Source organism: Mya arenaria, chromosome 11 (assembly GCF_026914265.1).
Source record: "Mya arenaria isolate MELC-2E11 chromosome 11, ASM2691426v1".
Lineage (NCBI taxonomy): Eukaryota > Metazoa > Mollusca > Bivalvia > Myida > Myidae > Mya > Mya arenaria.
The window spans coordinates 39897519-40041697 of record NC_069132.1 but is presented as its reverse complement, the minus strand read 5'-3'; the positions used below and the strand labels follow the sequence as shown (position 1 = coordinate 40041697).

The 144179-nt window shown below is 34.6% G+C and overlaps 3 protein-coding genes across 13 annotated transcripts; 1 reads left to right on the top strand and 2 right to left on the bottom strand.

The window, feature by feature from the left end:
• Positions 1-49973: 49973 nt before the first annotated feature.
• LOC128208257 (leucine-rich repeat-containing protein 9-like) lies at positions 49974-114893 on the bottom strand. 7 transcript variants are annotated; one of them, XR_008256876.1, is made up of 39 exons: positions 114793-114893; positions 111187-111450; positions 109682-109912; positions 106873-107013; positions 105583-105646; positions 104459-104529; positions 103766-103948; positions 103156-103311; positions 101355-101441; positions 100838-100867; positions 98262-98356; positions 96852-96983; positions 95793-95978; positions 94814-94937; positions 94170-94296; positions 93594-93654; positions 93370-93443; positions 91326-91444; positions 90400-90548; positions 89656-89842; positions 88826-88882; positions 88136-88267; positions 87302-87568; positions 85742-85852; positions 84428-84715; positions 82256-82378; positions 81061-81236; positions 80291-80354; positions 79448-79623; positions 78890-78963; positions 77786-78003; positions 76340-76408; positions 73431-73448; positions 68384-68509; positions 66670-66690; positions 63447-63487; positions 61226-61391; positions 59149-59371; positions 49974-54223 (listed from the first exon to the last, which is right to left on the bottom strand). XR_008256876.1 is itself a non-coding variant. In XM_052911748.1 (39 exons), the coding sequence occupies exons 2-38, from the start codon at positions 111379-111381 to the stop codon at positions 59213-59215; spliced, it is 4698 nt and encodes a 1565-aa protein (XP_052767708.1). In that variant the 5' UTR covers positions 111382-111450; positions 114793-114893; the 3' UTR covers positions 49974-54223; positions 59170-59212. The 7 variants fall into 7 exon arrangements, 6 of the variants coding, with proteins under 6 accessions (XP_052767708.1, XP_052767709.1, XP_052767704.1 ...); XM_052911748.1 differs by having other exon boundaries at positions 59170-59371; XM_052911749.1 differs by having other exon boundaries at positions 59266-59371.
• Positions 114894-115007: 114 nt separating this feature from the next.
• Positions 115008-123135, top strand: LOC128209149 (mitochondrial chaperone BCS1-like). 4 transcript variants are annotated; one of them, XM_052913049.1, is made up of 5 exons: positions 115008-115068; positions 117059-117804; positions 119725-119880; positions 120589-120706; positions 122780-123135. In XM_052913049.1, the coding sequence occupies exons 2-5, from the start codon at positions 117072-117074 to the stop codon at positions 123033-123035; spliced, it is 1263 nt and encodes a 420-aa protein (XP_052769009.1). In that variant the 5' UTR covers positions 115008-115068; positions 117059-117071; the 3' UTR covers positions 123036-123135. The 4 variants fall into 4 exon arrangements, with proteins under 4 accessions (XP_052769009.1, XP_052769007.1, XP_052769006.1 ...); XM_052913047.1 differs by having other exon boundaries at positions 115008-115092; XM_052913046.1 differs by having other exon boundaries at positions 115008-115119.
• Positions 123136-126258: 3123 nt separating this feature from the next.
• LOC128209577 (uncharacterized) lies at positions 126259-128410 on the bottom strand. Of its 2 annotated transcripts, XM_052913660.1 has the most exons (3): positions 128335-128410; positions 127457-127869; positions 126259-126393 (listed from the first exon to the last, which is right to left on the bottom strand). In XM_052913660.1, the coding sequence occupies exons 2-3, from the start codon at positions 127799-127801 to the stop codon at positions 126373-126375; spliced, it is 366 nt and encodes a 121-aa protein (XP_052769620.1). In that variant the 5' UTR covers positions 127802-127869; positions 128335-128410; the 3' UTR covers positions 126259-126372. The 2 variants fall into 2 exon arrangements, with proteins under 2 accessions (XP_052769620.1, XP_052769619.1); XM_052913659.1 differs by lacking the exon at positions 128335-128410 and having other exon boundaries at positions 126296-126393; positions 126581-127869.
• Between the last annotated feature and the right edge of the window lie 15769 nt (positions 128411-144179).

The window sequence follows — 144179 nt, the reverse complement described above, 5'->3', positions numbered from 1 at the left end:
GAGATCTTGGGAACAATGCCGGTGCCTTTTAGCATTTTCACTGTAAGATTTCAAAAACCAAGAGAAAGTGCCTATTCATTTCAGTGTATTTCATTTAAAAAAAAAAAAGATTAATAAGTAAAACAGAAATTCGGACTTTCAAAACAAACTCTTAAAAACGATCAAAAGGAAACATATCTTTGTTGATGTTTTTGTCCTCAAAGCAGACGAATCAAAATCGTCTCCAATTGGAGCTCCCTTCCATGCCTTCAACCTGAGTAAATTAAATAATTAGCGTTAAGTGGGCAGAACTTGGAAAATATTAACGAATCGATGCATCAGCTTTTTTGCAATGTGAATATATTTTATGGCCATGTAAGCAATAATCTTCTTCTTCTTCTTCTTCTTCTTCTTCTTCTTCTTCTTCTTCTTCTTCTTCTTCTTCTTCTTCTTCTTTTGCCATATTATTACCCGTCACCATCACCTTCTTCTTCTTCTTCTTCTTCGTCTTTTGCCATAATATTACTTTTCACCATCACATTCTCTTCTTCTTCTTCTTCTTCTTCTTCTTCTTCTTCTTCTTCTTCTTCTTCTTCTTCTTCTTCTTCTTCTTCTGTTTTTCTTCAACTTTTTCCTCATTATCATCCTCATCTGCCACCTCATCATCATCATTTAAATGCAAGACCATCAACACCACCCATTACATATTAAACTCTTGACAAACACTAACTTGACGCGTTTTTCTCATTATTATTATCATTGTTTATGTTTGACCAATATACATATGGCTTCTAGCACTAGTCTTACCAAAAACCTTTCCCGCTTCGAGCCATTACCTCAGTGGTGGGTTGACATCAAAACCGAGCTCCAATGCAAGCGGCATCTCTTTGGGTGGAACGCTGGACCCCCTTCCGGTACGGTGGACGCTGAAACAATTGTACAGAAGTATAATGACATGTTCTTATATAAAGTCTATATATTTATTAAATTAAGTACCATTATGCTACAAACGAGTATTCAACATATGAATAAGAGTGCTAATAAACTAGTTTTATCCAAAATAATATATCTATTGAAATACATGAAACCAAAATAAACATTTTCTACTACCCAGGTTTGGTTAAAGAGATCTTGGGAATAATGCCGGTGCCTTTTAGCATTTTCACTGTAAGATTTCAAAAACCAAGAGAAAGTGCCTATTCATTTCAGTGTATTTCATTTAAAAAAAAAAGATTAATAAGTAAGACAGAAATTCGGACTTTCAAAACAAACTCTTAAAAACGATCAAAAGGAAACATATCTTTGTGATGTTTTTGTCCTCAAACCAGACGAATCAAAATCGTCTCCAATTGGAGCTCCCTTCCATGCCTTCAACCTGAGTAAATTAAATAATTAGCGTTAAGTGGGCAGAACTTGGAAAATATTAACGAATCGATGCATCAGCTTTTTTGCAATGTAAATATATTTTATGGCCATGTAAGCAATAATCTTCTTCTTCTTCTTCTTCTTCTTCTTCTTCTTCTTCTTCTTCTTCTTCTTCTTCTTCTTCTTCTTCTGCCATATTATTACCCGTCACCATCACCTTCTTCTTCTTCATCTTCTTCTTCTTCGTCATTTGCCATAATATTACTTTTCACCATCACATTCTTTTCTTCTTCTTCTTCTTCTTCTTCTTCTTCTTCTTCTTCTTCTTCTTCTTTTGCCATATTATTACTCTTCACCATCACCTTCTTCTTCTTCTTCTTCTTCTTCGTCTTTTGCCATGATATTACTTTTCACCATCACATTCTTTTTTTTTTCTTCTTCTTCTTCTTCTTCTTCTTCTTCTTCTTCTTCTGTTTTTCTTCTTTTGCCATATTATTACCCTTCACCATCACCTTCTTCTTCTTCTTCTTCTTCTTCGTCTTTTGCCATAATATTACTTTTCACCATCACATTCTCTTCTTCTTCTTCTTCTTCTTCTTCTTCTTCTTCAACTTCTTCTTCTTCTTCTTCTTCTTCTTCTTCTTCTTCTTCTTCTTCTTCTTCTTCTTCTTCTTCTTCTTTAACTTCTTCTTCTTCTTCTTCTTCTTCTTCTTCTTCTTCTTCTTCTTCTTCTGTTTTTCTTCAACTTTTTCCTCATTATCATCCTCATCTGCCACCTCATCATCATCATTTAAATGCAAGACCATCAACACCACCCATTACATATTAAACTCTTGACAAACACTAACTTGACGCGTTTTTCTCATTATTATTATCATTGTTTGTGTTTTACCAATATACATATGGCTTCTAGCACTAGTCTTACCAAAAACCATTCCCGCTTCGAGCCATTACCTCAGTGGTGGGTTAACATCAAAACCGAGCTCCAATGCAAGCGGCATCTCTTTGGGTGGAACGCTGGACCCCCTTCCGGTACGGTGGACGCTGAAACAATTGTACAGAAGTATAATGACATGTTCTTATATAAAGTCTATATATTTATTAAATTAAGTACCATTATGCTACAAACGAGTATTCAACATATGAATAAGAGTGCTAATAAACTAGTTTTATCCAAAATAATATATCTATTGAAATACATGAAACCAAAATAAACATTTTCTACTACCCAGGTTTGGTTAAAGAGATCTTGGGAACAATGCCGGTGCCTTTTAGCATTTTCACTGTAAGATTTCAAAAACCAAGAGAAAGTGCCTATTCATTTCAGTGTATTTCATTTAAAAAAAAAGATTAATAAGTAAAACAGAAATTCGGACTTTCAAAACAAACTCTTAAAAACGATCAAAAGGAAACATATCTTTGTTGATGTTTTTGTCCTCAAAGCAGACGAATCAAAATCGTCTCCAATTGGAGCTCCCTTCCATGCCTTCAACCTGAGTAAATTAAATAATTAGCGTTAAGTGGGCAGAACTTGGAAAATATTAACGAATCGATGCATCAGCTTTTTTGCAATGTGAATATATTTTATGGCCATGTAAGCAATAATCTTCTTCTTCTTCTTCTTCTTCTTCTTCTTCTTCTTCTTCTTCTTCTTCTTCTTCTTCTGCCATATTATTACCCGTCACCATCACCTTCTTCTTCTTCTTCTTCTTCTTCTTCTTCTTCTTCTTCTTCTTCTTCGTCATTTGCCATAATATTACTTTTCACCATCACATTCTTTTCTTCTTCTTCTTCTTCTTCTTCTTCTTCTTCTTCTTCTTCTTCTTCTTCTTCTTCTTCTTCTTCTTTTGCCATATTATTACCCGTCACCATCACCTTCTTCTTCTTCTTCTTCGTCTTTTGCCATAATATTACTTTTCACCATCACATTCTTTTCTTCTTCTTCTTCTTCTTCTTCTTCTTCTTCTTCTTCTTCTTCTTCTGTTTTTCTTCAACTTTTTCCTCATTATCATCCTCATCTGCCACCTCATCATCATCATTTAAATGCAAGACCATCAACACCACCCATTACATATTAAACTCTTGACAAACACTAACTTGACGCGTTTTTCTCATTATTATTATCATTGTTTGTGTTTTACCAATATACATATGGCTTTTAGCACTAGTCTTACCAAAAACCTTTCCCGCTTCGAGCCATTACCTCAGTGGTGGGTTGACATCAAAACCGAGCTCCAATGCAAGCGGCATCTCTTTGGGTGGAACGCTGGACCCCCTTCCGGTACGGTGGACGCTGAAACAATTGTACAGAAGTATAATGACATGTTCTTATATAAAGTCTATATATTTATTAAATTAAGTACCATTATGCTACAAACGAGTATTCAACATATGAATAAGAGTGCTAATAAACTAGTTTTATCCAAAATAATATATCTATTGAAATACATGAAACCAAAATAAACATTTTCTACTACCCAGGTTTGGTTAAAGAGATCTTGGGAACAATGCCGGTGCCTTTTAGCATTTTCACTGTAAGATTTCAAAAACCAAGAGAAAGTGCCTATTCATTTCAGTGTATTTCATTTAAAAAAAAAAGATTAATAAGTAAAACAGAAATTCGGACTTTCAAAACAAACTCTTAAAAACGATCAAAAGGAAACATATCTTTGTTGATGTTTTTGTCCTCAAAGCAGACGAATCAAAATCGTCTCCAATTGGAGCTCCCTTCCATGCCTTCAACCTGAGTAAATTAAATAATTAGCGTTAAGTGGGCAGAACTTGGAAAATATTAACGAATCGATGCATCAGCTTTTTTGCAATGTGAATATATTTTATGGCCATGTAAGCAATAATCTTCTTCTTCTTCTTCTTCTTCTTCTTCTTCTTCTTCTTCTTCTTCTTCTTCTTCTTCTTCTTCTTCTTCTTCTTCTTCTTTTGCCATATTATTACCCTTCACCATCACCTTCTTCTTCTTCTTCTTCGTCTTTTGCCATAATATTACTTTTCACCATCACATTCTCTTCTTTTTCTTCTTCTTCTTCTTCTTCTTCTTCTTCTTCTTCTTCTTCTTCTTCTTCTTCTTCTTCTTCTTCTTCTGTTTTTCTTCAACTTTTTCCTCATTATCATCCTCATCTGCCACCTCATCATCATCATTTAAATGCAAGACCATCAACACCACCCATTACATATTAAACTCTTGACAAACACTAACTTGACGCGTTTTTCTCATTATTATTATCATTGTTTATGTTTTACCAATATACATATGGCTTCTAGCACTAGTCTTACCAAAAACCTTTCCCGCTTCGAGCCATTACCTCAGTGGTGGGTTGACATCAAAACCGAGCTCCAATGCAAGCGGCATCTCTTTGGGTGGAACGCTGGACCCCCTTCCGGTACGGTGGACGCTGAAACAATTGTACAGAAGTATAATGACATGTTCTTATATAAAGTCTATATATTTATTAAATTAAGTACCATTATGCTACAAACGAGTATTCAACATATGAATAAGAGTGCTAATAAACTAGTTTTATCCAAAATAATATATCTATTGAAATACATGAAACCAAAATAAACATTTTCTACTACCCAGGTTTGGTTAAAGAGATCTTGGGAACAATGCCGGTGCCTTTTAGCATTTTCACTGTAAGATTTCAAAAACCAAGAGAAAGTGCCTATTCATTTCAGTGTATTTCATTTAAAAAAAAAAGATTAATAAGTAAAACAGAAATTCGGACTTTCAAAACAAACTCTTAAAAACGATCAAAAGGAAACATATCTTTGTTGATGTTTTTGTCCTCAAAGCAGACGAATCAAAATCGTCTCCAATTGGAGCTCCCTTCCATGCCTTCAACCTGAGTAAATTAAATAATTAGCGTTAAGTGGGCAGAACTTGGAAAATATTAACGAATCGATGCATCAGCTTTTTTGCAATGTGAATATATTTTATGGCCATGTAAGCAATAATCTTCTTCTTCTTCTTCTTCTTCTTCTTCTTCTTCTTCTTCTTCTTCTTCTTCTGTTTTTCTTCAACTTTTTCCTCATTATCATCCTCAACTGCCACCTCATCATCATCATTCAAATGCAAGACCATCAACACCACCCATTACATATTAAACTCTTGACAAACACTAACTTGACGCGTTTTTCTCATTATTATTATCATTTTTTATGTTTTACCAATACACATATGGCTTCTAGCACTAGTCTTACCAAAAACCTTTCCCGCTTCGAGCCATTACCTCAGTGGTGGGTTGACATCAAAACCGAGCTCCAATGCAAGCGGCATCTCTTTGGGTGGAACGCTGGACCCCCTTCCGGTACGGTGGACGCTGAAACAATTGTACAGAAGTATAATGACATGTTCTTATATAAAGTCTATATATTTATTAAATTAAGTACCATTATGCTACAAACGAGTATTCAACATATGAATAAGAGTGCTAATAAACTAGTTTTATCCAAAATAATATATCTATTGAAATACATGAAACCAAAATAAACATTTTCTACTACCCAGGTTTGGTTAAAGAGATCTTGGGAACAATGCCGGTGCCTTTTAGCATTTTCACTGTAAGATTTCAAAAACCAAGAGAAAGTGCCTATTCATTTCAGTGTATTTCATTTAAAAAAAAAGATTAATAAGTAAAACAGAAATTCGGACTTTCAAAACAAACTCTTAAAAACGATCAAAAGGAAACATATCTTTGTTGATGTTTTTGTCCTCAAAGCAGACGAATCAAAATCGTCTCCAATTGGAGCTCCCTTCCATGCCTTCAACCTGAGTAAATTAAATAATTAGCGTTAAGTGGGCAGAACTTGGAAAATATTAACGAATCGATGCATCAGCTTATTTGCAATGTGAATATATTTTATGGCCATGTAAGCAATAATCTTCTTCTTCTTCTTCTTCTTCTTCTTCTTCTTCTTCTTCTTCTTCTTCTTCTTCTTCTTCTGTTTTTCTTCAACTTTTTCCTCATTATCATCCTCAACTGCCACCTCATCATCATCATTCAAATGCAAGACCATCAACACCACCCATTACATATTAAACTCTTGACAAACACTAACTTGACGCGTTTTTCTCATTATTATTATCATTTTTTATGTTTTACCAATACACATATGGCTTCTAGCACTAGTCTTACCAAAAACCTTTCCCGCTTCGAGCCATTACCTCAGTGGTGGGTTGACATCAAAACCGAGCTCCAATGCAAGCGGCATCTCTTTGGGTGGAACGCTGGACCCCCTTCCGGTACGGTGGACGCTGAAACAATTGTACAGAAGTATAATGACATGTTCTTATATAAAGTCTATATATTTATTAAATTAAGTACCATTATGCTACAAACGAGTATTCAACATATGAATAAGAGTGCTAATAAACTAGTTTTATCCAAAATAATATATCTATTGAAATACATGAAACCAAAATAAACATTTTCTACTACCCAGGTTTGGTTAAAGAGATCTTGGGAACAATGCCGGTGCCTTTTAGCATTTTCACTGTAAGATTTCAAAAACCAAGAGAAAGTGCCTATTCATTTCAGTGTATTTCATTTAAAAAAAAAGATTAATAAGTAAAACAGAAATTCGGACTTTCAAAACAAACTCTTAAAAACGATCAAAAGGAAACATATCTTTGTTGATGTTTTTGTCCTCAAAGCAGACGAATCAAAATCGTCTCCAATTGGAGCTCCCTTCCATGCCTTCAACCTGAGTAAATTAAATAATTAGCGTTAAGTGGGCAGAACTTGGAAAATATTAACGAATCGATGCATCAGCTTATTTGCAATGTGAATATATTTTATGGCCATGTAAGCAATAATCTTCTTCTTCTTCTTCTTCTTCTTCTTCTTCTTCTTCTTCTTCTTCTTCTTCTTCTTCTTCTTTTGCCATATTATTACCCTTCACCATCACCTTCTTCTTCTTCTTCTTCTTCTTCTTCTTCTTCTTCTTCTTCTTCTTCTTCTTCTTCGTCTTTTGCCATAATATTACTTTTCACCATCACATTCTCTTCTTCTTCTTCTTCTTCTTCTTCTTCAACTTCTTCTTCTTCTTCTTCTTCTTCTTCTTCTTCTTCTTCTTCTTCTTCTTCTTCTTCTTCTGTTTTTCTTCAACTTTTTCCTCATTATCATCCTCATCTGCCACCTCATCATCATCATTTAAATGCAAGACCATCAACACTACCCATTACATATTAAACTCTTGACAAACACTAACTTGACGCGTTTTTCTCATTATTATTATCATTGTTTATGTTTTACCAATATACATATGGCTTCTAGCACTAGTCTTACCAAAAACCTTTCCCGCTTCGAGCCATTACCTCAGTGGTGGGTTGACATCAAAACCGAGCTCCAATGCAAGTGGCATCTCTTTGGGTGGAACGCTGGACCCCCTTCCGGTACGGTGGACGCTGAAACAATTGTACAGAAGTATAATGACATGTTCTTATATAAAGTCTATATATTTATTAAATTAAGTACCATTATGCTACAAACGAGTATTCAACATATGAATAAGAGTGCTAATAAACTAGTTTTATCCAAAATAATATATCTATTGAAATACATGAAACCAAAATAAACATTTTCTACTACCCAGGTTTGGTTAAAGAGATCTTGGGAACAATGCCGGTGCCTTTTAGCATTTTCACTGTAAGATTTCAAAAACCAAGAGAAAGTGCCTATTCATTTCAGTGTATTTCATTTAAAAAAAAAGATTAATAAGTAAAACAGAAATTCGGACTTTCAAAACAAACTCTTAAAAACGATCAAAAGGAAACATATCTTTGTTGATGTTTTTGTCCTCAAAGCAGACGAATCAAAATCGTCTCCAATTGGAGCTCCCTTCCATGCCTTCAACCTGAGTAAATTAAATAATTAGCGTTAAGTGGGCAGAACTTGGAAAATATTAACGAATCGATGCATCAGCTTTTTTGCAATGTGAATATATTTTATGGCCATGTAAGCAATAATCTTCTTCTTCTTCTTCTTCTTCTTCTTCTTCTTCTTCTTCTTCTTCTTCTTCTTCTTCTGCCATATTATTACCCGTCACCATCACCTTCTTCTTCTTCTTCTTCTTCTTCTTCTTCTTCTTCTTCTTCTTCTTCTTCTTCTTCTTCGTCATTTGCCATAATATTACTTTTCACCATCACATTCTTTTCTTCTTCTTCTTCTTCTTCTTCTTCTTCTTCTTCTTCTTCTTCTTCTTTTGCCATATTATTACCCGTCACCATCACCTTCTTCTTCTTCTTCTTCGTCTTTTGCCATAATATTACTTTTCACCATCACATTCTTTTCTTCTTCTTCTTCTTCTTCTTCTTCTTCTTCTTCTTCTTCTTCTTCTTCTGTTTTTCTTCAACTTTTTCCTCATTATCATCCTCATCTGCCACCTCATCATCATCATTTAAATGCAAGACCATCAACACCACCCATTACATATTAAACTCTTGACAAACACTAACTTGACGCGTTTTTCTCATTATTATTATCATTGTTTATGTTTTACCAATATACATATGGCTTCTAGCACTAGTCTTACCAAAAACCTTTCCCGCTTCGAGCCATTACCTCAGTGGTGGGTTGACATCAAAACCGAGCTCCAATGCAAGCGGCATCTCTTTGGGTGGAACGCTAGACCCCCTTCCGGTACGGTGGACGCTGAAACAATTGTACAGAAGTATAATGACATGTTCTTATATAAAGTCTATATATTTATTAAATTAAGTACCATTATGCTACAAACGAGTATTCAACATATGAATAAGAGTGCTAATAAACTAGTTTTATCCAAAATAATATATCTATTGAAATACATGAAACCAAAATAAACATTTTCTACTACCCAGGTTTGGTTAAAGAGATCTTGGGAACAATGCCGGTGCCTTTTAGCATTTTCACTGTAAGATTTCAAAAACCAAGAGAAAGTGCCTATTCATTTCAGTGTATTTCATTTAAAAAAAAAAGATTAATAAGTAAAACAGAAATTCGGACTTTCAAAACAAACTCTTAAAAACGATCAAAAGGAAACATATCTTTGTTGATGTTTTTGTCCTCAAAGCAGACGAATCAAAATCGTCTCCAATTGGAGCTCCCTTCCATGCCTTCAACCTGAGTAAATTAAATAATTAGCGTTAAGTGGGCAGAACTTGGAAAATATTAACGAATCGATGCATCAGCTTTTTTGCAATGTGAATATATTTTATGGCCATGTAAGCAATAATCTTCTTCTTCTTCTTCTTCTTCTTCTTCTTCTTCTTCTTCTTCTTCTTCTTCTTCTTCTTCTTCTTCTTCTTTTGCCATATTATTACCCTTCACCATCACCTTCTTCTTCTTCTTCTTCGTCTTTTGCCATAATATTACTTTTCACCATCACATTCTCTTCTTTTTCTTTTTCTTCTTCTTCTTCTTCTTCTTCTTCTTCTTCTTCTTCTTCTTCTTCTTCTTCTTCTGTTTTTCTTCAACTTTTTCCTCATTATCATCCTCATCTGCCACCTCATCATCATCATTTAAATGCAAGACCATCAACACCACCCATTACATATTAAACTCTTGACAAACACTAACTTGACGCGTTTTTCTCATTATTATTATCATTGTTTATGTTTTACCAATATACATATGGCTTCTAGCACTAGTCTTACCAAAAACCTTTCCCGCTTCGAGCCATTACCTCAGTGGTGGGTTGACATCAAAACCGAGCTCCAATGCAAGCGGCATCTCTTTGGGTGGAACGCTGGACCCCCTTCCGGTACGGTGGACGCTGAAACAATTGTACAGAAGTATAATGACATGTTCTTATATAAAGTCTATATATTTATTAAATTAAGTACCATTATGCTACAAACGAGTATTCAACATATGAATAAGAGTGCTAATAAACTAGTTTTATCCAAAATAATATATCTATTGAAATACATGAAACCAAAATAAACATTTTCTACTACCCAGGTTTGGTTAAAGAGATCTTGGGAACAATGCCGGTGCCTTTTAGCATTTTCACTGTAAGATTTCAAAAACCAAGAGAAAGTGCCTATTCATTTCAGTGTATTTCATTTAAAAAAAAAAAGATTAATAAGTAAAACAGAAATTCGGACTTTCAAAACAAACTCTTAAAAACGATCAAAAGGAAACATATCTTTGTTGATGTTTTTGTCCTCAAAGCAGACGAATCAAAATCGTCTCCAATTGGAGCTCCCTTCCATGCCTTCAACCTGAGTAAATTAAATAATTAGCGTTAAGTGGGCAGAACTTGGAAAATATTAACGAATCGATGCATCAGCTTTTTTGCAATGTGAATATATTTTATGGCCATGTAAGCAATAATCTTCTTCTTCTTCTTCTTCTTCTTCTTCTTCTTCTTCTTCTTCTTCTTCTGCCATATTATTACCCTTCACCATCACCTTCTTCTTCTTCTTCGTCTTTTGCCATAATATTACTTTTCACCATCACATTCTCTTCTTCTTCTTCTTCTTCTTCTTCTTCTTCTTCTTCTTCTTCTTCTTCTTCTTCTGCCATATTATTACCCGTCACCATCACCTTCTTCTTCTTCTTCTTCTTCTTCGTCATTTGCCATAATATTACTTTTCACCATCACATTCTTTTCTTCTTCTTCTTCTTCTTCTTCTTCTTCTTCTTCTTCTTCTTCTTCTTCTTCTTCTTGTGCCATATTATTACCCGTCACCATCACCTTCTTCTTCTTCTTCTTCTTCGTCTTTTGCCATAATATTACTTTTCACCATCACATTCTTTTTTTCTTCTTCTTCTTCTTCTTCTTCTTCTTCTTCTTCTTCTTCTTCTTCTTCATCTTCTGTTTTTCTTCTTCTTCTTCTTCTTCTTCTTCTTCTTCTTCTTCTTCTTCTTCTTCTTCTTCTTCTTCTTCTTCTTCTTCTTCTTTTGCCATATTATTACCCGTCACCATCACCTTCTTCTTTTTCTTCTTCGTCTTTTGCCATAATATTACTTTTCACCATCACATTCTTTTCTTCTTCTTCTTCTTCTTCTTCTTCTTCTTCTTCTTCTTCTTCTTCTTCTTCTTCTGTTTTTCTTCAACTTTTTCCTCATTATCATCCTCAACTGCCACCTCATCATCATCATTCAAATGCAAGACCATCAACACCACCCATTACATATTAAACTCTTGACAAACACTAACTTGACGCGTTTTTCTCATTATTATTATCATTTTTTATGTTTTACCAATACACATATGGCTTCTAGCACTAGTCTTACCAAAAACCTTTCCCGCTTCGAGCCATTACCTCAGTGGTGGGTTGACATCAAAACCGAGCTCCAATGCAAGCGGCATCTCTTTGGGTGGAACGCTGGACCCCCTTCCGGTACGGTGGACTCTGAAACAATTGTACAGAAGTATAATGACATGTTCTTATATAAAGTCTATATATTTATTAAATTAAGTACCATTATGCTACAAACGAGTATTCAACATATGAATAAGAGTGCTAATAAACTAGTTTTATCCAAAATAATATATCTATTGAAATACATGAAACCAAAATAAACATTTTCTACTACCCAGGTTTGGTTAAAGAGATCTTGGGAACAATGCCGGTGCCTTTTAGCATTTTCACTGTAAGATTTCAAAAACCAAGAGAAAGTGCCTATTCATTTCAGTGTATTTCATTTAAAAAAAAAAGATTAATAAGTAAAACAGAAATTCGGACTTTCAAAACAAACTCTTAAAAACGATCAAAAGGAAACATATCTTTGTTGATGTTTTTGTCCTCAAAGCAGACGAATCAAAATCGTCTCCAATTGGAGCTCCCTTCCATGCCTTCAACCTGAGTAAATTAAATAATTAGCGTTAAGTGGGCAGAACTTGGAAAATATTAACGAATCGATGCATCAGCTTTTTTGCAATGTGAATATATTTTATGGCCATGTAAGCAATAATCTTCTTCTTCTTCTTCTTCTTCTTCTTCTTCTTCTTCTTCTTCTTTTGCCATATTATTACCCGTCACCATCACCTTCTTCTTCTTCTTCTTCTTCTTCGTCATTTGCCATAATATTACTTTTCACCATCACATTCTTTTCTTCTTCTTCTTCTTCTTCTTCTTCTTCTTCTTCTTCTTTTGCCATATTATTACCCGTCACCGTCACCTTCTTCTTCTTCTTCTTCTTCTTCGTCTTTTGCCATAATATTACTTTTCACAATCACATTCTTTTCTTCTTCTTCTTCTTCTTCTTCTTCTTCTTCTTCTTCTTCTTCTTCTTCTGTTTTTCTTCAACTTTTTCCTCATTATCATCCTCATCTGCCACCTCATCATCATCATTTAAATGCAAGACCATCAACACTACCCATTGCATATTAAACTCTTGACAAACACTAACTTGACGCGTTTTTCTCATTATTATTATCATTGTTTATGTTTTACCAATATACATATGGCTTCTAGCACTAGTCTTACCAAAAACCTTTCCCGCTTCGAGCCATTACCTCAGTGGTGGGTTGACATCAAAACCGAGCTCCAATGCAAGCGGCATCTCTTTGGGTGGAACGCTGGACCCCCTTCCGGTACGGTGGACGCTGAAACAATTGTACAGAAGTATAATGACATGTTCTTATATAAAGTCTATATATTTATTAAATTAAGTACCATTATGCTACAAACGAGTATTCAACATATGAATAAGAGTGCTAATAAACTAGTTTTATCCAAAATAATATATCTATTGAAATACATGAAACCAAAATAAACATTTTCTACTACCCAGGTTTGGTTAAAGAGATCTTGGGAACAATGCCGGTGCCTTTTAGCATTTTCACTGTAAGATTTCAAAAACCAAGAGAAAGTGCCTATTCATTTCAGTGTATTTCATTTAAAAAAAAAGATTAATAAGTAAAACAGAAATTCGGACTTTCAAAACAAACTCTTAAAAACGATCAAAAGGAACCATATCTTTGTTGATGTTTTTGTCCTCAAAGCAGACGAATCAAAATCGTCTCCAATTGGAGCTCCCTTCCATGCCTTCAACCTGAGTAAATTAAATAATTAGCGTTAAGTGGGCAGAACTTGGAAAATATTAACGAATCGATGCATCAGCTTTTTTGCAATGTGAATATATTTTATGGCCATGTAAGCAATAATCTTTTTCTTCTTCTTCTTCTTCTTCTTCTTCTTCTTCTTCTTCTTCTTCTTCTTCTTCTTCTTCTTTTGCCATATTATTACCCGTCACAATCACCTTCTTCTTCTTCTTCTTCGTCTTTTGCCATAATATTACTTTTCACAATCACATTCTTTTCTTCTTCTTCTTCTTCTTTTTCTTCTTCTTCTTCTTCTTCTTCTTCTTCTTCTTCTTCTTCTTCTTCTTCTTCTTCTTCTTCTTCTTCTTCTTTTTCTTCTGTTTTTCTTCAACTTTTTCCTCATTATCATCCTCATCTGCCACCTCATCATCATCATTTAAATGCAAGACCATCAACACCACCCATTACATATTAAACTCTTGACAAACACTAACTTGACGCGTTTTTCTCATTATTATTATCATTGTTTATGTTTGACCAATATACATATGGCTTCTAGCACTAGTCTTACCAAAAACCTTTCCCGCTTCGAGCCATTACCTCAGTGGTGGGTTGACATCAAAACCGAGCTCCAATGCAAGCGGCATCTCTTTGGGTGGAACGCTGGACCCCCTTCCGGTACGGTGGACGCTGAAACAATTGTACAGAAGTATAATGACATGTTCTTATATAAAGTCTATATATTTATTAAATTAAGTACCATTATGCTACAAACGAGTATTCAACATATGAATAAGAGTGCTAATAAACTAGTTTTATCCAAAATAATATATCTATTGAAATACATGAAACCAAAATAAACATTTTCTACTACCCAGGTTTGGTTAAAGAGATCTTGGGAATAATGCCGGTGCCTGTTAGCATTTTCACTGTAAGATTTCAAAAACCAAGAGAAAGTGCCTATTCATTTCAGTGTATTTCATTTAAAAAAAAAGATTAATAAGTAAAACAGAAATTCGGACTTTCAAAACAAACTCTTAAAAACGATCAAAAGGAAACATATCTTTGTTGATGTTTTTGTCCTCAAAGCAGACGAATCAAAATCGTCTCCAATTGGAGCTCCCTTCCATGCCTTCAACCTGAGTAAATTAAATAATTAGCGTTAAGTGGGCAGAACTTGGAAAATATTAACGAATCGATGCATCAGCTTTTTTGCAATGTGAATATATTTTATGGCCATGTAAGCAATAACCTTCTTCTTCTTCTTCTTCTTCTTCTTCTTCTTCTTCTTCTTCTTCTTCTTCTTCTTTTGCCATATTATTACCCGTCACCATCACCTTCTTCTTCTTCTTCTTCTTCGTCATTTGCCATAATATTACTTTTCACCATCACATTCTTTTCTTCTTCTTCTTCTTCTTCTTCTTCTTCTTCTTCTTCTTCTTCTTCTTCTTCTTCTTCTTCTTCTTCTTTTGCCATATTATTACCCGTCACCATCACCTTCTTCTTCTTCTTCTTCTTCTTCTTCTTCTTCTTCTTCTTCTTCTTCGTCATTTGCCATAATATTACTTTTCACCATCACATTCTTTTCTTCTTCTTCTTCTTCTTCTTCTTCTTCTTCTTCTTCTTCTTCTTCTTCTTCTTCTTTTGCCATATTATTACCCGTCACCATCACCTTCTTCTTCTTCTTCTTCGTCTTTTGCCATAATATTACTTTTCACCATCACATTCTTTTCTTCTTCTTTTTCTTCTTCTTCTTCTTCTTCTTCTTCTTCTTCTTCTTCTTCTTCTGTTTTTCTTCAACTTTTTCCTCATTATCATCCTCATCTGCCACCTCATCATCATCATTTAAATGCAAGACCATCAACACCACCCATTACATATTAAACTCTTGACAAACACTAACTTGACGCGTTTTTCTCATTATTATTATCATTGTTTATGTTTTACCAATATACATATGGCTTCTAGCACTAGTCTTACCAAAAACCATTCCCGCTTCGAGCCATTACCTCAGTGGTGGGTTAACATCAAAACCGAGCTCCAATGCAAGCGGCATCTCTTTGGGTGGAACGCTGGACCCCCTTCCGGTACGGTGGACGCTGAAACAATTGTACAGAGGTATAATGACATGTTCTTATATAAAGTCTATATATTTATTAAATTAAGTACCATTATGCTACAAACGAGTATTCAACATATGAATAAGAGTGCTAATAAACTAGTTTTATCCAAAATAATATATCTATTGAAATACATGAAACCAAAATAAACATTTTCTACTACCCAGGTTTGGTTAAAGAGATCTTGGGAACAATGCCGGTGCCTTTTAGCATTTTCACTGTAAGATTTCAAAAACCAAGAGAAAGTGCCTATTCATTTCAGTGTATTTCATTTAAAAAAAAAAAAGATTAATAAGTAAAACAGAAATTCGGACTTTCAAAACAAACTCTTAAAAACGATCAAAAGGAAACATATCTTTGTTGATGTTTTTGTCCTCAAAGCAGACGAATCAAAATCGTCTCCAATTGGAGCTCCCTTCCATGCCTTCAACCTGAGTAAATTAAATAATTAGCGTTAAGTGGGCAGAACTTGGAAAATATTAACGAATCGATGCATCAGCTTTTTTGCAATGTGAATATATTTTATGGCCATGTAAGCAATAATCTTCTTCTTCTTCTTCTTCTTCTTCTTCTTCTTCTTCTTCTTCTTCTTCTTCTTTTTCTTTTTCTTCTTCTTCTTTTGCCATATTATTACCCTTCACCATCACCTTCTTCTTCTTCTTCTTCTTCGTCTTTTGCCATAATATTACTTTTCACCATCACATTCTCTTCTTCTTCTTCTTCTTCTTCTTCTTCTTCTTCTTCTTCTTCTTCTTCTTCTTCAACTTCTTCTTCTTCTTCTTCTTCTTCTTCTTCTTCTTCTTCTTCTTCTTCTTCTTCTTCTTCTTCTGTTTTTCTTCAACTTTTTCCTCATTATCATCCTCATCTGCCACCTCATCATCATCATTTAAATGCATACCATCAACACCACCCATTACATATTAAACTCTTGACAAACACTAACTTGACGCGTTTTTCTCATTATTATTATCATTGTTTATGTTTTACCAATATACATATGGCTTCTAGCACTAGTCTTACCAAAAACCTTTCCCGCTTCGAGCCATTACCTCAGTGGTGGGTTGACATCAAAACCGAGCTCCAATGCAAGCGGCATCTCTTTGGGTGGAACGCTGGACCCCCTTCCGGTACGGTGGACGCTGAAACAATTGTACAGAAGTATAATGACATGTTCTTATATAAAGTCTATATATTTATTAAATTAAGTACCATTATGCTACAAACGAGTATTCAACATATGAATACGAGTGCTAATAAACTAGTTTTATCCAAAATAATATATCTATTGAAATACATGAAACCAAAATAAACATTTTCTACTACCCAGGTTTGGTTAAAGAGATCTTTGGAACAATGCCGGTGCCTTTTAGCATTTTCACTGTAAGATTTCAAAAACCAAGAGCAAGTGCTTATTCATTTCAGTGTATTTCATTTAAAAAAAAAGATTAATAAGTAAAACAGAAATTCGGACTTTCAAAACAAACTCTTAAAAACGATCAAAAGGAAACATATCTTTGTTGATGTTTTTGTCCTCAAAGCAGACGAATCAAAATCGTCTCCAATTGGAGCTCCCTTCCATGCCTTCAACCTGAGTAAATTAAATAATTAGCGTTAAGTGGGCAGAACTTGGAAAATATTAACGAATCGATGCATCAGCTTTTTTGCAATGTGAATATATTTTATGGCCATGTAAGGAATAATCTTCTTCTTCTTCTTCTTCTTCTTCTTCTTCTTCTTCTTCTTCTTCTTCTTCTTCTTCTTCTTCTTCTGTTTTTCTTCAACTTTTTCCTCATTATCATCCTCATCTGCCACCTCATCATCATCATTTAAATGCAAGACCATCAACACCACCCATTACATATTAAACTCTTGACAAACACTAACTTGACGCGTTTTTCTCATTATTATTATCATTGTTTATGTTTGACCAATATACATATGGCTTCTAGCACTAGTCTTACCAAAAACCTTTCCCGCTTCGAGCCATTACCTCAGTGGTGGGTTGACATCAAAACCGAGCTCCAATGCAAGCGGCATCTCTTTGGGTGGAACGCTGGACCCCCTTCCGGTACGGTGGACGCTGAAACAATTGTACAGAAGTATAATGACATGTTCTTATATAAAGTCTATATATTTATTAAATTAAGTACCATTATGCTACAAACGAGTATTCAACATATGAATAAGAGTGCTAATAAACTAGTTTTATCCAAAATAATATATCTATTGAAATACATGAAACCAAAATAAACATTTTCTACTACCCAGGTTTGGTTAAAGAGATCTTGGGAATAATGCCGGTGCCTGTTAGCATTTTCACTGTAAGATTTCAAAAACCAAGAGAAAGTGCCTATTCATTTCAGTGTATTTCATTTAAAAAAAAAGATTAATAAGTAAAACAGAAATTCGGACTTTCAAAACAAACTCTTAAAAACGATCAAAAGGAAACATATCTTTGTTGATGTTTTTGTCCTCAAAGCAGACGAATCAAAATCGTCTCCAATTGGAGCTCCCTTCCATGCCTTCAACCTGAGTAAATTAAATAATTAGCGTTAAGTGGGCAGAACTTGGAAAATATTAACGAATCGATGCATCAGCTTTTTTGCAATGTGAATATATTTTATGGCCATGTAAGCAATAATCTTCTTCTTCTTCTTCTTCTTCTTCTTCTTCTTCTTCTTCTTCTTCTTCTTCTTCTTCTTCTTCTTCTTCTTTTGCCATATTATTACCCGTCACCATCACCTTCTTCTTCTTCTTCTTCTTCGTCATTTGCCATAATATTACTTTTCACCATCACATTCTTTTCTTCTTCTTCTTCTTCTTCTTCTTCTTCTTCTTCTTCTTCTTCTTCTTCTTCTTCTTCTTCTTCTTCTTCTTTTGCCATATTATTACCCGTCACCATCACCTTCTTCTTCTTCTTCTTCTTCTTCTTCTTCTTCTTCTTCTTCTTCTTCTTCTTCGTCATTTGCCATAATATTACTTTTCACCATCACATTCTTTTCTTCTTCTTCTTCTTCTTCTTCTTCTTCTTCTTCTTCTTCTTCTTCTTCTTCTTCTTTTGCCATATTATTACCCGTCACCATCACCTTCTTCTTCTTCTTCGTCTTTTGCCATAATATTACTTTTCACCATCACATTCTTTTCTTCTTCTTCTTCTTCTTCTTCTTCTTCTTCTTCTTCTTCTTCTTCTTCTTCTGTTTTTCTTCAACTTTTTCCTCATTATCATCCTCATCTGCCACCTCATCATCATCATTTAAATGCAAGACCATCAACACCACCCATTACATATTAAACTCTTGACAAACACTAACTTGACGCGTTTTTCTCATTATTTTTATCATTGTTTATGTTTTACCAATATACATATGGCTTCTAGCACTAGTCTTACCAAAAACCATTCCCGCTTCGAGCCATTACCTCAGTGGTGGGTTAACATCAAAACCGAGCTCCAATGCAAGCGGCATCTCTTTGGGTGGAACGCTGGACCCCCTTCCGGTACGGTGGACGCTGAAACAATTGTACAGAGGTATAATGACATGTTCTTATATAAAGTCTATATATTTATTAAATTAAGTACCATTATGCTACGAACGAGTATTCAACATATGAATAAGAGTGCTAATAAACTAGTTTTATCCAAAATAATATATCTATTGAAATACATGAAACCAAAATAAACATTTTCTACTACCCAGGTTTGGTTAAAGAGATCTTGGGAACAATGCCGGTGCCTTTTAGCATTTTCACTGTAAGATTTCAAAAACCAAGAGAAAGTGCCTATTCATTTCAGTGTATTTCATTTAAAAAAAAAAAGATTAATAAGTAAAACAGAAATTCGGACTTTCAAAACAAACTCTTAAAAACGATCAAAAGGAAACATATCTTTGTTGATGTTTTTGTCCTCAAAGCAGACGAATCAAAATCGTCTCCAATTGGAGCTCCCTTCCATGCCTTCAACCTGAGTAAATTAAATAATTAGCGTTAAGTGGGCAGAACTTGGAAAATATTAACGAATCGATGCATCAGCTTTTTTGCAATGTGAATATATTTTATGGCCAGGTAAGCAATAATCTTCTTCTTCTTCTTCTTCTTCTTCTTCTTCTTCTTCTTCTTCTTCTTCTTCTTCTTTTGCCATATTATTACCCTTCACCATCACCTTCTTCTTCTTCTTCTTCTTCTTCTTCTTCTTCTTCTTCTTCGTCTTTTGCCATAATATTACTTTTCACCATCACATTCTCTTCTTCTTCTTCTTCTTCTTCTTCTTCTTCTTCTTCTTCTTCTTCTTCTTCTTCTTCTTCTTCTTCTTCTTCTTCTTCTTCTTCTTCTTCTTCTTCTTCTTCTTCTTCTTCTTCTTCTGTTTTTCTTCAACTTTTTCCTCATTATCATCCTCATCTGCCACCTCATCATCATCATTTAAATGCAAGACCATCAACACCACCCATTACATATTAAACTCTTGACAAACACTAACTTGACGCGTTTTTCTCATTATTGTTATCATTGTTTATGTTTTACCAATATACATATGGCTTCTAGCACTAGTCTTACCAAAAACCTTTCCCGCTTCGAGCCATTACCTCAGTGGTGGGTTGACATCAAAACCGAGCTCCAATGCAAGCGGCATCTCTTTGGGTGGAACGCTGGACCCCCTTCCGGTACGGTGGACTCTGAAACAATTGTACAGAAGTATAATGACATGTTCTTATATAAAGTCTATATATTTATTAAATTAAGTACCATTATGCTACAAACGAGTATTCAACATATGAATAAGAGTGCTAATAAACTAGTTTTATCCAAAATAATATATCTATTGAAATACATGAAACCAAAATAAACATTTTCTACTACCCAGGTTTGGTTAAAGAGATCTTGGGAACAATGCCGGTGCCTTTTAGCATTTTCACTGTAAGATTTCAAAAACCAAGAGAAAGTGCCTATTCATTTCAGTGTATTTCATTTAAAAAAAAGATTAATAAGTAAAACAGAAATTCGGACTTTCAAAACAAACTCTTAAAAACGATCAAAAGGAACCATATCTTTGTTGATGTTTTTGTCCTCAAAGCAGACGAATCAAAATCGTCTCCAATTGGAGCTCCCTTCCATGCCTTCAACCTGAGTAAATTAAATAATTAGCGTTAAGTGGGCAGAACTTGGAAAATATTAACGAATCGATGCATCAGCTTTTTTGCAATGTGAATATATTTTATGGCCATGTAAGCAATAATCTTTTTCTTCTTCTTCTTCTTCTTCTTCTTCTTCTTCTTCTTCTTCTTCTTCTTCTTCTTTTGCCATATTATTACCCGTCACAATCACCTTCTTCTTCTTCTTCTTCGTCTTTTGCCATAATATTACTTTTCACAATCACATTCTTTTCTTCTTCTTCTTCTTCTTCTTCTTCTTCTTCTTCTTCTTCTTCTTCTTCTTCTTCTTTTTCTTCTGTTTTTCTTCAACTTTTTCCTCATTATCATCCTCATCTGCCACCTCATCATCATCATTTAAATGCAAGACCATCAACACCACCCATTACATATTAAACTCTTGACAAACACTAACTTGACGCGTTTTTCTCATTATTATTATCATTGTTTATGTTTGACCAATATACATATGGCTTCTAGCACTAGTCTTACCAAAAACCTTTCCCGCTTCGAGCCATTACCTCAGTGGTGGGTTGACATCAAAACCGAGCTCCAATGCAAGCGGCATCTCTTTGGGTGGAACGCTGGACCCCCTTCCGGTACGGTGGACGCTGAAACAATTGTACAGAAGTATAATGACATGTTCTTATATAAAGTCTATATATTTATTAAATTAAGTACCATTATGCTACAAACGAGTATTCAACATATGAATAAGAGTGCTAATAAACTAGTTTTATCCAAAATAATATATCTATTGAAATACATGAAACCAAAATAAACATTTTCTACTACCCAGGTTTGGTTAAAGAGATCTTGGGAATAATGCCGGTGCCTGTTAGCATTTTCACTGTAAGATTTCAAAAACCAAGAGAAAGTGCCTATTCATTTCAGTGTATTTCATTTAAAAAAAAAGATTAATAAGTAAAACAGAAATTCGGACTTTCAAAACAAACTCTTAAAAACGATCAAAAGGAAACATATCTTTGTTGATGTTTTTGTCCTCAAAGCAGACGAATCAAAATCGTCTCCAATTGGAGCTCCCTTCCATGCCTTCAACCTGAGTAAATTAAATAATTAGCGTTAAGTGGGCAGAACTTGGAAAATATTAACGAATCGATGCATCAGCTTTTTTGCAATGTGAATATATTTTATGGCCATGTAAGCAATAATCTTCTTCTTCTTCTTCTTCTTCTTCTTCTTCTTCTTCTTCTTCTTCTTTTGCCATATTATTACCCGTCACCATCACCTTCTTCTTCTTCTTCTTCTTCGTCATTTGCCATAATATTACTTTTCACCATCACATTCTTTTCTTCTTCTTCTTCTTCTTCTTCTTCTTCTTCTTCTTCTTCTTCTTCTTTTGCCATATTATTACCCGTCACCATCACCTTCTTCTTCTTCTTCTTCTTCTTCTTCTTCTTCTTCTTCTTCGTCATTTGCCATAATATTACTTTTCACCATCACATTCTTTTCTTCTTCTTCTTCTTCTTCTTCTTCTTCTTCTTCTTCTTCTTCTTCTTTTGCCATATTATTACCCGTCACCATCACCTTCTTCTTCTTCTTCTTCGTCTTTTGCCATAATATTACTTTTCACCATCACATTCTTTTCTTCTTCTTCTTCTTCTTCTTCTTCTTCTTCTTCTTCTTCTTCTTCTTCTTCTGTTTTTCTTCAACTTTTTCCTCATTATCATCCTCATCTGCCACCTCATCATCATCATTTAAATGCAAGACCATCAACACCACCCATTACATATTAAACTCTTGACAAACACTAACTTGACGCGTTTTTCTCATTATTATTATCATTGTTTATGTTTTACCAATATACATATGGCTTCTAGCACTAGTCTTACCAAAAACCATTCCCGCTTCGAGCCATTACCTCAGTGGTGGGTTAACATCAAAACCGAGCTCCAATGCAAGCGGCATCTCTTTGGGTGGAACGCTGGACCCCCTTCCGGTACGGTGGACGCTGAAACAATTGTACAGAGGTATAATGACATGTTCTTATATAAAGTCTATATATTTATTAAATTAAGTACCATTATGCTACGAACGAGTATTCAACATATGAATAAGAGTGCTAATAAACTAGTTTTATCCAAAATAATATATCTATTGAAATACATGAAACCAAAATAAACATTTTCTACTACCCAGGTTTGGTTAAAGAGATCTTGGGAACAATGCCGGTGCCTTTTAGCATTTTCACTGTAAGATTTCAAAAACCAAGAGAAAGTGCCTATTCATTTCAGTGTATTTCATTTAAAAAAAAAAAAGATTAATAAGTAAAACAGAAATTCGGACTTTCAAAACAAACTCTTAAAAACGATCAAAAGGAAACATATCTTTGTTGATGTTTTTGTCCTCAAAGCAGACGAATCAAAATCGTCTCCAATTGGAGCTCCCTTCCATGCCTTCAACCTGAGTAAATTAAATAATTAGCGTTAAGTGGGCAGAACTTGGAAAATATTAACGAATCGATGCATCAGCTTTTTTGCAATGTGAATATATTTTATGGCCATGTAAGCAATAATCTTCTTCTTCTTCTTCTTCTTCTTCTTCTTCTTCTTCTTCTTCTTCTTCTTCTTTTGCCATATTATTACCCTTCACCATCACCTTCTTCTTCTTCTTCTTCTTCGTCTTTTGCCATAATATTACTTTTCACCATCACATTCTCTTCTTCTTCTTCTTCTTCTTCTTCTTCTTCTTCTTCTTCAACTTCTTCTTCTTCTTCTTCTTCTTCTTCTTCTTCTTCTTCTTCTTCTTCTTCTTCTTCTTCTTCTTCTTCTTCTTCTTCAACTTCTTCTTCTTCTTCTTCTTCTTCTTCTTCTTCTTCTTCTTCTTCTTCTTCTTCTTCTGTTTTTCTTCAACTTTTTCCTCATTATCATCCTCATCTGCCACCTCATCATCATCATTTAAATGCAAGACCATCAACACCACCCATTACATATTAAACTCTTGACAAACACTAACTTGACGCGTTTTTCTCATTATTATTATCATTGTTTATGTTTTACCAATATACATATGGCTTCTAGCACTAGTCTTACCAAAAACCTTTCCCGCTTCGAGCCATTACCTCAGTGGTGGGTTGACATCAAAACCGAGCTCCAATGCAAGCGGCATCTCTTTGGGTGGAACGCTGGACCCCTTTCCGGTACGGTGGACGCTGAAACAATTGTACAGAAGTATAATGACATGTTCTTATATAAAGTCTATATATTTATTAAATTAAGTACCATTATGCTACAAACGAGTATTCAACATATGAATACGAGTGCTAATAAACTAGTTTTATCCAAAATAATATATCTATTGAAATACATGAAACCAAAATAAACATTTTCTACTACCCAGGTTTGGTTAAAGAGATCTTTGGAACAATGCCGGTGCCTTTTAGCATTTTCACTGTAAGATTTCAAAAACCAAGAGAAAGTGCTTATTCATTTCAGTGTATTTCATTTAAAAAAAAAGATTAATAAGTAAAACAGAAATTCGGACTTTCAAAACAAACTCTTAAAAACGATCAAAAGGAAACATATCTTTGTTGATGTTTTTGTCCTCAAAGCAGACGAATCAAAATCGTCTCCAATTGGAGCTCCCTTCCATGCCTTCAACCTGAGTAAATTAAATAATTAGCGTTAAGTGGGCCGAACTTGGAAAATATTAACGAATCGATGCATCAGCTTTTTTGCAATGTGAATATATTTTATGGCCATGTAAGGAATAATCTTCTTCTTCTTCTTCTTCTTCTTCTTCTTCTTCTTCTTCTTCTTCTTCTTCTTCTGTTTTTCTTCAACTTTTTCCTCATTATCATCCTCATCTGCCACCTCATCATCATCATTTAAATGCAAGACCATCAACACCACCCATTACATATTAAACTCTTGACAAACACTAACTTGACGCGTTTTTCTCATTATTATTATCATTGTTTATGTTTGACCAATATACATATGGCTTCTAGCACTAGTCTTACCAAAAACCTTTCCCGCTTCGAGCCATTACCTCAGTGGTGGGTTGACATCAAAACCGAGCTCCAATGCAAGCGGCATCTCTTTGGGTGGAACGCTGGACCCCCTTCCGGTACGGTGGACGCTGAAACAATTGTACAGAAGTATAATGACATGTTCTTATATAAAGTCTATATATTTATTAAATTAAGTACCATTATGCTACAAACGAGTATTCAACATATGAATAAGAGTGCTAATAAACTAGTTTTATCCAAAATAATATATCTATTGAAATACATGAAACCAAAATAAACATTTTCTACTACCCAGGTTTGGTTAAAGAGATCTTGGGAACAATGCCGGTGCCTTTTAGCATTTTCACTGTAAGATTTCAAAAACCAAGAGAAAGTGCCTATTCATTTCAGTGTATTTCATTTAAAAAAAAAGATTAATAAGTAAAACAGAAATTCGGACTTTCAAAACAAACTCTTAAAAACGATCAAAAGGAAACATATCTTTGTTGATGTTTTTGTCCTCAAAGCAGACGAATCAAAATCGTCTCCAATTGGAGCTCCCTTCCATGCCTTCAACCTGAGTAAATTAAATAATTAGCGTTAAGTGGGCAGAACTTGGAAAATATTAACGAATCGATGCATCAGCTTTTTTGCAATGTGAATATATTTTATGGCCATGTAAGCAATAATCTTCTTCTTCTTCTTCTTCTTCTTCTTCTTCTTCTTCTTCTTCTTCTTCTTCTTCTTCTTCTTCTTCTTCTTTTGCCATATTATTACCCTTCACCATCACCTTCTTCTTCTTCTTCGTCTTTTGCCATAATATTACTTTTCACCATCACATTCTCTTCTTCTTCTTCTTCTTCTTCTTCTTCTTCTTCTTCTTCTTCTTCTTCTTCTTCTTCTTCTTCTTTTGCCATATTATTACCCGTCACCATCACCTTCTTCTTCTTCTTCTTCGTCATTTGCCATAATATTACTTTTCACCATCACATTCTTCAACTTTTTCCTCATTATCATCCTCATCTGCCACCTCATCATCATCATTTAAATGCAAGACCATCAACACCACCCATTACATATTAAACTCTTGACAAACACTAACTTGACGCGTTTTTCTCATTATTATTATCATTGTTTATGTTTGACCAATATACATATGGCTTCTAGCACTAGTCTTACCAAAAACCTTTCCCGCTTCGAGCCATTACCTCAGTGGTGGGTTGACATCAAAACCGAGCTCCAATGCAAGCGGCATCTCTTTGGGTGGAACGCTGGACCCCCTTCCGGTACGGTGGACGCTGAAACAATTGTACAGAAGTATAATGACATGTTCTTATATAAAGTCTATATATTTATTAAATTAAGTACCATTATGCTACAAACGAGTATTCAACATATGAATAAGAGTGCTAATAAACTAGTTTTATCCAAAATAATATATCTATTGAAATACATGAAACCAAAATAAACATTTTCTACTACCCAGGTTTGGTTAAAGAGATCTTGGGAATAATGCCGGTGCCTGTTAGCATTTTCACTGTAAGATTTCAAAAACCAAGAGAAAGTGCCTATTCATTTCAGTGTATTTCATTTAAAAAAAAAAAGATTAATAAGTAAAACAGAAATTCGGACTTTCAAAACAAACTCTTAAAAACGATCAAAAGGAAACATATCTTTGTTGATGTTTTTGTCCTCAAAGCAGACGAATCAAAATCGTCTCCAATTGGAGCTCCCTTCCATGCCTTCAACCTGAGTAAATTAAATAATTAGCGTTAAGTGGGCAGAACTTGGAAAATATTAACGAATCGATGCATCAGCTTTTTTGCAATGTGAATATATTTTATGGCCATGTAAGCAATAATCTTCTTCTTCTTCTTCTTCTTCTTCTTCTTCTTCTTCTTCTTCTTCTTCTTCTTCTTCTTCTTCTTCTTTTGCCATATTATTACCCGTCACCATCACCTTCTTCTTCTTCTTCTTCTTCGTCATTATCCATAATATTACTTTTCACCATCACATTCTTTTCTTCTTCTTCTTCTTCTTCTTCTTCTTCTTCTTCTTCTTCTTCTTCTTCTTCTTCTTTTGCCATATTATTACCCGTCACCATCACCTTCTTCTTCTTCTTCTTCTTCTTCTTCCTCTTCTTCTTCTTCTTCTTCTTCTTCTTCGTCATTTGCCATAATATTACTTTTCACCATCACATTCTTTTCTTCTTCTTCTTCTTCTTCTTCTTCTTCTTCTTCTTCTTCTTCTTCTTCTTCTTCTTCTTTTGCCATATTATTACCCGTCACCATCACCTTCTTCTTCTTCTTCTTCGTCTTTTGCCATAATATTACTTTTCACCATCACATTCTTTTCTTCTTCTTCTTCTTCTTCTTCTTCTTCTTCTTCTTCTTCTTCTTCTGTTTTTCTTCAACTTTTTCCTCATTATCATCCTCATCTGCCACCTCATCATCATCATTTAAATGCAAGACCATCAACACCACCCATTACATATTAAACTCTTGACAAACACTAACTTGACGCGTTTTTCTCATTATTATTATCATTGTTTATGTTTTACCAATATACATATGGCTTCTAGCACTAGTCTTACCAAAAACCATTCCCGCTTCGAGCCATTACCTCAGTGGTGGGTTAACATCAAAACCGAGCTCCAATGCAAGCGGCATCTCTTTGGGTGGAACGCTGGACCCCCTTCCGGTACGGTGGACGCTGAAACAATTGTACAGAAGGTATAATGACATGTTCTTATATAAAGTCTATATATTTATTAAATTAAGTACCATTATGCTACGAACGAGTATTCAACATATGAATAAGAGTGCTAATAAACTAGTTTTATCCAAAATAATATATCTATTGAAATACATGAAACCAAAATAAACATTTTCTACTACCCAGGTTTGGTTAAAGAGATCTTGGGAACAATGCCGGTGCCTTTTAGCATTTTCACTGTAAGATTTCAAAAACCAAGAGAAAGTGCCTATTCATTTCAGTGTATTTCATTTAAAAAAAAAAAGATTAATAAGTAAAACAGAAATTCGGACTTTCAAAACAAACTCTTAAAAACGATCAAAAGGAAACATATCTTTGTTGATGTTTTTGTCCTCAAAGCAGACGAATCAAAATCGTCTCCAATTGGAGCTCCCTTCCATGCCTTCAACCTGAGTAAATTAAATAATTAGCGTTAAGTGGGCAGAACTTGGAAAATATTAACGAATCGATGCATCAGCTTTTTTGCAATGTGAATATATTTTATGGCCATGTAAGCAATAATCTTCTTCTTCTTCTTCTTCTTCTTCTTCTTCTTCTTCTTCTTCTTCTTCTTTTGCCATATTATTACCCTTCACCATCACCTTCTTCTTCTTCTTCTTCTTCTTCGTCTTTTGCCATAATATTACTTTTCACCATCACATTCTCTTCTTCTTCTTCTTCTTCTTCTTCTTCTTCTTCTTCTTCTTCTTCTTCTTCAACTTCTTCTTCTTCTTCTTCTTCTTCTTCTTCTTCTTCTTCTTCTTCTTCTTCTTCTTCTTCTGTTTTTCTTCAACTTTTTCCTCATTATCATCCTCATCTGCCACCTCATCATCATCATTTAAATGCAAGACCATCAACACCACCCATTACATATTAAACTCTTGACAAACACTAACTTGACGCGTTTTTCTCATTATTATTATCATTGTTTATGTTTTACCAATATACATATGGCTTCTAGCACTAGTCTTACCAAAAACCTTTCCCGCTTCGAGCCATTACCTCAGTGGTGGGTTGACATCAAAACCGAGCTCCAATGCAAGCGGCATCTCTTTGGGTGGAACGCTGGACCCCCTTCCGGTACGGTGGACGCTGAAACAATTGTACAGAAGTATAATGACATGTTCTTATATAAAGTCTATATATTTATTAAATTAAGTACCATTATGCTACAAACGAGTATTCAACATATGAATAAGAGTGCTAATAAACTAGTTTTATCCAAAATAATATATCTATTGAAATACATGAAACCAAAATAAACATTTTCTACTACCCAGGTTTGGTTAAAGAGATCTTGGAACAATGCCGGTGCCTTTTAGCATTTTCACTGTAAGATTTCAAAAACCAAGAGAAAGTGCTTATTCATTTCAGTGTATTTCATTTAAAAAAAAAGATTAATAAGTAAAACAGAAATTCGGACTTTCAAAACAAACTCTTAAAAACGATCAAAAGGAAACATATCTTTGTTGATGTTTTTGTCCTCAAAGCAGACGAATCAAAATCGTCTCCAATTGGAGCTCCCTTCCATGCCTTCAACCTGAGTAAATTAAATAATTAGCGTTAGTGGGCAGAACTTGGAAAATATTAACGAATCGATGCATCAGCTTTTTTGCAATGTGAATATATTTTATGGCCATGTAAGGAATAATCTTCTTCTTCTTCTTCTTCTTCTTCTTCTTCTTCTTCTTCTTCTTCTTCTTCTTCTTCTTCTTCTGTTTTTCTTCAACTTTTTCCTCATTATCATCCTCATCTGCCACCTCATCATCATCATTTAAATGCAAGACCATCAACACCACCCATTACATATTAAACTCTTGACAAACACTAACTTGACGCGTTTTTCTCATTATTATTATCATTGTTTATGTTTGACCAATATACATATGGCTTCTAGCACTAGTCTTACCAAAAACCTTTCCCGCTTCGAGCCATTACCTCAGTGGTGGGTTGACATCAAAACCGAGCTCCAATGCAAGCGGCATCTCTTTGGGTGGAACGCTGGACCCCCTTCCGGTACGGTGGACGCTGAAACAATTGTACAGAAGTATAATGACATGTTCTTATATAAAGTCTATATATTTATTAAATTAAGTACCATTATGCTACAAACGAGTATTCAACATATGAATAAGAGTGCTAATAAACTAGTTTTATCCAAAATAATATATCTATTGAAATACATGAAACCAAAATAAACATTTTCTACTACCCAGGTTTGGTTAAAGAGATCTTGGGAACAATGCCGGTGCCTTTTAGCATTTTCACTGTAAGATTTCAAAAACCAAGAGAAAGTGCCTATTCATTTCAGTGTATTTCATTTAAAAAAAAAGATTAATAAGTAAAACAGAAATTCGGACTTTCAAAACAAACTCTTAAAAACGATCAAAAGGAAACATATCTTTGTTGATGTTTTTGTCCTCAAAGCAGACGAATCAAAATCGTCTCCAATTGGAGCTCCCTTCCATGCCTTCAACCTGAGTAAATTAAATAATTAGCGTTAAGTGGGCAGAACTTGGAAAATATTAACGAATCGATGCATCAGCTTTTTTGCAATGTGAATATATTTTATGGCCATGTAAGCAATAATCTTCTTCTTCTTCTTCTTCTTCTTCTTCTTCTTCTTCTTCTTCTTCTTCTTCTTCTTCTTCTTCTTTTGCCATATTATTACCCTTCACCATCACCTTCTTCTTCTTCTTCTTCGTCTTTTGCCATAATATTACTTTTCACCATCACATTCTCTTCTTCTTCTTCTTCTTCTTCTTCTTCTTCTTCTTCTTCTTCTTCTTCTTTTTCTTCTGTTTTTCTTCAACTTTTTCCTCATTATCATCCTCATCTGCCACCTCATCATCATCATTTAAATGCAAGACCATCAACACCACCCATTACATATTAAACTCTTGACAAACACTAACTTGACGCGTTTTTCTCATTATTATTATCATTGTTTATGTTTTACCAATATACATATGGCTTCTAGCACTAGTCTTACCAAAAACCTTTCCCGCTTCGAGCCATTACCTCAGTGGTGGGTTGACATCAAAACCGAGCTCCAATGCAAGCGGCATCTCTTTGGGTGGAACGCTGGACCCCCTTCCGGTACGGTGGACGCTGAAACAATTGTACAGAAGTATAATGACATGTTCTTATATAAAGTCTATATATTTATTAAATTAAGTACCATTATGCTACAAACGAGTATTCAACATATGAATAAGAGTGCTAATAAACTAGTTTTATCCAAAATAATATATCTATTGAAATACATGAAACCAAAATAAACATTTTCTACTACCCAGGTTTGGTTAAAGAGATCTTGGGAACAATGCCGGTGCCTTTTAGCATTTTCACTGTAAGATTTCAAAAACCAAGAGAAAGTGCCTATTCATTTCAGTGTATTTCATTTAAAAAAAAAAGATTAATAAGTAAAACAGAAATTCGGACTTTCAAAACAAACTCTTAAAAACGATCAAAAGGAAACATATCTTTGTTGATGTTTTTGTCCTCAAAGCAGACGAATCAAAATCGTCTCCAATTGGAGCTCCCTTCCATGCCTTCAACCTGAGTAAATTAAATAATTAGCGTTAAGTGGGCAGAACTTGGAAAATATTAACGAATCGATGCATCAGCTTTTTTGCAATGTGAATATATTTTATGGCCATGTAAGCAATAATCTTCTTCTTCTTCTTCTTCTTCTTCTTCTTCTTCTTCTTCTTCTTCTTCTTCTTCTTCTTCTTCTTCTTTTGCCATATTATTACCCTTCACCATCACCTTCTTCTTCTTCGTCTTTTGCCATAATATTACTTTTCACCATCACATTCTCTTCTTCTTCTTCTTCTTCTTCTTCTTCTTCTTCTTCTTCTTCTTCTTCTTTTTCTTCTGTTTTTCTTCAACTTTTTCCTCATTATCATCCTCATCTGCCACCTCATCATCATCATTTAAATGCAAGACCATCAACACCACCCATTACATATTAAACTCTTGACAAACACTAACTTGACGCGTTTTTCTCATTATTATTATCATTGTTTATGTTTGACCAATATACATATGGCTTCTAGCACTAGTCTTACCAAAAACCTTTCCCGCTTCGAGCCATTACCTCAGTGGTGGGTTGACATCAAAACCGAGCTCCAATGCAAGCGGCATCTCTTTGGGTGGAACGCTGGACCCCCTTCCGGTACGGTGGACGCTGAAACAATTGTACAGAAGTATAATGGCATGTTCTTATATAAAGTCTATATATTTATTAAATTAAGTACCATTATGCTACAAACGAGTATTCAACATATGAATAAGAGTGCTAATAAACTAGTTTTATCCAAAATAATATATCTATTGAAATACATGAAACCAAAATAAACATTTTCTACTACCCAGGTTTGGTTAAAGAGATCTTGGGAACAATGCCGGTGCCTTTTAGCATTTTCACTGTAAGATTTCAAAAACCAAGAGAAAGTGCCTATTCATTTCAGTGTATTTCATTTAAAAAAAAAAGATTAATAAGTAAAACAGAAATTCGGACTTTCAAAACAAACTCTTAAAAACGATCAAAAGGAAACATATCTTTGTTGATGTTTTTGTCCTCAAAGCAGACGAATCAAAATCGTCTCCAATTGGAGCTCCCTTCCATGCCTTCAACCTGAGTAAATTAAATAATTAGCGTTAAGTGGGCAGAACTTGGAAAATATTAACGAATCGATGCATCAGCTTTTTTGCAATGTGAATATATTTTATGGCCATGTAAGCAATAATCTTCTTCTTCTTCTTCTTCTTCTTCTTCTTCTTCTTCTTCTTTTGCCATATTATTACCCTTCACCAACACCTACTTCTTCTTCTTCGTCTTTTGCCATAATATTACTTTTCACCATCACATTCTCTTCTTCTTCTTCTTCTTCTTCTTCTTCTTCTTCTTCTTCTTCTTCTTCTTCTTCTTCTTCTTCTTCTTCTGTTTTTCTTCAACTTTTTCCTCATTATCATCCTCATCTGCCACCTCATCATCATCATTTAAATGCAAGACCATCAACACCACCCATTACATATTAAACTCTTGACAAACACTAACTTGACGCGTTTTTCTCATTATTATTATCATTGTTTATGTTTTACCAATATACATATGGCTTCTAGCACTAGTCTTACCAAAAACCATTCCCGCTTCGAGCCATTACCTCAGTGGTGGGTTGAACATCAAAACCGAGCTCCAATGCAAGCGGCATCTCTTTGGGTGGAACGCTGGACCCCCTTCCGGTACGGTGGACGCTGAAACAATTGTACAGAAGTATAATGACATGTTCTTATATAAAGTCTATATATTGATTAAATTAAGTACCATTATGCTACAAACGAGTATTCAACATATGAATAAGAGTGCTAATAAACTAGTTTTATCCAAAATAATATATCTATTGAAATACATGAAACCAAAATAAACATTTTCTACTACCCAGGTTTGGTTAAAGAGATCTTGGGAACAATGCCGGTGCCTTTTAGCATTTTCACTGTAAGATTTCAAAAACCAAGAGAAAGTGCCTATTCATTTCAGTGTATTTCATTTAAAAAAAAAAAGATTAATAAGTAAAACAGAAATTCGGACTTTCAAAACAAACTCTTAAAAACGATCAAAAGGAAACATATCTTTGTTGATGTTTTTGTCCTCAAAGCAGACGAATCAAAATCGTCTCCAATTGGAGCTCCCTTCCATGCCTTCAACCTGAGTAAATTAAATAATTAGCGTTAAGTGGGCAGAACTTGGAAAATATTAACGAATCGATGCATCAGCTTTTTTGCAATGTGAATATATTTTATGGCCATGTAAGCAATAATCTTCTTCTTCTTCTTCTTCTTCTTCTTCTTCTTCTTCTTCTTCTTCTTCTTCTTTTGCCATATTATTACCCTTCACCATCACCTTCTTCTTCTTCTTCTTCTTCTTCGTCTTTTGCCATAATATTACTTTTCACCATCACATTCTCTTCTTCTTCTTCTTCTTCTTCTTCTTCTTCTTCTTCAACTTCTTCTTCTTCTTCTTCTTCTTCTTCTTCTTCTTCTTCTTCTTCTTCTTCTTCTTCTTCTTCTTCTTCTTCTTCTGTTTTTCTTCAACTTTTTCCTCATTATCATCCTCATCTGCCACCTCATCATCATCATTTAAATGCAAGACCATCAACACTACCCATTACATATTAAACTCTTGACAAACACTAACTTGACGCGTTTTTCTCATTATTATTATCATTGTTTATGTTTTACCAATATACATATGGCTTCTAGCACTAGTCTTACCAAAAACCTTTCCCGCTTCGAGCCATTACCTCAGTGGTGGGTTGACATCAAAACCGAGCTCCAATGCAAGCGGCATCTCTTTGGGTGGAACGCTGGACCCCCTTCCGGTACGGTGGACGCTGAAACAATTGTACAGAAGTATAATGACATGTTCTTATTTAAAGTCTATATATTTATTAAATTAAGTACCATTATGCTACAAACGAGTATTCAACATATGAATAAGAGTGCTAATAAACTAGTTTTATCCAAAATAATATATCTATTGAAATACATGAAACCAAAATAAACATTTTCTACTACCCAGGTTTGGTTAAAGAGATCTTGGGAACAATGCCGGTGCCTTTTAGCATTTTCACTGTAAGATTTCAAAAACCAAGAGAAAGTGCCTATTCATTTCAGTGTATTTCATTTAAAAAAAATGATAAATAAGTAAAACAGAAATTCGGACTTTCAAAACAAACTCTTAAAAACGATCAAAAGGAAACATATCTTTGTTGATGTTTTTGTCCTCAAAGCAGACGAATCAAAATCGTCTCCAATTGGAGCTCCCTTCCATGCCTTCAACCTGAGTAAATTAAATAATTAGCGTTAAGTGGGCAGAACTTGGAAAATATTAACGAATCGATGCATCAGCTTTTTTGCAATGTGAATATATTTTATGGCCATGTAAGCAATAATCTTCTTCTTCTTCTTCTTCTTCTTCTTCTTCTTCTTCTTCTTCTTCTTCTTCTTCTTCTTCTTCTTCTTCTTCTTCTTCTTCTTCTTCTTCTTTTGCCATATTATTACCCGTCACCATCACCTTCTTCTTCTTCTTCGTCATTTGCCATAATATAACTTTTCACCATCACATTCTTTTCTTCTTCTTCTTCTTCTTCTTCTTCTTCTTCTTCTTCTTCTTCTTCTTCTTCTTCTTCTTCTTCTTCTTTTGCCATATTATTACCCGTCACCATCACCTTCTTCTTCTTCTTCTTCGTCTTTTGCCATAATATTACTTTTCACCATCACATTCTTTTCTTCTTCTTCTTCTTCTTCTTCTTCTTCTTCTTCTTCTTCTTCTTCTTCTTCTTCTTCTTCTTCTTCTTCTGTTTTTCTTCAACTTTTTCCTCATTATCATCCTCATCTGCCACCTCATCATCATCATTTAAATGCAAGACCATCAACACCACCCATTACATATTAAACTCTTGACAAACACTAACTTGACGCGTTTTTCTCATTATTATTATTATTGTTTATGTTTTACCAATATACATATGGCTTCTAGCACTAGTCTTACCAAAAACCTTTCCCGCTTCGAGCCATTACCTCAGTGGTGGGTTGACATCAAAACCGAGCTCCAATGCAAGCGGCATCTCTTTGGGTGGAACGCTGGACCCCCTTCCGTACCGGTGGACGCTGAAACAATTGTACAGAAGTATAATGACATGTTCTTATATAAAGTCTATATATTTATTAAATTAAGTACCATTATGCTACAAACGAGTATTCAACATATGAATAAGAGTGCTAATAAACTAGTTTTATCCAAAATAATATATCTATTGAAATACATGAAACCAAAATAAACATTTTCTACTACCCAGGTTTGGTTAAAGAGATCTTGGGAACAATGCCGGTGCCTTTTAGCATTTTCACTGTAAGATTTCAAAAACCAAGAGAAAGTGCCTATTCATTTCAGTGTATTTCATTTAAAAAAAAAAGATTAATAAGTAAAACAGAAATTCGGACTTTCAAAACAAACTCTTAAAAACGATCAAAAGGAAACATATCTTTGTTGATGTTTTTGTCCTCAAAGCAGACGAATCAAAATCGTCTCCAATTGGAGCTCCCTTCCATGCCTTCAACCTGAGTAAATTAAATAATTAGCGTTAAGTGGGCAGAACTTGGAAAATATTAACGAATCGATGCATCAGCTTTTTTGCAATGTGAATATATTTTATGGCCATGTAAGCAATAATCTTCTTCTTCTTCTTCTTCTTCTTCTTCTTCTTCTTCTTCTTCTTCTTCTTCTTCTTCTTCTTCTTCTTCTTCTTTTGCCATATTATTACCCGTCACCATCACCTTCTTCTTCTTCTTCTTCTTCTTCTTCGTCATTTGCCATAATATTACTTTTCACCATCACATTCTTCTTCTTCTTCTTCTTCTTCTTCTTCTTCTTCTTCTTCTTCTTCTTCTTCTTCTTTTGCCATATTATTAACCGTCACCATCACCTTCTTCTTCTTCTTCTTCGTCTTTTGCCATAATATTACTTTTCACCATCACATTCTTTTCTTCTTCTTCTTCTTCTTCTTCTTCTTCTTCTTCTTCTTCTTCTTCTTCTTCTTCTGTTTTTCTTCATCTTTTTCCTCATTATCATCCTCATCTGCCACCTCATCATCATCATTTAAATGCAAGACCATCAACACCACCCATTACATATTAAACTCTTGACAAACACTAACTTGACGCGTTTTTCTCATTATTATTATTATTGTTTATGTTTTACCAATATACATATGGCTTCTAGCACTAGTCTTACCAAAAACCATTCCCGCTTCGAGCCATTACCTCAGTGGTGGGTTAACATCAAAACCGAGCTCCAATGCAAGCGGCATCTCTTTGGGTGGAACGCTGGACCCCCTTCCGGTACGGTGGACGCTGAAACAATTGTACAGAAGTATAATGACATGTTCTTATATAAAGTCTATATATTTATTAAATTAAGTACCATTATGCTACAAACGAGTATTCAACATATGAATAAGAGTGCTAATAAACTAGTTTTATCCAAAATAATATATCTATTGAAATACATGAAACCAAAATAAACATTTTCTACTACCCAGGTTTGGTTAAAGAGATCTTGGGAACAATGCCGGTGCCTTTTAGCATTTTCACTGTAAGATTTCAAAAACCAAGAGAAAGTGCCTATTCATTTCAGTGTATTTCATTTAAAAAAAAAGATTAATAAGTAAAACAGAAATTCGGACTTTCAAAACAAACTCTTAAAAACGATCAAAAGGAAACATATCTTTGTTGATGTTTTTGTCCTCAAAGCAGACGAATCAAAATCGTCTCCAATTGGAGCTCCCTTCCATGCCTTCAACCTGAGTAAATTAAATAATTAGCGTTAAGTGGGCAGAACTTGGAAAATATTAACGAATCGATGCATCAGCTTTTTTGCAATGTGAATATATTTTTTGGCCATGTAAGCAATAATCTTCTTCTTCTTCTTCTTCTTCTTCTTCTTCTTCTTCTTCTTCTTCTTCTTCTTCTTCTTCTTCTTCTTCTTCTTCTTCTTTTGCCATATTATTACCCTTCACCATCACCTTCTTCTTCTTCTTCTTCGTCTTTTGCCATAATATTACTTTTCACCATCACATTCTCTTCTTCTTCTTCTTCTTCTTCTTCTTCTTCTTCTTCTTCTTCTTCTTCTTCTTCTTCTTCTTCTGTTTTTCTTCAACTTTTTCCTCATTATCATCCTCATCTGCCACCTCATCATCATCATTTAAATGCAAGACCATCAACACCACCCATTACATATTAAACTCTTGACAAACACTAACTTGACGCGTTTTTCTCATTATTATTATCATTGTTTATGTTTTACCAATATACATATGGCTTCTAGCACTAGTCTTACCAAAAACCATTCCCGCTTCGAGCCATTACCTCAGTGGTGGGTTAACATCAAAACCGAGCTCCAATGCAAGCGGCATCTCTTTGGGTGGAACGCTGGACCCCCTTCCGGTACGGTGGACGCTGAAACAATTGTACAGAAGTATAATGACATGTTCTTATATAAAGTCTATATATTTATTAAATTAAGTACCATTATGCTACAAACGAGTATTCAACATATGAATAAGAGTGCTAATAAACTAGTTTTATCCAAAATAATATATCTATTGAAATACATGAAACCAAAATAAACATTTTCTACTACCCAGGTTTGGTTAAAGAGATCTTGGGAACAATGCCGGTGCCTTTTAGCATTTTCACTGTAAGATTTCAAAAACCAAGAGAAAGTGCCTATTCATTTCAGTGTATTTCATTTAAAAAAAAAAGATTAATAAGTAAAACAGAAATTCGGACTTTCAAAACAAACTCTTAAAAACGATCAAAAGGAAACATATCTTTGTTGATGTTTTTGTCCTCAAAGCAGACGAATCAAAATCGTCTCCAATTGGAGCTCCCTTCCATGCCTTCAACCTGAGTAAATTAAATAATTAGCGTTAAGTGGGCAGAACTTGGAAAATATTAACGAATCGATGCATCAGCTTTTTTGCAATGTGAATATATTTTTTGGCCATGTAAGCAATAATCTTCTTCTTCTTCTTCTTCTTCTTCTTCTTCTTCTTCTTCTTCTTCTTCTTCTTCTTCTTTTGCCATATTATTACCCTTCACCATCACCTTCTTCTTCTTCTTCTTCGTCTTTTGCCATAATATTACTTTTCACCATCACATTCTCTTCTTCTTCTTCTTCTTCTTCAACTTCTTCTTCTTCTTCTTCTTCTTCTTCTTCTTCTTCTTCTTCTTCTTCTTCTTCTTCTTTTTCTTCTTCTTCTTCTTCTTCTTCTGTTTTTCTTCAACTTTTTCCTCATTATCATCCTCATCTGCCACCTCATCATCTTTACCAATATACATATGGCTTCTAGCACTAGTCTTACCAAAAACCATTCCCGCTTCGAGCCATTACCTCAGTGGTGGGTTAACATCAAAACCGAGCTCCAATGCAAGCGGCATCTCTTTGGGTGGAACGCTGGACCCCCTTCCGGTACGGTGGACGCTGAAACAATTGTACAGAAGTATAATGACATGTTCTTATATAAAGTCTATATATTTATTAAATTAAGTACCATTATGCTACAAACGAGTATTCAACATAAGAATAAGAGTGCTAATAAACTAGTTTTATCCAAAATAATATATCTATTGAAATACATGAAACCAAAATAAACATTTTCTACTACCCAGGTTTGGTTAAAGAGATCTTGGGAACAATGCCGGTGCCTTTTAGCATTTTCACTGTAAGATTTCAAAAACCAAGAGAAAGTGCCTATTCATTTCAGTGTATTTCATTTAAAAAAAAAAGATTAATAAGTAAAACAGAAATTCGGACTTTCAAAACAAACTCTTAAAAACGATCAAAAGGAAACATATCTTTGTTGATGTTTTTGTCCTCAAAGCAGACGAATCAAAATCGTCTCCAATTGGAGCTCCCTTCCATGCCTTCAACCTGAGTAAATTAAATAATTAGCGTTAAGTGGGCAGAACTTGGAAAATATTAACGAATCGATGCATCAGCTTTTTTGCAATGTGAATATATTTTATGGCCATGTAAGCAATAATCTTCTTCTTCTTCTTCTTCTTCTTCTTCTTCTTCTTCTTCTTCTTCTTCTTCTTCTTCTTCTTCTTTTGCCATATTATTACCCTTCACCATCACCTTCTTCTTCGTCTTTTGCCATAATATTACTTTTCACCATCACATTCTCTTTTTCTTCTTCTTCTTCTTCTTCTTCTTCTTCTTCTTCTTCTTCTTCTTCTTCTTCTTCTTCTTCTTCTTGTTCTTCTTCTTCTTCTTCTTCTTCTTCTTCTTTTGCCATATTATTACCCGTCACCATCACCTTCTTCTTCTTCTTCTTCTTCGTCATTTGCCATAATATTACTTTTCACCATCACATTCTTTTCTTCTTCTTCTTCTTCTTCTTCTTCTTCTTCTTCTTCTTCTTCTTCTTCTTCTTCTTCTTTTGCCATATTATTACCCGTCACCATCACCTTCTTCTTCTTCTTCTTCGTCTTTTGCCATAATATTACTTTTCACCATCACATTCTCTTCTTCTTCTTCTTCTTCTTCTTCTTCTTCTTCAACTTCTTCTTCAACTTCTTCTTCTTCTTCTTCTTCTTCTTCTTCTTCTTCTTCTTCTGTTTTTCTTCAACATTTTCCTCATTATCATCCTCATCTGCCACCTCATCATCATCATTTAAATGCAAGACCATCAACACTACCCATTACATATTAAACTCTTGACAAACACTAACTTGACGCGTTTTTCTCATTATTATTATCATTGTTTATGTTTTACCAATATACATATGGCTTCTAGCACTAGTCTTACCAAAAACCTTTCCCGCTTCGAGCCATTACCTCAGTGGTGGGTTAACATCAAAACCGAGCTCCAATGCAAGCGGCATCTCTTTGGGTGGAACGCTGGACCCCCTTCCGGTACGGTGGACGCTGAAACAATTGTACAGAAGTATAATGACATGTTCTTATATAAAGTCTATATATTTATTAAATTAAGTACCATTATGCTACAAACGAGTATTCAACATATGAATAAGAGTGCTAATAAACTAGTTTTATCCAAAATAATATATCTATTGAAATACATGAAACCAAAATAAACAATTTCTACTACCCAGGTTTGGTTAAAGAGATCTTGGGAACAATGCCGGTGCCTTTTAGCATTTTCACTGTAAGATTTCAAAAACCAAGAGAAAGTGCCTATTCATTTCAGTGTATTTCATTTAAAAAAAAAAGATTAATAAGTAAAACAGAAATTCGGACTTTCAAAACAAACTCTTAAAAACGATCAAAAGGAAACATATCTTTGTTGATGTTTTTGTCCTCAAAGCAGACGAATCAAAATCGTCTCCAATTGGAGCTCCCTTCCATGCCTTCAACCTGAGTAAATTAAATAATTAGCGTTAAGTGGGCAGAACTTGGAAAATATTAACGAATCGATGCATCAGCTTTTTTGCAATGTGAATATATTTTATGGCCATGTAAGCAATAATCTTCTTCTTCTTCTTCTTCTTCTTCTTCTTCTTCTTCTTCTTCTTCTTCTTCTTCTTCTTTTGCCATATTATTACCCTTCACCATCACCTTCTTCTTCTTCTTCTTCGTCTTTTGCCATAATATTACTTTTCACCATCACATTCTCTTCTTCGTCTTCTTCTTCTTCTTCTTCTTCTTCTTCTTCTTCTTCTTCTTCTTCTTCTTCTTCTTCTTCTTCTTCTTCTTTTGCCATATTATTACCCGTCACCATCACCTTCTTCTTCTTCTTCTTCGTCATTTGCCATAATATTACTTTTCACCATCACATTCTTTTCTTCTTCTTCTTCTTCTTCTTCTTCTTCTTCTTCTTCTTCTTCTTCTTCTTTTGCCATATTATTACCCTTCACCATCACCTTCTTCTTCTTCTTCTTCGTCTTTTTCCATAATATTACTTTTCACCATCAAATTCTTTTTTCTTCTTCTTCTTCTTCTTCTTCTTCTTCTTCTTCTGTTTTTCTTCAACTTTTTCCTCATTATCATCCTCATCTGCCACCTCATCATCATCATTTAAATGCAAGACCATCAACACCACCCATTACATATTAAACTCTTGACAAACACTAACTTGACGCGTTTTTCTCATTATTATTATCATTGTTTATGTTTTACCAATATACATATGGCTTCTAGCACTAGTCTTACCAAAAACCATTCCCGCTTCGAGCCATTACCTCAGTGGTGGGTTAACATCAAAACCGAGCTCCAATGCAAGCGGCATCTCTTTGGGTGGAACGCTGGACCCCCTTCCGGTACGGTTGACGCTGAAACAATTGTACAGAAGTATAATGACATGTTCTTATATAAAGTCTATATATTGATTAAATTAAGTACCATTATGCTACAAACGAGTATTCAACATATGAATAAGAGTGCTAATAAACTAGTTTTATCCAAAATAATATATCTATTGAAATACATGAAACCAAAATAAACATTTTCTACTACCCAGGTTTGGTTAAAGAGATCTTGGGAACAATGCCGGTGCCTTTTAGCATTTTCACTGTAAGATTTCAAAAACCAAGAGAAAGTGCCTATTCATTTCAGTGTATTTCATTTAAAAAAAAAAAGATTAATAAGTAAAACAGAAATTCGGACTTTCAAAACAAACTCTTAAAAACGATCAAAAGGAAACATATCTTTGTTGATGTTTTTGTCCTCAAAGCAGACGAATCAAAATCGTCTCCAATTGGAGCTCCCTTCCATGCCTTCAACCTGAGTAAATTAAATAATTAGCGTTAAGTGGGCAGAACTTGGAAAATATTAACGAATCGATGCATCAGCTTTTTTGCAATGTGAGTATATGCTATGGCCATGTAAGCAATAATCTTCTTCTTCTTCTTCTTCTTCTTCTTCTTCTTCTTCTTCTTCTTCTTCTTCTTCTTCTTCTTCTTCTTCTTTTTCTTCTGAAATTATTTGCATGTGGTAATAAACTAATATCATAAGTTCATATCGATATTTATTATATATATGACAAATAGGTTCTAAACTACTAAAAAAATAGCTATATTTTTAAATGTAAACCGGCGATACTAAGATCGGAAAAAATGCCATTTCTAGCTATTTCTGTGAAGTAAGGTTATGTAGCCGATGTAGCCTGTGTAGTAAACAGGCTACAACATGCAGCCTGTGTACCCTGTGCAGTTAACAGGCTACAACATGCAGCCTATGTAGTCTATGTAGCCTGTGTAGTAAACAGGCTACAACATGCAGCCTATGTAGCCGATATAGCCTGTTTAACCCCACATAGGCCATTGTACTGGGAAAACTCTGGTTTGTGTACATTAAGCACGTGAACATTGCCTTATGCATCGCTAAGTACGCTGTTATGACTCATGTTGGAGGCTCTGGCGCGTGCACGTGAAACAATCATGGGTATTGCCATAATGCCAGGGTAGTAGGTATTTGGACACACTTCAACCTCGCATAGGCCATTGTGCTGGGAAAACTCTGCTTTAGGCACATAAAGGATGTGAATGTTCCTTTGTGCATCGCTAAGGTGTTTAAAGCATACACCATGCAAATCCCGTGACCAAAAATAATTTAATTTCGGTAAATAAAATGTTAATTATTTGTAAATAATGTATTTTCTATTGTTTTCTTTTAACGAAATTCAATGGATAATTGCAATTTGGTCAAAACTACCAAAAAAGAAGAGGTAAGAAAAGGCAATTAAAAAAGTGTATATAGTTGAGTTCCAGTCATATGCAGATATCCATTCTGCTTGTCAAGGGAGAATACTGCGTACGAGATTGATAAACACCTGCCAGCAGACAACAGGTTTGAAGCCTAAGCGCAGATTTGAATTCGAGAGTGTGACTACCAGTTTTGAATAAAAATACTCGAAATAAAAGAAACAGTAGCAAAATATTACCTGTTCAGCAGAAACAGTAGCATTTTATATTTTTAAAAACAAAAAATGCCCAAATTTACCTTTAATGCTTTATAGATAGAAATTTGAGATCCCCAAATCGCATCTAATGTTCCCAAATATGCATCTAATTATGACTAAACTTTTGACCGCTATCAAACGTCCGTATCAACGGAGGATATACAAGGGTATCATTTGGGATGGGATAAAAGGTAGAGTAAAGTAAATAGTTAAGGGGAACAGAGGGGTTTTTCAGTTAAAAAGTGTTGTTGAGTATCCAATATATTTACTTTTAGTTTGAGTGAGCTAACATTACCTTTTATGTTTAGTCTCATAAACCAATGTAACAGATATGTACATTCTTGAATAAATTATGTTGAAATAATAGAATAATATTTTGTACAGATATGAATGTGTACGAATCATTTCCCGAATGTTGCCATTTTAAACGGTAATTTATCAAAGCGTCTGTTATTAACTCACATCAAGCATTTACATATGTATTTATCACAAATTGATCAGCATTGTAATCCGGGATATGACATAATGGATCGGTAAACATCATCCCGTATTCCCGGAAAGTTTAAAGCCTCTGTCACTTACATCTTATATGCATACATACATTTAGTCTCTAGTTATAATACATGAATGTATATAGATGCGTTTATATCACAAATCAGTATTGTAATCCGGGATATGATATCAATGAACGCTAAACGTCATTTCCTACCTGGGATAGTTCATAGCGTATGTCTGTCATCATGTTTCTTACTGTACATCCATAAATAAGAAACAATGTTCCCAAAATACTTCACAAACAAAAATCGTTCCAGATATGATACAAATATTTTTATAAAGTTCGCCAACCAAAATGTTATATAAATTCAAATGTTAATATTGAACTCAAAACGCCGCAATACGAAACAATGATTTTAGTATGGACAATCAGAATTTATAGCAAATTAAATTCTTTTATGAGTCATGTAAAGGTAGCTGCCTAAAGCAATTGGGCGAAAACATTTTTCTTTTTTAGTTACAGTGACCTTGACCCTAAACTCACCCCGTCAAAAGCAATCCTAAGCTAGACTTGTCATATTATGTACCTACAAATCAACTTTCATCACATTAATAACTGAATGATAACTATCCATCAATTCTTACTAAAGTTATTGGGCGAAAACCATTTCTCAAATGTTATTAACAGTAACCTTCACCTTGACCTCGCCTCCTTGAAAGCAACCCCAAACTTGCTCAACACATAAGCTACCTACACATCAAATTTCATTAATATCCATCAAGTCCTAACTTAAGATATTGAGCGTAGTTTTTTTTCTATTTTTAGTAACAGTGACCTATATATTGACCCCCTCAACAATCCCAATCTATAAAAGTATATTTGTCAACTGTGGTATGATTTATATGTGGGATAATCATAAATTCCCACACATTATGGCTTAAAGCTGCACTCTCACAGCTTGAACGTTTTGACAACTTTTTTTTTATTTTTTGTCTTGGAACTAGGCATTTTTTTGCGAAAATCCATGGAAACCAGTTACATCGTATATAAGACTGCTGACAATTAGATCGCAGATTTTTATATTTAAGTTCAAAAATTGATATTTTATGCATTTTTCTTAACCCGTTAGTAACGGTTTAAGCCATAAAACATTCATTTTCGAACGGAAATATGAAAATCTGAGATCTGTTTTTTTGTCAGCAACCTTATATATCATTGGTTTACAGATATTTACGCAAAAATTGCTCCTTCCAAGACAAAAAATATAAAAAAGTTGTAAAATTGGCATATCTGTGAGAGTGTAGCTTTAAAATATCCGTTCAAACGAAATTATATGATTTATACATAAACGAGTGGAACCCTTCTTTAAATTCATCATGAACATACTGTAGCTTTAGATTGTTTAAGAAAACTTTCAATTTCAAGAATAATTAGTAAAAAAAACACCTGCATTTCATTTTATATTTCTATTAATATTGAGTTAAGTTTAAAACAAGAAATACTCGACTACGAATTGAAGTAGGAAACTGGAATGATATACAACTTAATGAAAGAAACATTGTGACAGTATAAGTGAAGAATTCCATTATGTACTCGAATGGAGTTTTTTTAACAGAATATGGAAAAAAGATTTATCGAGAGAAAATTATACCAATATCCTAATGGTTTTAAACGTTATAATTGTTTTACTTTCGCCGTGAATTAAAATGCAAAAGAAATTTGGCTTTCAAGAAATTGTAATAGGTAAACCTGGAAGCACTAGTACGGCGCTCTGCTTCTAACCCCTCCCACACACACTACATAATACTAAAATGTGAGCAAATTGAAATTACCTGTAAACCATTATGGCGTCGTAAAGCAGTACAGTTGTGGGGTTGACAAGTTGACGTGAGGTACGGGGGTAGTTTTTGTGCCAATACGTGGGAGATTATGTTCGTTCCTGCGTGGTTTTTCTGCGACGGTGACGCAATGGACGTTCATAACAAATAAGTTTCACTTCGGATAACAATTCGTTAATATATAGTCCCATCAATCTTAATATCAGGAAGCATAATGAATTTAAAACACACTCGATTACCTATAAACAGAAACGTTTGTCCTGAGGACAGACATTACGAAACATCCGTCTTGTATCGCTCCTGCCTTCACCTGACCAATATACATGCAATGCTGACCACATGACACTTCATTCATTCAGACCTAAACATTCACGTGTCCAGGGGCTAAAAAGCATTGTTCGAATGCATTATGATCAATACACAGTACAATATGTGCTGATGCTTTAATTGAGAGTGTGCGCTGACACGGATTACTTGCAATATATACTGCTCTTTGTATTCTATTGGGTAATGTCCTGGTGGGGCGTTGTTAAATTATGCATACATTGTATTTGTATTCTAGTGGGCGCTGTCCAGTGGGGCGTTGTTAAATTATACATATATTGCATTTGTATTATAATGGGTACTGTCCTGGTGGGGCGTTGTTAAATTATACATATATTGTATTTGTATTCTAGTGGGTGCTGTCCGGGTGGGGCTTTCTTAAATTATACATATATTGTATTTGTATTCTTGTGGGTGCTGTGCGAGTGGGGCGTTGTTAATGTATGTACATATTATATTTGTATTCTAGTGGGTACCGTCTTAGTGGGGCGTAGCTAAAGTATGCATATACTGTATTTGTATTCTAGTGGGTGCTGTCCTGGCGGGGCGTAGTTAAAGAATGGATACATTATATTTGTATTCTAGTGGATGCTGTCCTGGCGGGGCGTAGTTAAAATATGCATTTAATTATTATATTTGCAACAGTAGTCCCTTTAAGTGTGAAGTATATTCATGCAGGTTCTATTAATTGAATGTTTTATATTTGAGTGCAATATGGACCATTGACAGTACTATCTGTGACGTAGGTAACGAATCGGCTAATCAGGGGTCATTCGGAACACATCGGCAATTTTTCATAGAAAACAACCTCGGAGTACGGTTTATAATGTCATATTTCTTTCATTTTACTGCATTGAAAGTGGATTGCGTAGTAATTTTAATTCAGCAGTTTAAGCAAAGGACTTTACTCTTATAGAAATCTTGATTATTTATGCACTATTTATCTTCACTGTGAATCGATTTGTACTACGTAATACAAATAACACGTTAAAACACTACAAACACTACAATCAATTAACATTATCATTACATTCAGCTTATTATATTCAGGTCCGGGGGTATACCGGGGATAGCCGAGGAAATGGGCCGTGTTTTTACCTTCAAGGTGGCCCCGAAGAGCCGGGTGAATGCGGTGGTTTTGTCTTCGCAAAAAATAGCGGGGAATGGGCTTTATCTAGGGTCCCTGGGGTGCGGGGGCATTTGGCGTGGATTATACCATCTGTTCGTTACAAGTGGTTTGAATCATTTCCGTAGACCAAATCTCACGCCAAAGTTTGTATGGTGATCCTTTGCATCCCAAAATTTGCGCGTTTTGTTCCGTTAGTGAAACAAATGGAACTTTCAATAACAAACTTATAATTATCATTCCTTTTTTCCTTTTGACGAGCATTCGAACAGTGGTTTTAGAAATCATTTAGCACAAAAAGAATAAGCAATTCATGCAAAAGAATTCTTCAATATTCACCAGTTGCACAAAAAAGCCCGTTGCTAGGCAACGAAATGGAATACGAAAAATCTGAAACATACACAACTAACTCATTATATATGCATAGCGAGGAATCGTGGCAATACGATTATCTTTACTTTTCGACCATTATGGCGTCGCCCGACGTCAGAGAAGACTGTCAAGCCACTTTAACTACAGGCCATATTTTTGGCTCGATCATCACCAAACTTGGTCACAATATCAACCTTAATAAAATCTAGGTCAAGGCTGTGTCATCTGGGGTCAAAGACAAGGTCACAATGTTTACCTGATCCTCACCAAACTTGGTCAAAATGAATATTTTAATGATATCTAAGTCACGTATGCAACTGGGTTATGTGGGGTCTAAACTAGGCACGAGGTCAAATCTTAGAAAAAACATGTGAATGGTTCATGTCTGGGACTTTGGGGTGTCTATTAATGACACTGTCCTCTGTAAGACAATTAGCAGGTAAGCTTAAAGCTTGAATTGATATAGAGTATGTTAGTAATAGGTTAGGTGGGGTCAATATTTTATAGATAAAATCGGGGGGTCATTATTTTATAAGGGGTGCCAGTATTTTATAGCAAGAGGTCATTATTCTATATAAAAATGACCGGGGGCATTATCCTATGGGGGTCAGTTTACAACGTTACACGGCTTTCGAGAGAAATAGTTGGTAACTATACGTCACGGACCTATAAAGCATTGGGATTGGCAACTGCCCCATATCGGTGAAACGATAAGAAAGAATAATTTACCGACGTTCCTTAGCGCGCGCTCGGCAAATATCGAAAAATTCCGCCGAATCTCCGATCGGTGATTAACGGCGATCTTCGGTTATTTCCGCCAACTCTGCTAATAATGCCTTGTTCGTTATAGATTTAATTATAATCAATAACTGTGATTTTAATCAGATTCCATTGGACTATTATCAACTCAAATAAAATACCACGCATTTAAGTCAATTTTAATTAATGTTTTCCTACATGTATATATTCGGCCGATGTCGGACGTCTCGAAAATGACCACATGGTAAGATCTCGGAATGAAATCCCGCTGCACGCGTGAGTTTGAGAATATCGCAATAAAACAGATGAGAGTTGCCAATCCATGGTTTATAGGTCCATGTATATGTGTACTGCTTATAATGGAAAAAAGTGTAGAAGATTATTTTCTTGCATCGTTGAATCTATTTGAATTTATTACGGACTTTGGTGTCGAGTTTTTAGACATTTCCGACCACTTCCTCCTTACTTGTTGTGTAAGACTTAATGCTGACCTGGAAGGATATGGACCTGTGCCGACTGAGGATCAACACCAAAATCTGTCCAGCTTTACCCCGTCTAAGTGGAAAGAATCTCTACGAACACAATACATTGATATATATAATTATGGAATGAATGCAAAAATTATACAGTTTGAGGTTACCAAATATACACTTCATTTATAGAAAGGTTAAACTCGGTATGCAAACTTGACCATTCAATGTAATTTTATTTTCACATGTATATTGTAAATACAATAACTACCTTAATATACATTTCTCCCACCTCAGATAAGTAGATCCAATTATTTAACCATGCTAGAAATTCTTATCTTGCCCACGAGCGAAGATAAAATGACCATATGGAACACCTTTTTAATGGTCACCACATTGTAATTACCTCCCTTGTTGAAGACTGTCGTCTGTTGCATCATGGGAACCTTGTATTGTGCCAATATTTAGAACGCTAATTAATTATTTCTCGCTTCAAATGTCACCATAAAACAGTTTTCACGCACCTTTCAAGAAATAATGCTTCACTCTCCTTAGAACTATTTAAAGACCGATTTGACTATTAACATAATCTGAATCACTGCGCGCATATCCATGATAACCACGAATTATCGCATATCCATACGCAATTATTTTCATGAAGAATAAGAGTTCCAGCAAAAAAAGACATTTTTGCATATTTTTTTTTAACTGAGGTGGGAGAAAAAAGCATCTACCATTGCCGCTCGTGTAAAATAGGTTCATCCCGACCCTCGGTAAACCTCGTTTCCGCAAAACACCCTACGCTCGGGTCGGAATGAACCTATCTTGCACTCTCGGCCATGGAAGATACTTATAATCTAACATGGACGGAATTTAGAATAGATAAACATATAATTATCATTTAAAAGCCAAATAAAACATGTTTTGTTTCTAATTTCACTGCAACCAAGTGTAATATCTCTTGAAGGCTTCCCATGGTATTTTGCCCTTGACTAGTGGGCTTTTTCATTGCAGTTTGAGCTTTTCATTTGAGTGTTTGACTTTTCAATGCATTTTATTTGATACAAAGGTTCATCGAACACTTATGGGTTATAGAATGGCTAAAACCAGGCAGGAGGGCGGTCGTTCACAATTCTGTGTTGAAGTTTTTATTCTATGTCATAAAGTCAATAGTTTTTATCAACTTTTTTTAATTAAACTTTGTCAGAATACTTATCTACATGTCGTCTTGAACATTTGTGAATATGGGTCACTTCAGGTCAAAAACTAGGTCACCAGGTCAAATCTTAGGAAATATTAACCCCATGTCATATTTTTTTCATAAACTCAATAGTTTTTATCCGATTATTACGAAACTTTGTCAGAATACTTGTATACATGTCGTCTTAAAAATTTGAGAATATGGGTAACCTCAGGTCAAAAACTAGGTCACTATGTCAAATGCATTGGCCTATTGTATTAAAAATTGAAAATCATTGTATCCAGTATTCATGCTGTAAGGAAATGTATTGTACAAAGCACTCAAGTCTTCATTTCTCCCAATCAAACATATACACACACAAATGAAATAAATAATATTGGGATATTCAACTCCTGCTGAAGGGGGGATTGGAGGTTGGGGTGTGGGACAAAAAAAATCAGGGGGTTCACTCATCCTCATCAGGGTATATGGCATGAATGCCATAATAACATGGGGTTACCAAAAATATGTTTCCCTTATAGAGAGGTTAAACTCAATAATATGCAGACTTGATCATTCAATGTGATTTTATTTTCTCTATTCAAGATATAAAACATTGTGATTTGCACATAAACTTTACATTAAAACATGTATATTATAAATATAATAACTTCATTAATATACATATCTAACAATGGACGGAATTTAGGATAAATGAACATATAATAATCATATAAAGGCCAGATAAAAAATTGTTTGTTTCTAATTTCACTGCACCCGAAGAATAGGGTAGATAGGTTGGGATTTTTTTTTTATAAGATATTTCGTATGTTTTGTCACACTTCAAAACAGCCCCATACGGTATGAGTTTACTTGAATTATGGCGTCTTTCTCAAGTAAAAAAACACACCAATACTCACAATAAGAAAAAATAAAAGTCTCTGGGCAAAAATAAAATAAGGGTCAGTGAGGTGTGGGAAGAAAGGGCTTATCAGTACTTTAGAAACAAGCACTTTTATTTAAAAGCCTAACAGAGTTGAAACAAACGTCTCATTATAAAACAGTAATTTCATATCTAAGAATAAAAATATTTGCACCATATTCATTTCCATGTGTCATAAATGTTAATTTCTTAACATGAAACAGACATATTAATCATTTACATGGTTACACATAGACTCTCAACCTTAGAGCTAATATTCAGTAAGCCTCAAAAGTGAAAAATTATTTGTTATAAGAAGAGTGAAATTGATAACAAGAGTGCTTTGATTTTCAGATCAGATAATGGCCAACTTGGAATAATGGCCAACAGCGATAATGGCCAATTTGGGATAAAGGCCAACTTGGATAATGGCCAACTGGTTCAAGATTTTGTTCTACAAGGATTGCAATGCTGATAATACCAAGGTTTTCATCACGGCTTCTAAAAAACGTCAATTTGCCGGTCTGGACCGATTTTGACCATATGATAATTAACAAGTAGCAATTTTTATAGTTATTTACATCTTTTTGTAATGCAACAGTTATATGAAAGTTATAAAGGTACCAAAATATAAGAACTGGCTGGTCTGAGTCTGAAACTCAGACGTAAGTCGTAAGTGAATGTGGGCCCTGTCTCAAATATACCGTGGTTAACATTTTCCAATGCAAGGGGTCAAACTATAATGCCAGACCTTTATAAACTGTAAAACAATAAGTTTCCAATACCAGCAATCAATACCAACAATCGATACCAACTTATGACAAATACGGGACATATCAGCAGTTTCTTTGAAACCAACAACAACTAAAATGGGCAAGAAACTAATGCTTAATGCCCCGGGCACCACACCCTGTTGTACATATACACAAAACCTGCATTTATATCACAAACATTCTGTCATTGTCCATAAATGCAATAGTATTTGAAAATATTGGTGTGATACTAATAGTATTTTTCTTTAATTTAAATATGTCTTAAATATAGGTAAAATAAAAAACAAAACAAAATATCACACTGATTGTTCTGTCCTTAAGGGACTTAATCACATATTAAAAGGTCAGATATAAAAAAAATCATATTTTGTGCGAAATTGGAACAAAACGCCTGCTTCACTGATTAAACGCCACAATAAGTTCAAATAAGAGCTCTCACTGACGTTATTAATAATAATCATTTTCGAAATGTGACAGAAATGCTGATAGCTCTATTTTGCAAAACAGCATTAGTAATACTTTTAAAAAATTATTTGTTTTATGCCTCAATTACAAAATTCTGTTCAAAGCGTATCTGCTAGGTACTGTTTGGTGTTTTTAAAAATTAAACGTAAAATAAGTCAATTTCAAACATACGTTAAATTAAAAAAAACGTAAAATAAGTCAATTGCAGCAAAAGGTTAAAAACATCTGTGAGCGAATCCTGACCCAACAAATAAACTAATTCTCCGGTACCTCATTTAACCCATCATACAGTATTTATTAGTGTTCATAATTATGTGCTCTTAAATTAAACTGATATTGGACATAAACTGACATATTTTGTAATCTTTAAAGGTGAAAAACCTTTTTTGTTATAAAATTATTGTTAAGAGTTTTACGTTTAAACTTTTTCAAAACCATTTCAAATGGTACTGATATAATACGGGGCCACCAGGCATCTCAAATTCACATATTTGTGGGTCAGATTTCTTAAAACTAAAATTATGCAAATGATGTGTTGCTACTCCTGTTCTTGCACATGGAAAAACAACAAAATATTTAAAAAATATCACATACTTTTAAGAATACTTAAAGTAATAGTGCTTTTAGTTTAGATTTTGGCTCAGTTTTGTGAATGCTCTGGAACAATTAAATATTACATCACAATTTTGATACTTTGGCATACCATAAAAATAGTGTCTGTAATATACAATGAAATTAATAGCAAATTTCACTACAGTATATACAGGTTTAGCAGTATGTACATAGTTTAACATGGTTTAACAGTTTTATGCATAGTTTAACATGGGTAAAATAAATCTGTTTTAAGGAATGTTAAATGAGAATGCTTATTTGATGGACGGAATATTATCTGAAACATCCTTAACAAACTATAAATAATGATACACTCTGAACAACTGTGCAAGCTTATCACAGAAACATCTTACTAAATGTAAACAAGCCACAAAGGAAGTAACTTTTTACATATCTATTATTTTATTAAGTGTAAATTGCCAAGTTACATTGTAACCTGTCTATTTTACAAGTAGTGTAAAATGCCAAGATTGTAACCATGCATACATGCCATATTCCCCGGCGGGGGGAAAAATCCCCCGGAATTTCGATCCATCCCCCGGTCTCCCGGCGGGAGATAAAAATCCCCCGGAATTTAAAAAAAAAAAAATGAATTTAAAAAAAAAAATATATATATATTTTTTTTTTTTTTTGAAATTTTACATCAGGCAATAATGACAAACTGAAACCACAGTATGTGAGTGAATGTCTCCAATAGGAAACTTTTACAACAAGTGATCAATTAATTTGTAGTAATTATCAAAGGCAAAGAAATATTACTCTTTTGGAAGGAAGAAATTAATAATATTTATTCTATTCCCTTATTGTCTGAAAGTCATCAAAGCTGATAGAATTAAAGCACAATTTTTTTAAAGACTTTGGAGGAAGGTGAATTTTATTTAATTGTCTCGAAAACATATTTTTCCAATGACATATTTTGTTCTGCAAGTGCATTACAGTATGACATGACAGTGTATCATAAAAATATGATAAATCATGACATAAAATAATTCTGTATAATGAAAAAGTTAAGAGGTTTTCAAAGCAAACTATATGTGAAAACATTTTTTCATTCTTGCGTCTAAAAATACTTTAAAATTTCGCCAACTTAGACCTGCTAAAAAAATCCCCCTGAATACAATCAAAATCCCCCTGAATTTTCAGCCTTTTGAACAAATCCCCCTGAATGGTCTCCAGAAAATATGGCATGTATGACCATGTCATTTTACAAGTAGTGTTATAAATGCCAAGATTTCAACCATTAAGTTTAGAAATAGAGTAAAATGCCAATTTACATTGTAACCAGACCCGTTTTACAAATTGAGTATAAAATGCCAAAATTGCTTTCATGTGCTTTTATAAGATGTGTTAAATGCCAGTATTTTAACTGTGTGATTTGACAAGTAGTGTAAAATGCCAAGACTGTAACCATGTAAGTTTAGAAGTAGTGTAAAATGCCATGTTACATTTGTAACACCATTTTACAAGTAGTGTGAATTGCTAAGCTTGTTTTCATGTGATCTTACAAGTTGTGTAAAATGCCAAGTTACATTATAACCATGTGATTTTATAAGCAGTGTTCAATGCCAAGATTTCAACTATGTAAGTTTGTAACTTAGTGTAAAATGCCAGGGGCTATGATTACGAACAGTCTCAAGTCCAAGTCTTGACCCAGACTCAGAAAAGGACCTTTTTTAAGGAACTAAACGTAATATTTATTCCATTTCTATTACAAAAAATTATGTAAATATAGTAAAACATTCACATAGTAATATATTTCAACAAATTTCAACATAAATGCTTTGACAGAAGAAATAGTACAAAGAAATGAAGTTTGTAATCACTGCCCCAGGTTACATTGTAACCACGCCATTTTAAAAGTAGTGTAACATGCAAAGATTGTAACCACGCCATTTTACAAGTAGTGTAAAATGCCAACATCATTCAACAAGTATTTTTAATGTCAAAAGACTTTTCATGTAGACCTTGGTCAGGCACAACAGGATTCCCCTCCTATATCTGTTGAGTTGACAGTGAAGTAAGCACCAAGTCACAGGAATCATTTTCTGTTGTTCCTGCTATTATTCATTCTGAAAAAACAATATTTTTGTATATAATAGGAGTAATTATTACATTTACACAAGTATTAATTATTACTTCATTTACTCATTTTTAGGAACCAAATCCACAATTTAGCATAACAGAAAAACACTGTTTTCAATATATATCTTTATCTAATCATGTTATCATACTTATTTTGAATACATGTGGTTTACGGTAATAATGATTAATATTTTAAATACATAATTATCAAATAATAACTAAGGCAAATGCAGCTGACTTGGTTACTGTAAGAAAGCACTGATTTAACACATATGTGCAGAACATGCAATATATAATGGTACATTCTTGTACCAGATGGGAGACAGGAACATCGTGGGGCATTAATGCCAATGATTCATTTTTCAGTCATCCATTAGGGCTAGAAATTATTAAAGCCAGAATTATTGGCCTTACTACACATGTGTACATTGTATCCTTCAACATGCATGCAGTACCAAGTTTCATGGGAATATTTTGAATGTATTTTCTCTCTAATGGCTACGGTTAATGTTTTTGCAGGATGGTGACACAGATACCAATGCCTTGACAATATTTATCAACTTCTATCAACTTTTTTTATCGTAGAAAAACAGACACCCTTAAAATGGCATTTATTTTGTCAGATATTGTACAAATAAGTTAAATCAAACTGGACACTCTGAAACCCTTAATGAAATTGGTCTAAGTGTGCTTTCTAAATTCATTCAAGATGCTACATGTAAAAACAATCGGTTTGATCATACTTCAGTGAAAGAAAACATATGTATACTACTGATTAGGCCAAGGAAAAATGATCCTTAGTTTCTCAGGCACATTTTAAAACATTTGGTAGGGAGAGCTAATCTTTTCTTTTAAATAAGATCTGAAACCATTTTCATCACTTATAGACTAAAAATATGCCAAAATGACACATATTTAATTTTGAATAAAATGATACAATTACAGGAATTGCATATTTTTTTTTTCATTTTTCATTGAGAAACCATTTTTTTTCATATAAAATATGAAGCAATTTATCATAAATTATGAACTAGAAAATTTCAAATGTGAAAATTATACATATAAAGATGTTGAACCAAATGATATATTTGTTTTACATAATATGATAGGAATATATGTCATTAATCAGAAAACAATTCACCCCAAAATCACCATACTTTTGCTAACAAAAATAAATAAATAAAATAAATTTTGTGGAATAAAAAAAAAGAAGTTTTAAGTACAGAAAATGAATTTGGCTGTGCCTGATAAACTAAATATTATTTTGTTTGGCTTAAATTACTCAAAGTGAACAAACCATTCATTTATTACTCTACAATTATTATATATTGTTCCTGTTTCTCTACAGTATGAGTTTCGCTACAATTATATATATTACATTTGTCCAATATATTGTGATAATCTTGGGTAAGTTAATCTAAGGCCTTTACCTCGATTCTACATTTTGATTATATCTGCAATTATAAAAGGTGAAATTTTGTAGCATACAGGAAAAATTGACTTAAAGGTGAAGAAATTAGTGCAAGCCTGGGGCCGTTTCATCAAAAATACCCGGTGTGATTTCAAATCTACCTAGGAGATATTACCAGTAATAAAAGACCCCATTTTCATTAATAGAGTAATACAATGTAGTTAGTGTTTAGTTTTGGACTTTAAAATGATTAAGTTTGAAGGCTGGGCACTGAGCCTGGCGCCATCTAACTGTTTAGAAGACCAAAATGAATACAAGCTAGAAGAAAACTTAGTGTTTAGTGCAAAATGCCCTGTGAATGCCTTTACGTCACTATTTAAGCCAGTGCAGATGCATGAGCTTCTTAAACAACTCACTTTATAAAAACAAACTTATGACTAAATTGAAATTTGGCCGTTGTTTCGTTATTAAATAGAAATTTGGCGGTTTTGTTATCTGCTTTTGGATTTTTAGTTGTCAGAACTTTAATATGAATCTGTCCAGCGATCCTATTGTCTTCTGCAAGAGCCTGAACATCCACAAGGGCCTGAGTTATTACTGCAAATATTTTAAATCTGTATATCCATTTAACAGATGGCCACAAGTTGACTTTTTTTTCAATTCCTAAACTTTGTTTTTGACTCAGTTTCTGAAAAAATTCAATTCCCACAAATATATAGCAAAAATGACCCTAAACGAAACAAGGCTAGTGCACTGTTGAAAGAGTCTCCTATAGGTATGTCACCGAGTCCTAAGGATTTTGATGAAACTTAAAGCATCTTCGTGAACATTTTCAACCAAGTGAAAAAATGCTTTGTTTTCTAAGCTGAATATATAAAAAATATAAATGTTTGCACACCAAAAGTACAAAAATAAGCAAGAAAAAGGTCAAAATCATGAAGGCATATGAATAAATTTGATAAAAAAAATATAATATTTAAAATATTGGTTGTTAAAAAATCAAGTTTTTCCACTTGGTTGAATTTTTTCACACAAGAAGCTGAACATGGCCCTAGATGATTAAGAGAAGAGAGTTTTACCTGCAAAAAGATGCAAAAATAACAAAAAGTGTGCTATGAACTACAATGTGCCAAACAACTCATTAAAGCCGAAAGAGAAAATCCACAGTCTTGCAAAGTCTTAGTCACAGGTTGTGGAATGTATTAGAAGGAAAAAAGGCATATGTTAAGACATTAATAAGACAGTGTTTTGCAGATTGATACATGTATAGTTTTTTTTAAGTATTAAGCAATAAATAAATATATTGTTTGTTTACAACTCCCCCCCCCCCAAAAAAAAAAATAAAAAAAATATTGTGTTGAAAGGTTGGGATTTTTTGTTCATTTCTTTATAGGTAAAGTTGAGTCTTAATATCATTTTCACACTAAGGACCACTACCCTTTAAATGTCTGAAAATTCATAAACTAGAGTGTTTCATAAAACACTATTTCAAGCGTCTTTACAGTGCAAGAAACAACTGAAAAAATATACCCAAAACTGAAAAAACTATCAGGGCCTCTATTCACTAACCTCTAGTCTAATACTGAGATTCAGACTCAGAGAAAGCAAGATTTTAATTGTGTTGTAAGCAGAGGGTAAAATTTATGTCACAAAAAAAAGTTCAAAATCAGGCACACAGCCTAGTCACATAAAAGATATTTTGAAACATTTAAGAATTTGCTTTTCTGAGCCTGAGTCTGAATCTGACAGACTCAAGATGTAGTTAATAGGGCCCCAAAACTAATTGTCCAGTGGCAATGAAAAGGTAGGTTTGGCAGTAAACAAACAAGGGTCAGTAAGGTTTCTGTAAACAAACAATATTTTGTTACGCTTCAGCGGATTGTGAAAGAAAGAATAATTATTGTGAAAAGACTGGCATGTCATGTCTGAGGGCAATAAATCACTGATAATCCTGAAATCTTATCCTGAAATATCATAAACGATAAACAATTGACTGTAAATACTGTGAAATATTTTCATATAAGATCAACAACAAAAATGATTATGCAAATTTCTATACCTGTTTGTTTAATGAAATTATTAAATTTGAAAATAAATGTTGCCTGTGTGGAAAATTGACTTGCCAATGACTTTCAATTAAATTTAAACCGACATTTTGGTGATATAAAGTATAGACATTTTAATTAATTTCACACAAAAATATTTTATCTTGCTTTCTTATGGATCTTGGCTCTAAATTAAAAACCTGAAATGTTTCTTTATACCTTAAATACAACTTTTATATATTATCTTTTAGAGTAATATTAACAAAACAAAAGCAATTACTTTTCAAGCCAAAATGCTGCTTGGGTAGCAAAGTAAGCCATGAACTTTTTCAAACATTTTGCGCTCAATCAAAATCCAAATATTTGTAACAAAAGCAGAGCGGAGTAAACTCATCTGTTGCATATTAATTGAAAAAAGGGCAGAACTCAACGATTTTTTAAAGAGTTATGGGCCTTGCTATGTATTATGATTGTGCATATTGTCTCTGGCAACATGTGTACCAAGTTTCATTGGAATATCTTGAACCGTTTTTGAGTTGAGGCCAAGGTTAAAAATTTTGAGCAACATGTGTACCAAGTTTCATTGGAATACCTTGAACAAATTTTTGAATAAAGGTCAAGGTTAAAGTTTGTGCGCAACAACGATGATGAAGACACCAATGCTATGACAATACCTTTATATTTATTCTCCGAAAAACAGAAAAGCTAAAAATTCCATTCCTAGACTTACTGGAGTGGTGGAAGGTTTTGAAAAAATATCTGGAAATGAAAAAAAAAATCAAAAGTTTCATCACAATAGGTGGTTAACAAAAGAAAGAAGCAAAGATCCATAAGAAATACTTAAGTTGTTATTCAACATCTTTAGCAAATTTAATTTATTTTCGTTTTACTGAATTCTTTATGCTCGATTGTGACGAAAGCTGACTACTTAATTATAGAACCATGCTTGAGAAATTTGTACTGGTGTCCATTTTGAAAGGCCAGGAGAAAATACCCCCGGTGGGGATTCGAACCACAACCTCTTTGGTAAGAGGTGGACACCAGTATACACCAGTATTCCAGTAGAGCGATCTCAACGACATATCTGATTATAAGTACCAAAATCAAAGTAAGATTTTTCTGATTAGTAGAAAAAAGCAAAAAATTAGCGAATTTTGAATGTAAAAATTAGGGAAATTATTGAATTATAAAGAAAGATATCCTCAAACCTCAACATTTTCCTTGCACTTGAAATTACAAAAATGTTTAAAAGTTAAGACAATTTTTTTGTTATTGAAATGTTTTTCCGACAAAAAGATCACGCGTTTTAAAATTAATCAAATGTTAAAATTGCAAATAAAAATATGACGACCGTAATACGTTATTAACTACCATTATAGCATTAAGTTGTTAGCGACTTTTAACACGTTTAAACATTTAGACACCCTCAGACATGCCGTGATTTTGGGATCGCTACCTTGTCAACCACTCAACATACTCGGCAGTTTGCGAAGACTGAGAAGCCACATAAGGGATTTGGTTCAGATAGAATTGTGCCCTGTTTCCGCTGTTTGTGTACGTGAAGCCTCCGTACCCTGTTCCCCCACTGGGCTGTTGGTACATGGTGTTCGTTCGTCCGAGTGGCGCTGGCATTCCACTTTCTCCGTTCGCTTGTTTTCCACCTCTCCTTCGACCACCACCTAGAATAAACAATTTATTCAAAACTATTTCAAGTGGTCGAAATGAGCACAAGGCCCCCAGCCCTGCACTGAAAAAGTGCTTTCCAGGTTTGTTCAAATTCTTGGCTTTATACAGCTTTGCCATGGACCTATAAACCATGGATTGGCAACTCTCATCTGTGTTAATGCGATAATCTCAAATTCACGTGTGCAGCGGGATTTCATTCCGAGATCTTACCGTGTGGTCATTTTCGAGACGTCCGACATCGGCCGAATATATACATGTAGGAAAACATAAATTAAAATTGACTTAAATGCGTGGTACTTTCATTTGAGTTGATAATAGTCCAATTGAATCTGATTAAAATCACAGTTATTAATTATAATTAAATCTATAACAAACAAGGCATTATTAGCAGAGTTGGCGGAAATAACCGAAGGTCGCCGTTAATCACCGCTCGGAGATTCGGCGGAATTTTCCGATATTTGCCGAGTGCGCGCTAAGGATTGTGGGTAAATTATTATTTCTCATCGTTTCACCGATATGGGGCAGTTGCCAATCTATGGTTTATTATAAAGGTCCATGGCTTTGCTTATTCAAAAATGTACGAATATGAATTTTGGCTTGTTTGTCTGCAAGATTTATTTCCATGACTGTATTTCTACAGTGAAGTTTACAGTAAGATATCGATAATTATGAAATATCAAGCTTTGGTGCATCATATCATTTTTTAATAAAAGGGTGCTCTAATATATAACATAAATGCACAAATCTTTCATTGTAAGACATAAAATGGATCAAAGCTGGAAATTGATTAAGAACTTGCACAACAACACCGACAATGATATAACCTTGCCAGCATTGCATAAAAATACACTAGCTGGGTTTGTCTTATAACTTATGAAGACATGTACACATCTAAAGGAAGACGTCATTACATGAGCTGTATCTGCGTTCATTCCCAATATTCACTCTGATTTTCTTCTTAATGGGTAGGCAATGTGGGTCTGTTCTTATAATGTTACAAATATTTAAGGTATATTCTTTTGATTTATTTATATTATGTAAGCACTGCTTTTTCACAGTTGTAAACCAAAAAAACTAAAGTGGCATTAAAAGGTTACACCACACTATTAAGTATAACAAGTCAAAACGGCAAAAGGAGCATAAGGTAACAATGACATGAAGGCTATGACAATAACACAACATTTATTTTTAGCTTTGTTTTGGTTATTTGAGTTTATCAAGGTCTGCCCGCGCCCATTGGCTGCATTTTGGCTCGAACCCGCCGTGACCCCATCAAGACTTAAATTGTGTTTTAAATGCCATAAGTGACACGAGATAGAAGGGACAGCAATTTGCAGTCAAATCAAGACATTAGAAGACTTGAAGAAACAGAGTGAGATACAAGAAATCCGGGTGCAATACCCTAATTTTTTGCGAAGAGACTTCTTGGTTCTTTAACATGCTCATTGTAAAGTACTGATACACTGGCTATAACTTTCCTGGGTTAAACCAGTACTGAGTACACTTTTCCAAGCACTACCCTTTAAATGCCGAGCGCCTGGTAAGGGAGATACTTGTACCAACTTTTAACGTCTTTCGGAATGATGCGGCCAGGAATCAAACCATCAACCTCCCGCTCTGTAGGCAGAAGCCTTAACCACTAGGCAACGGAGACGGTTTTTTCGGGGTTTTTTTTAGCCAAGAATCTTTACCATCTTTGATAAGTCACTAGGCCACAGAGAAGGAATTTTTGGGGTCTTTTTTGAGCCAAGAATCTTTTCCATCTTTGACCAGCCACTAGGCCACGGAGAGGGAATTTTTGGGGTCTTTTTTGAGCCAAGAACCTTTCCATCTTTGACCAGCCTCACCTCTCTGAGCGTTATCTTGGGCAGTTGCCTCGTCATAGAAGATACTTCCATTCCAGAGAGGGGATGTGGCCAGCTGCATGTTGGTGACCTTGACCGGGATTTGTGCCTTGTACTGCCCGATCCCTGGTAGGGAACCATCTGCCGCCCCTTGGCCCCCAATGCTGGGCTAAAAAATTGGGAAATATCATAAGCATTAAGCAACTTAAGTTGGATTCTATCAACATTCAAAATGTTAATTCTGATAAAATTAGCAGGTCAGCACATTTAGCAGATAAATTGCTAGAACATCATGAAAAAACATATGGACTCAAGTCAAATCTCAATCGTAAATTATTTTACCACAAAAAGCCATAGAATGAATAAAAAAAGGCATGTTTTTACTCTTTAAAATTTGTATTTTCAAATACAATGTGTTGATATAACTATTTAAAAAAAAAACTTATTACAGAGCAAAAAATGTACTTTGTCAAACACACAGTTGTTCTCAACTATATTTTTTTTATAGAATAAATTTTCTTTGGAATTATGACCGAAGTTTTTAATCAACATGTTTTATGAGATAATGCAGTTTTCAAATAGTAGGAACATAACGGTACACTATTTACAAAATGACAATATTTTTTTATATTCAGGCGGCAAAATATTAAATTTTAATTATTATATATAGTAATTACAACAATTTATCTAATAATAGTTACTTTTTTTAGGTTTCCAAAATCCACTATTTAAGGAATTATCTACAAAAGTGCTTGTTGCATATTGTGAAATATGATATTATACAGTTTAGCCTCAGAACAAAACTACAGCTATAAAATGACCTGGGGTGGTATTCCATATGCAACCTGATTTAATATTACGGTCATACATGATTGACTGCATTCACTCTATTGGTCAGTTATTTATAACAAGTAATCAGATTAGCTACATCGTTCATAGATCCAATTAAGACCAATATTAAATACCAGCCCTGAACCAACAGTTATACTCTTGACATTGGACAGATTAATTTCATTTTTGACAATAGTGTGACAATGTCTACTTGACGAGGACAGTGCTTTGGTCACTGACACCATTGACAATGGGAGATAACTTTCTTACGGCAACCTGAATCCACGATAAATACCCTGAACCTAGAAAAATAATACATTAGCTATATCAATTGACATGACACTGAGCATTGACACCCTTGTATGCATTTTTATTACAGTTAAACCTGTATTAAGTGGCCACCTTTGGGAAAATGTGGCCACTTTTGGAAAATGTCAAAGTGGCTGCTTAAGACAGGTGGCCACTTACTCCAGGTGGAAAATTTGTGCACTGCTAAATAACAAAATAATTTAAGAGCTTTATTCAAGCTAATATGTATTGACTTGGATTCATTGCATTCAATAAGTTCTTTTGTTAAACAATGCAAATTAATTGCCAACGGCTGGTATTATATATGCATTGAGCATCTGATTTAGTCATGTCAATTCCTCTAATCTTATAAGAAATGCCTCTAAAAGTACCATTTTCTCCATTTAAAACAAGTGGCCCACTACAGCATATGGCTCTACTGGCATGACCTTTTAGGAAATTCTTTATCCAAAGCATGTACATACTAGTAGATATACATGTAATACATTGGAGGGAAAGCAATCAGTGAATCGTATGCTTTTACAAAGGGAGACAAATGCTACAATAATACACAGCTCTGTACAAAGTTGTCTCCCTTAGAGTATACTTTTGCTTGGGCTGCAGCATTTCAAAGGCCATAATCCAGTCATGCATGCGTGGATCTGGTTAGTTTAATAAAGGAACCGAGCCCTCATGGCTATCTTACTTCAGTATAAGTTTGATTGAGATGCAATCAAATTTGAAGACTGCATCATGTTCACGAGCAATTGTTTACAGACGCACTGATGCACCGATGACATACACCATGCCATGGCATAAGCTCTTCTGGCCTTTGGCCAGTAGAGCTAAAAAGGAAACTAACAGAAGAAAACTTAACTTTAAGGCCAAGAAAAAAAGAGGCAAGAGGCTGAAACCCACCTCTTTGGTTCACATTATCAGGGGTATTTTACTTTCAGTACTCAGAACACAATAAGGTTGTTCCAGGTAGGCAGAAACTGAAAATTATTTAGATAATAACTGTCATAATCATTCGTTTTTATTTCAAATCCATGGGGAGAGATGGGTTACAACCTCGTACAAGAGACCGTTGTCCAATTTCTTTTACCTGATCGAATCAGGAGTTGGAGACAAATGGTATATGGTATCCTAGCAATTACACAAACAGCTAGTATTAATTAAATCATGGTATTCTAGCAAGTGCCAGCTAATCACAAAATACATAATTGTAGTGACCTGTAAAAGTGAAAGCACCGCATAAGGTTGCCCAATCTCCTACCTAGTGATCTCCCTTGATAGGCAGAGTAGACATCTGCCACCATGTACGAAAAATTGATGGATTTCAGCTTTTCATTTTTTAAGATGTAAAAATCCACCATAATGATTCTATTTCATTAACATATTTTTTTTGGTTCAAATCTTTTAAACATTAAATGTTTTTTCCCTAAAAGTTAATATAAATATGAAACCTTTTTTTCCCCTTAAGATTTTGAATGTATACAAATTGCTTTACAAAATTCTCACGAAGTGAACATGTGTACCAAATTTAAAAAAGGATATCTCATTAGTGAACATATGTACCAAGTTTAAGGAATGAATTTTCATTTAGTGAACTTGTGTACCAAGTTTAAGGAATGAATTTTCATTTAGTGAACTTGTGTACCAAGTTTCAAAAATGAATTATCATTAAGAAAATATGTACTAAATTTCATGTTAATATTTTAAATGGTTTCAAGATATGGCCAGCAATTATGTTATTCTCCACAACAACAATTATATGTTGTTGATGTCAACATCAAGGCTACGAATGAGCCCTTTAGACTTCTTTCTTCAAAAATCACCAATAGATGAGCTAAAAACCAAAAATGAATTGATCACTATAAATTTAAACACTACTGTATTTGTGATCTATGTGAGCTGCATTAAAATGACATATACTTTGCATTTAAGCGTGAAGAGTATTCTAGTGAAATAAACTATCTCACATAAAGCATTACTTAAGTTTACTCATGCGTTAATAAAATAATTCTTTGTTTCCTGACTAACCTGATTGACCCTATTTTTTCCTCCTGACCCTTCACATTTTTTTTAGCGCTTGATCGATATGTGGAGTTTTTCAATAATTTAATAAAAAATGGCGTTTATTTGATAAATATGATTAAATTTTACCATTTAACATATCAAATTTTCTACAATAGTAATAAATCCTGATATATAGGTATTGGGTTTGGTACAGAATCCCTGCCCCAATTTCTCGAAACTTCTTTAGTCTCTTATAACAGACTTAAGGCTAAGCTCACTATTTTTGTTTTTCAATTATTTGCATAATATTTACTTTCCATTTATCAAAATTCAAAATAAGTATGTATTTTGGCTAATTGAAATAAGCTACTGAACCCTATGAAGCTTAAAAAGTTTGTGATATTGGCTTGGTGCTTATAAAAAAATTATAGAAAGAAAAAAAATGATGCCTACCTTCACAACCTATTTTTTGGAGATGATAGTGGAAACAAAGATTATTTTTTTTAGCCTTATAATGTAACTATGTAGCCACTAGATAATGGAATACGTGAAATACTTAAGCATATGATTTCACTCAACTTACATCAAAAGAGTTTAATACACTTCCCTGAAAATCAAAGCATGAAATAAAACATCATTGCATTAACCAGCTTAAGGTAACTCACTTAAATTAGTGAAGATATCCTTATCAATTAAAACTACATATAGTCGGAACCTGTTAGCTCAATTCAAGGGGCCGGCTGAATTACTGCCTCGCTTAAATCAAGTTGAGTGGGAATACTTACAAAGAATAAAACAAAATTGGTCGCTTACATGCAGTTCGTGCCAATGAGGGTATCCAGCCAAGCGATATCGAGCCAACAGGTTTCGACTGTAGCAGTATTTGAAATGATTCCAGCAACAACAAGAGCTGTTGTAAGACAGTGCGCTCGACTACACTGCTTTGTCTTAGAAGTGAATACAATAATGATCTAATATATGCAAAGTTATAGAAGCAGAAGTCACAGAATGTAAACAGAAAGCTCGATAAAAGACATAAAATAAAGTCTTTATAATTAAGGGGTTGTAATTGTGACAATTTGTAACTTAGAACAGATTATATATTTATTTTCAAAAAAACACTAACAACATTTAACATGCAGACGTATGATGGCAGCATTCATAAAGTTCAAGGATGAAAATATTTAAAAGAGCCAAATAGATATATGGGGAAAACTATCATAATGTCAAACATTTTTTTTTTCAATATACCGGTAATTGTTTTTACTGAAGATACAAGTTCCAAGAATGATCTCATCTAAAATATCATGAGACACATGTTTTCGATCCCTCAGTTTAAAAAAAAAAATCACTTGACTATCAAACAAGAGCCCTACCAAGTGAACATCAACAGTTAAATAAGGGGGGTATCTCGGCAATTATTAAGGGCAGAGTTATGGGTCTTGCTTAACATACGTGTTTGTCTCTGGAAACATCTGTACCAAGTTTAATAAAAAAAATCTGAAGTGGTTATGAGATATGGCAAATGTTAAAGTTTTTGCATAATGACAATGATAAGGCTATCGCAAAAGCTCTTCTTTTTTTATCTTAAAAAACCCCAGTCCATTCAAAACCCGTTACTGGTAAAACAGAGATAATTTTCCTGGATATACAGTACGCCATAATAATTCAACACACTCATAAATAGTTTTTCATTCTGTGAGGAAAATATTTTACAATGTGAACACCATACAATGGACTTACATTTATTGTTGTGACATATTTCGGCTGAAACTGGTCATAAAAGAGGAATTTGAAACATTTTCTAAATTATTATTTTTTGCTTACACACAGTCATCGAAATTAGACTTTTGGATGAGCAAGCCCGAATTCTTATACTATTGTTTAACATCAAATTTTTCAACAGGCCCTGCTATATAAAATTCAGAATTTGAGCAAGCCCAGAAGGCATTTTACCAGTGCAGGGCTTGCAGGCTTGTGTTAATTTCGACCACTGCTTACACAAAGGTCTATCAAAAACATGAACAAGTTTTCGAAACTGATATTTCTAATAAAATGCAGGAGGCCGCTTCGATAAAGACCGTAGTCTATTTTAGATGTAAATTGAAATTAGTCCATTGGTTAGTTATTTTTACCGTCCAATCAAAGCACTTGGATTCTAATTTTATAATTAGATGAAATCTTGGGTTATTAAATACGGCCCCTGGACTTTAGAGAATAAAGGAATTGAGACAACATTGTTAAGAAATGAAATAAACACTAAAAATATGTCTAGAAGACTAACTATAATTAAAAAGAGTGGTTTTTACCTTCCGTATGAAATCTAATTCCTGTTATAACAATTCATTTATAATTTGTAAGCTTTTGTAAAGTCAATTCATAGCCATTTGGATGATTTGGTATGATTCTCTTATCAATCTATGAAAGATAGACTGCTTCTATCGACAGACTGGTCTTGCATTTGTTAAAATTTAACGTGATTGGCAATGAATTTAACAGGCAAATAATACAGATTTAGACTAAAACCTATATTTCCTGCCAATAAAATTGCCTATTGGCCTTCATAAAGTACTACGCTTAATCATTATTTTTTGTAATTCTATGGGTAAAAAGATGTTACAATTTGGCTCCAAGACTGCTGAAAACAGGTTATAATCTAAATAATTTCGAACACATTAGGTAAAATCTAAATGACCAAGAAGGGTTCACTTGTTTCGCTCTCTCCGCCCGCCCCATCTAACCCTTCTTAATCATTAAGATTTTACCTAATATGTTCTAACTATTGCATATATATTTTGTTGCGAATTACAAAATACAATTATCATTAAATATGAGTTAAAAACAAAGTAATAAAGATCACCCTATTTTGTTTTATGTCTGAAAACACTAACTAACTCATTATACTAAGGTTAATCTGGGCACATTCGTATCCTTTTAGCAAATTATATCAACAACTTTTTTTCGACAAATTGAGTAAAAAAAATGTCCAAAAGAAAAAAGAATTACCGACGAGTGCCCAGACATAGTTTTTTATGACTATTTCACTGTTACTGTAATACATTGAACTGCATTTTCAATATGATACATGTACAATGCATGCCATATATGGTTTTGGGGTACTACAACATCAAACATAGTTTGTTACCTTGGATATAATTATAGGAATTTGCTTCATCTGTAAGAGGAAAACGGAACGTTACCAACACTAGGACAAGAATGAAAATTGCCTTTTTATGATTTATTTATGAATGTTAACAGAGAGTTAACTAACACAGCAAACGTCAAATGAAAATATCTTGTTCACTTCAAACTGGGTCGGTGTGGTATATTGGTGCTATCAGTAAAACACACAAAAATAAAACATCCCTTAAACTGTACCACCATGCTCTTGCTTAAAGCTGCATTCTCACAGACTGACCGTTTTGATAACTTTTTTATATTTTTTGTCGCCCAATGAGCCAATTTTTGCGTAAATGTCTGAGAACCAGTGACATAAGACTGCTGACAAAGAATCAGATCGCAGATTTTCATATATAAGTTGGAAATTGATGTTTTATGCCGAAAAACTCTTATTTTAAAGCCTTAGTAACACTTTAAGCCACACAACTTTAATTTTCGAACATAAATATTTAAAACTGCGATCTGATATTTTGTCATCAGTCTTATATCATTGGTTTCCAGATATTTACGCAAAGCTAAGTTTATTTCAAGTCAAGAAATAAAAAAATTGTCAAAACAGTCAATCTGTTAGAATGCAGCTTTAATATATCATGCAGTTGATTCCATCCACCAATAGGCAGAATTTCCACAGTCTCAGAGACCACTGTTGAGGCCTCCACAAATTTTATTTTCTAGGCAGACTTTATATGTTTGGAAGTCACCTTAAACCGGAGGGATTCCAACAAATTTCCCTGCTCCAAAGAAGGCATTTAAGTAAAAAAATGGCCAGTTGATAGTTTCCACTCCTCAATATATCACACCTTTTCACACTCTGATATTTCCCACAATTCCGCCTGTCCTTACCTGCTGGTCCATAAAGTAGAGTTCCGCCTTCGCACGTTCTTCCTCTGTTACGGGAATTCCGTCGATTACCAGCAGATTCTTCAGGCGATAGACGAGCAGCGGGCGATGTAGATGGCGTCGTGCAGCCTGCAGATAGGGTTAAGTGATTATAGTTATTGTACTGAGCTTTTGATTTGGCTATTCTGTACCATTTTGCTAGACTTTATGTAGACCCAAAAAAGTTCTATATATGACAGGTGTTAAAAAAATATGCGGAAAAGTGTTCTCATTTCTTTAAGCATAAAAGAAACACACTGAAACTTTCACCATTATGTAAATGTCAGTGTAACCTGGCCTAAATTGTAATTTTTTTGTACTTCTGACTGCGTGAAACATTGCATGACATAAGTATACTTTTGATGATAGCATTTCAAAACCCTCAATCAAAAACCTGATGTTCATTAAGTCAGGTCAAATTTTGGTGGGTGTGTCATCTGGAAATGAGCGTCGAGCAGAGATGAGATGTCAAGTTGTGTTTTAAATGGGAAGTCAAGAACAGAAACAATGAAAACGTTAGATCATATTATGGAGATACAGCAAGGATTAAAGATGGACAGCAGAGAATAAGTGATGAACCACTCACAGTCACAGTGCCTGACCATATCAATTATCTCAAATAGCAAAAAAGCAAGTCAAGGAAATTCCTGACAAGGATCATTGATTATACATTTCACGAAATTCAGGAAAGATTTGACTGTAGTCACAAAACTGTGAGCAATATTAATTCCTTATGAACTCAATATGAGCAGATTTGGTTGCCAGATGGATGGCTACGATGCCAAGACGATGAGACATAAGAAAGATTAACAATGTAGACCGGGTTACGTTGAGTGACATTGCTATAGACTGAATTTCTTTTGTTAACATACCTATGACTTAAAGTTTTGTTGATTTGATATGCTATATTTTGATTTACATAACGTGGAACTATCAGCGTGTTTTATATATGTTTGAAGAAATGAGTGTTTTTTTAACACCCTTCAAATTTTAGTCTTTAGATAATATACTCATGCTGTTAAAATCTTGTCATAATGTACACAATGTGCTTCAATTAGAATGTTAAGTTTTCTAAAGTCTGCAAACTATCATATAATTAAATAAAAAGCAAGGAAAACAACATGGTAGGGTGGGGTGGGTGGTGTAAGGGGGGGGGGGGGATTGTTGAATATCAACTATAGATATACAGTATTGAGAGAATAAAGAAAGATATGGCATAAACTTATAATGAATAATGTACAAACATTATAAGACATACTTTATACTTAAATGACATTTGATACAATGTTCAAAACTTTCCTAGATATTTACTTTTATTATATGCTTTCTGGTGGTGTATCGAGATTCATCAGTAAAATAAATAGAGAATACTAGGTTAGTGCCGTGGATGGAGGAAGTTTATCTGGCAAGGCGGAGGAATTTATCGGGTGAGCCGAAGGCGAACCCGATAAAATCCGCAGCCGAGCCAGATAAACTTTCTCCATCCACGGCACTAACCTAGTATTCTATTTATCCTGTTACTTTGTTTAATTAAACACTATAAAACCTTAAAATTAATAAGAATCTTTAAAAGTAAGGGGGACAACTGTTTTTCCCTGTTGACGTCATCACACTCGGTATCCATGTTTAAATCGCCCCCAAAATAGTTCGTAAAACTGTTCAACTTTTTTAGTACGTTTATATTCAAAGTCATTGCATTTTAATACGTCAATATCAATTCAAAACATAAAAATACTTTTAAACGTGCATAAGCATGGATCAGTCTCTGAACATTATCTGATGATGTAACAATTATTCCGCAAGTCAGAGTACAGTACACAGGTCAAAATTCAAGATCACGAGTGTTTACAAACAATCGCAACATATTAAATGGATTTAAATGATGTTGATAGTGTTGAATGATCATAACTGCACCGGCAAAGAGATCATTCATTTCTGTTGTAAGTGAGATTTTGTCATTCACCACAGAAATGGAATAAACTATCGACGAGTATCGTTGAATGCTGTTTCACAGTTTCCAGCATTTGCGGGTGGGGTAAGATTTTCACATCTCATGAAGATTTCAGGTCGATTGTTTTGCCAGTGTCATTATTTTGCATAATGATGGGACTTTATGGGCGAGTGATTGCTGTGGTCGGCTGTTAGTGGTCCATTGATAAGATACTGAAACGGCAGTTCTGCTTTTCTTCTGACATTGCAGAATATATAAAAGAAGTTCGTTTTCGCGGTCACATGACCACCTGACTGTAGATAAACATCACGTGGTCTACTATCCTAATAAACTAAAGTTTACACGGCACCTTGTTATTGGACCGATTTGTATGCAGGTGACAGGATAAAAATGATATTTCACTGTTTCAAACATTGTAAACATCAATTTTATATTTTTCACTACTTTTGAAAATTTAGTTCATTCTGCTTTTCAAATCAAACAATTGAGTATGCACAGAACCGTGACAAGATATCAACAACATCATAATGCCATTTCGAAAATTCATTGCACACGCATACAGATTGATATCTAACAAATTCAATTTATGTCTTTAAATACTGCTTTTAGGCACTTAATAAAAAGAAAAACACTATAAATCAGTGAAAGATGGCAATATATTTCACTTGGTGAACACCAGCAGTGAATATTTCACACGTGTCTAAGCCACTCTTGAAATTAAACTTATGGTGCTCACATGATGAAATATACTATGATCTTACACTGTAACAAACAATAATCTTCTCTGTCATATTATTCATCTTAAAGAAAGGTGTACTTCAAACTGGGAAAAAATTCAATGCTTGTCTTCAGGTGAAAATGGGCAGCATAAGGAATTCTTAAAACAAAATTTAAAGCATTTGCAGGGTTTAACTTCAACGAAAATTACAAACCATGCAGTATTAGAAAATAAATCTACAAACTAAAAAAAAGCATGGCCCCAATTTCTCAAAAGTTCGTAAGCATTACAAGTTTACGAACCTTATTTCATTTACCCAAATTTCAAACTTAGTCTCGATTTTACTAATTAACAAGGGCCATAGCTCTGGTTTTACTAAGTTTAGCAGGAATGGAAATCTAAGGTGCATAACTTCATCAACATTTTCACAATCCCCTGTAGGTTATATAGTTTTGGAGTTTTGAGCAACACAAGTCTGCAATTGTCAATTTTTGCTTATTCAAGGGCAATAACTCAGGGTTTACTAAGTGCTGTGGGGATCAAAACCACAGGTTCAAAACTTCATCATCGCATTACCATGCTCCTAAGGTTTCATGATTCAAGGTTATACACATTAAGAGTTTTATGCAACACAAGTCCAGCAATGCTAATTAAAGGGCCATAACTCTGGTTTACTAAGTGCAGGGGGGAATGAAACCCCAGAAGCATAACTTCATCCCTCATGAACATTTCCCTAAGGTTTTATGCTTCTAGATTATATAGATTTGGAGTTTTGAGAGACACAAGTCCAGATATGCTAATTAAAGGGCCATAACTCTGGTATTACTAAGAGCAATGGGAAGCAAAACCCCAGGTGCACATCTTCATCACCCTAGTAATATTCCCCAAAGCATTTTAGTGAGGACATTAAAATTGGTTTATCAAGATTACCATAATGATAATCTCCTACTCTAAGAATGTTAATTTTACACAAATTATACCAAAACAAAAATAGTGAGCTTAGCTTAATCCGGTTATTAGGGTCTTAAGATGTATCATGAAATTGAGGCCATTTATAAGTAATTGGTTGGATTACAAGTAAAGGTTAACATAAGTGTATACATGCATTTTAGGGCCCATGATTATGAACAGTCTAAAGTATAAATCTATACTCTGACTCAAAATTATTCTTTTTTATATATATATATTTTACCTTTGTAAACAAAAATAAATGTAAAAAAATTGTACAATGTTAAATTGTTATAAAAATCATTAGATTTTCATCAGCAAAACTTGGCAACAAGGAAAGTTACGGACTGGATGGCTCAGTAAGGTCGGGATGACTCAGAGGTAGAGTGTCCACCTCCAGGCTAAGAAATCCAGGGTTCGATCCCTGGTCAGGGAACATTCTTGTGACCTATAACATGGACACTCGGTACTGGTGAATTTGACCCAGGAAGCAGTCTCGAGAGTGTTTAAAATAAGATGTAAGCTTGTTACGCAATTGAGCAAAACTGGTATATACTAAGAAGCAAAGTTACAATGTAATGATGATTTGCCAATTTGCAACTAGAGTCTGAACTATGACTTAAGACTGTTCGTTATCGTGGCCCAAGGTCTTGTAATATATATTGTCATTATATTTGAGGGTAGTAGTAATTGTTGTTAGAAATACTATGGAATGATTTAAGCAAGCGAAGTTTAAGACATTACAATAATATATGAGAACAAACGCATCGAAAATGGATGCTTACAATAGTCCTGTCGTTTATTTTCAGTCTACCAAGGGGTTTCAAACAAAAATATTAAGACAGATGATGGCCCCTTTTAGACATAAGAACATTGAACGCACACTGTTAAAGTTAACATTAGTACCAAGTTTCATGATAACAGCTTTAACCCATATTGTATAAGTTACGGCTTACAGTAATATATACTATAGTTTTTGCACAATGCACACGACCACGACAACTATGTTGTCGTTGCTGTCAATGACACCTGGAAGGGTTGGACAATACAGTCGAAACCTGTTGGCTCGATATCGTTTGGCTCGATTTTCGCTTTGGCTCGAACTGGATGTCAACGACAGTTTTTGTTTTACTCTGGGCAAAAGCATTCCCTCTTGACTCGATATTCACGCGGCTCAAAGTATTTTGACTGGTCACTGGGATATTGAGCTTACGGGTTTCGACTGTATCTCAAATTATTTTCAGCAAAAAACAGACAAACTTAAATAGTATACAAAGGCTGATATGTATACAGAAGACAAGATTTGTCATGTGCAGTAACATGCATTGAAAAGAAAAGTGAGCCTTGGGTAAAATGCATTGTATACAAATAGATTCAGAATACGCCAAACTTACTCTTGCAAAACACCATGCCTTTAATACAGTGAAAATAAAACACGATTTCTACACGTTTTCTAACAAATTATCAAGCAAACAACTGACATGACGCTATCAGAATTTAAGGAGTTGTTTTAACATAATAATATATATCGTCCAAACATCAATGTTTAATCCTCTTTTTTTTGTTTTAACAATTATGAATATAACAAGACAGCCACAGAGAAAACACAAACGCTCATCTGTTTTCTATTCAGGCAAGCAAGGGGCATAACTCAACAATTATTCAATTTAGAGATATTGGCATTGCTATATAAATATGTGTATTGTTTCTGCAAACATTTGTAACAAGCTTCATTAGAACGTCTTAAACAGATTTTGAGTTATGGTCAATAGTATATATTTTGCTAGCTTTTCCAGCTGCCGCTGCCGTTGCTAAGGACAACAACACAAAAACTATCACTAAGCATTATTCATCCTAGAAAAACAAATACGCTAAAAAAAAAATCCAGGGCACTTTAGCATCATATCAGTTACAAAACTGAAATAAATGATACAGCATTGTATTCGTTAAAACATCAATTAACAGACATATTGACACACATAATCCCTCATACCCATTCCACTCTGTCCCCTCGGAACTAGAGCCACAGAAAAAACATGTAATCGTAAAAAGTAAAGAGCTACTTCCAGCATCAAATATTGATCAATGTCATGCTGTGTTAAAACTATTGTACTTTGTTATGAGCACTAACGAAAGCATTTACTATCAAGTTCCTACAAGCACAGGCAAAAAGTTACGTGGACATGACCAACCCTAAGGCCATAGCCTCCTCCTTAAAAAAATCTGTCAAATGTCAATTTTTTTTTCAAGACCAAAATTAATCGGAACATGATCATCGATCACAAAAACCTAAATTATATAAACCAAAAATTACAAGCAAAATTCTAAAAATAATACTGTGAAATCATTAATGTTCATGGGGCATTAATGTTCGTGGTTTTTGTGGGTTGGGTGATCCACGAATTCAAGATCCCACGAAATATAAACCCTTTATTCACTTTTTCAATTGCCATGTTATGTACATTGTCTAGTTTATTCGTTACAGAGGCCACAGTATACAGTGTAAATATCTGTCTCACTGTATATCTTACTTTCATTGTTTTATCAATATATTATATCAGCCTTTAACAAATAATAAACCAAATCATTTTATTATGTTTTTATGAACCAAATAACTGAAGCACGTGCCTAAACATGTGCTGTTCATGAAAATCTCCAAGTTTACAAGATGTGAGTGATGAGTGTCGGTTCTCGATTTTTTTCTTATATGAAATAATTAATCGATTACATTGGAGTTTACTGAGCTTCCAACGTGACAATGTACAAAACAACGCGTTCAATATACTTATTAAACAAAAACGTGTGAATAAATATTGAAATGAGATGATATTCAAAAGTGATTGAATTTGTAAACATCAGCTATCTTTAGGGATTGTTTACTCAAATAGACAGACCTTCTCGGTGTTTTCACAGTTTGCAAAATTCTAAATGGGCATTCAATGGCTTCGCCTATATGTATTTATGATCAGGGTACATCTTCTTTTATGACCTTAATTTCCAATTAAATCGATAATTGGCTTGGGTATATGCACTAATTGGCATGTCATACCACTTTAGCCTGTGTCATAAATGACATAAAAGACGGAAATCACAGGCCTGTGCGTGGAGATAATGCAGAGGATCTAGAACTATCAGAGTTTCGATTATTTTATTTTTTTCAAAAACGAAAAACCACAAATTCAAGTACCCACGAAATTGTAATTTTTCGGGAAACCACAAAATTTCATGCCAATGAATATAAATGATTTCACAGTAGTAGTTTTTGGAAAAACAAATACTGGAATTTGTGGTTGATATTTAGGTTTTTGAAAGAGGTGGTCATGTTCCAATTTAATTTTTGTCTTGAATTATTTTTTTTGTAGGGGGCTGTGGCCATAGGGTGGGCCATGTCAACGTAATATCCGCCTGTGGCTACAGGTGGCCTTGTGCGCAAAGCTCACACCAACTCTCGTCTGTTTTTATTCAGTCAAACAAGGGGCATAACTCAATAATCATTATGTCCACAGTGATGCCCCTTGCTGTACGTGAGGGTTTTATATCTGGCAACATTTGTAAAATGAGTCAATTGAATATCTTGAAGCTGCACTCTCACAGATAGACTGTTTTGACAATTTTTTATTTTACGTCTTGGAATGAGCCAATTTTGCGTAAATGTCTGGCAACCATTGATATAAGACTGCTTACAAAGAGCAGATAGCAATTTTCTTATTTACGTTCGAAAAATAATGTTTTATGGCTAAAAGCATTATTAACGCTTTAAGAGAAAGTTTTATTGGCAAAAAAATAAATTTAAAAAAAACTGCGATCTGAAATTGTCAGCAGTCTTGTATCACTGGTTTCCAGACATTAACGATAAAATTGACTGATTTTACAACAAAAAAAGAAAGAAAAAAAGTTGTCAAAACAGTCAATCTGTGAGAGTGCAGCTTTAAACAATTTTGAGATGTGGAAAAGGTTTTAACTTTCTGCACTAATGCTACAACACCAAGGTTAGCACAATATCCAGACTTTCATTTCTTACAAAGCAGATGAGCTTGAAACGGCAATGTGTTATAAGCAATTATTTAAAATGTTAACTTGATGAAGCTTCCTATTATTTCATGTTTTTTATAACAGAACATAAAATTTAAAAAGTCAACAAAATTAATATTTGTATACCTCTGTGAAAACTTATAAACAAAATTTTGAATATAATGGTGTTTAAAACATTCATATATTGGTGAATGCTTACAGTTGCAAACAAGGTAATGTATATATATATAAGAAATCTGGAAAACGAAAAACATGGTGGAATGTAACCTACCGGGTTATTAACGACGGATATCTCAATGAGGCTTTGTAGACCATCAAGGTTTTCTAACTCTCCGACTTCCTGAAACAACATGGTATCATACAGCATATATTTACACCTCAACTTCCATTCCTTAAATGAACTGCCTCTCGGCAATTGCGGTTATCAATCTATGAACGCAACATCTTCGGATATGTTCGGATCGCATAACAATATACATGAAAATGATTGATCTTGTTATTGTTTGTATGGTGTCAGCAGGTTCTGTAAAGTATAAATCAACATTTTAGAAGGTGTTAATTTATTATATTTTACATGTATTATTGCTTTAAGTGTTTCAATTTTACGTTTAAAAGTGATTTGAAGTGGTTGATCTTTTCCCAATTGCGTTCATACCCCGATAATGACATCAACCCTGCAATTCATTCCTTAATTATATGCAGCTATTACATGGTAATTTAGGTAACAGTCAAAACTAATGTCCCAGGTGGAGGCGATCACATCGAAACTGTTGCCTGAGGCTGCTGAGAGTAACAGTTCAGAATATTATCCCCGACACCAAGGGACAACAGTTTTGACTGTTTACCCCAAAAACATGGAATAACTTGAGGGGTGAAAGCGAAAAGGTTCTAAGTGACATTATATAAAGAAGCAGATAGAACCTTTTCACTTTCACCCCTCGAATTTACTGTTTAATAACTCAATCGAAGCAAAATAGGAAATAACTGTAATAATGTAAGGTTCAGTTGTAGGCGGAAGTGCGTAAATAGTACGTTGATGTACTTGGTAATATGCAAATTGGCATAACCATGACCAGTTCTCCATGTGGAGGTTCAGGGCCTATGTAAATTAGACCAGTCAACCCCTTCAGGGTTGAGCTTGCATTTCTCTGAAGAGATCTGTTGCGTCTTTGGCTTGCACTTTACAATATTACCTGATCAAAAATTTATTTAAATTATGTGTTAAAAAAATAAAAAAAAATAATGATCTGCCGTCTAAAAATGAAATTTGGAAATTTTAATGACGTCACAGCATGACTGGAAAACAGCTCATACAGTTGACTAGGCAATAGTTTAATCCAAGACAAATTGACAGCTTTCATGTAAGAACAGCAAAAAAATAACAGATTTGTTTTTATGTAACGAATCATGTTTAAATGACTTACTGTATGTTCTGTTGGTAAACAACTGCAAATTAGTGAAAAAGGTAAAGTACCTTTCAAGTTGTGGTTTGACGTAAAAACCCTGGGCTGTCATCAAAATAAGAACTTTGAATGTACAGGCCCAATTACCTATAGTATTGCTTGGAACCAAACTTGTTTATTAGCCCTTGGGCCATATAATGGAAGCATCATGTGTCAAAATTTTACCTTTTCCTAAATGCCGTAACAGTGTTATTTCCCTGGTAGAAAGGATTATGCCTAATTTAAATTCTGCAATTAAAATATTGAATAGTTACCTGAATTCTGTTTGACCCCAGATACAGCCTCTGTAAATTCTCCAGACAGTTAAAGTTTGCCAACTCCCTCAGACGGTTCTCCTCCATATGCAGTTCCTGAAGATTCCATTGGTTGATGAATGACATCTCACACACGCTCTTGATCTTGTTGCGGTCCAATACCAGCTCACGTAAATCATGCAGATGCTCCATGCCTTCGACTTTCTGGATTTCGTTACCTGGAAAGAATGTTAATCATTATTAGAACAGTTGCACTAGGTAATAAAATAATGTAGTTCCACTGGGTAATAAAATAATGTAGTTCCACTGGGTAATAAAATAATGTAGTTCCACTGGGTAATAAAATAATGTAGTTCCACTGGGTAATAAAATAATGTAGTTCCACTGGGTAATAAAATAATGTAGTTCCACTAGGTAATAAAGGACATTTTACACACGCTCTTGAATTGGCTACTGTTCAACATAATCTTGTGAATCATGCAGATGATCCATGACATTGACTTTCAGCATTTCCTTGGCTGGGTATACATGAAAAATTTATCAATTTTGTGTCGCATTTTATGTCAAAACAAACTTAACTACATTAAAAAAATAATAATTTTGTCTTGGAATGAGCCAATTGATGCGTAAATGTCTGGAAACCACTGATAAAAGACTGCTGACAAAAGAGCGGATCGCTGTTTTCATACTTATGTTCGAAAATTGATGTTTTATGGCTAAAGCGTTATTAACCATTTAAGAAAAATGAATTTTTGGCAGTTAACCAAACAACTGAGATCTGTTCTATATGGAGCTTCCTTATATGACTGAATTGATGGTACCGATGCAAAAATGAGCTGGTTCTAAGACATTTTTTTTTTTAAAGGTCAAAACTGTCATTTTGTGAGAGTGCAGCTTTAAGAACTTGCATTTCTGAGTCTGAGTCTCAAACATTAGTGAATATGGGCAATGTTCCTATGGAAACATATTCATAAAACAAAGGTCAAGGTCAAAGTCAAGGTTTCCACTTAATCAAAAAGCAGCTGCAATATGCATACCGGTACATAAATTATTTGCAACTTTTTACAACTTTCTTAAACTTTTTCCGGATTATGAGTTGATTACCTTGAAGGAACAGCGCTTTCAATCCAGTCAGTCGGCTCAACTGAAGAGCTCCCATATCCTTGATACCGTTATAACTGCAATAAAAAACATAGACAGTCATCGAGGTTTTCAATGGATCTGTCACAGATGCTCTAAATAAAAAATTTGTAAAATGTGCAGTAAACGATCTTATTTTCAAAAGTACCAAAAGTGTATGCCCGTTAGTTTCAGTTGATCAGAGGGCACATGGCAATTCCTACTTTCTTCAAACTAGATTTCCACGAATCTGATGATTTGCCTGCCTAAGTGCCCATCATTTTATTCTAGTAAAGTTCATCATGACCTTGACCTAATAATCTTTACCTGAAAATTGACCTGATTTAATAGGGCTCACCTTTCAACCATTATCAATGTGCATACGAAGTTTGAAGACTCTACAACAAATCATTCAAAAGTTATTGATTGAAAATATCCCTGGTGACAACAGACAGAGTACTTTGCATGTGTCAGCCATGCCATTGTTTTGCAAGCGACACAAATAGAAAAGAAAAAAAGTCCATAAAAATTTATATTTCTTACCCAAGATGAAGCACCTCCAAGTTTTCAAGAACTGGAGCGAGGTTTGTGTCCTGGTTAAAGAGGTCCGCAGCGTTCTTGAAAGACGAGGGGTTGGAAGTGAGTCCCGTCTTCGTTTTCGATGTTTGCTTCTGTTTTGGCATTACACACTCTATACGATTGTGGTTTAAGCACAGCACCTGGAAGTAAACAGTACTGCAGTTAATTTTGTAACTTAGTGTTTCAACTCATGTCGCCATAATTGGTATTGTCACAAGGATTCTGATTTAATCATTAAATAAACTCCTTTTTTATTTTTTATTATAAATTTTAATGATTTAAAGATTGAGCTTTAGAAAGCTGGTTAGCGCACTCGCTTCTCACAAAGACAACCTGGGTTTGATTCCAGGCCTGGGCGCAAGTGAGTTTGGTTAGTGGTCACTAAGCGGGACAAGACTGGGTTTTCTCTGGGTACTCTGTTTTCCCCCACAACACAAGACCACACTCTCACGCAACATAACTCAGATTAAGTTATCATAACTTTCTTCACACTCGTAAAATATATAACGTTTAAGCTATTTAATTGTTTTTATTTTAGTAAGCCTTTGAGCAGTTGTTACATGTACACTGGCTAATATAGAGACAATTTGCACTAGCTTATGCCATTTTAAAGGAGAAGAAATGTAAAAATAAACAATAACTATTACTTGGTATCTAACCCGGTCATAATAATCTTACACCTGCATCTAAATAATTCAAAATACAATTGACCTGCCATAATATTTTCTCTACAGCAAACCATATTTTAACAATGCTATTTTAGAATGAATAACTTTGTGGAAAAACTCCAAAAGCAAGGTTTGTTACCCTGAGGTTTGGGAGGTTGATGAGTCCGCTGAACGAGGTGAGGTTATTATGCTCCAGGTTCACACTGAAATCATTTAAAATGATTGTAAATGTGACAATATTAATGGTTTTATACAGCTTTTAAAAGCGATAGGGTGTTGCAGACAAGTAAAGGTGCTATTAGGGACATAAGTCAACATTGTATCGGGCAGTGAATAATATAAGCATTATGAATTTCATAGAAAATATTGGAAATTGTGCTTATTTGAAGTAATATCAGGTTTCAACTACTAAATATGTAAAGTTTATTCAAATTCATAAGCATTTCATTTTTTGAAGGCAGGAGGGTACGCATTCTGGTCTCGCTGAGGGAAGAAGGGTGATTCCTAAATGGACAGGGTGCAGCACCCTTCCCATAACCCTCTAGCTAAAACCCTAATCTTTGTGTATGTACTATCATATAAAGTCTTGCATTTAACTCTGCTGATGTAGGAATACATTTGACCCTCCACTGTCCTCAGTCCAAATACCGCTGGAGGGTAAGTTTCCCTAACCTCCAAGAGTTCACCAAGATCTTGTTTCTGTGTGAGACAAAACCCATGCTGAACTCACCTCTGGAGATTTAGAAACACATCAGCTGCCCTCGGTCCACAGTCCAGATACCGCTGAAGGGTAAGTCTCTTTACCTAAATTCTAAGAACTCAAAATGACCCTCTACCCTCCAATAACTCAAGATGACCTATTTCTATGCTATATTGTCCTTGGTGAGAAAAAACCCACACCCTACTTACCTCCGCAGATTTAGAAACACATCAGCTGCCCCTAAGTCCACTATCCGGATACCGCTGGAGGGCAAGTCCATTTCTCTAACATCCAAGAAGTTTGAATGACCTAGTTTTTCAGCCACAAAGTCTGGAGTCAACCGTCCTCCAAACATATCCTTGGCATTATTCCCCTCTGAGGTGTCCTGGGATAAACAGCACAATTTGTTAGGTGATAGAATAATGTGTAACAAATGAACACTTGAACACTTTAAAGGGACTAGACACCAGATGATACAATTGCAAGAAAAAAAGAAAATTGTCAAAAACTTACATAAACTTATGATATCATTGTGTACGAAGCATTAAATCTTACTAACTGATGTATCACATCACTTAAGACACATGTATCTTTCACAGTTTTTTTCTAGACTTCTAGAATTAAATTGTGTGTCCTTTAATCATCAACTTAAAGGCCGAGGTAATAGTATAAAAGGCAGACAGTCAGAAAAATGGCCACTGCACTTGACCTTACAGAGCTGTCTGCTAGTACAGACTGCCAGTACATTTTTTCAAATATACAAATAATTAACAAACAAAAAAAGCTAAAATTTGCAAGATGGTTCATTAAATGTATCAAGAACATATTTTGTGAATTTCAAGTCTCTCAAACAGTTATAAATACTACCTTCAAATATTTTTTTTTATAACTGTCAAACAAATTCAAATTTCCCAGCAATGTTGATAAACAGATCTTGAAAGTTAATGACCCTCCAACAGCCAACTGAATTTCACTACCAATTCCTGTTTACTACAGGTTTATTATCATAGTATATGATGTTGTAACTGCCATATGGTGGAAAACATCCATTATCTGGGTTGATATATACTATCAAATGGCTTATTATAACACAATTCGTAGAAGTATTGGTAATGGTATACAAACTTTATTTATCTAATCTCAAATGAGAAACCAATGAAATGAATTCTTATGTACCACTCTATCCTGAATGGTATAACACTACAAGCCATGTGAATGTTTACAATCAAAACTGCTGACCAGAGCAGGCCACATACACCAGATTAACCACGCCTCCTCTGCCAAATAGGCTTAATTGCTGTCCGGTAGGATATTTGGGGCTTTAAACTTTATTTCCTTATAACTTGTTGATGATTTGACTAAAAATCCGTGGACAAAAATAATGAACATCAAAAATGAACTTACAATTGCCGAGCCATCAAGGGCCTTGAGTGTTCGGAGATGGTAAATGACAAACAGACGGTAGTTGTCGTTGTCCACGGCAACAGGGTTTCCAAACATGTCAAGAATCACCAGGTTCGTCAAACTCTGTAGTTGAAAGAGATCATTACGGTAATATTGGTCCGATTATTCAGAACTTTGTTAAAGTTAACAATGTTGTTAACTTTGCCGTTGTTAACTTTTAAATTGTTACTTCATAGGAAGATTAATGGATACACTCGTGATCTGGTGTATTTCAAAAGAATATTTGAGACAACTGTCTCAGTCGTACTTGTTGATATTTAGATATGTGAACACATCGTGAAATATTTCACGTTAAAAAGTTAATGATATTGTTAACTTTAACAAAGCAAAAGATTTTCCCATTACAGACCACCAACTTGAATTTAACCTGTGAGGTATGGCAATCAATTATTTCACAACTTAAAGCTGCACTCTCACAGACTGATAGGTTTTATTTTTCTTTAAAAATTTTGTCTCAGAATCAGCTGATATTGGCATCAATGTCTTCATTTCAGTCATATAAGATAACCTACCACAGAATAGAATGTTTGGGAAAATGCCAAAAAACTCATATTTCTTTAAGCGTTAGTTACGCTTTTAGCCATAAAATATCAATTTTAAAACATAAATAGAAACAACTACGATATGATAATTTTCCAACAGCCTAACATCAGTTGTTTCCAGATATTAACGCAAAAATTGGCTCATTTGGAGACAAAAAAAATATTTTAAAAAATATGGTAAATCTGTGAAAGTGCAGCTTTAATAATGTCGATAACAATGCAGAATCCGGCCTTAAAGAGTTTTGTATTTTTCTACTTAACAATCCTACTTTGGGATAGAACCATAATTGCCATTGAGTACTTTAACAACAACTTCAGAAACAGTTTGGTTTTAACATAACAGGAAAAATACATTAATAGATTGTAAATGTTTCAGAAAGGACGAGAATTCATTTAAAAAGGGTTGTAACATATTACATAGTGTAACTGCCTTTGAGCCGGCAGGGCTTTGAGCAGGGAGGGCTCTGAGCAGGGAGGGCGCTAGTATCTCCCTGTGGTATGATCCGGCTGGAAGCGTGACGCTGTTTGAATTGTTAAAGCTGCACTCTCCCAGATTTACCATTTATTACAACTTTTTTTATTTTTAGTCTTGGAAAGAGCAAATTTTTGCGTAAATATCTGCAAACCAATGATATAAGATTGCTGATAAAAGATCAGATTGCAGATTTTCATATTTCCTTTCGAAAATTAATGTTTTACGGCAAGAAATAAGCATAAAACATCAATTTTTGAACTTAATGATAAAAACCTGAGATCTTATTTTTTTGTCAGCAGTCTTATATAACTGGTTTCCATGGACTTCGCAAAAATTGGCTCGTTTCAAGACAAAAAATAAACTAGAAATGTGTCCATAGGACACGGATGCCCCCACTTCGGTTTTTTGTCACAGAAAATAAGCCATAATGATTTTTGAAGTATTTTTGGCAAAAAAGGGCCGTAACTCCTAAATGACTAAAGCGATTTCCATGACTATCGAACTTGATCAAGATATTATGGTCACAAACATGTGTTTAAAGTTTGGTGAGGATTGGACAAACAGTTTTCAAGAATTAGATCGGAAACAATCTTCGGGACGTATTTTTCAAGTCTTTTTTTGCAAATAAAGGGCCGTAACTCCTAAATGACATAAGCGATTTCCATGGCTATCGAACTTGATCAAGATATTATGGTCACAATCATGTATGTAAAGTTTGGTGAGGATTGGACACATACTTTTCAAGAATTAGATTGGAAACATATATTTTTGAAGTATTTTTGGCAAAAAAGGGCTGTAACTCCTAAATGACTAAAGCGATTTCCATGACTATCGAACTTGATCAAGATATTATGGTCACAAACATGTGTTTAAAGTTTGGTGAGGATTGGACAAACGGTTTTCAAGAATTAGATCGGAAACAATCTTCGGGACGTACGTACGGACAGACGTACGTACGGACAAGGGCAACCCTATATGCCGCCACTTTGTGGGGGCATAAAAAGTTGTCAAAACGTTCAATCTGTGAGAGCAATTCACACGGAGTGGGCGTTTGTTGAATTATACTACAAGGGTGAATAAAGCCCCTTATTATACCTTCAAATGGAACACGTCTCTGATATTCGTGATCTGGTTATTGCCGATGTAGACCTCCATCAGAGGGGTGCAATTCTGAAGACCATTCAGCGAGGTAAGCTGATTATTGTCGAGGGCAAGATAGTGTAGATGTACGAGGTTTTGGAGACTGGAGAACTCAAGCGAGGTGATGTAGTTCTGGCAGAGACTTAGGCGGCGTAGGTGTGTTAGTTTTGAGATGCCATCTAATTTACAGATACAGTTGTTTTCGATGGAGAGTTCTTCAAGTTTCTGGCAGTGGTCTAAACCCTGTAATGAAGAAATAGAAAATGTTTATCATTTAAGGAATTAATTGAGGGACTGGGGTATGAACGCAGTTGGGCTGGTTAAAGTGTGTGGAGTCCAAATGTTGCGTTCATCAGATGATTATAGCAATTGCCGAATAGCCATTAAAAAGCTGTTTAAATCTCAATCAGCTTTTATTTTACCCCCCTGGGTCTTTTAAAAGCTGATTTAAGTTCCATGTTTATTCGGTATCACTGCCACTTTATCCTTGCTTTTTTATATTAAAGTCTACAATACTTTTGCATTAGGCTGTTCAATTCTCACTTAGCAAATTAACAAACAGTTTTTTTTAAGGGACTAGACACCAGATTATACAATTGCAAAAAAAAACAACCAAGTAAATCCCCGGAGTAAATTTAAAAATCACGTGACTTTCGCAAGCTAAATAAACACACTATAAACTTAAAAACCATTATGCGATATTTTCTAAACTCAGCTGAGACAGCGACAAAATATTAATCTAATCATGTTAAATGATGTACTATTGGTCTCATACATTTTGACAATTCAAGGGTTGTTTGGTGAAATAATGTATTTGCCGATTTTCCAGCTGGTGTCTAGCCCCTTTAAAGAGCTGAGTTCTGTACCTCAATTTTTCTCCAATGTCTTTAGTTTAATTTGATTTTGCATCGAAATACCTGGTCGTTATACATGTACATATTTGATTTAAGCTGGTTGTACAATTGTATACCATAATGGAACAGTTCTTTTAAAGATGCACTATTACTCCCCTATAGGATGTACCACAATTAATACAATTGTTATAATTTACTTTTTGGACCCACCAGTCATTTATTATTTGTGCGTTTTCAGCTATTAAATACTCAGTTACAATCTTGTTATAAATCAATAATTAATATTTTCCATAAATGCATTATTTAGTAAGTAATTAAAGATTTATCACTCAAAATTTATGTTTGTTATACATGTCTTTGTATTGATTTTAAATACAAGTGTCACTTTAAACCATTATTATTCTGTATCACCGACCTCTATTTTAGTGATGTCATTATTGTTGAAGGACGCATATTTCAGATGTTCCAGTTTTTCCAAGTTGGACAGCTTTGTGATGTGTTGATTGTCCAGATTCAGGGAAGTAATCTGAAACAATAATAAGATTTGTACGAGTCCTATGACAAACCTTAAATATTTTTTTACAATTTAATACTTTCATCTTTTAATAGGTTATTAGCTCAAGAGTTATAGGATGGAGCTGCACCCCGCCCTTTTATTGTAGCACCCTTCTGCCCTCATGGAGACCAGCATGTACAACCTTCTGCCTTCGTAGAATTGAATGCTGTAGATACATGTACTCAAATATTTCCTTTGCTTTGTTTCTTATTGTATGCTTATAAATACATACAAACTTAACATATATTGCAGTTGAATGCTAAAACTACATCAATTAAACACATGTTTATCAATTGTTCTCAAATTTATATTGTATTTTAGTTCTTCACAGCTTGAAATAATGTGGATTTTCCACCCTAAGCACCCTGGAAATTGGGCCATATTTTTACTCCAAATTTGTCAGAAAAAAAGGCACTGCAGCTTCAAGAGACAAGAGGACCGCTAGCAGATGTCAACGACTGTCTGAGTTATAGTTTTGGTCAGTGAAAAATCTGCATAAGTCAAGTTTTATTTAAATATCTGGAACTGTTTTTTTGTTTATGTTCATGTTAAAAGTTTCCGAATCACTATGACATAACTATCACAATTACTTGGCTTTTGTTTTGAAAAATAGACGAGCATATTCCAACCTTGAAAATATCACTAAAGTCTTTTAGCTTTAAATTTCCACAGACCAAAACTAAAATTCATAAAATATTTGGTTCATTGCCCAGTATGTGTATACCATGTGGTATATTGCGTCATAAATGCTACGTTGGAAGGCAATATTTTGCTTTGAATGAAGACTTTAAACAAAGGTATCTTTACTATTTCTTCCCCATTTTTATTGAAACATAGCGCAGTCTATGCGGCTTACTAATATCCGCCTTCTATATTTAACCAGAGTTTGATTGAGAGTTAAGTTTCTTAAAACACTTAGACAAACCTTTACAAAAAGCCGCTGCCTGATAGAGCGCTGTCAAAACATTATTATGGAAACAGATTTGTCAAAGTGTTTGAAGAATTAATTACCTAATCAAACTCTGCTAATAAAATGAAGGTGGGGCACTTTAATCCCCATAGACTGCCCTTTGTTTCAATTAAAATGGTGTAGAAAAAGAAAAGTTATCTTTGTTTTAAGTTTTCATTTTAAGTAAAATGTTGCTTTCCGACTTAGCATATGGTAGGACGTAATCTATCACGCTGTATACACACACTGTTGTTTACAATAACAATTTGTCCAGTCCTACACAAATTGTACAAAACTTAGCTGGTGGGTCAGACAAGTTTGGTAAAATCTGCTACAGTGTTCAGGTGGCTCTCTGCAAAAAACAATTCCAGCTGTCATCTCAAAAATGGACATGTTTTTAATAATTAAGAGTAGATAATAGCCTTTTCGGCAATCAAGGTTAAAATCAACCCCTAAATCATGACCTCTACCTTTGAATACCAGTGTATATCATGGTCGCTCAATTTCTCTGGCTTGTGTCTGCTGGTTGTACACAGGACCTGCGCCGTTGACAGAAGACTCAGTGACCGGGGACGGGACTGATCGGTGCGGGAAAATGTGAGCAATGAAACCTGGGAAATACGAGATCCTGCAGCAATGCGCAGTGCAGCAGAAGATTCTGATTCTGTCACTGTTGCACCATTGAGAAGATTCAATAATTTTAATCTACCGATTATACGTAGCCGCAAACTGTCAGCCTGAAATTAAATGTTTAATGGAGGGTTTATGAAATCTGGTCAACATTTTTGCAAGACAAAAAAACCCATTTCAGTCATATTTGACTTTTTCTTACAAACTTTTAGGTGAAAAATGTTGTTTTATTTCTTTTCCATCTCCAACAATACAGCACGCCGTATTAAACAAAAACTTATTCTGCTACTGTCATTTTCCAAATAGTTTAGTTGCAGGTGTTGAGTGCTACCTTTCGCAGACTGATGTTTATTCAAGGGTTTTACAAAATAAACCTACTTTTCAGTAACATATTTTTTAAGGAACATACTTTATTTCCTAAAGAAATGATTTAGAATATATTCAATTACTACCTGTATCTATAATTTTTAAGAAAATGCACTAAATTATTTATGCAATTGATTTTTGACGTCATTTTTGATCTGGAATTTCCTGAAAATGTCCTGTAAAATCAAAATTGCTGTTTTGTTGTTTTAAACTAAAAGCAGTGCATTTAAACATTAAAATAATCAATGAAGACACCTAACAATAGAAATATGATACTGACTAAGAAAGCCAACTAAAAATCAACTCACCTTCTGCCATGGGTTATTGCGAACATCTAGTGCCGTAATGTTGGGCATGTGTTTACGGAGAATGGAGAGCTCGTCTTTCGTATGGGTCAGCTTGTTCCAGCTGATATCCAGCTGACGAAGTTTGTGTAGGCCCTTGGATAAGGATATGATAATTGTCAATTTAGTCTATAGCGATGTATTAAAGCTGCACTCTCACAGATTTACTGTTTTGACAACTTCTTTTATTTTTTGTCTTGGAATGAGCAAATTTTTGCGTAAATATCTGAAAAACAATGCTGAAAACTGATCAGATCAGAGTTTTTCATATTTATGTTTGAAAATGAATGATAAATGGCTAAAGGCTTAACTAATGCTTTATAAAAAATGCATAAAATATCAAATTTTAATCATAAATATAAAAACCTGCAATCTGATTTTTGGTCAGCTATCTTATATCACTGGTTTCCATGCATTTTTGCAAAAAATGAATCATTTTAAGACAAAAAAAAATATATAAAAAATGTCATAATCAATCTGTGAGTGTACAGCTTTAAAGTTCTATTGTGGGGGAAGCTAAAAGATCCTGGGTGTTGTTGTCAAAACAACAACAACTTAAGCTCTCCACGATGGGAGACTTGTCACTGATATATCTTAAAATCGATGTCATAAATATCAAAAAAGGTATTTTGCAATATAAAACCCAAAACTTACCTTAAGTCCTTCTAAAGTTACGATTTTGTTGAAACTAGCATCAAGTTGTTCCAAGCCCTGGGGAAGAAAAAGAGTGAAAAACAAATCAGAAAAAAACATGCTTAATGAACTATTCAAGATCTAAGGTATCATCATATTGAAAATTCACTGTGAACACAGTCTCTTGCTTTCTCATGCCAACTTCCAACTCTTGCTGGGTTGTTTGCTTACTCTTTCTTAGTTGTTTGTTTACTTATGCTAAGTTATTTGCTAACTCATGCTTAATTGTTTGATTACTTATGCTTAGTTGTGTGTTTACTCTTGCTTAGTTGTTTGCTTACTTATGCTTTGTAGTTTGTTTACTTATGCTTTGTAGTTTGTTTACTCTTGCTTAGTTGTTTGCTTACCCATGCTTAGTTGTTTGCTTACTCTTGCTTAGTTGTTTGCTTACTCTTGCTTAGTTGTTCGCATACTCTTGCTTAGTTGTTTGCTTATTCTTGCATAGTTGTTTGCTTACTCTTGCAAACTTGTTTGCTTACTCATGCTTAGTTGTTTGCTCACTCATACTTTGTTGTTTGCTTACTCATGCTTAGTTGCTTACTTTCTTGCTTACTTATTCTTACTTTTTCTTACCGACTATCTTGCTTAGTTATACTTACTTTGTAATGCTTACTTGTTTGTTTAAATATGCTTATTCTTTGGCTTACTATGTCTTACTTGCTTGCAATTTATGTTCTGTTTATGTATTGCAATTAAGTTCATTGAAAGATAACCACATTAATTTTTTATAATTCTGTCTAAAATTGAGAAAAACAGTATACACATCATTTTAAAAAGAAAAGATGACTAACCATGTGAGCGAGCTCATCTAGCTTGGAGAGCTCATTGAAGCTGACAACCAGGCGTTTAAGGGACTTTAGGGGCTGGAGAGGCTTCAAGCGGGTCAACCCATTGCCATGGAGATTCAGGGTGGTTATATGCTCCAACTCTTTTTCCATGGTGATTTTCAACAAAAGTTCATCTGTTACTGCTACTAATCTGTAATATTAAACCTTAAAATTTTGTTTTATACAAAAACAACTGTATTTCAAGTGGGACAACCTGTTACCATAGAGATTCTGGGTAACAATATGTTCCATATTATTATTTTTTTGGTGATCTTCAACATAAGCTTCTATTAATCTGTAACGTCTTTTAGGGAGTAAATTGTACTCTTTTAAAAAGTTGGACAACTGATTGCCATGGTGATTAAATGTAGTGATGAATTCCAAATCTTTTTTCAAGATAATATAATCTTCAACAACAGTGAACCCAAATGCTTGACTATTTTTTCTCAGTCAAAAAAGCAGCACAACTTGATAATAAGTAAAGAGTTGGTGGCCTTGCTGTGCAAGTGTTGTCTTTCGCAACATGTGTACCAAGTTTCATTTGAATATCATTAACGGTTTTTGAGTTATGGCCAAGTTTAAAGGCCAAGGCCAAGGCATGCTACAAATGACAACAAAGGCTATAATAATACCTTGACTATTTACAAAAAAAACCCCACATCATCACTTATATTTAGAATGGTAACAGACCCTCAATTAAGACCTTACCTAGGTCTTTGTTTGGGCTGGGGCTCCATATTCAGGACATCGCTGTCCACTTGTTTATCCTCTTCCTGGAGGGGCGGGCTCGGGTAGTTGCTATCCTTGTTGTCCAGTAACACTTCGTTAAATTGAGCAAACGGAGATTTTGGTCTCATCTGTAATGGGTCAGGGTAATATTGAGTCTGATTGGTTAACAGAAAAAATAATCTATCACTATATTTATGGATGCAAACCATCAACTGTAATTTCCATGCAGCAGGCTATTTCATGTATTGTTGTGACTTCACTGTTTGTATTACTGCATGAGCTAGTGTTGTTCAGATTATCAATTTCAGTGGTAAATAGATTAAAAAGGTTAAAGTCGGCAACTATTGATAGCGCTTGTCATAATCGATTTTGAACAAAATTCCTAATAAAGGACTGTTTTTTCTACAATTTTGACTTTATTTTATCCCAATTTTCCTTTTTCAAAAAACTGATTCTTCAATAATCCAGTATTGGATATATTTATCTGCAATAATTATTTAATAATGAACAATAAATGCTTAAAGATGCAATTTTACCCCCAAATCAGATTATCCACAATTAAAAATATTGTTTTAATATTCCAAAAAGGATGAATAAATGTCAAAAACAGTGGTTCTTATGAAGGATACTGAGTTTTATTTGAAAGAAATGTGCATAAAACACGTTATTTCTACCTTATGAGACTAGTAAATCTTTTAGCATTCAGTTAATTCACCAATCAATATTTTTGCGCTTTCTGCTATTAAATGCACAGCTACAATCTTGTTATCAGTAATTAATATTTTTCATAAATGCATCATTTATTAAGTAATTAAAGGTTCACAACATATGGTGTTTACATCATCACAGATAACTAAGCAAAGGAATAAAAAAAATAATAAATTGGCCAGAGGGTGAGACCCTACCTTGGTGACATATTCAAACTCGACAATGTACTCGGGCAGAACGAGCTCGTTATCGAAGATGTACCATTCACACTGCCGAGAGCTGCACTCACATGACGAATTGTCGAGGTTTAATTTATCTGCAAACATGGGAATAAACCTCATACTTAACTGTTAATGTAAGCAATCTGATGTTAATTGCAGATCGATTGTTCAGAACCCGTTAAGGTGCAGGGCTTGCGGGCTTGTGTTAATTTCGACCACTTTCGACTATCAAATAAATATTATTCTCTTCTGCTGTATTCGTTTATGTCTACCATTTCTGAATGGATTCACATGAAATTTACCTCAGCCAATATTCATAAAAAATCTTAAGTAATTTCCTTACTTAGTCAGTTTCTTAAGAAAAGTATCTCACTTATAATTTGAAATAATAACTTAATACTATCTGAAGTTCTTTATTTTCATTGATTTCATTGAAAATACATAATATTATTTTAAGAACACTTACACTTTTCTTTTAATTTGATTTTGAAATTTGCAAGAAAATTTACTTAAAGCTGCACTCTCACAGATTGAACGTTTTGACACCTTTTTTTTTTTTTGTCTTGTAACAAGCCAATTTTTGCGAAAATTCATGGAAACAATATTTAATTTCAAAAATGAATGTTTTATGCATTTTTCTTAAACCGCTAGTAACGGTTTAAGCCATAAAACATGAATTTCCGAAAGGATATATGAAAATCTACGATCAAATTTTTTGTCAGCAATCTTATATCATTGGTTTGCAGATATTTACGCAAAAAAATTCTCTTTCCAAGACAAAAAATAAAAAAGTTGTAAAAATGGTAAATCTGTGAGAGTGCAGCTTTAAGATAAGAAATGACTTAAGACGCTCAGTCATTTCCTAACTTACGTCACTTTACTAATTTAAGTATCTTATTGGTCATATGATATAAAAACTTTATAATTTCTGAAATACAATATTTTCATTGAATTTTTCAAAAATACACATATTTTTGTGTTAAAAACAATTAGACTTTTTTTTTAATTGATCATTTTTTTTTTAGAAATTGACTTAAGTTAGGAAATGACTTAAGATGTTTTATGAACACAGCCCCTGGTGTAACATCAAATAGTATAATTGATTCAAATCAAGCAATTCATATCTAGATTTCAATAATCACATTGCTGCTCAAACAATTCTGTTACTAATGATTTCAAGTTTTGATGTATTCAATGATCATGGCTTATACTTTACCCAATCTATAAAGTGAACTTTAAATCAACTTCAATATCTATCGCTTGTCGATCATCTCATACATTTAAGAAACCAGCTATCGCAATTAGAGATTAGATGTAAACTTTTACGTTTAACATCAAACTATTAAAGAAGCGAGTTCATTCCAGCCTAAAGTATACATACACGTACAATTTGCACTGCTTTCACTTAAAATTGTAGTTTTTATTAAATAACGGCACAGTGACAAACAAAACTCTTTGAAGTGCTGAAAATGAACATTCAAAACAGCTGTTAGAGCTGTAAAAATTGATTATCTGAGACGCTTCAATACAAAAAAGCATTGCAATCATGGTTCATGACAAGCTTATTTTGTTACGTTTATTTGCAAGTAGAATTATTTTATTTTATGCTGTCCGGTGGTTTATAAGGATTCATCAGTGAAATAAAATTGATATTTCACTGTTTGAAACAGTAAAAATATAAAAATTGATATTTTTCACTGTTTTGAAATTTTAGCCCGCTCTCAGTTCCAAACCAAACGACAGCGTACACTGGGCTGGGGCACAATTTCAACAACATTATTTCCAAAATGATGTTACGTGCACCTTGAAATTGGTACATTTTTTCAGTGTAAGATAGCAATATAGTTCAACTAATGAACACCAAAAGTAAATATTTCACTTGTGGCTATGCCACTCGTGAAATATATCTTTTGGTGCTCACTCGGTGAAATATATTACAATCTTACACTGTAACAAACAATTATCCTCTATGTTATTATTTGCTTTGAAGTGTTTGTATTCGTGATTATACAATACTCACTTTTATCATGGTTAACACACATTTTCCTCGGCCTGAACACAGAGTCTAACTTTGGATATGATGACTGCTGAATTCTGAAGAAAAAAAAACACACACACACTTTCTATTGTACATCAGAGGAAATGGTTGGATAACGATTTTAAAATAAAGTAGTACAGAAATAAGTAAATTTTTAACAGAATTATTATTTTTTCAGAATAAGAATTACTCAAATTAATACCTACATTTTATCATCCAGGGCTTTGGCATTTTTCCCAAGATACACCTTTGAAATCACTAACTGGCCTAAAAGAAAGAAACATGAAATAAACATTAAACCATTGGGATTTTTTATTCTTTCAAGTTCCAATATAAGGTTAATTTATCTCAGAATCTTAGGCAGAGATAAACCATGTCAATTTGATTAACTTCTTATAGGAAACAATGTTGCAGTCTTTACTCCTCACAGAGATTCAATCAATAGCAAAAGAAAAGAATTTTATCAATGGCAATTCATATCAAGAGGGGCAGAACACTTGCAAATCCTTGTCCCTGACTTTGTTGACGAGATTTTAAAGAAAAAATGTTTATCAATGGCAAACCATATTTAAAAATGCAGAACTAATGAAAAACTTTACCAATGGCGTACCATTTTTTAAGGTGCAGAACTCTTGCACCTCCTTGCTTGTGTTTTTTTGGTGAGACTTTAAAGAAAATTATTTATAAATGGAGTACCATATTTAAGGGATTGAAATCCCGCCTCTCCTCGCTTGTGTTTTTGTTGATGAGATTTTATAGAAAAACATTTATCAGTAGCGTACCATATTTAAAGGGGCAGAACTCTTGGACCTCCTTGCCTCTGTTTTTGTTCATGAGGTGGTTTATCCGGTGTCTGTCCGCTAAACTCAGACTGTTGCTTAACGGCACTGCACCATCTCGGCTTAAGTCCTGAAGAAGATACATATTAACACATACAGTCAAACCTGGTCGTACGGCCAACTGTTTTAAATGGCTCTACCGTTTCATTCTCAGCAGCCATGAAGCTATTTCCAGGATTCTCTCAGGATTGTTGGTTCCACATGGTAGCGAGGTTTCCTACTTAAAAAAACAGTTACTTAAGTAGCTTAGTTCAACCCAACAGCAAAGTTATTTTAAAAAGCTTTACTGCATAGTTCTCCACATCACTGAAGCCGTCCTGAGGTATCCTTTTGGGCTCGCTGGTTCTACCCAGTAGAGAGGGGTCCCACTTCAAGAACAGCATGTACTTAAGTAGCTTCTTGTTGCCAAAAATCAAAGTACTTTACAAAAGGTTTACCATATCATTCTCAGCATACTTGAAGCCCTCTTCCAGGGTTCTTTTGAACTTGCTAGTTCCACATGGCAGCGATGGGTCCCACATTAAAAACAGGTACTTAAGTAGCTTTGTTTAACCCAATATCAATGTTATTTTCAATAGAAGGTTTACCGTATAGTTCTCCGCATCCATGAAGCCTTCCTCCAGTATCCTTTCAGGCTCGTTGGTCCCACCTGGTAGCGAGGGGTCCCACATCCAGAACAGGTACTCAAGTAGCTTCTTGTAACCAACATTTCTGGGAAAACAAGCAAATTCATTGAATTAATATACTAAGTTAATATACTAAGGAGTTTAGGAGAAATGGAAAAGACAAGATAGTGTGACAGACAGATGGACGGTTTTGCAAAAAGAAAATGTCTCCCTTTGCAAAGACTTATGGGACTTGCTACGCATATTTTTATTGTCATTGTAAAGATGTGTACCAATTATCTAGTCAATATCTGAAATGTTTGTCATGTTATGGCTATGTTATGGCCAACAGTAACAAGAAAAGTCACAGACTGCTATATCCCCCGCCGAATTAAAAACAGTATCATCTTTGCCTTATGACAAAGGATAACATTGAAAATTAACAAAGAGCAATAACTAAAAACATATTGCAAACAGATTTATAGTTCCTATGCATTGCACTTCTCCTCAATGAGTTCTATCTGTATATGAAATTTTAAGTTAATACCTCAAACTATTTTCAAGTTATGCTCCGGACAAAAAATAAGTTTGAAATTAACTAAGGGCAATAACAAAAAGAATACTGCTAGCAGAGTTATGTTAACTGTGCACTGCACTTCTACTCAATGAGATCTATTTGTACATGAAGTTTGAAGTCAATCCCTCTAAGGCTTTGCAAGTTATGTTCTGGACAAGATAGCCCCCCCCCCCCCCAACACACACACACACACATGCCTTAATCATTCGAGCTACAGAAATGCATAATATACATGCCTATCACTACTATGTCCCCTTTACTATTCTGTGGGGGGGGGGGGGGGGGAAACCATGCATGATGCCAATGGCAACAACCTGACATCAAAGCTAAGACAATACCTGGACTATATTTCTTTGAGAAAAGGAATAAGCTAAAAAGTAGTACCTATTTGAGATGAAGTATTCCCCTTCTGGGTTGTCCACAATTGATACAAGTTTATCATCAAAGCGTGACCGCAGTGTTCGATTATGTAGGCGGATGATACGCCGCACCTTGATTGCCACAATGCCATGTTCACGATAGTCCGCTGCACAAAACCGTGACAACACCAGGTCATGGCAGGATGTGAACCTGGTAAAAACAAAAAAGGCTTCAAAAATATAAAAAGTTTAAGAGCCCCGCGGAGCCAACACCAAGATGTGTCTGTTGTTTTTTTTGCAGTGGCAAATAAGCATTAAGCACGATTGTTGATGCAAGAGTTACAGGTCCTGCTTCACCCGTGCCCATTGTCATTTAAAACGTTAGTACCAAGTTTCATTTGAATATTTTGCACGCATTTCAGTTATGGCAAAAGATTTTTAACAAAGACTTAGCCATAGTTGCTGACACCAAGTTTTTGACAATAGCTTTTTTTCTTGGAAAACAGGTGTGTTAAAAACGAATGTCAGTCTAGTGTCTTCAATTCATCCTTATTCTTTATTTCATACTTGTTCAAGCATTTTGTTCAATTCTTAAAATCAGATAAGTGATAAGTGTATGTAGGTTTTGCTTGTGTATATTGTGAAAGGTCAGGAGAAATTGCCCAATCGGGACTATGACAACTTTATGGGGCATTCATTATACTATTTTAATGATTACCCTTTAAATCATATAAAAAAAAACTGGCAGGTGAATTAACACCAACCCATTTCATTTCCATAAATGAATTTGGCAAGTGCAAATACAGTCATTTAATTAAGAATTTTGGATGAACAAGCCTGAATTTCTCTACTCATGCTTGCCATTACAATCTTTTTACAAGCCCTGCTATATAAAGTCCAGAATTTTAGCAAGCCCAAAGAGTTTTTTGCCAGTGCAGGGCTTGCAGGCTTGAGCTAATTTTGACCACTGCAAACATAAATTTCTCAGGTGGAAGATGCTGCCAGTGAGCTGTTTTCTGAGAGGTAAACATGTTTAATGTTAGTCATTTGCTAAGCCATAGAAGACAATGTAACCAGTACCTACCACAAGTCAGAAGGTGAGCCCTCTTCAAACCTCACATTTCCCCCTGATTCTAACTCCACAACCATCCTGTTGACTAGAGTATGGGCCGAGTCACGAAACCGAGTCACCGTCTCAGCGTAAAATGCCTCTATCCTGGAAGTTAATTAACAAGTTAAAATTTAGGCTTGTATATATCCTCTTTAGTCTAACTCCCAGACAATTCTGTTGACTAGAGTATGTGCTGAGTCGCGAAACCGAGTCAGTGTCTCAGCATAAAATGCCTCTATCCTGGAAGTTAATTAATAAGTTAAATGTACGGCTTGTTTGTATATGTGTATTTTCACTGGAGTCTAACTCCTTGACAATTCTGTTGACAAGATTATGGGCCGAGTTGCTAAATGCAGTCACCGTCTTAGCATAAAATGCCTCTATTCTGGAAGTTAATTAACAAGTTTTATATATATGTATATTTCCTCTAGGGTCTAGCTCCTCAACAATACTATTGACTCAAGGGTATTGGCCGAGTCATGAAACCGTGTCACTGTCTTCACATAAACTGACTCTAACCTGCAAAGGAATGCAGTCTGTGTAATTAAAAGAAGAGTAATTAAACAGCTAAATGTTTCAGGCAAGTATAATGCTGTGATGGTGAAATTGTTAAAAAAAAACAAAAAACTTTTTAACATTTTTATCCATTGGCTATTAATCATGTGAAACAGTTTGGATCATTTTAAATAATTATTAAATCCAAGTACTTTTATGTGATAAATAACAATTTAAAAAAAAGATGATTTCCAAAAATTCACCAAAAATCATGAACGATAAATTTGCTAGGTTTTCATACAGCCTGCCCCCTCATTTCTCAGCCGCCCCTTAAATTTTATCCAATCCTCAAATAAGAACTGCTGAACTAGGGTCTGTATTTGCGTATCGATCTCGTACTGTCAAGGAACGGTGTTAAATCATACCTATGGTGTCACATTCACATATAAAATAGGAGATTTGCTAAGATCTTTTTCATGGTTTTGTCTCGAAACACATGTATATGGTCCCTTACATAAAAGAGCACATGAACACATATTTAACAGTGAAACAGTTATCTAAGAAAAATAAAATGTCACCCCACCCCCGGCCCTATTTAAGAACTTTTTGGATGAAAATCTAGCAATAAATTTATATTAGCCTTACTGGTCAGTTAAGTCAGAAAAATCCTGAAGAGTTTTTCGTTTCCTGGCAGTTAAGATGTCTAATGAGGTCATAATAAAAAATAGAGACAAGCCTTTTACGCGGGGTTAATCAGATCATATATTTTAAGATTAAACAAAAGTATTTACTTTTTTGGGTGAGTTCTTTAGATCATAAAATTTAAGATTAAATGAAAATATTTATCAAAGCTGAAATGAAACTTAAATAAAAGTAATGTGTACGTACTCTGAACACTTCCTTTCCCATTTTTTCACTCGTTCCTTCATTGCATCCAGTTTGGAGCTATAGTTTGGATGAGCACTTAGCTTCTGTAGGTTCAACTGAAAAAGAAAACAGACCACCATAACATAAAGAAAAACAAGAGTGCCACAGAGGGAACAATAACGCCCGTCTGCTCTGGGTTTTTTCAGTGAACAAGGGCATAACTCAATAATTAATCACGCCAGAGTTATGTTTCTTGCTATATAATTGGGTATTGTCAACATGACGTGTTCCCTGAGGTTTCATTAGAATATCTTGAAAGGTTTTTAAGTTATGGCTAAGATAAAAGTGATGACACACACATAGCTACAGCAATCTTCCAACATTTTTTTGCTTTTGAAAAACAGAGGTCAGTTACAGCCCAATAATAGTTATAGCCTTTACAAAGAAAATTGTCTCCTTAATATTATTTCAATAAAACTTTTCTCAAATTTAGCTATGGAGGCCCAGTATTATTAACATCTGTGGATTCTGATAGCATCTGCGAATGACCTAAATTTTGGTAAAAATAATAACTCTATAATCCAAATTGTTTGATGGGATTATCAAGACAAAAGTCATTTTTCAAGAAAAGTTTTAAATTTAATAGAAGACACTATTACACATTACTAATTAATAATATTGCACAAAATTTATTTAATTTCCCATATTTTCTCATATACACTTAAAGATAATACAGTGAAATTAGTGGGTCTCAATTGTTATGTTTATTAATAAGAAAAATCATTCTACATGTACATCTTGATCTATTCCACACTACCTTATTATAATATTTCATATCTACAATCTATTTTAAATAGTGATTAATAGTAAAATTATAACATAATGGCTGGCTGTAATAAAACTTTATATACATATAAGTGGGAGAAGAAAGATCGTAGAGACTAGAGTGGTGACGGAACACTACTTGTAAAAATTCATGTACATGTTGGCTTCTTTTCAGGCACAACCTTATCGAAGAATGTGTACATTGTTCATGATTAAAATGTAACAGAAAAAGAGATGTTTGTCAAACATTATGCCCCCCTGAGAGCCATGTTGTCAGGATTTTTTGGACAATAGAATGAAATATGCATGGACCGAAATGAAAGCTGATTTGTCATTGACTTTGGATGCCTTTGAGGTAGTTTTAAGATTATGACCATTCCAAGTATAAGTAAATATCAGTTGTGATCTTGACCTTTGACTATATGACTTTAAAGTTTGTGGGCTATGGGTGCAGGCAATGTTGAGTTATCACTCGGACAACCTTTTTACATTCAAGGTCACTGTGACCTTGACCTTTGATCCAATAACCTCTAAAATCAATAGGGGTCTTCTACTGGTCAAACCCAGCCTCCATGTCAAATTCAATGACCATAGGTCCAGGCATTGTTGAGTGACCACTCGGACCAGCTTTGGCAAACTTTTCACATTAAATGTCACTGTGACCTTGACATTTGACCCGACGAACCCTAAAATCAAAAGAGGTCATCTAGTGGTCAGGCTCAACCTTCATGTCAAATATAATGACCATAGGTCCAGGAATGTCTAGTAATCAGTCAGACAAGCTTTTGGCTTCTTTGAAGGGGGGGCTAATAATAGCCCAAAGTAGGTGTGATTCATGCGAATATCAATGAGCTTAAAAGTACAAGTTTAAATTTTTCAAACAACTTTTAATCCCAAATGCAACTTGTATATATATATGTGTAACTACACAAACAAGTAAAAGTTTTGTTTCGCAACCACTCTATAGCTGTCTACCTGAAATACAAGATCATGTTAGTTTTTCAGTAATATTTTTTGGCTACTATCTCTAATCTAGAAATTAATTACATGTTAACATGAGTTACACAAAAAGGTTACCACCCAATGACTTCCAACACTTTTCTGTTTGTTTTCTTCTAGTCTAACCAGTGGCATGACTAAAAATGAATTCGAGCCAGAGTTATGGGCCTTGCTGTTCATATAAAAGTAAAGTGTTTGTTTATTATAGTGTCACCCCTCTTAGTTAAGGGCCAGCCCGTTGGGTTTATGAGACACCTTCATTTGTGAACATCTTTACCACTTTCCTATCCCATATGCCAGGCACCAGTGGCAAGAAGCCAATCAGTACCGCTCGATTTAACTATAGCTGCTGGGTCGGCAACCTGCCATGTCAAAACAAGCCCCATGTGAGACTCGGACCTTCAACCTCCCTCTCTGTAGGCAGACGCCTTAACCACTAGGCCACGGAGACCGTATATATTTGAATTTGTCTCTAGCAACAATTGTACCAAATTTCATCTGAATATCAAGAACTTTTTTTTCAGGTATGGCTACGGTAGAGGATTTTAAACAACTACGACAACGATGACAATAATAACACCATGATTGTCATCACAATACTTCAACTTTTTTTGAAAAAACAGACAAACTAAAATGAAGTAGTTAAAAAAGTTAGTTGTTAACTCTACTAGACCAACATGTGACATTTTCAAACTTTGGAACAAAGCAAGCATGCTTGAACAATGTTATTATGAACTGCAAACTTCTGTTAAAACACAGAACGTGAAACTTACACAGTCTAAAAGTGATACGAGTGTTAAGTCCTAAAATGTCATTAAAAGTGATTCAAGAGGTCGATATAGAAAACGAATGATATTAATGTGGCATGCATTAATTTTTATATTTCTACTAAAAAAGTAAAAAATAAATGGTGAAATAAAGGAAGATTGTTTTCATTCCAAGGTAAAAAAAAGACTGTGAAATCAACGAGTTCAGGCTTTAATAACCCCAGCCCTATATGGCTACTGTAAGAATTAATTGTGCTTTAAACAAGGTGGAAATCTATGTCTTTCAAAACATCTTAACATTTTAATAAAAGATCTCAAAATTTAAAAATACTTAAAATTAAAAAAATAAATATATTTTTAAGGAGGTCTGATAAATATATCAGAACTTCAGGAGGCAAATACTTGAAAATCCTAAAAAAACTTCATTAATTTCACAGTTCTCCAAATGTAAATGATCTGTAAAGAAAAAAACTGTGTGAGAAAAGCGCATGCGGTCAGTCTAGTGGGTCACCTCAGATTGCACCTGTTTTTCGTCCGCGCCCGGGCTTGGGCTATCATCTGTGGGCTCCTCTCTTTGTGCCAGCCCCGGGCTCTCGTCTATACACTCTATCTACAATAGGCCCCGTACAACACTCAACAGTTAAACAGAACAGTGCTTGGAATTACCGGGTATATATTGTGCTTGTATATAAGAATACAGATTATAATACAAATGTATGCTGGATAGTCAAGTGGATTCAAATATCTTTTTATAGTTTAAATGAGATTAGCATTTGAAGGTTTTGTAGAAATTTCGAATCAAGTGCAACACCTTTAGTCTTCCCAAAATTATAATAGCCTCTGAAATTCCCTATTTAAAAAATAAATAAAATAAATTTCAATATTTTAATTATTAAATGATGTTTCTGAGTGATATATTCACTGCTTTATTGATATTTTACTTTAAATTTGAAAAAGACTTCTGAGAATTTTTACCCAAAACTGAAAAAACACACACTTTTTCCCCCAACAAAAAGGGCTAAGCAATTTTTCCCAACACTGGTAAAAAGACCCTGGCCTAATTGTTTGCAATTGAGTCTAATCCTCCAGTAGTATTAATTAAATGCAGTTACATGAGACATTGACTGAAGACAAGAACACGAAAAAAGAAATTACACATCCATTTGCAGAAAAAGTATTTTACAAAACCCCTCTTGTAGAATAAAACTATAAAATGGTGCAAATCACGGTACGAATAATATTTGTGTTTATTGCCACATCTAGTAAAACTAAACACTCTTTTCAAGAACTGAACATTGCACCTCAGTACCAGCTAGCTTCCCATAATTTTGCAATACTTGAGTGCAAGTTCTCCTTTGTGCATACATTAGCAAACAAACTAATAAAACAAGCAAATCATCTCTAAAATCCTTTGTTTGTATTCTAAAGCCTGAGTTTGAGACCTTGGTTCAGAAAAGTGATTTCTTAATTGTTTTAAAATATCTATAATATAACATTTTTTTACAAAAGATGTGTGTTTAATTGTAAAACAAATTATTTGTAACAGGTAACATAATTTTTAGCATATTTGCTTCTAAAATAGCATTTTTACAACAAAATTAAGATTTTGCTTTTCTGAGTCTGTCAGTCTCAAACTCGGGCTCAAGATGTTTGTAAATAAGGGCCCTGCCCTATCCCCTTCCTGTTTCATTGAACTTTGTTAAAATATGATTGTAATTTTGTAAACAATTATCTATTTTGCATCATTCAAAACAACTGTGCCTATTTCACTGCACTAGGAAAGGCTCGTAGCCTCTTGTTGTTTTAAGTTTTAAGTATCATTTTGTTCCTTAAATGCTTGCATCTTGCCAATCAGTCTGGCGAGGTAACAATACACTAAATTATCTCAAAAACATTCCCCCTATCTATTTCTTTTCCTCGAAGTCTCTTATGTGGAAAGTTAAGCATCATTTTGTTTTAGTATCTTCAATCACTTGAGCAAGGTTACGATACACTAAATTTTCTCAAAAACACCCACCCTACCTCTGTCATTGCACTGAGTGCTCATAGCCTCTCATGAGAAAAGGGAGCATCATTCTGTAAGAATTTTGAATGTCTGCATGACGAGGTGCAAATAACTTATGTAAGGTAAGGCCTAAAAAAAACTTTAACACAGTTCTCCAATGATGAAAATGATATTCTTATATAAAGCCTAATAAAAAAATAAAAAAAATAAAAAGCCTACCTACCCTACCTATTTTTGAAAAGGATGTAACCCTTACCAAACAATTTTTTTTTTTAGGCCTAAGGATATACTAAACTATCTAAAAACTCGTTCTCCCTACCTCTTTCATAACATTAATGAGGGCACGTAGCCTCTCGTGCGGGAAGTTGACAATCTGTTGCTGAAATGCCTGCATCTTGCCAATCACTTGGGCGAGGTTACGATACACCGTCCTTATACGCATGTTATAGAACATCTTCTTCTTCAATACCGTCGTCTGAGATAAGGGAAAAAAAGATATTTAATGTTTGAAATAAGGATTATAAATTAATACAGAATATTGTTATAAAGCAAATGTCATGACGAATTTGAGTTTTAGTATTTATGCTCATGTCTCTCTATGCCAATGGTACTGCCAAATTGGATTTTTTAATTAATCGTTTCGAAAGATTCTGACTAAAACAAGTAACCATTAAGTCATTGATTGGTTCAAATATGTGGGTTATTTAGTGGTTTCTGCATGTGCACTGGCTGGTTTCGAGAAATTCACCTTATTAACTTAAACTCAGATATATGTTATAGTTATTAATTTTGCTTTACTAGACATTGAATTTGGCAATCAGCTTTTCCAATATTATCTTTTTAAATGATTTATAATATTTTGAACATTATAACATGTATAATGGAATTAAATAACTTTGTTTTATTTATTAACAATCATCATTGCTCACCTCAGCAAATTCCGTCATAGTTTTACTAGAGATATCGTAAGTGTCTAGCTTGGTAAGCGAAGGCAGATGGTACAGGACGTGTGTCGCGTAGTTACAGAGCAGACTGACGGGGGCTGGGCTGTACAGAGGGTCCTTCATGCACAGGCTGGACAGGAAGGGAAGCCGCATCAGGTTTGTCAAGTCCTGGAGTAGAAAATGTGCACGGTAAAAAAATAATCTCACTAATTTAAGCCACAATTAATCAATTTGTTTGGTGTTTCCCGGGCCCGTTATTATTCATAAAACATCTTAAGTCATTTCTTAACTTTTAAAAAAGTCATTTTCTTAAGTATCTCATTGGACGTTCGATATCAAATAACTAATATATGAAATACTTTATTTTCATTGAATTTATTGACTAAACATACCTTTATTTGAAAAAACTTTATATAAATACTTTTCTCACTGTAAAAAAACAATCATCCTCTATCTTCTTTTCGCTGGTCATTTGCCTTCGGGAAAGTTAATCGATCCCACATTGATATTTCACATAATAAAACTTTGACAAAAGTCAGCCATTTCCTATTTGAAATCATGATGCTGATTGCAGGAGATAAACGAGTAAATAGGATGCAACTGTAACAGCATTCCGATACTACTGTTATGATAAATTCTTGGTTTGTAACACTGAAACAAACAATGATCCTCTCTTACCCTGAGAGACGAGAGTCTGTTTCCAGAGAGGTTGAGTTCTTCTAGTCTCTGGTTGGCATCTAATGTGTGACCTAGACAGAAAAAAACAACATGCATTCAATAATCCAAGTCAGAAACTTGTTCCAGAGGCATAATTGTTTCATTAACAATCAGTCATACATATCAATATTAAATCATGATTAAAAGAATCTACAGTAAATTTGTCATGGCTGATTTGTTTAAAAGAGCACTTGTGAAGAAAAAGCCAACATTTGTCTATTATTTTTCAGTTTGGAATATGTTTATGATAGCAAAGAGTTATGGGCCTTGTTTTGCATGTTCGTATTGTCTCTGGCAACATATGTACAAAGTTTCATATGAATATTTTGAAGTTCTTGACTTAAAACAAACGTTTTAGTTTTGGCACGCCAAAGATGAAACCAGCAATGCCGATATTTGCTGACAACGACACCAAGGTCATGACAATACCGGCAGTGCATTCAGTCAACATGTTTGCAGTGAACGTTTGCTGTTTGGTTCCCCGCTTGCAGTGTATGCGCTGCCTTGCAACAGGATACAAAACAAAATGTTTCCGAGTGTTTGTAAACCTTCGCCTTACTGAGCGCACTGCGGAGCTTTTTTTTTCTCTTTTAAGACAGAAAAGCCCATAAAACTCTTTTATCAAGCACATGGTCATTGCCCATAATGCAATAAAATCACTAATCAATCAGGGCTTCCATTAATAATTTGAAACTGGAAGTTAAACTTCCCTGACATCAATATTGAAAGTTTTCTTCTGAAGTATGGAAGTTTATGCCTTGAACTCTCCACTCTGGTCTAACTGAGATACATTCAATATTAGATAATTTCTAATTATAACTTGTGAACTTCACAAAATTGTATTTAAAGTGAACATTTTACTTTAAGATGTAATGAAAATGCAGCCATAAAGTAACATTATAACTAGGTTTTGATATTCTGAATTTCCAAGCCTTCACTTTGGGAAGTTTTTCTCCAAAATAGTGGAAGTTTTTGCACTTTCGGGGACCAAATTTTGGAAGTTTCGGCCCATTTATAGGGAGTAATATACTTCCAAAGTTCCCTTAACGGGAGGCCCTGATCGGGATTCCTAGCTACAATCTTACCTATTTTTTCTATTTTGTTTTCTGCTAAATTCAACTGTTTAAGTCTTGTCAACATCTGAATGTTCTGCAATTCAAGAAATTAAAGGTATAAAATCTTAATAGAAGCACAAAACAAACATATTAATTTTATTCTCAAATAAGATTTACCACAATTACTACAATTGTTTTAAAATACCAAAAAGGTTTAATAAATGTAGAAAACAATGATGAAGGATACTGAGTTTAATTTGAAAGAAAGGTGCAGTAAAAAAGTTATTTCGACTTCATGAGATGATAGATCACAGTAAATCTTTTAGCACTCACCAATCATTTAATATTTTCCTGTATTCAGCTATTAAATACATGGTTACAATCATGTTATCGGTAATTAATATGTTTCATAAATGCATTATTTAGTTAGTAGTTTAAGGTTTATCACTCAAAACTTATGTTTATTATACATGTGTATGTATTGATTTTGAATAAGAGTGTCACTTTAATCATGGACCTATAAACCATGGATTGGCAACTCTCATCTGTGTTAATGCGATAATCTCAAACTCACGCGTGCAGCGGGATTTCATTCCGAGATCTTACCGTGTGGTCATTTTCGAGACGTCCGACATCGGCCAAATATATACATGTAGGAAAACATAAATTAAAATTGACTTAAATGCGTGGTACTTTTATTTGAGTTGATAATAGTCCAATGGAATCTGATTAAAATCACAGTTATTAATTATAATTAAATCTATAATGAACAAGGCATTATTAGAAGAGTTGGCGGAAATAACCGAAGATCGCCGTTAATCACCGATCGGAGATTCGGCGGAATTTTCGATATTTGCCGAGCGCGCGCTAAGGATTGTGGGTAAATTATTATTTCTTATCGTTTCACCGATATGGGGCAGTTGCCAATCCATGCTTTATAGGTCCGTGCTTTAATGCATTTATACTATGTTTAACTCATTTGATTTTAAAGATTGAAAAAAAACTAAAAAGCAAAGGATGTGTTTACAGATAAAAATATTAGTCTTAATAAATGGGGTTTTCAATAAATAGCTACGTCTGGCCACAAATTCCCCATTTAAAAAAGGGCCAATATATTGCTTATATCTTTTTAATCTTTACAAAAATCAAATGCTTTTTTTGTTTTGATTATTAAAGTCAAATGAATTAAACACGATAATGCATTAAAATATTTATATATATTTATTTTTTGCATCAACTTCTATTGGTTCAAAAGTAAAACAATTTAGATCTTGTTACTCTACAAAAACAATACAAAGCATAAATATAAAACACTTGTACCTCTATGTTGACAATATCGTTATGATTAAGCCAGAGGACCTCGAGTTCCGTCAGCGCGTCTAGATTCTCAATGACACCAATCTTGTTACTGTACAAGTAGAGTTTCTTCAGGTGTTTCACATGCTGCATCTGCTCGATTTTCTGAAAACATATGACATCAATTTCATTTATTAATATTTTCACCTCAACTTCCGTCCCTTAAATGAACTGCCTTTTGGCAATTGCGGGTATCATTCAATATACGCAACATCATCGGATATGTTCGAAACTTCGGATCGTGAATCATCGCATAACAATATACAAGAAAACTGTTGACTTGTTAATGTTTGTATTGTGTCTACAGGTTCTGTAAAAACAAATCAACATTTTAGAGAGCGTTAATTCATGATATGTTAAATCACAAAATGTACTTTTGTGATTTGTGTTTCAATTTTATGTTTTAAAGTGATTTCAAGTGGATGATCTTTTTCTGTGCTATTGTGACGTTATTTGATCAAATGTTTCAGGTTTCAGTTGGGTCGTTCTATTTACAGAATTGTTGAGAAAGTATTACTGTAAGGTTTTCTTAAATGAAATGGAGTATTTTTTTAACAATTCTTGAATGAAATAATGAACTATTGGTGTAAATATAAGTAAAGATTTTGGTGGATTGATTTCAATTTCAGGGATATAAAGGCAATTGGGCTGATCAATTGCGCTCATACCCCGATAATGACATCATTTAATGCCAGAATTCATTCCTTTTAAAAATAAAGCCATAATAGTGGCTGGTATTCAATATTAGTTGATGTAGCTTATCGGATTACTTGTAATAAATAACTGACCAATAGAGTGAATTCCCCAATTGTAAAGACAGCTTAGATAATATAGGGTTGGTATATTTGTACAGGGGACCATTTTAATAAAGGATTTTAGTCTTAACTTAAATTAATTCTGTATCAAAGTCAGAAATAGCAGTACATTGATTTTTATTATTTCCTAAACTTAATGGTCATTTTCAATTCTGGCCTAAATTTATTTCACACAAATATGTAGCAAAATAAAAATACTATGGCCCTAAGACCACTCCAAACTTAGACTAAAATCGACTAAGATCATTATTGACACGGCCCACAGGGCTTTAATTAGTCAGGTGGGGAGTAGAAAATGTGTCTGAATATCATTTTCACTGTTAAACCCGGAACCTTTGGTCTGGGTCAATGTAAACTATGCGCTTTATATTTGTTTATGGGTCTTTCAAAAGCAAGAAACTACCCCCCCCCCGCAAAAAAAAAAAACACCAAAAAACATAAAAAAATCATCTAGTGACAACTAGAGCTGTCACAGGAGTGACGAATACCCCCAAATGCCGCCTGGACACAGGAATGGCAAACCATTCCTTTGAAAAGAGGCCATAACTCCAAGGTTACTGCACACTGCATCTTCTTTTATCATGCATGTATTGTTTGTCCAGAAACCGTTTTTCTATTTTCGTAACAGTGCACAAAAACCTGTACTCCACTGGCCCCATTTTCAATCACAAGCATTGTCTTCACAGAGGCTGCCTATACAGCAAGTTTCATCACAATATCTCATGCCCAATTAAAGTTATGAAGCAGAAACCATTTTTCTATTTTTAGTAACAGTGACCTTGACCTTGGCACCACCAGCCCCAATATCGAACTTGATCTGTATCTTCTGAAATGTACACCTGTGTACCAAAAAATCTTCAAATCCGTTTAGCCTTTCATGAGTTATCGTCCGGAAACCATTTTTCTATTTTTAGTAACAGTGACCTTGACCCCACCAGCCCCAATATCGTACTTGATCTGTATCTTCTGATGTAACACCTGTGTACCAAAAATTGTTCAAATCCGTTTAGCCTTTCATGAGTTATCGTCCAGAAACCGTTTTTCTATTTTTAGTAACAGTGACCTTGACCTTGGCCCCAACAGCCCCAATATCGAACTTGACCTGTATCTTCTGATGTTACACCTGTGTACCAAAAAAATTTCAAATCTGTCAAGCCTTTCATGAGTTATCGTCCAGAAACCGTTTTTCTATTTTTAGTAACAGTGACCTTGACCTTGGCCCCACCAGCCCCAATATCGAACTTGACCTGTATCTTCTGATGTTACACCTGTGCACCCAAATTTTTTCAAATCTGTCAAGCCTTTCATGAGTTATCGTCCGGAAACCATTTTTCTATTTTTAGTAACAGTGACCTTGACCTTGGCCCCACCAGCCCCAATATCGAACTTGACCTGTATCTTCTGATGTTACACCTGTGTACCAAAATTTTTTCAAATCTGTCTAGCCTTTCATGAGTTATCGTCCGGAAACCATGAAAACCGACAGACCGACCGACAGACAGACAGACAGACCGACCGACCGACCGACCGACAAGCTCACTTCTATATACCCCCTCAAACTTCGTTTGTGGGGGTATAATTACAAATTCAGAGTCTGTCTTGAAGATAGATGAATTGTTGTTCTTGTTATGCCAAAACACAGGAGAATACTACCAAAGCAAATGCCAATGTTTATCCGTATTTCAATTAGTTAAACAAGGGATATAACTCTACAATTTTAAAGCCAGATTTATGGGTATTGCTTTACATGTGTGCATTGTCTCTGGCAACATATACTGTACTAACTTTCATTTGAATGCCTTGAATGTTATTTGAGTCAGGGTCTGGAAGGTTAAAGTTTTTGCACCAAACAACATCAAGGTTATTTTAAAAAGTGGTTACCGGTCAATTTTTCTATGGAAAACAAACAAGCTACAATATTTTACCAAGAATTATAAACAAATGTAAATGAAACATACGCTGATATCACATTCACAAATCCACAACTCCGACAGCTTTGGACAGTGAGACAGCCCCTCTATCCTCGATAAACTAGCCTGGTTTATTATCACAAGTGTTCGTAAGTTCGGAAACATGTTAAGGCCAACCATCTTTGGGTAGCCGGCAAAAAATATTTCCAGAAGATGGACACGGTTTGTTTCATCACTAGCAGTCAAAATCTTACTGTACTTGACTCCATTATTCACGCACTGAAATACAAAAAGATATTAAGATAAGCAAGATATATAAGCAAATTTGACAGGACGAAATATTACAGGAACAAAATAATTTTTCAAAGGGACTCACTCACAGATTTTATGTTGGCAACGATTTGTCTACGCTTTGTTGCAATTGAGACATTTTACTTACTTTTATGATCAAACATCAATAGGCAATAGGCCGATACTCATTTGAGCAGAATTTTGTAAATATAAGCCCAAAATAATTCTACTTTCAATAGAGTTATTAATGCTCTTCAGCAAAATAGAGCAATTTCTGTACACTTTTAGATTATAATAACCAATAGAGCGCTGAATTGATCTTTAGAAGATCAGGCATTTTGTTAACAGCATACATGCCATATTATTGAAAAGCTCCCCAGGGGATTTTGTTCAGAATTCCAGAGGATTCGAGTCTCATACCAGGGGATTTTCATCATTGCCATGTAGCGCTTTGGCCGGCATGCCAATTCTCTTTGTCTACCCCTTTTTTCCAACACTTTGTTAATATTTTTATAAGACACTGTTATATTGCATAAAAAAAGCATTCACTTGCATAACAAACTACTCCATAGAAAAATATATTTCAGAGACAAAAGGCTTACCTTCCTCTAAAACTGGCTACAAAATCTGCTGATTATCAGAAAAGATGACTTTCTGACTAATAGAGAACTAACAGTTTACATGAAATACTTTTTTAATGACTGAACCTACAAAATGTTAACCATCGTCAGATAACCCCAACACACTACTGCACTATGCTTTGCTGTGTACCGTGGGTGCTTTGGATACGAAACTCTTGTTATCATGAACAATTAATGAGGTAGTTTCATAGGTTCGGCAAGTAAACCTCTCCGAAAATCTACATATTCACAGACACTCATACTAATGTTACCCTCAGAAAAAGTATTCTGGCAAAAGCTCGAATTGAACTCAGTCCATCTTGTCATTACAAATTTTAAACAGCGACCTACAGTCCTACACCAGCAGAGGTAGTGGGATCAATCCCCACCAAGGGTACTTTTTTTCATGGCCCCTCAAAAAGGACAACACACAGTTCTGGTTTCTATTAAGGTAACAGACCCGAGAGAGTTTCATATCAACTTTAAGCTGTCTTGGACAATAAGTCAAACTAAAATATATAAGCATTAACTTATTACAAATAGACCTTCCACTTCTTTCATGTAAATCAACCTACCATATGAATCAACCTACAACTTCTTTCATACCTTTACAATGTAATTCTTTCATAAGAATCAACCTACCACTTCTTTCATAATTTCCTCTTCTTCTTCCTTACTTAGTGTGGAACGGGGCTTGGCCATGGTCGCCAGTGGGTGTGTACCGCCTGTTAATGCTGTCCCACCCCCTCCATTTAGCCCTGACACACCCAGGGGTGGTGCTGGGTCCTCCATGCTCCTGGGGGTCTGGCTTGTAAGGGAAATGTTTGATGATGACATCACAGCATCTACATAGCACTACTTGATGGTGGTGTGGTTATCATCTTATAGTCATATAACTGTTTTGTCCTAAAAATATAAATTTATTCTTTACATTTAATATAAAAAGTACCATTTTTGAGTAAGATAAATGTGCAATTTCTTTTTCAAAGAAAGATTCTATCTAAGGATCTTATCTTAGAAGAAGTAGAATGGTGTGCATTTAAGTCGGTGTTTTCTTTTCTGTGTTTTGAATGGGCTCAAGGCCCTTGGAAATGTGAAAATAGCAAAAAAATGCTTTAAATTGTGAATTAAATACCATTGTATATTTAAAAAGAAAAGGCAAAGCCACTTGGGTTCCATGGGTGGAAGATTTTTTTACCAGGATAAGACTGCATTTTATCATATCTGTATAAGCTGACTTATTAAAGAGTTAAAAAGTTTTATAAAATTGTAATACTGAAAAAAAGTCTACTTTTTGGTATTATGAATCATGAGCCTAATTTTCAGTAGAAAATAATGCACCAGTCAATTGTAACCACGGCCCCCAGGTCCGGGGAATAGCGGGGACTTTGATTTTCAATCTAGCCAACCACCGGTAAAATTCCTGCCAAAAGTCCGGGGACAAACTGCTAGTAAAATCCCTGCCAAAAGCCCCCGCACCCCAGGGGCATCCTAGGTTAGGCCCATTCCCCACTATTTTCAGCTTGAAATCACAACAACCGCAGTCACTCGGCACTGCGGGGACACCTAAAAGGTGAAAAAACACGGCCCATTTCCCCCGTCATCTCAGGTAATTACCCCCTAACCTGTGGGGGCTGTGGTTACAATTGACAGGTGCATTATAACAAACACTGATTGATGTGAATGAGTATTGATACATAAGTATCATGATTTTAACATTTAAAAACATTTAAAACAACCTCAAGTTTTGTAAAATAACATGTACAATGAAAGTTATAAATGTTTATAACAGTTCTTAAAAGATTTATGTAGATAAATATCAAAGCCATACATGTACCTCAATCCCAATTAACACTGAATTTATTTCACTTTTGCTATTGACTCAAGTGATTGATATTATAATTATATTGAAATTAATAAGGATATAATAATCTTTATCCTTAAGCATTTCATTTTGAACCGCTGACAACTCTGATATGCATTTTGTCAAATTGCCAGATTATAATAATAAAAAAATTCTGAAATGATTGAATCTACGAGCTGAGCCCATACTTTTTGGCAGAAAGATTAAATGAACATAAAGAATGCATACAGAAAACAATAATAAATATACTAAATCCGCACAACAGTATTTACGTTCAAAGATAAATTACGCACTTAAAAGTCATTCACAGGCATTGAAACACGGTGAAGTAAATATGTGTTGTAATGTGATATGTTTTTTACAAGTCATCAATTACGTACCAAACAACTTGAGTTATAACAAGTAATGTCAATGATAATATCAATTAGGACAGTTATGCATAAAGAAAAATTGTACAAATAAATGACTCTGCAAAAAAAGTGAGAGAAAAAGAAACACTGAACACTTATAATTATCTTTTTGTACAAGATCATTTTAAGAAGCAATACATTTTTTTTTAAACTAATAAACACATTCCAAATTTTATCTCAATAAATATTTGTCAAATAAATTAATTTATATATAATTGCAATAAAAGAGCCTTAATTTTCATATACCATAGTACTTTTTAATCTCAAGAATTATACCCCTGTCTCTAGTAGAAATGTTTACATGTATACCTCTTTGATTTTCAATTCAAAACAGCTCATTAAAGAAGCAGTTGGAACTTATTTCCAAGCAGAGAAGGAGCCATCAAAAGCAAGAAATTTTCATCTTATCTTGATCGGTACATGTGTGATAAAATTTAAATTCAGATATATCCTTCAATGCCTCAGTGTAAAGAAACATCCAGAAGACATGAAATTTATACACCTTGTAGGGAGCCATAGACTTGATTGTGGTTTGATTCAAAATAAGGTTTTGCATTTAGCCTTGTCCCAAGTTTTATCAACACGTGTTCGAGACGTAAAAAGCATGAGTCTCGTAATTGTAACCTTGAATCTGACACATTTAGATTGGAACCATCATTGGTTCTATACATTGTCTTGATATCAATCATGTGTAGATTATATGATCTAAGATTAAAAAATATCCTTAGGCTTAAAAAAAATGTAGTTCTGGTTAACCAACCCTACCTACAAATAAGCCAAATAAGTATTATTTGAACGGTCCACTGTAGGCAGTGGATGTGCGTTCATAGTATAACATTCTGCTATAGACGGAAGTATGTTCATAGTATGATTGTATGTTTACTTGGTTGGTAATATGCAAATTAGCAAAGCCCGGGCTCCATGTGGATTGAGAATTTACTGTATATAAAGACGAGTGGACCCCTTCAGGGTTGAGCATGCTTTTCTCTGGAGGGATCTGTTGGCCTTGTTTGACGTCGCACATTACATTTTTTTACAGAACTACAGTGCACTATGCACAATTCAGCCTTAAATACATACAGGAAAAAATCTCACAATAGATTTGACAGTTACTCTATTAAAATTTTAGTTATGCTATGGTCACTTCTGGAATTTGTATACGCATAACAACCAGTCTTATAAGGTGGATAACTGCCATGCATTTAGTAAACAAATTTGAGGCGAACGTTGTTTGGTTTCCAGCTTGCAGTGTATGCCCTGCGTTGCAACAGGAAATCAAAACAAAATGTTTGCTAGGGTTTTGTAAATTCTCGCCTTACTGAATGCATTGGCAGAGTATATCATGTATAGAAAAAAACGAGTGTCTAAAATATTGAAAATGGGCCTAACTCATTGTGACCTGCATAAAAGTTTGACTTAAAATAGCTTAAATTTCAACTGTCAACCTCTTGTTGAAGTTTAATATAGACTACTCTTAAGCTACATTAGACTGACACAGTATTTGGAATGCAAGTGGGAGGAGCCCGGGGTTACATCCCCGGAGTGTTATTGTGAATTGCAAAATAGTTTGACTATATTACCCGGTACCTGACTTTCTGCATTTCTTTTGATTTGTCAGAATTTTAGCATGACATAAAAATCTTAAATGTCTATCTCCATTTGAGTTTCAATATATGGACTTTTCTTTACATGTGTAGCTAGACTGGCTTTAAGATTTATTATTGGGGATATACTAAATACCAGTCATTTGGTTTGTTTCGTCTTGGATTCTTGTCCCGTATCAAGCACACTGAACATAACAATAAACATAATAACAGGATGCACACATTATAAAATAATCATGAGATACTGTAGGATTTTTTTTATGAAAATAAAATTATTTTGTTCAGTTTAAAGTTTAAGTTACATTTTAATTCTGGTGACAACGTGTAATTAATATTTATATTACCAATGAATTAATGTTGCAAAACCTACATGCGCAAATAGTTTTAACAATCCAATTCTATTCAAAACTTTACGAAAATGTTTGACATTCTTTGCACTGTTTACGTTACACGGCGTCCGCCATATTGAAGCTTTTTGAGGCAATATCATTGGCTACTGAGATCATGTGGGCGAGGTCATTGCTATGGAATTGACTTGCAGGTGCGTGTTTCAAGCTCTTAGATGATCATGATCAAAGATGGCTGCGCCCATGGTGTATTCGCCGGAAATTGTTTATGACTGATTTCAACAATTGTTATCAAAAATGTGAAGATTGTGATCTTATATTTTGTACATAACGACTTTAAAACACTAACGGTTTAGTATATTATAGAACAATTGCCTTGTCATGTCTAAACGTCTTGAAAAACACGAGCTTCATTAAAGAGTCATTCATTTTCGAGATTTTAAGAAAATTTTGAAGGTCAGAATAAATCATTATTTAAAACGTCTTTGGTCTTATTAATAAACATTATTAAAATGACCATTAATTGTCTTATAAAATAAAGTTGAATGTTGAATTTTTATTGAGTTGCTAAAGGTTTATTCAGTCATATTGGTCAACTACAGTAGGCCAATAATTGGATTCGTACAGATTTTTTATGGGGGTTTTTATATGGCATATCGTTTGCATAAAAAATGTTTTGTTGCCATTTTTGGCCAGTCGTTCTGATCAGGTGTTTGGGTTAAAGTATATTACATCTAGAAAATTCATAAAAACAAGTGACCATTATATATGCTATTAAATGACTTAGTCTTAGAGTCAATATCCAATGAAATATTATTATTATATGTTTTGTTTTTTTCCATTCCTTACAATCGAAACATAACAGTATATACATGAGAGGCACCTACAGATCATGATTATTGATAACATGTTCATTTCTTGGGTCCTCTGACACCAAAATTACTCTCTTTCTTTAATTGATTTTTACGTTTGTTCGTATGTGTACCATATCATGACATAAGCTAAAACCATTTTAATACAAGCTTTAATAATCTGAACTTAAATATGTCTTTTATTTAAAATTAAAATTTAAAATAATTCAATAAAATATACTAATGCACCAGTCAATTGTAACCACAGCCACCCAGGTCAAGGGGTATACTGGGGATAGCGGGGGAAATGGGCCATGTTTTTTACCTTTTAGGTGGCCCTGCAGTGCCGGGTAAATGCGGTGGTTTTGTCTTCGCACTCAAAAAAGCGGGGAATGGTCCTTACCTAGGGTCCCTGGGGAGCGGGGGCATTTGGCGGGGATTTTACCAGCAGTTCGGGAATTTTACCCAGCTTGGCTTGGACTGAAAGTCAACGCTATTCCTCGGGCCTGGGGGGGGGGGGACATTTGACTGGTGCATAACATTGAATTTTTCTTTAAGAACATAGAATGGGTCCTGCTTTATAGAAGTTTGATATGCAAAATTATTGTGTGTGTCATTAAAAGCTAAATAATGTTTACCAACAGACGGTAAACTCTGTTCTTTAAGGCTTTAAATGCTTGTATTCTGCTAAATATTTTTTGCAGTTACATGGTAAAATATGAATATACATAGAAACTGTGTTGATAAAATCACACAATATACTTATTTTTTAACCAGGTTTTCAATGAGAACTGGGTTATAAGAGTGTTGTGTGTCATTGGCGAGCAGCCAAGCGGGCGGGCAATTGTCAAACCAAGGGAATCAGCAGTTTCATTCATTTCATTCACCAAACATGTGTATAGTTTTGGATTTCTTTTGGGCTGTTCGGTCAACGGTCAAAGTCACCATTACTAAATTGAAAAATTTTACTTCTGGGGAATAACTACAGTTTCTTTCATCATATGGACATTAAACTTATAACTTGGTGAATAGTAAGACCAGTGGAGAGCTGGCTTTGGATTGCTTTTGGGTCCATTCCATCAAAGGTCAAGGTCACCGTAACTAGATTTTGTTTTGCAGGCAGCGTCAAACCTATCTTGCAGACTTACCTTTTGCATCAAATTCTGTTAGTTCATTTGATATATAGTGACCAAACTTGATGTAAATGAAGAGTTTATGGAGACCTTTTATGGGATTGCACAGTCACTATTGCCAAAAATAGAAAAAATTGTTGGTACTAAATAACTTTAGTTAGGGTTGACATATTGTGATCAAACTTAGAATATAGGAAGAGTTTATGAAGACTTTACAATGCAACATTTTGATTTTGACCCAAAAAAATAATATAATTTTTATTAACCACTATGATTAGTTACTACTTTATTTTCTATCATTTCAGATCTACAGTAAAGATGGGTTTAGGAGATATGATTATGTCCTTAAAAGACAACCCCTATTTCGGGGCTGGTTTTGGACTGTTTGGCATAGGTATGGCTGCAGCAGTAGGTCGTAAATCATTGCAATTTGGAATGATAGCATTCAGAAGACACTGTATGATAACGCTGGATGTACCTAGCAAAGACAAGAGTTATCAGTGGCTGCTACAGTGGATTTCAGAAAGAGGGACCAAAACTCAACACCTCAGTGTTGAAACCTCTTTCCATCAGTCTGATGCTGGAAGAGTGTCCACGAAATATGACTTCATACCCAGTCCTGGAAGCCATTTCTTCTTTTACAAAAATCACTGGATCAAAGTTGAAAGGACTCGCGAAAAACAGATGATAGACTTTAACAAAGCAGCGCCTTTTGAAACTGTGACTTTGACAGCCTTCGGCAGAAATAGGTCAATATACTTTAACATATTAGAGGAGGCAAGACAAATGGCTCTTCAAAGACAAGAAGGTAGGACTATAATGTACACAGCTTTAGGAGCAGAATGGAGGCCGTTCGGTTACCCGAGAAGAAAAAGGCCTATTAATTCTGTTGTATTAGATTCATCGGTTTCGGACAGGATCTTAGTTGATATAAAGGAGTTTATTGATAATCCGAAGTGGTATATGGACAGAGGCATTCCCTACAGAAGAGGATACTTATTGTATGGACCACCGGGATGTGGAAAGAGTAGCTACATTAATGCCTTAGCTGGTAAGAAGGAGGGATTCTGATCATTATTCTAGTTCTGTTCCAAATGTCTTGAGATTGCGGCCAGTAGCCATTTCAATTTTCAACATCTTTTTTAAAATACTTGAACTGTATAGATGAAGTCATAATTATTTTTATTTACAATTTCCCTTTCATTAGTTTTTTTTAGCAACACTCCACTTTTTAATTAGTACACCAGTAATTCTGGTATTATAATGTTTTTTGGTGTGTGTGTGTTGTTGTTGTTTTTTTTTTGGGGGGGGGGCAGACTCGACTTGTGCCCAGACTGATTGAGGTTCCAAACTTTTGAAAGTCCAGCCCAGCAGTAGATAATAGATAAATAGATAAATAAAAGAAGGATTCCACATAATTATTAATCTTTAATTCTATTATTGTACTATGTTTGAATGTTTGATTTACTTTGTTTTTCTCTACACATTAACTCCCTTATTAAAAGGATTCCACATAATTAAATTATTAATCTTTAATTCTTCTTTGTACTATGTTTGAATGTTTGATTTACTTTGTTTTTCTCAACACATTATCTTCCTTATTGGTACGGAAACCAGTAGTTTGGACGTCACCATTCCATAACTTCTGGCTGAACTACTGTGTGAATTATAAATATACAATACATTTCACTAATACTACACGCAATTTACTGAAAGTTGTCCTTGTCAACATGGCTAAAAACGAAGTACGTCACCAGTGTTTATTTTGGCTTTTATTTTCCAATCCCGAAAACACACTTTTCACAAAAATATGACCCTAAACTTCACAATCCATTATTGTTGCTTTTCCAATATTTAACAAGTGAACTAATACAGATACGGTAGGTTGAAATGCAGTCTTATTTTCTTAAAAAATCTTCAAACCCAGGATCTTAAAGAGGGCTTTGTTTTGCTATTTTCACTGTTCAAAGGGACATGGGCCCAATTTCCTGATTCTTCATTTAAGACTCAGACTCAGATACCAGTAAGCTAAATTTAATTTTGTTGTAAAATTGCTACATGTACGTATTAAAGTAGCAACAATGGTAGAAAAATCCATGTACGTGTTACACATAATCCACTCCACAATTGGGTACACATCATTTGTCAAAGTTAGTTATAATTTACATATTTTGAAACATTTTAAGGGTCAGTTTTCTGAGCCTGAACCTCAGATTCAAGGCCTCATAAATTACGGATCCTGGCCTCATTTACAAAAAAAAGGTGGAAATAAAAACTGATCACCTTAACCCTTGTGATTACATTGTATTTACACTCTCATGCGATCAAGCTCTTGTATTATCTCAATTAGTTGGTCTGTGGGTTAACTATTACCAGTACTTATAATAGTAGTTTCCATTCAGTTGTATTAAAGTGATACTCATATTTATTATAAATATACACAAAATATAACAAACATAAATTTTTTAGTGATAAATCCTTAATTACTTACACAATAATGCATTTATGGAAAATATCAATTATTGATAACAAGATTTTAAGCGTGTATTTTATAGCTGGAAATGCTAATTACTAAATAATACATTTATGGAAAGAAATCTTGTTCTGATAACAAAATTTTAATGGTGTATTCAATAGCTGAACATGCACAAAATTAATATGAAATGACAGGTGGGTCCTAAAAGATTTAATAATATGGAGATCAATGCTAGTCTCATAAGGTAGAAATACCGTGTTTTATGCACCTTTTCTCCAAATTAAACATGGTATCCTTCATAAGAACCATTGTTTTCAATATTTTTTCATTCTTTTTGGTGACTTAAAACAATTGTATTAATTGTGGTACTCCTTATTTGGGAGTTAAAGTGCATAGATTCTTTAACCCTTCAACTCTTCATGCTCACTCCATTATTTGTTTTCTACACTTCATTTGGACTTGAATGCAAATCTTACCTTTTGTCATTGTTCGAAGGTGAGCTGGACTACAGTATCTGTGTGTTGAATCTGTCGGAGCGAGGACTGACGGATGACCGCTTGAACCACCTGCTTACTGTCGCACCAGAGCAGAGCATCATACTTTTGGAGGACGTCGATGCAGCCTTTGTCAGTAGGGACGTCAGCATGGAGAGTGAGATGTTTACTGATGTTCATAATCATATTTATATGCAACTCCATGTTAGCTTAGCACAGCCCGTTTGATAAGTTCCTTATTAAAGCTTTTGTTATGAGAATTGATAGACTGACAACAGATACATATAAAATTAGTAAAATTGTACATATACGTATACAGAAATTTGGATTCAAAATATTTGAATATTTTTTGCTTGTTACTAATTGTATTAAGAGCCAAAACTCAAACTTGACAGAATTCTTTGCACCATTACAGATCAAGGTGTTTTTAAGCATACTTTGAGTGGTATATTGCGGTCCTTCCATTTTACCATAGCTTTAAATGCTGATTTTCAAAATTATTAAATTTTAACATTTTATACCTATATTTTATCTTAATAAACAAGTATTCTTCTGAGATTTCAATTTTTTTCAACATTGGCTTCAAAAAAGTGGTATGCTTTACTTTCTCATGTGTAAAAAAAAGTTCCTCGCCAAGTGTTTACTTGCTAAATGTACTGCCTGGGCGCATGTGAGTTTGGTTAGTGGTCACCAAGCTGAACAAGTGGGTTTTCTCCGGGTACTCCGGTTCCCCCCACAAAACAAGACCACACTCTTGTGCAACATCCTGCCAAACGAGAGTGACTTCGTATATGCTATCATAGCTTTCTTAACAATCGTTGTGAAATATATAATGTTTAAACTAAATGTACATGATATTTTCCAGACAGTGTAGCATACCAGGGATTGAGTCGTCTTACCCTCTCCGGACTCCTGAACGCCTTGGACGGTGTGGCTTCTGCCGAGGCGAGAATCATCTTCATGACGACAAATTATGTGGAAAGGTACACTGCATACTTAAACATCTTTTTTTGGTAAAAGATCAAGCAAGTATTCAGTACAGCTCTATTTATCACTTAATGTATGTAAAATAGGGTTTTAGCGAAAAAGTTATGAAAGGGTGTTTCTCCCTGGCCTTTTATGGTTATACCCCACTGCTCTCATTGAGGTCAACATTCTGCCATAATATAACTGTCAAATTTTTCTTTTTTTTTAAATGTATAATATAATTATAAATAGATATAAACTTGACATATTTGGCAGTTGAAACCTAATATTACTTTAATTAAACACAATTCCAACCATTTTCTGTTGAATTCATAATGTTCAAAATCTTCACAGTCTGATACATTGGGCCGTTTTATCCCTTAGCACCTTGTCCCTCTTTTGCAACACTCTGTCCTTTTTAAAAACCCTTATTCTAGGAAATATAACCACACATATTGTCTTTAAATCTCGAACAACTAGGATTCTTGGTGGGATAAGTATACCTGCATATAGAGGATTTTTTTTATTTTATGCCTTAAATTTGAATTAAAAGTTATTTACTTACTCTTAAGAAAAACGCACAAAATTGTATGCTGACTTAACACCATTTCTCAAAAGGATGTCATTGAAACTGTGTCCCAGCCCTGTGCCCGCTGATGTTTAATTTTTTTTAAATTGATGTTTTCACTGTTTAAAACAATGAAATATCAATTTTATTTCACTGATAAATCTCTATAAACCACTATATATGTCAAATTTCTTTCAAACATCTTTCTTCAAAGGAACTGTCGTTCAGGTGAATCATTTTCTTTACGATTTATTATAATTTCTTTATTAATGTTTTCAACAGTATGTGTATACCACGTGATAAATTGCTTTATAATTGCTACGTCGGAAGGCAATCTTTTGATTTGAAAAAATACTTTAAACAAAGATAACTTCACTATTTCTTCACCATTTTTAATGAAACATAGCGCAGTCTGCACTGTTTACACCCCACCTTCGGTCTTTTACCAGAATTTTATTGAGAGTTCTTAAAACACTTCGACAAACCTTTACACAATACGGCCGTCTGACGGAGCACTGTCAAAACATTATTTTGGAAACAGGTTTGTTGAAGTGTTTGATAAAACTAATGACCTTATTGAATTTTGGTAATTAAACAAATGTGGGGCTCTTGAAGCGTCATAGACTTTATTTCATTTAAAATGGTGTTGTAAATGAAAAGTTATCTTTGGTTTTAGTCTTCATTTGAAGCAAATTTATACCTTCCGACGTAGCATGTATGACGTAATTTATCACGTGGTATACACACACTGTTCATAGCAATCACGCATTTCTTCCCACCTTATTTCTACAGAGTCCATAGAAGAGGATTCAAATGGCCCCGTTGTTTAAAAGATATTAAAATGAATCACCATATGTCCGCAAATAAACTAAATGAAAAGTAGTATTTCTGGTCAGAAAAGTCATCTGCATGCAAGTTCTTAACATCTTGAATCACCCTTATATCAAACTAGCAGTCTATACGCAATTGATGAAAACGTTTGGTTTGAGGTTGGATTCTAGGTATCTTGAACCTCATATTTTTTGCAATAAAATTTGCACACTCTCAAATTGACAGTTTTGACAACAATTTTTTACGTCTATGTCTTGGGATGAGCCTATAAATTGCTTAAATGTCTGCAAACAAATGATACTAGCCTGCCGACTAAAGATCGGAATGCAGTTATTCATATAAAACACGGTATTTCTACCTTATGAGACAAGCGTTGATTTCCATAAATCTTTTATGACCCACCAGTCATTTCATATTTGTGCTTTTTCAGCTATTTAATACACGGTTAAAATCTTGTTATCAGAAATGGATGTTTTATGGCAAAAAGTGTTATGAACGCTTTACACTTAAAGAATTGCGTTTTTTGCAGTTTTCGAAACAATTGCGACCTGTTCTATTATCCTTATCTTATATAACTGAATTAAAGGCGTTGATACCCAAATCAGCTGATTAGGAGACAAAAACTAGAAAAATGTCAAATCTGACAATCTGTGAGAGTGCAGCATTAAAATGAAACATCGTCTAATTTCAGGCTAGATGCAGCATTAATCAGACCAGGCAGAGTGGACGTTAAAGAGAAGATAGATTATGCCACAGACATCCAGTTACAACAAATGTTTACACGGTTTTATCCCAATCAGCTGACGGCACAAGCCAAATTATTCTCAGAAAGTGCACGAAATCTGGGGACAAACATTAGTCTTGCTCAAGTGCAGGGTCTTTTCCTAATGTACAAGGCCAATCCAGATTTAGCGATGCAAAACATTAGCATGTTGAAGTCTATGTAACGCGTTGTCATTTGTGCAGTAAAAATGTACATCTAAATCTAATTAGATTATGGTTGAATTTGGTAGAAAAGGATTTGTTGAGTCTTAATTCAATACATTTAAAAACTAAATGAATGCCTTTGTTTGCTTTTTGCAACATTTAATCAGTCTTTGTACCATGTTGGAGAGCTTTTTTCTGTACTTTATCTCTCATATTGGAATGGTAAAATGAAGTCTAAGCTTAACCATGCTATAACTATCAAACTGGTTAATTACCATGTTGTGGTGGTATTTGAGCATTGTCCTTGACGAAATGGAAGGAACACAGTTAATTAATGTGATTCACCTGGCAGTAAAAAGGGTGCTTACGGGCCGCTTATGACCTCTTACGGGGCTGATGCGCACTGCCATGGAAGAAAAATTGGCTTTTGAGAAGCTCTTTTGAGAGCTCTCCTGCCTTCACATTTGAAGGTAACTGGAGTGTAAATTCTAACAACAAATGTTTTTTGGGGGGGTTTTGTGTCATCGATAAAGGTAACATACCGTAGGTATTTATTTTGGCGTCATTTGCGGCAGCGTCAGCAACACCTTGTGCAGACAATAACCTTTAAATTTATTATCCAATCATGATAAGACTCGATGACAATCTGTTAATGTGCATAATGTCTCTGTAAGTTTCGATCATGGTGTTAATTGCCCCAGTAACTCCAGAGGTATGGTCCTTCAATGCTAAAAAGTAGTAGGTTTATGACTTGTTCAGACATTTACTTAAGTGTTTATTATCTAGTGCCTTATTGTTTCTAGGCATAATGACTTGGATATTTTTATGGTGGTGTAAATGCCTCAGACACTCCAAATTTATGCCACTTTTATTTAAGTTTTGTTCCTTTTACAGTAAAACTGGTATTACAGTTACATTTGGTTTGATTGGTCTTCCAAACAAATTCCGTGGAATGCCAGTTACAAAATTAATACTGACTGCTTTTAGTTGTAGGTTTCAGAATTAGAGCTTAAATGTGCCAGTTAATAATTGGTTTCTATGGAAACACATTCGAATATTATCCATTAAATTTCTCTTTTTATAATACATATGGTCAAGCATAAAGATAATTTAATGCAAATCATCATTTTCTGGCTTTTTTATATCTAACTTCTTTAAAAATAGATGTCAAACATTTTGCCTCCTATACGCAGCTTTGTCATAACATATGGAAGATTGAATATAGGTGTTTAAAGGAAAGGTATTAATTATTAGTGGTTGCACAAAATGTTCATGAAATTGAAGACAAACATTTCAATCTGCGGTCACCGACTTTATAAAAATGTAAATCAAAACTAAGATTATTGACCTACTTGACCTCAAAATCAATAATTCATATGCTGGTAGAGGGCAACCTACCACAGTGACTGAAGTTTTATGGTCCCCGGTCAAAACGACCTAGACTTTTTATTTACATACGAACTATACAAAAGTCTATTGCTCAATGGCATCCTAACGGTGGAGATTGATGGTCAAACTGTTATTGAGTTATTTTGCGGAGAAAATTTTTCATAAGACTAATGACCGTGACCTTTGACTTACTGACTCCAAGAACGATGGGTGTCATCTTCTGGTTAAGGAATACCTACCGATTAAGTTTGATGGTGACAGCTGGGGTAATTTTGCAAACAAGTTTGCATAATACGTTGTCCATGAACTTGACCTCAATGGATCACAACTTTTTTAAAGACTGCTTATCATGACATTGACCGACTGTTCTTAAAATCAACAGGGGTTATCAGCTGATCAATAGCAAACTACCTCTAAAATTTCATAATCCTTAGTCTTGACATTCCTGAGTCTTTGTGCGGACTGTTTTCATAATTCTGTTGACCATGACTTTTGAATTGCACTCTTCAAAAACAATAGCGGTCACCTATTGGTGAAGAGCAACCTACCACATAAGTTTGATGGTTCTATGAGAAACCAATTTAGGGTCACATTTCAACCAATGATTTAGATTATGGTTTAATTCATATAATTTCTTTTAGCTTGACGAGTGATTACAGCTTATCGAGTCACGCTCGAGTCTGTTTCCTGGGAAGAAACCAGTACCTATACCACTATATAAAACTCGCACCCTTTTAAGACAATATTTTCATAAGACAAATGACTGTGACCTTTGACCTATTGACCAATAAAACAATAGAGGTCATTTACTGGTCAATGGTATTCTACTTCTGAAGTTTCATGGCACTAGGTCTATTTAAACCGTTCTTCAGCCACACTGAGAACAGTGCTTGGTTTGATCAAACGACTTATATTAGCAAAGAATATGCTACTTTTCCCAAAAATGCAATGAATACATATAACAAAACAAAGACAAAGATTTGTGTTATTTTTTTACTTTTGTCAATGAAAGCATGATACATTTGGGTTATTCGTATTCACATTGAAATATAAAGAATGACATATTTCATTTCATTTTGACGACGCCAAATAATGGTAAGTATTGTATAACAACAATGTAAATCTGAGTTAAAAATGGTACACATTTATATGTTTTTAAAAGTGTTACAGCAGTGAAAAGGTTTTGATCAAAACTCCCACATAAACCAAATAACATAATTCCAACTTTGTCTCTTTTCGCTCATTTTTGGCATCTCTAGTTAATGGCACTCTGTGAAAGTCTCCGCATATGCCAGCTGGCTGCATTGTTTCTCGGCTGAATATACAACGACATACTATATACGCACTTGGCCGAATTCGGCTTTTTTTCTAATTCATAGCAATGTGCAAGAATATTTAAGTATGTCTCTCGGTGGCCACTACATTGATAGGATGGATGGAATAAATGACAGGTAAGTTTTTGTAGGGCAACACGCTTCCTTTCAGCTTGGTTCAGCTGTTTGTATGTGAGGTATTGAAGGTAGTAGAGAAATGGCAAACTGTCTATTGCTATTGTTTCCATCCACATATGTCCAAGAGTTCTCTGAGCGTTTTCATCAGTGTCCATTGTCCTAGAAATCTCACACAACAAGTGCTCTGGAACACAAAATCGTTCATGGATAGTAAATGTGACGCAGTGAACAAAGGTGCTTCTGAATATATCAGATATGTCCATATTTATAGTTTTGTCCGCAAACTCATCACTCAAACTAGTAAACATTGCTTTGCAAGTGCATAAGTGTATCACATAACTTCCAAGGAGACTTTCACAATAACTCATTATTTGTGCTGCCGACACATACTGCCCTGTGCAATACAACATGGATGCAAATTTCAGTCTACTTGATAGAAGATCAGAGTCAATGGATATCTCGTACAGATTGACAATATCTGTAGAAAGTGGCCGACTGAGTCGTATGCACTCTGAAGCTAGTGTGGAGGCAAGTGTGCCTGCAAGAAAAGGAATCGGAAGTGATTTTGTCCATTGTTGAATGCCGTTGTCAGTTTCTGTAAGATCTAACGGAGCCGTTAATTTGGTTAATATGTTTATCAAAAAACTAGAAATACATGCGGCTAAATTTTGATGTATAACCATTGATGTTAAAACGTCGCCTCGGCGCACATAACAATTTTCTACCAACTGTTTCCATACTGAATTCAACATTTGGTTTCTAGTCATCATTGTGAGAGTTTGTGTAGAATCCAATATATTAATCAGTCTTGAACCTAGATCATCCATTTCTATGCTAAAGACGATTTGAAGACTTTCATCAATATAGTCTTGAAATGTTTCGAGTAAATTACGTCGTTCATCTTTGTTTAGTTTCCCAACAAACAAATTCACTCCAGAGGTGGTAAAGTGTGGACAGTATCCTAACTTGAGCCATCTGCACAAAGTTGTCAGACAGTAGATGGCACATTGTATAATTTGGTCTTCTCTCCACATCTCTGGTGGGTAGCTCTCTATTGTAAACATCATGGCCGTTTTAAGATGAAACGTGCTGAGCCTATCACCAACAATGGGTTTGATAAATGTTTTTCTGATCATTTTTATCAAAGTATAAACTTTCATCTGGGTCGGGGTAAAGTCAAACACAAGCAGTCTTTCCATCAGTGAGGTGGAAAACCTCCATTCTATTTTTTTATTTTCACTCTCAGGGTATCCCTGTGGCACAAGAAAAGAAGGACACATTCTTGCTTTTGTCAAAGTCTCAGGCTTTGGCCAGTGTCCAGGGCGCGGTCTGCTAAACATGAACTGGCACTCTTCAGTTAGTGTTGCACAGCGTAATGCAGCTACATAATCTTGCATTTCATTAGCGCTTCTTGAAGGCCCATGAATTATAAGTTTACCATAAGCTTTGAAAAGTGTTGTCCAAGTACTATCCATATATGTATTTTTAAGAAACAACCTCCCTTCATTGTCCCTCTCAAAAGAAGAAAGGTAAGTCATAGGCAATGGGATGTCTGATCCACAAATTGACGTCAGAGGCAGCGGGATATCTTGTCTAAGTACCTGGATGTAGCAGTGCTGGGGCGGGATTCGCTCATTCTTAAAAACAAGCAAGTTGATCTTCTGAGGTTGCCATCCACGCAAGTCTTGAAGCACACAACATTCGTCTGTATAAGCTAACATGTCAACATCCGAGGTCATCCCAGGGGTTGTTGACCCCTCACTCTGACTACCAAAGTGATGAAAAAAGGCGTCTACACCTAGTATATTACAAAAGGCTGTATCACACAATGTCTCTGCCATCAGCCACATTTTCCTCCTTTTGGTAATCATCCACTCACTGACGCCTATGTCCTCCAACACGCGAGAGAGTCGCAGTGACGTCAACTGGCAAGTCTCCCTGTCCATGGTGGATTACAGTTTGAACTGAATTCTCACGATCTAAGCTTTCTTATTGTACGACAATTTCCTGTAAACTAAAGAAATTTCCTGTGTTACGTAGTAGGATAGTCACTACACACAGTACATCACATTATGAGGTTTGGTTAACTTTAGTTATATTTTAGAAAAATTATCGATGTTGATGTCATTTAAACATCCATTCCACTATAGTATTAATAGACTAGGAGATTAGTATGGCTCCCTTTTTGAGTATTTATAATTAGAGTGCATTTTCTCTGGAAGAGTTTACAAAATTCTTTCTTTTATTTTCCATGTATAAAAAAATGTTGATTTTAAAATTTGATGTTAAAAGGTTAAAACTATTAAAACCATCAGTTACAAAACTTGAGAGGTTGTGCTAATTCTATGAAGGATTTAAATATTTTCTATTCAATGCCAATTAAGCATTTCTACATTGAAAATCAGCAATACTCATTTGGCCATTTACTTCAGCCCAATAAATATTTTTGAAAAAAAAACTGTATCTGTATAATATATACCCCTGTCATTATCAAAGAATTAAACTAAAACAACCCGGCAAAATAAAGTATTTTTACGAAGAAACAGAGAGTGGAATTAACTTATTACATAAGAAATTTAAACAACTGAGCATTGGTTTTATTCTATCTTTAATACACTTAAAAACAAGACACCGATATACGTTAAACAAATAATTTAGGCCAGTATGAGGCTCCCTATTCTTCAAAGCTTCTGAAGTCCCTTAAAAAAGGATTAAACTAAGCTATCTATTTGTGTTGCAACTAAACTTTGCATAATAATTACCTGTTTAAGAGTTTTTAGACCTATTATAGAAATTATCTATGATAATCACAATAAATCATAATTCATTTATTAAAATTTAATTTAAGTATTATTTTGGCTATTTGAAATAAGCGACTTAATCCTGTTGTGCTCAAAAAATTCAGACAGTCGATTTTGTTTGCGATTGATGATAAAAATTTCAGATTGAAGATATTTGAAATAACTTTGCACAAATGTCCACTTCTTTATTTTGGTATATTCTACCTCTACATCTCAACTCAAATTCAAGGGAATACTTTGATGTCTGAAAGCTTTTTTATGTGTGTATAATAGCGCCACAGAGTGAATATCTGCGGCAATTGTTTTGCATTGTTCTAAATACCAAGGGTTTCCACGAAAATCCCCTACATTGAAAACTACATACAGGCTGTGAGAAAATGTACAAAAAAATTCCCCAAATCCTCTTAATGTTAATCATTTAAACTCCAAAAGATCTTCTAGAGCTTATGAATGAAATATAATTAATAACTAATTAATGTAAATTGAAGGACTGGTGATGTCTGTCTGGCCATTTCGTTTATCACGACGTTTTCCTTCCGGGTCAACTATCTCATCTTTGGCACTGGAGCTGTAATAAAGGGAGACAACTCAAGCTGTCAATCAATGGGCATAACTCGGCAAATATTTCAGACTTAATATAAGACTTATAATTTATATCCTGTGTTTCCGATCCATAAACAGCCGACCTGAGGATATGCATGTTAGGCGGTAATGAGGCTTGCTGAGTGACCGGCCAAGCTGCGTGCCCAAGGTTCGGATTTTTCGATCTGGACCGGAAACTTATTTGATATTTTATTGCATATTTCAAAGCATAATTTTGTGAAAAAAAAATATGTAAAAAATGTTGTTGTTTTTTAACCTTTCTCCAAAAGGGTGTGACGTTCTTACTGATGTCATAACACATAATCAATGTTGACGTCAAGTTTTTCCCTTTTTGGCGCTTTCTTGTGTACATCTTGTGATAGCAAAACTTCATTGTCGGAATGCTGTATTAATTTAAAATTCGGACATGGACTCTAATATATCAGTGAAAGAAGAACCGTAAACATTGTCTTTCTTTTTTACGTCAAAATTTGAAATCTGACTTAATTTTCAAAAATTGTCATCAAATACGAGTACCTTAACAATCGGTCCACACTTTTTGAATCAATATGAATGATAATATCCTGCTTGCATTGTTTATGAAAAGGCGCTTACAGTTTCTAAGAACTACTTATTGCTACTAAGAACTACTTATTGCTACTTAGAACTACTTATTGCTACTTAGAACTACTTAGAGATACAATGACAATGAAATGTAATAATGAGTATGAAAAATGATTCAGAAATGAAGTTTATTTTAAAGTTGTCTATGTAATTGCTATTTATTGAGAACCTTAATGACTGGCTGTTATACTTGGTAAAGCATTGTCATGTGATATACATGTGCACAATAACTTGAATTTAAAGGACCTGGAATGATAATAGTAGAACATGTCCCCCGCTAAATTGCAAAATATTTCATTATCTTGCAGAGATTTATAGTGTCTATATTATTTGAAACTCCTATGTCTGAGCCTTTGATATGAGTTAATATAAAAAAATTAAGGATATGTTTTTTTTTTACTTTTCGTGCGTGCAGTAGTATCAAAGCTCGGCCGAGCGCACTATGGATCTCAGCCAGACAGGGTTTGGCTTGAAAAGCACGTGCAGACTGGAAAATACTCATTTTTACCAAAATGTAATGAAAAGAAATGCAGTAAAACACTATGGCAAATCAAGCATGCAGAGAATTAAGTGTTTCATCTGCCTTTGTTCAATTTGAACATTTATTTCACATGTATAATTCTAATAAATCCTGCTTTATATTGCATATCAACCGGTCCGTAAGACACATTATAACTGTTACAGTACTGTATAAACAATTGTGTAAAATGAAATAAACTGAAATGACATTTCTAACTACAAACACAATTTTCTTAATTCTTTGCGGACAAATAATGATTTGTTTTAGTATTTATAAAAAAACGGGCCGTTTGAAACAGTTTGTATAAATGCAGGTAAAAAAGTCGGGACGAAGGCCATGGTTGCTATGGAAATACAAGGAAGGTAATTGTGATAAATCGTCAGGAAAATGGTGCGCCAAAGTCATTCCCTTTAAAGAGAGATGTTTGGAAGAAATTTAAATACATTGAAAACAATCATTAATTTATGCCATTTTTGGTCAACTTGCAACACGCTAACCTTGGCAATAACACTAAAACAGGTTGAGATATTGAAACGAAACTTGGTACACATGTTGCCAAATAGAGTACACACATGTATAGCGAGGCCTATAACTCCGACACCTGTTTATGTATATAATGACTGTTTACTCTTGTCATATAAAACAAATTTATTAAAAGCAGAATACCTGTCTGTTGATAGGTATGAGTACTAAGATTTAACAACGAAACGGACTATACATGTGCGTCGATCTCTGTGACAGTTATAGTCGTGTTATGTAGTAGAGCATAGAACACAGACATAATGTTAACCTGGTTTCAGCTACCCTGTTTCTTTAATGTGCGCATAGCACTGCCAGACGGAATCAATGTTTAACGCCCCTCCCGGAATATAGTATTTTTTATTAAAGTGAGCCGGTGGATCCAACGTACGACCTCTGGGATAAAAGTCAATGGTCTTACCACTAGACAGGGGATCCACCTACTGTCTACTATCTAAGTTTAAAAAAACAACAACTGCATACCTGCTTGGGGGCTTATTTGCAGTAGCAGAAGCTTTTAACAACTACGGTGATTGTCTTCATTCGGGAGATCGCACTCTTGACCTGGCCCCAATATCACGAAAATACTTAAGTCAAATCTCAAACTCAGTCTGAACTCATTTCACCATATAAAAGCAAAATATTCTTCAAAATATTGCATGTTTTATACTTTTTGAAAACGTATTTTCTCATAGAATGTGTTGATAAAAAGATTTTTTCAATATTTCAAAGAAAACTAATTCTAGAGCAAAACATTTACTTGAGTATTTTATAAAGAATACATAATTGTACTCAAATACTTTTTTGGTTGTATAATATAAATATTCTATGATAGAATGCGCTTATAAAACTGTAAAAACATTTATGATTTTTTATAAATTTTAATGCTATGTGATAAAATTTGTTGAGACTGAGTTTAAGATGTGACTTAAGTATTTTTGTGATATTGGGGCCTGGCCTGTAACAATGACACTATAGACCCTTGAACCGCTTAAGCACCAATCGTCTTTGCTTTTGAAGTAGCGGATCTAGGTGTCGTCATTATTGATACCGTTTTCTTTTCTGGGCTGCAACCGTTGGTGTTGCTCTGGCAGCTATATCCTTGGCAGTCGATGGTTTGGCTTTAGTAAGAAAGATTTTTGTGCATAATTGCATTGTATAGCATATTAGTTTTTAATATCACAAAACAAAAAATCATGGTCAAGAATAGTTAAAAACAATACTTTGTGAACTTTACGCCGATGTTCCATGCATTGAAGGGAGTCACAGGGTTCATACCTGCTTCTTAAGCCCCTGTGTTTTACTAATTTTAAGCCTAAGATTGTAGTTAAACAGATTTGTACTTGGTAAATATAGTAATATATTAATTTACCCACTTCAAAATAATCCAACGTAACCTACAATGTAACTATTTTAAAACGAGCGCCGCAGAGGAAACGCTAACGCCAGTCAGTTTCTTTTTAATAATCGAAAAAGGGACATAACTATATAATGCTTTATGTCAGAGTTATGGGGCTTGTTATTTATATGTGTATTGTCTCTTGTATCATCTCTAACAGGCTCCAAATTAAATATATTACGCAAAGTAAAAGTTATGGCCAAGGTTAAAGTTTTAGCATGGTGACGACAATGACGCCATGGCTATCACAATAACCATTTTTTTTCCATTAAAAATGGCTGAGCTTAAAATTGTGAACAAAGTGTGCCCTTCGTCGCTGCTGGTTTGGTTGCTGCTAACCCAGATTAAGGGATTATGGGTTCCATGAATTGAAGTGAGTCACAGGGTTCATACCTGCTCCCCTTGGTTTTGACTCATTTTAAGAGCCTAAGATTTTAGTTAAACATATTTGTACTTGGTTAATATAGTAATATATTAATTTACCCACTTCAAAGGAGTCCCAAGTAAGCTCCTAATTAAATTGATTTTACAGTTTAAAACTTATGGCCAAGGTTCAAGTTTTAGCATGGTGACGACGATGACGCCAGTGCTACCACAATAACTTTTTTTCAATTTAAAAAGGCTGAGCTAAAAGAATATCCAAAAAGTGTACTCTTTGTCGCTGCTGGTTTGGTTGCTGCTGACCCAGATTAAGGGATTATGGGTTTGGTTGCTGCTGACCCAGGTTTAGGGGTCATGGGTTTGGTTGCTGCTGACACAGGTTTAGGAGTCATTGGTTTGGTTGCTACTGACCAAGGTTTAGGGGTTAAGGGTTTGGTTGCCGCTGACCCAGGTTAAGGAGTCATTGGTTTGGTTGCTGCTGACCCAGATTTAGGGGTCATGGGTTTGGTTGCTGCTGACCCAGGTTTAGGAGTCATGGGTTTTGTTGCTGTTGACCCAGGTTAAGGAGCCATTGGTTTAGTTGCTGCTGACCCAGGTTTAGGGGTCAAGGGCTTTGTTGCTGCTTACCCAGGTTAATGGGTCATAGGTTTGATTGCTTCTGAACCAGGTTTAGGAGTCATGGGTTTGGTTGCTGCTGACCCAGGTTTAGCAATCAAGGCTTGGTTGCTGCTGACCCAGGTCTTGGTTGCTGCTGTCCAAGGTCTTGGAGTGAAGGCTTGGTTGCTGCTGACCCAGGTCTTGGTTGCTGCTGACCCAGGTCTAGAAGTCAAGGCTTGGTTGCTGCTGACCAATGTCGTTTTTTGCTGCTGATCCAGCTCTAGGAGTCAAGGCTTGGTTGCTGCCGACCCAGGTTTTGGTTGCTGCTGACCCAGGTCTAGGAGTGAAGGGCTTGGTTGTTTTAGGAGTAACAAGACGAGGGGGAGCAGCCTTAGATTTCACATTCACATCAACATTTGCTTGCTTCCGTTTTACAACTTTCTATAAGAAACGCTAACTTAAGAGAACTGACCCTTTTTAAGAACGTTCGCATAAACATGGGTCTTTGTTATTTAATTTCTACAAGACATCTTTGAACAAAAACACTTTGCTTCAACAACATATTAAATGCAATTTGTTAGCACTCTTTAACTTGCTAAATCCATGAGATTTTTTGAACTCAAATAAAATATTTGTATCCAAGTTTAATATAATTTTATTAATGTTTTCAGAAATCAATCTGGAAAAGTTCAAGCTGATTATATTAGGTGTTATATATAGCCTAATTACATTTAGACCAAGATATGTAGCAAGTATGCATGATATTAGGCTGACGTAAAAATTGAATGTATGTTTTGACGTGTATTTGCATGGAGAATACTATTTTGAAGTCTTCAAATAAAATATCCCGTTTGTCCTTGTATCCGCAAAATTTATTTATCTAAAATTAGATGTCTTTATATTTAAAAAAAATCAATATTTTTGTTCACTATAGCGTTATTTGCGGCGACGTCAGCAACACCTTGTGCAGACAACAACTTAGGTAATTATTATTCGATCATGATGAAACATGATGAGAATCTTTATGTGCATAATGTCTCTGTCAAGTTTGATCATGGAATAAGTTACCTCTGTAACTCCAGAGGTATGCCCCTTCTACGTTAAAATGTAGGATGTTCATGTCTTGTACAGACAATAACTTAAGTATTTAGTATCCAATCATGATGAAACTTGGTGACATTGGTTGTAGACATAATGACTTGAATGATTTAGATTGCTGTGTAAATCGCCTCAGTCACTCCACATTTATGCCACCTGAATGTTAAGAATATGTTTATGTCTTCTGCAGCAATAACTAAAGTATTTTTATCTATTCATGATGAAACATGGTGACAGTGTTTATGGACATGCCTTGATTAAAATTGATCGTGAGGTAAAACACCTTAATAAATCAAATAAAAAAAATCATCTTTTACATCAGATAACTGTTTGCTTACTTACTACTAAAGGGTATGATAATAGGACGAAGTTCTCATTTTAAAGATTTGCTCAATAAATTGGTATTACAATTACAATTGGTTTGACTATAGCGTGTGCTCCAAAACAAATTATGTGGAAATTTAGTTTGAAATACAAATCAATGTTATATTTTGGTTTCAAAGTCAAAGCATGGAAGTGGCAATTAAACGTTTGGTTGCTATGGAAACACATTCGATTAGTATCCATTAAATTACTCATTTTCAAAATACATATTTGTCGCGCATGAAGTTAATTCAACACAAAACAACATTTTCTGGAAGTGAAGATTGAAATTATAAACTGTAGTCATTTTTTTTATTAGACTGTTGATCGAGACCATGATCATTGCAAAACTGACCTCAACATCAATGACTCAAATGCTGGTACAAGGCAACTTACCACAGTGACTGAAGTCTGATGGTCCCAAGTCAAACCCTTCCTGTGTTATTCCAAAATTAATACTTTTAACCTTGAATTTTAACTTACATGCCTAAAAACAATAGGGGTCTTTTAATGGCCAAGGGCATCCGATCACTGGAGTTTGAAGATCCTAGGTTAACTGTTCTCAAGTTATTATTTGACACAAAGTTTTCATAAGACTGTTGGCCGATACCTTGACCTTTGTCATACTGACCCAGAAACAATGACAGCCATTTATTGTTCGGGGTCAATCTACCACCGATAGTTGATATCCTAGGTCCAACTGTTCTCAAGTTATTAGCAGACACATTGTTCATATGTCTGTTGACCTTTGGTTACCTACTATCCCTCAAAACAATATATGTCAAAAGTTGGTTCGGTGCAACCTGCCACTTAAGCGTGATGGTTCTAGGTCGAACAATTCCGAGTGATAACGTTTTTAATAAGATCGTGACCTTCAGTCTACTGACCAAGATACAATAGGGGTCATCTTCTCATAAGGAGCAACTTACCACCTAAAGTTGAAGGTCATAGATCAAATAGTTCTTGGGTAAATACGTCTTCGTCAGATTGTTTACAGTGACCGTAACCTTTGAAATACTGACCCCGTAACAATAAAATGCATCATCCGCTCCAGAGCATCCTCTCACTGAATTTGACGATCTTTGAAAAATGTTCTTTTAGGACAAAATTAGGTAAGACTGCTGGCTGTGACCTTGAGCTACTTATCCCCAGAAAAATAATGGTCATATTCTTGTATAAAACAATATTCTATTGACGTTTAATGGTACTATATGAAACTGTTTTTAAATTATTGTGCAGATTGTTTTATAAGATTGCTGTTAATGAAATAGATCTGTGAACTTCTGATTAAAAAAAATAAAGTGGTCATCTACTGGTCATTTGCAACCTATCTCTTAAGTTTGATTATCCTGGGTCAAACTAGTTTCAAGTTATTGCGCGATCAAACTGCTATAAGACCGTTGACCATGACCGTTGAGAAACTGACTCTAAAACAACGGGTTAATGGCTACCTTCAACTTTAGTTTGATGGTACAAGGTCAGACCCTTCTTTGGTTATTGTGCAGAACAGTTTTCATATGACTGTTGTCCATGATCTTTGAACAACTGATCTCACAACAATAGGGTTTACAGTTGGTCTAGGGTAGTTTACCAGTACGTTCCATTGTCCTAAGTCAATGGTTCTGAAGTTATTGTGTTGACAAAGTTTTTACAAGACTGTTGGCCAAGACCTTGACGTACTGACCTCCAAAACATCAAGGGTTTTCAGCTGATCAAGAGCAAACTGTCACTTTTCATGGTCCTAGCTATTACTGATCTGGAGATTTTGTGCGGACACTTTTCATAAATTTTTTGGCCATGACCTTTTACTTACTGTCATCAAAAACAATATCGTTCACTTACTGGTTCAGGGCAACCTTATTCTGAAGTTAAATGGTCCTAGGTGACACCGTTTAAGAGCTGTTTTGCGGACAACGTTTAAGTTTATAGTTAAGTGTATACTAATTTCCTTCAGCTCGTTTGTGACGAAAACTAACACAGCTTATAGAGTCAAGCAGGAATCCGTGTTTTGGTAGACATTAATACTGGTGTCCGTTTTGAGAGGCCATGTGAACTCTGGTGGGGATTGAACCCACAATCTATTGGATGACTACAACCAATCTCACCGTCTTGAGACAATGTTTTCATAAGACTGATGATTGTGACCTTTCACCTTCTGACCTTAAAAACAATAGAGGTCATATACTGGTCAAGGACAATATACCGCTGACGTTTCATGGTCCTGCGATTGAAGTGTTATTCAGTTACACTGAGGACAAGATTTGGTTTGATTGACCGTACGACCAACATAAGCAAACCCATATGCACATTTTCGCCAAAAAAAGCAATTACTAAATATAACAGAAAAATAAATAAAACAAAGAAAAGGATATGTATCTATTTTTTACTTTTGTCAAGGAAAGCATAAAACAATTCACATCGAATTAAAATGAAAGACAATTTTCAAAACAGTTTGATGACTTCAAAATTGGTCAGAATTGTAAAACAACAATGACAGTGTATTAATCCAATTACAAAAATGGTACACATTATCTTGTTGTTTTTTAAATTGTTATAGCAGTGTAAAGGTTTTCATCAAAGCTCTCAGATATAACAGGTGGCAAAAGTCGAACGTTGTTTCTTTTTCGCGTTTGCTAATTTTTTACGTCTCTAGTAAATAGCATGCGATGAAAGTCTTCTAATATGCCCGTTTGCTGCATTGTTTCTTGACTGAATATTCAAAGAATCTATATAGCAGCACATTGCAAAAAAGGGCATGTTTTCCATTTCAAAGCAATGAGCAAGAACATTAAAGCATGTCTCTGGGTGGCCACCATATCGAAAGAGTGAACTTAAAGAGTAACACAAAAGTTTTTGAAAGGCAGCAAGTTTCCTTTCGCCTAGCTCTAGCTGTCTGTATGTGAGGTACTGAAGGTAGTAGAGAAATGGCACACTGTCTATTGCTATTGTACCCATCCATGCATTTTGATATAATCTCTGTTCGTTACCTTCACGGTTCATTGTTCTAGAAATCTCATACACCAGGTGCTCCGGAACACAAAATCGTTCATGGATAGTAAATGTGGTGCAGTAAACAAAGGTGCTTCTGAATATATCAAATATATCCATATTCATAGTTCTCTCCGCAGACTCATCACTTGGACTAGATAACATTGTTTTGCAAGTGCAGTAGTGTATCACATAACTTCCAATGAGACTTTCACAATATCTCAGTATTAGTGCTGTCGAATCATATTGCCCCCTACAATACAACATGGATGCCAAGGAGACTTTCACAATATCTCAGTATTTGTGCTGTCGAATCATATTGCCCCCTACAATACAACATGGATGCAAATTTCAGCCTATTCGACAGAAGATCAGAGTCAATGGACATTTCGTACAGATTGACAATATCTGGTGAAAGTGGCCGACCCAGTCCTATGCACTCTGAAGCTAGTGTGGAGGCAAGTGTGCCTGCGACAAAAGGAATCAAAAAAGACTTTGCCTCTTGTTGGAGGTCGTTATCAGTCTCTGAAAGATCTAACAGAGTCGTTAATTTGGTAATTAAGTTAATTAAAAATCTAGGAGTATATGCAGCTAAACTTTGATGTACTATCAATAGTTTTATAAAGTTTCCGTGGCATACACAAGACAATCCTACCAAATATGTCCATTCTAAAATGGACATTTGTTTTCTAGTCGACACGGTGAGAGTTTGTGTAAAATCCAATGTTTTAATCAATCTTGACCCTAAATCATCCATTTCTATGTTAAATACAATTTGAAGGCTTTCATCAATATAGTCTTGAAATTCTGCAAACACCCTACGTCTTTCATCTTTGTTTAGTTTCCCATCAAACAAATTCACTCCAGAGATGGTGAAGTGTAGAAAGTACCCTAGCCTGAGCCACCTGCAAAGAGTTGTCAGACAGTAGATGACACATTGTATAATTTGGTCTTCTCTCCACATATCTGGCGGGTAGCTCTCTATTGTAAACATCATGGCCGTTTTAAGATGAAACGTACTGAGCCTATCAACAACTATGGGTTTGATTAATGATTTCCGGATCATTTTTAACAAAGTGTAAACTTTCATCTGGATCGTGGTAAAGTCAAACAATAAGAGTCTTTCCATCAGAGAGGTTGAAAACCTCCATTCTATATTTTTATTTTCACTCTCAGGGTATCCCTGTGGCACAAGAAAAGAAGGGCACATCCTTGCTTTGGCCAATGTCTCAGGTTTAGGCCAGTGTCCAGGGCGCGGTCTGCTAAACATAAACTGGCACTCTTCAGTTAGTGTTGCACAGCGAAATGCATTTACATTATCTACCTTTTCATCAAAGCTTCTTGAAGGCCCATTAATTATGAATTTACTGTAACACGACATCCAACTATCTATATATGTATTTTTAAGAAACAACCTCCCTTCACTGTTCTCAGAAAAGTCAGGCTTATGCATTGAGTTGTCTATTCCAAAAGCCTGGAGATAGCAGTGCTGGGGCGGAATTTGCTCATTCTTAAAAACAAGCAAGTTGATCTTCTGAGGTTGCCATCCACGCAAGTCTTGAAGCACACAACATTCGTCTGTATAAGCTAACATGTCAACATCCGAGGTCATCCCAGGGGTTGTTGACCCCTCACTCTGACTACCAAAGTGATGAATAATGTTATCTGCACCTAGTATATGAGTAAAGGATGTAGCACACAATACCTCTGTCGTCAGCCACATTCTCCTCCTCTTGGTAATCATCCACTCACTGACGCCTATGTCCTCCAGCACGCGCGAGAGTCGCACTGACATCAATTGGCAAGTCTCCCTGTCCATGGTGGAATACAAATTGAACTGAACGCTCACGATCATAGCTTTTTTATTATAGATAAATTTCCTGCTGTAAGCAATTTCCTGTTTAACGTATCATTGTAGGATGAGGGTTGGTGTTTATATATAATTATATAATGCAACTTCAGTTATATTTCATCGTTCTTGATGTCATTTAAAAAATGAACTGTAAAGATATTCAGTTTCAACCGTTTTTCTATTTTAAGTAATAGTGACCTTGACCCTAGAGGCCCCAAATGCAATCCAAAGAAAGGTGTCCATAAACTCTTCCTAAATATCAAGTTTGGTCAAGATATGTCAACCCTAACTAAAGTTATTCACCATGACCCTAGGGCCCTATTCGCAATCCCATGAAAAGTCTCAATAAACCCTATGTACCAAGCTTGGTCAAGATATGTGAACCCTGACTCAAGTTATTCAGTTTCAACCATTCTTCTATTTTTAGTAACAGTGACCATGACCTTGACCCTAGAAGCCCTATACGCAATCCCATGAAAGGTCTCCATAAACTCTTCCTATATACCAAGTTTGGTCAAGATATGTGAACCCTGACTAGAGTTATTCAGTTTTAACCATTCTTCTATTTTAAGTAATAGTGACCATGACCCTAGGGACCCAAAACGCAATCCCATTAAAAGTCTCCATAAACTCTTCCTTTATACCAAGTTTGGTCAAGATATGTGAACCCTGACTAAAGTTATTCAGTTTCAACTGTTTTTCTATTTTAAGTAACAGTGACCTTGACCCTAGGGACCCCAAACGCAATCCCATGAAAGGTATCCATAAACTCTTCCTTTATACCAAGTTGGGTCAAGATATGTCAACCCTTACTATAGTTATTCAGTTTTAACCATTTTTCTATTTTTAGTAACAGTGACCTTGACTCTAGGGACCCAAAAACCAATCCATTGAAAGGTATCCATAAACTCTTCCTATAGACCAAGCTTGGTCAATATATGTCAACCCTTACTGAAATGATTTAGTTTTATAGGTGAGTTTGAAGCCGCCCGGCCGAACAACGACGTTCGTCATTCTAATAACCGTGTTTCACTATGTGAAAACCTGGTTAATAAACTAGGAGGTTAGTATGGCTCCCGTTTAGGCCTACAACAAAATTAACAAAATTCTTTCTTTTACTTTCATTTATAAAAATGTCATTTTTAGAATTTGATAAAGGTTAAACTATTAAAACCATCAGTTACAAAACTTGAAAAGTGGTACTAATTCTATGAAGGATTTAAATATTTTCTATTCAGTGCAAATTAAGCATTTCTACATTGCAAATCAGCAATACTCATTTGGCCATTTCCTTCAACCCAATAAACATTTCTGAAAAAAACAACTGTATCTGTATAATATATACTCCTGTCCTTTTCAAAGAATTAAACTAAAACAACCTGGCAGAATAAAATATTTTTACGAAGAGACGGAGAGTAGGAATTAACTTATTACATAAGAAATTTAAACAAATGAGCCTTGGTTCTATTTTATCTTTAATACACTTGAAAACAAGACACCGAGATACGTTAAACAAATAATTTAGGCCAGTATGAGGCTCCAATTCTTCAAAGCTTCTGAAGCTTTAATACCGTCTCCGTGGCCTAGTGGATAAGCGTCCGCCTACGGAGCGGGAGGTCGTGGGTTCGATCCCTGGCCGCGTCATACCAAAAGACGTTAAAAGTTGGTACAAGTAGCTCCCTTGCCTGGCGCTTGACATTTAAAGGGTAGTGCTTGGAAAAGTGGTGTACTCAGTACTGGTTTAACCCAGGAAAGTTGTTCCCCGTGTATCGGTGCTTTACACCGAGCACGTAAAAGAACCAAGGGGTCTCTTCGAAAAAGAGCTAGGGTCTCGCACCCGGATTTCCTTGTATCCCACCACTGTCTCTTCAGCGTGCTGTCCCTTCAGCAAAAACAAAGGACCCCGTTGGAAATAAGTGCTTGCACTTTCACGGGTTATCCTTGATCGCAAGGTCTAAAGAAATACATACATACATACATACAAGTCCCTTAAAAAAGGATTAAACTAAGCTCACTATTTTTGTTGTTTCCATACTATGCCTAATCTTTTCTTCTTTAAGAGTTATTAGACTTAAAATATGATTTTTTTATGACAATGACAATAAACCATTATTCAGTTAACAAAATCAAATTAAAGTGTTATTTTGGCTATTTGAAATAAACAACTTAAGCCTGTTGACCTAAAAAAGGTTCAGGAAATAGGGGCTGGATCATACCCTGTTCAAAGTACCATTTATCCATCAATTAGTGGCAATTTTAGGTACATGGCAAGAGCATGAAAGGCCACTTTTTCATTATGTATTAATAGAAGTATGTCAGACTAGTGCTCTTCTCACCATATTGTGAATGAGGAAAGATGTAAATTTGATAAAGACTCTGTGTTCTGGAAAACAACAACTCTTTCATACGAACGTGGTTTGATTTCAAAAATGGCCTTCCATAGAAACCATGCTTAATTCATATTAAAGCATGTGAATTTCATGCAGTTGATTGTTATTGTTTATTTAACACACATGTGATTTTTTTTATCCAATCCCGTTAAATTAACCTAGATATGTATTGTTGAATTCTAAACACTCAATTTTAGTGGCTATTTTTCAATGCTTTAATGAAACCAGAAGACAAGTAAGAAATCAGGGCTTACATTAAAGCCCAAATTTCTTTGCTGTTAACACCAAAACAGAGATTTTTTTGTGTGAATTGTTTCACATATATGGTATTTCTCTTTGTTGATTTGAATGAGAACCATATGGTGGGTTTATAAGCCTGCAACAAAGGGAAACATTGCTACTTTTAGTTATGGTAGATGAAGATGGCCGATATACTATTTGCCAAGATAGCTAATAGTCTGGGCATTTCAGAAGGGAGCGTCGATCATATTCTGACTGACTGTTTGAAACTGAAGAAGCGTTGTGCTCAATCGGCCCCCTACATTTTGACATCAGACCAAAAGGCCAACTGTTTTGATTGTGCCAATTTCTTTTGGCAATTTTTCAGCGTCTCAATAGTTTACCAAAGGGAGACTGCTTAACAGCATTCAGGTCATGGATAGAAAGAATCCAAAAGAATGTCTCTGCACACGGGAAAAACTTTAAAGGTTTGATGTGAACAAATTTCCCATGCAGTGAACGTTTTGAACATTCAAATACCAGTGACAGAATTTATTGAATGCCCCTCATAGTGCAATCATGTGTGACAGAATTTATTGAATGCCCCTCATAGTGCAATCATGTGTGACAGAATTTATTGAATGCCCCTCATAGTGCAATCATGTGTGACAGAATTTATTGAATGCCCCTCATAGTGCAATCATGTGTGACAGAATTTATTGAATGCCCCTCATAGTGCAATCATGTGTGACAGAATTTATTGAATGCCCCTCATAGTGCAATCATGTGTGACAGAATTTATTGAATGCCCCTCATAGTGCAATCATGTGTGACAGAATTTATTGAATGCCCCTCATAGTGCAATCATGTGATGGTGTTATCATCTTATTTTTTATATACAGCCTAAGGCTTAAGTAATATTCCTAGCAAAGCATGTGACCAGACATGCTTAACACTCACATACTTATTTAACCTTAAAGTAATGTACATGTCAACATCTACTGAAATCTGTTTATCTGAATATACCAATTAACAGGAGCACGTTGGAATAAATGATATTTAGAATATAATTTACATTTTTAGCGGGCTTTACAAGCGATGACTACTCTGAAACTGTGTAAGCGTAATCAAATTTGAAAAAGTACTTTTCTTGTCCGTTATAGTTTCTGCTCATTTAAAACACTACGGTCGGAGGTTAGACGGTCGTTTATATGTGCGATTGATGATACATGTTCCCAGATTGAGGAAATTTAGAATAACAAATGCTCACCTCTTTAATTTGGTATATTCTACCTACGTCTCAATTCAAAATTTAGGAAAGACTTTGGTGTCTGTGTTTTTTTGCGTGAATCGTAACGCCGCGGAGTGAATATCTGCGCTCGTCAAGGTTTTGTAGGACAAACAAGAGGCATTGCACACTAATTATTACAGCCAGAGTTATGGGCCTTGTTGTAAATGTGGGTACTGTCTCTGGCAACATGTGTACCAGGCTTCATTTGTACAGTGTTTCGCAATGTTCTAAATACCAAGGTTTTCCACAAAAATCCCTTACTTTGATAACTACATAAAGGCTATGAGAAAATGTCCAACCATTTTCCAAAACTCCCCTACATTGGTAACTGTATAAAGGCTATATGAAAATGTGCATTTTTTCTCTAAAAATTTCCTACTTTCATAACTGCATAGAGGCTATGGGAAAATGTCCATTTTTTTTAACAAGTCTCTTGCTTTGATAGCTGCATAAACAGTGTGTGTATACAACGTGATAAAATATGTCATAAATGTTACGTCGGAATGCAATATTTTGCTTCAAATAAAGACTTTAGACAAATTTAACTAAACTATTTATTCACCATTTTAAATGAAAAAAGCGAAGCCTACACCGCTTACAGAACCCCGCCTTTAGTCTTTTACTAGAGTTTGATTGAGAGTTTAGTTTCTGAAAACAATTCGACAAACCTTTTTACAAAACCACAACCTGATGGAGCACT

Coding starts and splice junctions, on each gene's coding strand:
- LOC128208257 (XM_052911743.1), bottom strand. CDS start 111,381: ATGTCATCATCAAACATTTCCCTTACAAGCCAGACCCCCAGGAGCATG. Junction 82,379..84,427: donor GAGACGTGTTCCATTTGAAG/GTATAATAAGGG, acceptor TTTCAACTACAG/AGTTTGACGAACCTGGTGAT. Junction 64,968..68,383: donor TCTACTTTATGGACCAGCAG/GTAAGGACAGGC, acceptor TTTGATTTTCAG/GGAAGTGTATTAAACTCTTT.
- LOC128209149 (XM_052913049.1), top strand. CDS start 117,072: ATGGGTTTAGGAGATATGATTATGTCCTTAAAAGACAACCCCTATTTC. Junction 117,805..119,724: donor CTACATTAATGCCTTAGCTG/GTAAGAAGGAGG, acceptor CATTGTTCGAAG/GTGAGCTGGACTACAGTATC. Junction 120,707..122,779: donor ACGACAAATTATGTGGAAAG/GTACACTGCATA, acceptor GTCTAATTTCAG/GCTAGATGCAGCATTAATCA.
- LOC128209577 (XM_052913659.1), bottom strand. CDS start 127,801: ATGGACAGGGAGACTTGCCAGTTGACGTCACTGCGACTCTCTCGCGTG. Junction 126,394..126,580: donor ATTCAGTATGGAAACAGTTG/GTAGAAAATTGT, acceptor CTTTTCTTGCAG/GCACACTTGCCTCCACACTA.